General features: G+C 43.6%; 2 protein-coding genes across 3 annotated transcripts; both read right to left on the bottom strand.

Moving 5' to 3' along the window:
* Nucleotides 1-3,113: 3,113 nt before the first annotated feature.
* On the bottom strand, nucleotides 3,114-27,481 carry mkxa (mohawk homeobox a). Of its 2 annotated transcripts, none has more exons than XM_028969582.1 (7): nucleotides 27,408-27,481; nucleotides 26,769-27,006; nucleotides 24,413-24,572; nucleotides 21,293-21,446; nucleotides 17,353-17,688; nucleotides 6,729-6,762; nucleotides 3,114-6,008 (listed from the first exon to the last, which is right to left on the bottom strand). In XM_028969582.1, the coding sequence occupies exons 2-7, from the start codon at nucleotides 26,942-26,944 to the stop codon at nucleotides 5,819-5,821; spliced, it is 1,050 nt and encodes a 349-aa protein (XP_028825415.1). In that variant the 5' UTR covers nucleotides 26,945-27,006; nucleotides 27,408-27,481; the 3' UTR covers nucleotides 3,114-5,818. The 2 variants fall into 2 exon arrangements, with proteins under 2 accessions (XP_028825415.1, XP_028825416.1); XM_028969583.1 differs by having other exon boundaries at nucleotides 27,379-27,464.
* An 8,272-nt stretch (nucleotides 27,482-35,753) lies between these two features.
* On the bottom strand, nucleotides 35,754-85,911 carry odad2 (outer dynein arm docking complex subunit 2). Its single transcript, XM_028969292.1, has 20 exons — nucleotides 85,845-85,911; nucleotides 84,950-85,164; nucleotides 84,553-84,710; nucleotides 84,326-84,467; nucleotides 83,624-83,724; nucleotides 82,734-82,870; nucleotides 82,020-82,139; nucleotides 77,779-77,999; nucleotides 77,284-77,388; nucleotides 75,421-75,559; nucleotides 68,983-69,129; nucleotides 68,067-68,276; nucleotides 66,121-66,354; nucleotides 65,676-65,786; nucleotides 65,314-65,468; nucleotides 58,548-58,790; nucleotides 51,739-51,853; nucleotides 46,530-46,718; nucleotides 45,508-45,729; nucleotides 35,754-35,985 (listed from the first exon to the last, which is right to left on the bottom strand). The coding sequence occupies exons 2-20, from the start codon at nucleotides 85,159-85,161 to the stop codon at nucleotides 35,872-35,874; spliced, it is 3,075 nt and encodes a 1,024-aa protein (XP_028825125.1). The 5' UTR covers nucleotides 85,162-85,164; nucleotides 85,845-85,911; the 3' UTR covers nucleotides 35,754-35,871.
* Between the last annotated feature and the right edge of the window lie 35,985 nt (nucleotides 85,912-121,896).

The following is a 121,896-nucleotide window of genomic DNA, read 5'->3' as shown; positions in this document are numbered from 1 at the left end:
GTATGTTCTTTAAAAAAAGCTGTGAAAACAGTAGAACTGAGGTTTGTAAATCTGATTTTTAGATACATTGATACATTTAACTGATACAAAACTGTGTCATCACTGAATGTGTGTTTAAGTGACGTATAGTGTCCATTTTACACTACCAACTATTTAGGTTGTCATTACACTAAAAATGTGGACTCACCTACTCTGTGGCGGTTATGGAGACTAAGATGGAGCCATTTTGAAGAACATAATGTAAGAAGTATATTTAGTATTTCTTGTGTCAGGAGAAGGTGAAGTACGTTTGATGAATCAGTTTTTTCAGAGTTGCCTCTTTTTACCTTCATGGCTGCTTATGTTCACTATTGTCATCATCAAAAGCCGCTTGATGAGATGCTCATCAACATGAGTGAATGACAAGAAAGTGTTCAGAATAAACAACCAGGACTGTTGGTTTATTGCATAAACTCATGTGTTATTTCATACTCTTGTATCTTCAGTTTTGTTCTATAATGTAAAAAAAAGACCCTTAAATGAGATTAGTTTGACTACTTTTGACTAATAGTGTATATAAGCCTCAGCAGTTCTAATATGAACATAATTGTTTTAAATTAATCTCATTATCACTAATAAATTGTTGTTTATATTATTTTGTCATAAGGTTTCATGAGATGTGGAATTTTCTGGTAAACTGTGGCCAACAGGTTCATAATTCTTTGCGATGGACTTTTGCAACACTGAACGCACCAGAAAGCCTCTAAATCAATGTCATTGTCAGGTGAGACCAAGTAAAATGGCTGAAATCAACATGAAACTGAGGTCAAATTTCATCATCATGATTATTTTTCCGACTGTTATCCTGTGATTATTTCCTTCCTGGTATTCTGGTCCACCGAGACACTGATAAATAAAAACAGTCAGCCAAGCATCTCCAACAGTTTGTCTCTTGCGTTTATAAGTAAGGAGATCCACAAACACTTCTTCAAATCTTTCAGCAAATGGACAGTTTAGGTCCCCAAACAGAGACCTTCATACAATAAAAAACAATGGAACATCGCTTAGTTCTTGATGGAAAATCTTGTTCTGTGAGGAATGTTCTACCAGCCAGTGTGCTCGGACGTTCATTACACCTGAGAGCGTCTTGCAGGGACGTGTTGGAGATAGTAGACACACCTCCACTGGTCTTCCAGTAGGAGTGCAGTGTGTGTCCAGCTCTACTGTTGGCTGCTCTCTCTCCCTCTCTCTCTTTGGTATGTGTGTGTGTGTCCTGTCTTCAGGGAACACTTCAGCATTTGTAATACAGAACATTTGTGTGCACAGCCTATGTTAGAATAAATAATGGAGATAAATGTTTGTTCAAAGCCACGCTCTGAAACGATCATTTTTCTTTCGACCTTTTGTCAGTTCATTTGTTCTGATGCAATGTCTGGATCGGACTAAACACTGACAAGATGACTGCTTTTCCACTTTTTTTTCTCGTCCTCTTGTCTGTCTTTCTCTTTCCTACCTCCCTCTATTATCTCTGGCTCTTCAACATCCTGTCAAGTCTCCCTCGGATGGTATCCTTCCCTTGAAATAAACCCGTCCCATCTTCCACACACAAACACAGCCGTCATATGAAGTTCTCCATCCATCCGGCTCTCTCTCATTCCTTCTCCTTCTCTACTCTCCACAGGAGGAACAGTTGGCATGTGCAGGTCCAGTGGTCGGGTTTAGACTGGTAGAACCATCACCAGAGAGATTGAGGGGTGGAGAGGGAGACGATTGGGGAGGGAGTTATGGAGGGTGGACCGGGCCAAAACCCAGGAGCCCCAAAACTGAAAATGACAGCGAATGTGTCATTAAGTAAAAATCTATCAGGTGCAGATATTGCTTCAGAAACACTTAAAAAAAATCCCTGCACCCTCCGTATCTTACTCCACCCTGGGAGGCATGCGGGTCTGGAACTCTCTTACTCGGTCTCCCTCCGATTGCTCCCGTTCACCTTCAAAACGTTTCTGTTTATTGAACTGTGATTCTAAAGCAACCTTTTTTTTTGTGGGTTGTGAAAGGCGCTAGATAAATTAACTTTTTTTTTTTCATTAATTAGACTATTTTTAAATAGTTGCATCTTCGAGCACCAACCAAAAATCAAGACTGATTACAACTAATATGATGGAATATCAACTAATTGGATGGGTCAGAAGTATCACAAAATATCCATTTCATTTAACGTGCACCTCCAATCAGCTGAGCTGCAGGGCAGGGGAGGGGCTGAGCTGTGGTCGCTGATGCTTCAGCCAATCAGAAAAGGTTAACGAGTTCACCTCATTAGTCTTTGCTGCATACATCACCCAGCCCATTGACGTTAAAAATCTCCAACGTCATGCTGAGATCCCCCCACTACCCCTGTGGTAATTAATGGAGGCAAGTTTAAATAGAGACAGACTCTGGAAGGAGATGCCTGGACACGGCAGCAAGTCCCGTATCTGAACTCGAGTTGAACCGCGGGGATGAATGCAGGCAACATAATGTAAAAATGACCCCTCAAACCTAGAAAATAAAAGAGACTTTGAGCAGGTCACTAAACTGGACTGTGCTCTGTGTGTGTTGGACACCCTTTGGGACATTAACCAAAATGTGCTGTCAAATGAATTATGACAAACATTTCTCTTCCTCCATATTAATAACTTCACTTCTTCCGAGGGACTGAATGAGTGTATGTTTCTGCTATTCCTAAAATGAATTCTTCATTTACGACTTAATTAACTTCTGATGTTCCACCGCAGGAATTGTGCTTGAAGGCAACGTCACTTTTCCAAACGTTTATTCAATGTTCTGTAGTAACCATAGCTCTTGGCAAAAAAACTGAGACAATAATACTGAGATATTATGCATTTGGTCATTGGATAAATATCCAGTCTCTTTAGAGAAAAACATCTTATAACTTAACAATTAAAAAATGCAATTGTCAGCTTCATTAATAATTTAAAGATTTTTCTATATATATGAACAAATTAAACAATTTCTGCTAATAAGCATCATTCAAAAGCATGGTTTCTTCACCCCCCCAAAAAAAAAAAAAAAAAAAAAAAAAAAAGAAACAGAAGGTGACAATGTGCCTGAAAATGAAAATCCCTGCAAGTACAAAGCTAAAGAAAAGGTTCCCCTTTATCTCTGTACCTGTCTCTGTAATGTATGAGGCTTATTCTGACACACACACACACACACACACACATTCATAAGAGCTTATTACACACCTCTGAAAAGAGGACCTGGGATCCGCAGATCTATATTAGAACAGAGAGGAAGCGCGACACTCTTTTCTTTCGTACAATCTTAAGGGACGCTTTTCCACGGCACCAACACAGCAGCTGGAACCAGAGATACTTCTGGCAACAGTTGCATTGCAGCTGGGAGGGGAAACGAGGGGAGTTCTTTATATAAAAAAATGCCACCTTATGATTTGTATATATGCATATGATGCATATGTGTAACCCACCAGCAACATATATTATATGTTTTCCCGTTGTATTTTCCGGACAGAACTAAATAAGCATTAAAACCTGGACCTTCCATTTTGCAATGTATCAATATTCTGTTATATACGGAAGTCCCACTAGATGGAGCTGTTAACACACTGAACAAGGCATTTAGGTTTTACATCGAATGCTTGTATATGTATACTGAGGCCTGGAAAACATCAATAATCGATGACATCTTGACTGAACACGAACCGTAACGGGAACCTTTGGTAGAAGAAAGAAAGAAAAAAAAAAAAAAAAAGTTCAGTACTTTTGTACACGCAGGCCAGACTTTTGAAAATATGTGCAGTGGAAAAGCTCCCCAAACTGGACCCAGAGCATAAACAAAACCGAAAAGTGACGGCACTTACATACCCGCCCCCACATCTGGCCTAAACTGCCTCGCATAGTGTTTAAGTGCAGCTCCCATTCACAACTGTGGCTTTTTGTTCCTGAGCCTTGGTCACACCGGCCCAGAGCAGCGATGTAAACGGTACGTAACAGTACATGAAAAGTACCTGCAAATGGACCAACAACAGTCACTTCAGATCTCATTAGCCTCTGTTCTGTTCTATTGTTGGTCGCAATAACCTTTACCGGCACAAACATTCCTTCTCTTCTGATAATACTATCAAATATAGAACTGCTTATGAAAAACAGTCCTGGAATAAACAGCAAATGAAGATAACCAAAAACATACACAGAAATAATACTGGTGTAGGAAAATTTAGTAAGAAAACAAAAAATAAAGAGAATCATCCCACATACGTCTTCTACAATCTGAATGTAATTAAGGTTAAACAGCTTAAACTGAATCAGACACGGAACTCGTCTCCTCTGATTCTCCTGATGATGAAGTGCTTCAACTCTGAGCGAAAACACGTGGAAATGCGGCACGGTTAGCAGAACATGCATCTGATAGCGCAGACTGAGACGTCCCTGTAGCTCTCGGGACGGAACAGATGCAAAACATCAGAACCTTGAAACGTGTGTATGTGTGTTGGTGTGATTCTGGGCCAGGTACGAGAACTCTACCGAACGTGAGTGTCGGCTCCACCCGTTTTATCGGCCCACGGTCGCTGTTGGTCGGTCGAAGTTCAGCTCTCCTCCGTCAGACAAAACAGTGTTTTCAGCCGCACCGGACATGCAGACAAAACAGAGGCTTGGGGGGAGAAAAAAAAAAAAAAAAAACACTGGCTCGGAAAAAGTCTGCAACGTGTGTGTCTGCAGTAGGTGTTGATGTGTGATTAAAAAAAATGAATAAACGAGTGCTGAAAGTCATTCGCGGGGCTTCTAGCGTGGTTTTGATCCACCTGCTCCCTTAAAGTGACAGGCCACTGTAGATCAGGCATTTCTATGCCGATGGAAGCGATGTTCCTATAAAGCAGATGTAAATCAAGCGATATGACCTTCAGTGCACAAATAACAGCGGTAGCGCATGGGGAGAGTTCGCTAATGTCGCATCAAGGATCTCTTCCAGGTTCACAGGAGAGAACAGACAGAAGGAAGACCATGGAGAGGAGGTGTGGCATTTCTTCTAGAACTTTAGTTATGTCATGGGGGGGCCTACTTGCTCATTCTGGACATCTTCTGTGCTCCCAATATGATCGTCCAATTGGCAGTCAGCAGATCTGTGACCACGCCCCCTACAACCAAGGCTTACACGCCGATCAATTTCTAGCATTTTAATTCAATAACTTTGACTGGTTCACAAGTGAATGTGACATTTGCGAACGTCCCCAATGCACTACAAGCTTATGTAGCACCTCCGAAACATCTAAACCCAACTCAACACCTATAGGATGGATACGTATTCGAGTTTTTAGTGTGTGTTCTGAGGACAGAGGCACTGCAGATTGTGAACTCATTTAGTCCAAAGGCACAGGCCAGGGGAAAGACTCCAAATAAAATCCATAGTCTCCCCATGTCAATGTCTTTCAGATCTCCATTTCCAACCAGAGGCACTTCAGACGGTGTGAATCAGTCTCTCTTTCGTCGGAAAGGCACTTTGGCAGGATACAAAGTACAAAATCTGGCGTACAAAATACAAATTTTTCAAAATAAGTTAACACAAAAAAAAGTGTTTTGTTTCAGAATACTGTAGGAATCAACACATGTTGAGGCATCGCGAGTAGACACAAACATTACAAAAATGATGTTTAACACTGATTCTTTTTTTTTTTTTACCCAGCAGTAAATAATTGTAAATTCTGTCCAAAAACCAGAGAGTTCTTCGTTCAGCTTTTTTGTAATTAATCAGCATTTTTTTTTAAAAGAAAGAAAACGACGAATAAAGAAAAGCATAGTGTGTGTGTGTTTGTTTGGGGGTGTTAGTACTTGTGCAGCATGGGCACTTTGACAGTCTTTATCTCCGCTATATGAGAGGAGCGCTGTATGATGCAGCTGGTCGTCCCTGACGATCCGTCCTTCGCCTGCGCCAGGTTCGTCAAGGCCATCGCCGCGTTGAGCTCCCTCCAGTACGTCTCCTCTTTGCCCCGGACTTTCTCCTTCTGCGGGACTCTGTGTGCACGCACACACACACACACTGTCCATTAGAGAATGCCATAACACACACTGCGGTATTAATTAATGCTGCACCATACAGCACGGAAATGCTTATTGCACAATCACTGCACAATGCACTTTATTGTAATCTCCACACTGTAACTCACTATTTCATAAAGTTTTTTCTTAACATTCATATTCTGCTACATACTGTGGTGACGGGGCTGTATCCACAGCCACCATCCACCCAATGCAAGCAGAAATATTTGCTTGCATTTTCGCCTGCTCACTTCTTTGATGTCGTTATTCCCCTTTTATTCTAATAATTTTTTTGTATTTTATATCTCTATGTATAACTATGCACAGCCTAAAAAAAAAAAAAAAGTTCAGGATGAATTTCACTGCGTGTTGTACAGCTATAACTTTGCATGTGACGAATAAAAATGTTGCGTTTTAAATCACGCCGCTGGCTACCGCATGCTGAAAGCCTGTTATTATTATGGCCATTACTCACGTTCGTCTGCACATTTATTGTGTGACAGTCATGATAAGCTGCCATTAAATATTGTTATGCGAGCTATGTAGCTTCTGTATTATGTAACCTCGGCTGGTCATGCAAATGCAACAAAGAATCTACCAACCCGCTGGAATTTGTAAGGGTGCGAGGGCGCCAGCATGAGACCTCAACTTTTACACACCTTAAAAAAAAATAATAATAAGGTATAAACTTCTCACCTGTCACATTTACTCGAGCCGTGATCCACAGCTTCTGAAAGCAACAAGGGAAAAAGAATGTCATGTTAATTTCTCAGCACTGGACCAGAGATGACAAATGAATGCAAAATATGGAGGATTTTGCTCAAAGCGAGTGTGTGTTTGCACAGTAGAACGGTTCTCATTCATCTAACCCAGGAAGAGAAACTGTCTGGAAAGTAACAAACTCTCCTTCCCACCCCGGCAGCTTCTGTGGAAAGGAGTTTAAGGAGAAAAGCGACACTGGGGACGACACTGGGCTGACGTTTAGGGAAGGAGAGGCAGCGTGAGGAGAGTTTCGACAGATGTGAGGGTGTCTCTGTGCTCCATTATCTGGCGAGTGTTTCTGATAATCCTCAAACTTCACAAATCCAAAATGCAAAACAAAATGACAGATGATGGGGGGAAAAAAGACGAAAATGGAAATACTTATTTTTAATAGGTACAGCAGTCAAAAATCCAGAGCATGAATATGACGTGTTGTTCCTGGATTAGAAAAACTCAGAATAACCTAATTTCAATATGTCGTTTATGATCAAGATATTATCACAATAAAGACGACTTTCTTAATACATTGCAGGACAGTTCTCAGTGAAATGATGGAACTGAAGATGAAACTCTCTCAAAGCACAAGACACCAGTTTATGAGCACCACAGGAACCCAACGGCAGGAGCAGCTCAGGTCCAGAATAACCTAGAACTTCATATACTGGACAAAAAGAACAAAAAGATCAGACCAGGAGACAATAATACACACACACACACACACACACACACACAGGCCAGAACCCAGGTATGTTGCTGTAATCAGCTGTAATTGTGTGTTGTGGTCTTATTGGGCTGATTGAGGTGGACCATCCTCTCTCCTCCTCTATTTCTGCTCTTTTCTCTCTCATATGGAAGCCAGCTGCTTTTGTTTAGGGTTCTTTCCACCCCAAACACACACACACACACACAATACCAATTTCAGTAATGGAAACAGCAGGAGAAGAGTATTCTACTCCAAAAACAGACAACTCTCCCGCTTTCAGCCACCACCAGATCCTGCCACCAGATCCACTCAGGTTCAGACTCCAGAAGAACATGGACTGCAGCCCCATTCAGACATTTCCCGTTCCACACCTCCCCAATGACGCCTGAAATCCACCGAGTTCCGTACGAGAGAGAGTGTGGAGGGAGACGGGGCGCGTGTCCCAGACACCGACGCCTCTCTTCACACCAACACAGTGCTGTTTCCGCACGCTTCCTCTTTCTATCATTGCTCTCCTTCTCCGTTTTCATCTGTTTTATCGCTTTTTTTCCTGACATGTGGTTCTGATTCCATTTTTTTAGTCTTTGTGTCCGTGTGCAGCGTGGACAGAAAAATATGAACTTTTTTAACCCAAACTCAGACACTTTCTTATGTGGTCTGATATCTGCTTTCATTTCCCATTCATCACTACAGCTGTGAAGATTCATCGATAGTAATAAAATATATTCCGAAAGAATAATGTATTTACAGAAGGTAAATTCACATTCATCAGGAAGTGTGTCATAATATTATTTTTCCTAATCTGATATACTTGTTTTTTTTTTAAACCATCAATCAGTACTCAGTATAAATGTAAATATTTTCCATTAATTGGGCATTTGTACATTGTACATGGGCATTGAATATAAGGTAATACTCTAATAATGTAATAATAACAATTATATTATTAATAACAACATTTTTATATCTATTGAACATAAAGTAATATTCTAAAAAGGTGAAAAAAAATTAGTTCTGCAAAAGCACTAATAATAAAAATATTTTTCTATCACCCTTCATCCTTTTCTGCTCTATATGTTGTTCGCAGTTGGGGTGAGTATTTTTTCTGCACTGATGGATGCAATGAAGCAGGACTGCAGATCTGAGATCTTCAGAATCTGTGGTTCTCCTCTGGCCCATTCGTGCGAGGCGAGAAAACCAGAGTGTTATGTTATCAGCAATGCCACGCCCTTCCGCGCCTTCATTCACGCGCTTTTACGCCGACCACTCGCCTCGGCCAAACCAAACGCAATTAAGTTTCTCCCTCTGCTTGTGCGCAGACAGAAAATCGAAATTGCCTCTGTTACACGTCAAAAACTCAGAGGATTTGTTCCACGGCTTCACAGACCATTTAAATCCTCAAATTCCTTGCAGAGTTTTCTTTTTCCTCCTCTGGACTCCAAATGTGGATTTTGCTCAGGCCGCCTGAGCGGGACTGGACCAACGGCTGATGCAGGACCACTGAGGTTCGTCTAATTAAAACCAGACTGAAAATCAGATGAAAACGAGACCGCAGTCATAACTGCAACTACTTCTAATTTTCTTTCTTTTCCTCTCTTGGCTTCAACACACCTGCAAATTCATATGAGGTCAGTGTTTAGAGTTGTGCCACATTATGGAAAGGTTGCTAATGACGACCACAACCATATACATCTCACACAAACAAAGGGCTTTCCTATCAAGATAGCTGAGACTGAGGTCAACAAACATATAAGGTTACGAGGGCACGAGGTTAAAGTTCACCTTTGGATCAGGAAAATTTGGGTCTTCCAAGGTGAAGAATCTAAGACTCATAAAAAATCTGATTCAACAACCATAATTTGCTTTCGTTTATTAAAAGGTCTCCATAGAATAGGAGTGAACAATTATATAATTATAATAATACAACAAAACCTATACAACATTCTATAACCTGTATGTAGATTTTCCACTTTCTATAAATCATGAAAGATAGGAACCCACCAGGAACCTACTAAGATCATCCTTAATTAGGAAAAACGTTCAAAATATTCCCTCTTTATACTGTAACGTACTGTGTAATGGGTTCTAGAAGAAAGATTAGTGAAATGAAAGTCCTGTGTGTGTAAGGAGAACCAGATTTCCATCAGTGCCCAGACTCCACTTCCTTTACAGGGGGGAACTAGGAACCATAAAAACCAGAGAACTGTGACTTTCCCCACTGTGTGCGGAAGGGGAGGGGCTTCACAGCTGTGACAGGTGAAGGCCCCGCCCACCGCTCAGGGGAAAGCAGGCCTGAAAGCTGGCTCGTGTGCAGCTGCGATTTTCCAAGCGTTGCTGCCTAAAACATCTCAGACAGAGATTCTCAAAAACAACGTCCGCGCCAAAGAAACTACAAAATGTTCAATAAATCACGACGGAGCGTGTTTCTGTGTTGTTCCTGGCCTTCTTCCTGTTGTGTTGTTCCCGGCTACCGAATGGCAGGCAGACTCCGAGACTCAGCTCTTATGTTCTTCTCCGGGAGGCTTCTTTTTTTTTTTTTTGACGACGTGATGAAATGTAAAGGAGGCGACGAACAGACGGATATTTAAAAAAAAAAAAAAATTAGAAGGTTCAACACCAGGACGCCAAGGAAGACTCGGATGCACCTGCGGCACATTCTAAGCTGTTGGACACACACACACACACACACACACACACACACACACACACACACACACACACACACACACACACACACACACACACACACACACACACCAAGTTAAAGATAAAAAAACACAAACATCTCTCCATCCTTTCTTCTAGATATTCCTCTCATCATTCAGAAGGAGATTATGGAAGGAAAGAAACCGCTGTTGATGACTTTAGAAAGGTAGGTCTGGGTTGAGAGGTGGTTGTAACATCATCAAAAGCATCATAGTGAAGAACATTGAAGGCACCAGGACAGATCAGTACCGTTCTGCTGAAATCCAGCATGAGTGATGAGCTTAGACAGACACTGGGCGGTGGAAGGGTCCTTAACAGTCTGCATCTCAAGGATTCTACATTATTACACTTGCCAAAGAAACGATCCGATGTCTGAGATCCTCTGGCTTCCACCAAGGACATTTATCAGAGGCTTCTTCAGTGTTGAAATGTGTATCCTGGGTTCCTCTCATTCAAGAGCTTCTGTTCTAAACTGTTCCTTTTTGTGTCACCAAAATACTAGGGTAGTCTTGGGCTACCAAGAAGAACCTGACCTGGAAGGACCCATCCTACCAAGGAAACTCTTTGACTTTTTTGACTCACCAACCATCTGTTATTCAGTCCACTGCCCCACTATGGGGACACAAATTCTCTTAACATGCATGGTTTTGGACTGTTGGAAGAAAATTGTAGCATCAGGACAAAACCTGTAGAACATGCAGACTCCATGAAAGTGAAGTGATTGTCAGTGTGATACACTGCAGCACAGCGATACAACAAAACGTGTCCTCTGCTTTTAACCATCACACTTGGTGAGCAGTGGGCAGCCATGACAGGCGCCCGGGGAGCAGTGTGTGGGGCGCTTCGCTCACTGGCACCTTGGCGGTTTGGGATTTGAACCACCAACCTACACACTACGAGTCTGCTTCCTTACAAACTGGACCACCCATGCAAAAGCAAAAAGAACCCAGGTCAGTGCTAACGTCTGCATCAGGTCAAACTGGTATCTGCTTCATTCAACAAATAATGAAGAAATCATCTCAGATCGTCTGTCACCACTTCCCACCAAGTTGCTGCTAACAGGGATTTCATCCCTTGAAACGACGGATGGTTCCAAATCTGAAACCAGGCAGACTCCCTTCTTTCTCTTTCATGTCCCCATTCGTTACCCAATATGCTCTGGGATGGTGTTTTTGTTAACAACCTGTGCTGGTTTATAATGCCACAGAGAGTCTGTGAATGAGTTTAAGGGGCTTTTGGCAGGATTGTGTGGCCAAATGGCTGCCAACCAACCGCGCCCAGAATCTCCCCCAGTCTCGCCAAGTATCTGTCCATTCGTCTCACATTCACAGTTTCTCTTCCTTTACTCTTCTTCATTTTGTCTTGTACCATATCTTTTTGTCATGATCCGGACCGGCAGAGGTTACTCCGGATCCGGAGTCCGGACCGGAGTTTCATGTTAGACCTGTGTAATGTTCCCTGATCGTGTTCACCTGCTGTCTATTTATATAATTGTATAAAACTATCCTGTTCTTGTCTGTTCGCCATCTGGTCATTGTGCATGTTAATGTTCCCTTGTCTCGTGAAGTTTGTATTAAACCCCTGTCCTGTGATCGTGCGAATGCGTCCTCCTTCACGCCATGTCCAGCCCACCCGTGACACTTTTATATTTGGGTGAAACTTGTTGTGAAGGTCCTAAAGCACCATGAGGTTCCTAGCAGGGCAGGTTGTTTGGGTAGCTGGCTTATTACAACTCCTGTAAATAAGATGTCACCCTGGTCAGGTGACCATGCCCTGCCACCATCAGAACAAGCATAACTCTGCTTCAGACATGTGGGAAACACGCCACTACCAAACCAATCAAGCTTTCGATGTGTAATCAAGTGCATGAGACATTTCTACTACGTGAAAGTGAAGTGATTGTCATTGTGAAACAATGCAATACGACAAAATGTGTCTTCTGCTTTTAACCCATCACCCTTGGTGAGCAGTGGCAGTCATGACAGGCGCCCGGGGAGCAGTGTGTGGGGATGTCAGTGGCACCTTGGGCCTTTGTGTGCCTTAAATTACTAGGTGACCATAACTTGTTTCCTTTAACAGACCTTGATGGAGCGGTGGGACAGTGGTGGCCTAGCGAATAAGGAAGCAGACCAGTAATCTGAAGCAAAGCACCATCCCCACACACTGCTCACCATGCGCCTGTCATGGCTGCCCACTGCTCACCAAGGCTGATGGTTAAAAGCAAAGGAGACATTTCTTTGTGTCACTGTGTGTTGCGCTGCAGTGTTTTGCAATCACTTCACCTTCATTTAGAGGTAGCAAACGACAATATTTTGGTGGAGAGTTTAGGGCTGTGCTATGTTGTATGGTTTGCAATCAGTTAAAAAAAGAAGTAGAGGCTGAACTGAACAGCAAAGCATCAAACAAGAGCTGAAACACACACACAAAACGTGTGTAATGCTGAAACATGCATACTAGACTGTACACAAATACACAGATTAAACAGTCAGACTCATGTAATGCAACCTCTAATGTGCGACTGTGCATCTGTGGCAAGTATGCTTGTAAAAATATACTCATATCTCAACCAAACAAGATAAAAAATCACAAGTGCACACAGCTTAACACAAAGTTCAAGAGGCAACCATGAAGCTTTGCACATTTACAGCTAAATTCTAGACCCACATAAATTCTAGACCCACATATTTAGAGACGATACTTATCTATAAAAATGACCTTCGTTGTCCAGACGTCCGTCCATCCAACTTGACATCTATAGGAGATTTTGGGGCAAAAGGGCACCTCTTTTTGTAGGTTTGACACTGCACCCAACTTTCACTCTTCCGCTATTTGGCTCAGTGAGGATTGACTTTATCACTGAATCTCTCTGTTTGCTTTCCAGCTCTTTGAGGATGGAGGAAACTGGCAGTCCCACATCACAGGGCATCAGTAAAGACACACATTTAAAAAAAGAGAGGTAGTAACCTCAAAGTCTTATAGGGAATCATCCCACTTCACGCTGGAAGATGTCGAAGTAATCACAGTGTTTGTCGACCATCTGCAGCTCGTCACGGGCGTGTTTAGGTTAGGGCAGGGGCAGGGTCTGGGTCCAAAAACAGCTTTTAAAGCAGTTGTGAAGGGGTGAGCATCGAGTGTCGACATAAATAAAATACAATACACTCACACACACACCCATGTACAGATAAACTGTGAATATGAATCTGAAGCAGCAGTGGACACTTGCTAAGTAGGACATGATTCTGCAGGAATGGGCGGGGTAACGACAATTTCAGAATGAAAGGCGAGGAAAGTCTGTCAAAAATCATTAATATTAATAGATATTCATAAATAATTCAATTCACAATAATCACAGTATTCAGTCTAATGTTGTTCAATAGTTGTCTAAATTATACAGCAAAGGGCGGGGCTACTAGGAAATGGGCGGAGTCAGACTGGGAGATCAGTGCCAAACAGCAGCTGTGGTTAAGCCAGGCTTTTCTTTTGCTTTTGTATGACAATTACCCACCCCGCCTCATGTCCTGTGTGTGGAATGCTCCGAGATCGAATGACGTGTGCTCACTGAAAATTAATCACAAAGAAAAGAAAAAAAGGAACAGATAAAAACCAAAAATCTCCATCACATCATGACACCATCTATTTCCACAAAGGCTTAAAGGTCTCCAGACGAATCACAGACGCAGACAGTTTTTCTGTTTATCCTGTTAAGTTGTGCCTCTTCAGCCTGCCATGGGATCACATGGCCCATCAGAGAGCGGGCTCGGTGATGCCTAATCATGTCTGAAACGTCTGCCTCATTTTCCGCTGGCTTTTAGGAGCCCTTATAAGACTCCACCGCCTTGCCAGGCAGCTACTGTGTTCCTTCAGCATATTTCTGACCTGCTTAATACCTAATGTTGCTCGGGTTTGGGGTGAGAAAAGGGGAAAAATAATAATGTTGCTTGTGTGCCCTGTAACTCCATATGTTTTTCTACGACTAAATGTCACACGTTCCAGAATGCCTCCTTTGGGAGTGTGTAAAAAAAAAAACAAATGGCAGCGCGCAACTCCACAGTAATTTAAAACTCCATTAACCGACTAAAGCACAAATCTCACACACTTTTCACTCTGGGCAAAATAGGAACGGGTCTTGACAAACTGCAGCCGTGACAGTGGAAACGGCCTGAACTGAAGTGACTACTTCCCTCCTCACCAAAGAGCCTCAATAATGCCAAATACGGGGCTAAAGATAGTAATCCTTCGCATACTTTCGACATTCCATCTCTAAGGACAGACACAAATAGAGCTCATCTGGCCATGTTATTAGAAACAGTCACCAGCAGACGTGTTTGGTCTGTGCAAAGACACCAGTTGTTGCAGGGCTGCATGTCCAGTACAAATACGACCAGTCCCGGTCAGAAGTGCTCCTTTGGTCTGTCCCTCACAGGCAGCAAAATTTTGCATTTCGTGCAAAATGACTATTTGGTGCATTAAAAATCCAAACAAATTATTACAGAAAGCATAGCTGATCTTACAGATTAGAACTGAAATGGTCACCCATACAGAACATTAACATTTCACAGGCTGGCCTGGAAAGGTAAATAAATTATATAATTCCGACTTATCCACATCATCAATTTAAGACATTTTCTACTTCTGTCTGTCACTCGGTCGATACCACGTCACAAGCCAAATTATGCATATTGTGTAGAATACTTCCGGCAACATGCTAAATTTGTGGATTAGAGTACGGCAACTATTCTTAATAGTTAGTTAAGGGAAATATTGCAATGTCTGCAGAAAGTACAGAAAGATTACAATCCCTTATGTGAGTGATGAGTAAAACGATTGTTTTAAAATGATGTATTAGAGTAAGGCCATTATTCATAACTGCATATTAAGGGAAGCATTAAGGAAACAGAATGGAACTCAGTAGTGACAAGGGGCCGCGATGAACATATCGGAAGTCTCAGTCGCCGGCACCTCGCTCTCCAGTCATGTCTCTCAGCACGCGTGAGGCGAACGAGGCGAACGAGCTCCCCGCAGAAACAGCCTGGGAAAACGGACCCGATCGCCCCCCGTTCGCTCCCGCTCCTCTGATATGTACACTGGAACAGGATCTGGTGGTGAGGAGGAAAAAAAAAAAAAAAAAAAAAAAAAAAAAAAAAGAAAAAATACGGAGGCTGAAATTCCTGCCATTTAATTTCCCATTAAAGACTCATTTGGCACGGGGGGGTCGCTGGCACGCGGCTCGGAACTCTCTCTGCTTCTTGTTTTCAGTGACGTTCCCATCAGGGTGTTTCATTTTCGTTTTATTTTATTTTCTCATCTCAAAAAAAAATAAAGTTTACTTTTCCACTGCATGCCTGGAGAAAGGTCCCGAAACACAGCATCGCTAGGAAACACACCAGGGACTGTCAGTGACAGGACCGTCCAGTTAAACCCTACTCTCCCAGGTGCCAGTTCCAGCCGACCGGAGTTGGAAGAGACTGGGTCTCAGGGAACCGCTAAAGCAGCGCAGAGCCCAGATCTGAAATTCCAGACCTGCAGCAATAATGAAGAAGAAGGGAGAAAAAAGAAACTACACATACGATCTTTTTCTCCACTAAAACATCTTGGAAAGCTGTGACCAGCCAGAGATGGAGGGACTGAGGGAGAAAGCAGAACGCAAGAGGAGGAAATGATGCAACCTGGCCTCTAGCAAGACCATGATGCGTTCAGAAGAATTTCAAATTCAGTCTAATCTCTTCATTATTATTCAATTTTCTTCACGATGGAGTTTTTATGATAGTCTGAGACGCAGACAGGTGTTTGTGCAAGAATCCCAGGAGCCCTGGCTTTGGAAAGCGTTCCGGGCGTCAGTTGTTGGGAGGACGGAGGATGAAACCGGAGCTGCCCGGCTGCAGGCGACTCCTTGAAGGACTCAGGCCAAGACTATACGTTTACCATGGAGATAAAATGGTTAGTCCTGATTGAAGCGGTCTCTGAAAATCTGGGAGAGAAGCGAGACCCTCTCGGCAGGTGAGACCCTCTGAGTTGTCTCACGAGCGCGTCCGGTCTATGAGAGTCAATGTGTGGAGCTCGCCAACGCGGTTGGGTTAGGTTAATGTGCCAGGTTAAGGTGCCAGGTTAAGGTGCCAGTGGCAGTTCATGATGTTGTTGTTAACCATTAATTTCTGCTCAGCCGTAATCAGCCTTCTTCTGTTTCTTAATAATAGTTCAGAGTGGAAAAAAAAACTATTAAGAAATATCAATCAACATACAATGAGTCTGTATAGTCTTTCATTGCATAAATTAGCTGTTATAACACGATTCTTGCACCAGTTCTGGTGAGTCTTCATAATTACATTTCTGTCTCATTTCAATAGAGAAATTTGGTAAGCTGTAGTACAAACAAGTATGAAAACGTAAAAAAAAAGAAAAAGAAATTTGGTTCCTGTATCTTAGTCACAAAGTGTGTCCAAACCTTTATGTGCATCAATTAAACAATATTTTTTTTATAAAACCTGATTTCTGAACAACATCTGTTTAGACAGACCGAATCCTGGACTTGCACGTCTGTGTAATTGTATGAATGTCTGTGGAAATTCTTCCGGGATCTGCCTCATTTAAGCAAACTCAACACACACACACAGTTTTCCCCAACTGAGAGTGCTACTGTTTAAAACTGTGGCATAAACACATGTTCATGTCCAAAAAAACTGCAGACATAAACTTACATGCACTCTCTCACACACACACACACACACACACACACACAGTAGGCACTGTGTTTTGTGTCTGTGAGCCCCATGTCGAGATCAAAGGCCTCCTATATACAGGCCTCATTTCTCCTGAGCTCCTTTCGGAACACGCGGGGGCCGCCGCATTGTGGTGCTTTCTAATCAAGTTGGTGAAAACCACTAAAGAAAAAGACTTTAAGACAAGTCCATTTCATGACAGGGGTTTGAGGGACAGTCTGGACGATCTACATTTGGATTTTTCTGGGTTATGAACTGTTCTTGTGAATGCACACACCTACACAAAGGAGAAGCAGAACGTGCAGTAGAACACAAAATGACCATCAAATACAGTCTTAACTGGAATATAGGATAAACCCCCTATTTCATTTTTTTAAACCGCAAAAGGAAGATGCTGTTAAATTATTGAAAAAAAAAAAAAAAGACAACTCACCAGCCCTGTACACGAAGTTGGCCTCCGCCTCGGAGGACGACGGTGACAGGAGGTCGTCATCATACTCGTTGGAGCTGAACGACCCGGAGTGGTTGCGCTTGCGAGCGTCCATCACCGCGTTGGCGACCATCACGTGACGCAGCGAGTCGTTCAGGTAGCGGTGCAGCAGGCTGCTCTTGTACTTGGGCGGAGACACGTAGTCCTCGGCCAATGACGGGTCGGCGGCGGCGTGCAGGCCCACGGCCATGGCTCCGCTTTCTTTCTTGATGACGCTCTGGTAGATGGGCTTGGTGTGGTCAGGGGTGCCCGTCTGTGCGTGTGGAGGGTTTTCGACATCTAACACACACACACACGCGCAAACACAGAGAGTAATGGCTTAACTATGTTAAAGAGCCACTCTATTGGCTGAATGGTCAGTCTGAAGTCATCGAGGCGACTGTTTCTCATCTGTAACGGATGATTCTTCCTCATTACACACACACACACACGCATGAACACACTCACAAAAAAAAAGTAAAAGAATTTCCACTGAGCTCAGCCAGCCATCCCTCCTGATGAAAAGGAGAACTTCAGGTAGCAGATCAGCAAAGACTTCTGGTGCTAATTCAGCGGAGCCCGAGTGCCGAGAGCCAAATGATGATTACAGTTCCCGCATGTCGCAGCGCGTCGTCACTTCCGCACCGGCCGAGCCGCGCCAGCTTGGGGCAGATATCTGAGGAGGGCTCCACCGGCTCGCCTCAATCACCTCCACCGGGCCGACCCGGGACACTCATGCCCACGGCGCTCTTGCGAAACGCAATTATTTCATCAGAGGATCGTTTGTTTCGGTCTACGCGTCTGATTCCTTTGTTATTGCATGATTGCATTTGGGATCCCTGTTGCTACAAGCTGATGCCAACAAAGCATTTTTCCCAAATTCGTATGAGACTTTTTTTCCCTTGGTGTTCATCCCAACCATGAACACTAATCTCATAAGGTCGGTACGGGTGAAATCAATACGGAGGCAATTCTGCGTACACCTGCTCACTGCTCACACTCAATAACCCCACGCCAGTGGACATTTGTCAATTTTACTGACCTGTTGCTAGACAACAGCTACATTATCATTGGATTCACAGTTAAATTGGTTTGTTTGGAAGATAACATTTGCTTGATATTAAAGATTTAATCACAATCATTACCATCTCATGAACCCATTTCACAGGTTCCTGCAATAAGATGGGAAGAAGTCTGGTTTCAGGAGAAATAACTGACTGTAAGGCACCCTGGTGTCACTCTAGACATCCCCGTAGTTTGATATTATGGGCCAATACCCATTCTGCTTTACTATAAACGCAGTAAATCATCAGTGTTGCCAGACGCACTATAATTGACGTATTTGTACCATAATTTTCCCCTTTGTGTGATCAATAGTTCCAAAATTCCCATAATGTATGATAATTTTACCCCTTCATTTTGTGGATATGGTTTCATTAGCATGACCAAGTTGGGCTGGGCAGACATACTTGGCTTATTAATGTGGAGTCACATTCTGTCTCACGTGTCTTTACAGCCAAACAATGCACGATGTAACACACAGGTTCAGTGCAGGGACATCCTGCCCAGAGGTGGAACGTTTTTACAAACGTTCTGTAGGTAAAACTTGCACTATACACTACAATAAGTCTATGATAATATGTGTTATTGAAACAGATTTTCCGAGCAACGTCAGAATGGAATGTGTGTGTGTGTACGATAATATTTCTAAAAAAACGAAAATTTGGTAAAAGTTGGTAAAAACATTTAGGATCTGGCAACACTGTACGTTATAATCAGTAGGGTTTAGAATACTGAGCAGGAAGCTACTCTGACTATTCGGTTAGGGTTGCAAACTTTCTCAGCCCCAAATGAGGGACATTCCTTGCAGGTGTCAATGTTCAAGCTCCTCCCATTTTAAAAACAGCATTAATTGGCTAGTTGGTTTCTCTTCTCTGAGATTCAGAAAAACAGCCAAGTAGTTTGTTCTTCTTTTACCCATTTATGTAAATCCTGAGAATTACTATACTGGTACACTGTAAGCTAAATTGCCATTGAGCTAAATACGTAAGGTTTAGCGAAGGTTTATTTTAAGCCTCTCTAGATGAAAGTTTTACTTTTTCACTTAAACAATGTTGGATACACACACATACACACAAGCACACACACATCTATTCAAACACAAAGAATTGGGTCGTACCCATGTAAGCACAGATCAGAGTTAAGGGTGAGCAACGAAGTGTTTCCATGGCAACCTATCTCAAAAAGCCAATATGTGTGTCTGTGTGATCGAGTGTGTGTGTGGTGCCTTGTCTGAAAGTTGAGTCATGGCAACTGGACTTTCTTTCTTTAACGTAGAGACGTTTCATTCTACATCCACAGAACTTTGTCAATCTGAGGGAAGTTGGCTTGTGAAACCAACCTGGAGGATAAATTTGTGGTGACAAACCAACTTCCCTCAGATTGACTGTGTTCTGTGGATGCAGAATGAAACGTCTCTACGTTAAAGAAAGAAAGTCCAGTTGCCATGACTCAACTTTCAGACAAATTCACCGGGATGACTGAGAATCTTCACAGACATGGGTGTGTGCCTTGTTACGTACCCAGTGGCATAAAACAATGTGTGTGTGTGTGTGTGGCGTATACGCAACAGATGTAACATGCACCATGCATACTTTTCACGTACTGAGGAATGATCAACATGCCTGCAAGATTTATTTACTGGCTTGCAGCATGCGGTTTTCTATTTCCTCATTGCTTTAGTTAGCACACTTTATGCCTTTCTGTGTTCTGTGACGGGCAGCGTGGACGTGAAATTGTGCGAGTGTATGTGTGACCGTGTGTAAGAGGTGGCGGGCGACACCCTTTCATTTGCAGCGCGGTGGTGCGGCGGCGGCAGCAGAAGAGCGAAGGGTCAGAGTCCTGGCGCCCCGCCCGCGTGTTTTAATCACAGCGTGCGTCGGCCCGACTGTGTGTCCGGGTGTGTGCCGGTCTGTTAATCACAGAGAGCGCGTTCGTCTGGAAGCCCACGCGTCTGTCCTCCACATTTACGCACGGAACGCTACGTCTCATTTAACAGCACCCAACCGCGATTTTGCCGCGACGTCCCGAAGCAGCGGTGAGCGCCGAGGAATGTGCGTTTCGCCTTCACGTTCCCTAATCGGTGTGTTTATGGAGAAAAGGTGTCCCGTGACTCACGGCCGAGGAACGAGTGCCACTGTCTCCATGCCGGACTGCAGTTTACAGAGTCGGGTTCGCATGATTTATTTTGGACATTACCTGCTCGATGTCGATTCATCACTTTTTTTCCCCAAAAATGCCTTGAGCGCTTTTGCTCCACGCCAGTCGCCAACCAACAGCGCCGTCCCCTGACCCCTCAATTCCGGTTCACTAGGACCCTCAACTACGAATACAAACGGTCTCCAGCCGTGACGGTATAATCACTTTCAATTCGTTCATTTGTTCTATTGCTGTTAATCATTCACAAAAAATGTCTTGTTTGTGAAAGTTGGTGACTTGGTTAGCCTGTGGCAAGTGAACCACGTCCCCACTCGAGTCCTAGTCAACTCGACCACAATGATTTAAAGTGCAGTGGAGGAACGTGTCAATTTTCATAAAAAAAAAAAAAAAAAAATCAGCGATGAAACACCTGGATTAAAAATCTAATATTGCATATTTTAACTCGATTTTCTGTTTGTTTTTTTTTGTACATTTGGAACGTGTTAGTGATTTAACATTTAATTTCATATTCATTCGTGTTCATGCACCGCAGACATTTGTAGGTCCAAACGCAGCTTCACGAGCCACACACGTGCGCGTGCACCAGTGATCATGCATCAGGCGGCATGTTAGCCCTTGCGAATCTGCATTCGTGCGCGTGGAGAGGGCCGTGTCGGTACGTGTTGTACGGGTGAGTGCTGTGTACCTTCTGAGCAGGAATCGTCGCTGCTGATGCTGAGCCTCTCCGCGTTGCCCTGTACGTATTTGTTGTAGAGTTTAATCCGCAGGGCCCAGCTCAGGTCTGGCTGTCGGACCGTGTTCTTCAGCCTCCTCCGGGCATTCGCAAACCAGTTGGAGACCTGAGAGAGAGAGAGAGAGAGAGAGAGAGAGAGAGGAGGATAGAAAGTGGGATGAATGAAAATGAATATTGTGATTGTTTTGTTTCAAAACGGCCCCCGAGTCCAAAAGAAAACAGCGAAGAGCATTATTCTTCTGGCCTGCCCCACCCTTCTTCGCTCTCCTCTCCCCTCCCTCCTGCTGGGGATATTAGAGGGTGTATGGTTACAGTCTGTGGTTACTGTGTCTGACGTGAGACATCCCAGAGACCCAAGACAACACTTACACACACGCACACACAGGGCTCCATTCATCTAGACCTGAAAAGCCATTCAGGAGCGTTTAAGACGCGCATACGCTCCTTCAACGCAACATTTCATTATCGTGTTTCCGTCCTAACGGACGTTCCTCGGCGCTTATTCTGGCCCCTTTCACCCCCAATCCGACTGGACGACCCCTCATCCCCCAAGTTCTGCCTGTCTTTAGGCCGTGAAATGACACTTGACCCAGCCATCTCCGGTTTCACCAGGAACAGAGACCATTAGATGTTATATTAGAATAACTTTTCATGCTCAATAGACTTCAAGCAGCTTATGAAAGCTCGGGGCCGGCCGTATGCTAGAGTACTTATGCTGGAGCTGTGATTGGGGATCTGCGGATGCCGTTTCTTCCCCTGCAAAAAAAACCACCAGTCCTTCCACGTCTGTCTTTACAAAGCCAAGGAGACGACGCGCACGCCCCTGAGCGCCGAAAATGGCCAAATGTCTCTTTCAGGCACAGAAGCCTGCCGTTCACCAGGTCGTCCGCGTGTGCAGTTTGGGGTCGTAGACCTCATCATCCTGGATCTGTCCAGCCTCAGCTGGTAAAGTATAGAGAAGATTTCGTTGGATTCGTTTGCGAAGGCCCTTACTCCTTCCCTATGTGCCTTAGTGCCCTTCTGTTCCTATGGCAACCGTTCCACGTCCGTTAATCAACGCGATGAGCCGCTGATTAAGTGATCAGATCAACCACATCTCACCAAACAAGGAAAGGTTTCAGAAGAGGGTCTGAACTTGTTTGGCATTTAATGACAACTTTGAATTCAAATGTGTTCAGCAGTTCACTGAAGAATATAGAGTAGATGTTATGTTTTAATACAGAAGTAAATTATAAATAAAATGAATTCTTTCCTGAGCTGTCTGTGCCCAATCCAGGACTAGTTAATACACCTTCAGCCTCGCCATATTCAAAAGGTCTTCTGGGTTTTCGGGATGTGAACATAGGCAAGAACCGACTGGCTAGGAAGATGCATACGTTTCCAAGCCACAATACCTGGGCGAGTGTGTATGTGTGTGTGTGTGTGTGTGTGTGTGTGTGTCATCATCGCCTCATTGCTATGGAGTGTATCCTCACTGGCAGAATATGAAGACCAGGCTGTGCAACACAGGGTCACTCGCCGAACTCCAGCCCTTCTGCACTGCTCAACATCACTAAGAACCGAGAAACCACAACTACCGATGCATTCCCCTCCCGAAATAAAACAGCCATTTTCAGACATTTTTCACATGACTGTTGGGCCCGCCCTCCTATAATCTTTGAAGAAGAACAATAAAGCATTAGGGATGCTTCAGACAAATGTAACTCATTTTGCTTTTTGGAGACTAAATTAACCCACAGGCACACAAACAATGTAAGTACAATGTAATCATTAAGAATTTTGAGTTTCATTAAAATCACAGTGGATTCACTGATTCCAGCAGTTTTTCTTAATAACCAGCCCCTTTTCAAGCAACAATATTCAAATGTCAACGTACCTTAATATGTATCTGATATGCCTTGTTTGACAAGAAATTGTTTAAGCCTATAGACTATAAAATTAGAAAAAAAATGCAGAAATTCTATTTCTAACACCAACCCAAATTAAGTCAGTATTCAAAAAATGCCTTTTATTCTTAGTGGAAACCAGCAAAATGTCAGACTTTTCACTATAAATATCCATATAATGTGAAATCATAGGCATGTTTGCAGACCACACCCAGGGAGCAGTTTGACTGTTTGACTGAGAGTTGCCACCTCTCCGACTGTCCCAGTACATGAAAACGATGCATTTCATCAATAGTAATATATCAATCCAGAGGAATGATGGATTTTTAAATGTTCTACCTCTCACATTCTCAGGGCCGATTCCTGAGCCTGAAGGGCAAACGTCACATGTGCTGCACTGCTTGTACAGTTGTTTTTGGCGGCCTCTCTCCATCATAGTTTTGTCTTTGCATCAAGCTGTCACTTTCATACTAATTTAAGTCTAGTCATATTCAGTCAACTCAAAATCTTAGCATTTTCGTTTTATTTTAGACTGATTTATCCATGACTATTTTAGTCTAGTTTTAGTCAATTGTATTTTCTACCTAGTAGAATAGACAAAAAATGTTCTTTTAGTCAAACCCACTTCACAATTAAAAACAGGTTATCTTATTAATATACTGTTGCGCATCAACAACATTGAAGAGACATTTAATTATTTATGTATTTCGTAAACCATATTTAGTCTTGTTTTTATTCATCAACAATATTACATGATATATATATTTTTATAGTTATTGTCACATGACCAGCATTAATGTTGCGTCTTGTCTCCGCCATGCCAAAAAGGTTCATCGGCGAAGATATTTAGTCATAAATGTCGCTAACGAAAACAACACCAGAGGCTTGTACTGCTGCTTTATGACTAGGGTCTAATTCATGCTGTGAAGGCACTTTTTTTTTTACGACTCGTTCCATAGGGCAGCTTCTTCACACAAAAAGTGCGAAAGTCTCCTGGTGTGTTCTTCCCGCTTCATATACCATGCCTGTCTATGACTTATGATTTGCGTTGCCAGCATGAAAAAACACTTTCGCACGTAGAGCGGCCGCTGGACTTTTTCCCCTGTTTCTGATTGGCTTATTGGCTAGTGTGGTCCAGAGTGAAAAGCTGAGACCCTGAATGCTGTCATCCACGCACTCTGTTTACCTGGACCAGGGTCATCTGGGAACCCAGGGCTAGGAGGATTTTCTCCGTTTTGGTGGGGTACGGATTGTCCCTGTGTTTGTAGAGCCACTGCTTCAGAGGCCTGGCCATGTCCTGGAGCGCCTGCCGCTTGTGTCGCACCTTCCCTCCGTTCTGCCGGGACCTGTGGGCAGGGAATCGAACTTTACTACAGATTTGTGCTTCACATATAACCGTTATTCATTAATATACAAAAAGAAAAATCCCAGTGCTGCCCGAAGATGGATAATTATTTTATTTTACTCCCTTCAAGACACAGGCCTTCAAGACTCAGACAGAATATTAAAATTCCATAGAGACAAATCTTCATGAATTACTAGTCTTCATGAATTATTCCACACATTGACCAGCATCTCGTACCGTCCAAACCGCTTCAGCTCAGGGAACTGAAGAAAGGGCATCCGGCCCTGTTTTAGAAGCGTAAAACTGGCAAGTGGCGAAAGGGAGACCTGAAGTAATGAAGCTCCTTCACAGAGGCGTTTTACAGATCGCCTGTTTTCTTTGCTGAACATTTTTTTCCCTTCTTCTTCTATGGTGCAATTAGACCAACAGTATCCTTCTGATCACACCCACACTGTGAGGACTTTTCTCTCTCTCTCTCTCTTTCTTTCAAACGCAGAGGCGTGGCACCACGTGGATCTTGGGTGTAAATGTGGGCCATTTGCAATCGGCCTCCACTGACCTCGTTTGACACCGGGGAGCCGGCTAGATTCGGGCCTGTAGATGTCAGTATGGAGCTGCAACGTTGCAACGAAGTTGCCAAGGTGGCTTATTATGAGCCATTATTTGAAAAATAAAGTCAGTCCTGAAAATGTGCAGTCTTTTTCGGTACCCATTTTTTACCCATCAGCTAATAATAAAAATAATAATTATTATTATTTAATTTTATTAACCATTATTATTATTTAATTACCCTTCTGTAATAATTATATAAGTATTACCGCTGGGAAATAAATGATTAATTCTAATAAAAATACACACTGCACATTAAATTGTACACTAATTTATATGATATCAGAGTTCAATTATTTCCAGATGTTTAAACAGACCTAATCGGCTCATATTTTTGGGTTTGTTTTCACAGAGCTGTCACAAGATCTGGCAACACCACATCACCCACTTTATCTTCCCTGGAAAACCTTCCTGCACATGTAACACCCCGGCCCACCCACCCCACCAGACCTCAAGTCCATCCGAAGCTCACGTTCGCCCAAATATTTTCCTTGCAACGCAGACACGTACGGGTGGGCCTGCAGGACATCCCTGCCCCTGTTCCGAGTCGGGGGGCGACGCGCACCTCCGTGTTTGCGTTAATTTTCCTTGTTAGCCCCGATCCCGCCGCAGCCGGGTCCGCTCTGTTATCCCTCTGTCTCGCCTTACCACTCACTGTCTTACCCCGCCGCTCCTACCCCAGCCAAATCGTGCACAGGCGCACCCGGTGCGCGGGATGTTTGCACAAGTTGGCTTTCACAGGGGCATCACTTTTGAAGCCTTTCCAAGATTTCATCACCTATTTTTTCTCCGTGTTTCACCTTAAAAATGTCTTTAAAAAAAATAAATAAAAAATTCTGCCAGTTTTTTGTTGTATAAAGAGAAAATGGTCTCTTTTTTAAGAGACCTACGGCTGCACGATCTTCATTACCTGAACATGCGTGCTGTTGCCACCGAATTAATTCACTGTCAAAATTCACAGAGGTCGCGTAACAATTGCATTACTGCTTCGCGATACAACATCCCAAGATCTTGCAGCGACTGAATTCGGGGGTGCATTGGAAAGACGCGCCTGGTACCTACATATCATCCCTGTGAAATGAATGCATGGACGGCAGCATAATGACCCTGATATTGATTATGACCAGGTTCGCGTGGACAGACTAACACCTCGCTGTCACTGGTCTGGAGCAGGGATACCACCCCACTCTCACTCTACAGCTAGAGGAATTTCTTTTTTTAAGGGGAAACAGATCCGGAGAGCGTTTTCAGGCGGTCGATCAATTAACCCCCACGAACGATTTGACACCGGAGCGGAGTGACGACCAGCAGCAGCGCGTTTTCGTTTTATCTCTGAAAAACAATTCGTCAACTGATCCCACATGTGAGACCCTCACTTCTGGCCATATCTACACAAACCATTCGGGCTACCGAATAAGCAAAAACACAAACCTCAACGCAAAGGTTGCATGTGCACACGAAGTCCACGTCACACGTTCGTATCCCCAATAATAATAATGATCAATAAAACGTCAAATAAAAACGACATTGGTGACATTAGATTGGACACCTTTCGGCCGGTGTAGAGGCTGTTTAATAAAGGTCGTACCCGGAGCGCCGGTGCCTGTTGGCCGAGTTGTCCTTGATGCTCGGGCTGCTGGACAGCAGGTCCCCGCCTTGTCCGTCGATGACCTCCAAGTAGTTCCTGCTGCCCCTCTCCACCTCGTTGGCTTTGTCCTCGAACAGGACCTGGCTGCTGAGCTTGTTGAACACGATGGCGTTCATCTTTGGCCGGAGTCTGGGGTCTGGACTGGAGTCCCGACAGAGAAGGTCCTGCTGTGTCCCGCCTGGGGGACCAGAGCGTGGCGAGATGTTTAGATCTGCCGGTCTCTTAAAAACCCCGAGCATCGCCGTGTCTAAAAGCAGATATTGAGGCTCCACGTTTTTTAATTGATGCTAAATCATTTTACTGGTGGCGCTCGGCAGAAAGAAGAAGAGAGAAAAAAAAAAAAAAAGAAAAAGTCGAATTTGGGACCGACCGGGTTATTAAACCGCGTAAAAGAAGAAGAAAGAAAGACGCGCGTAACGCGTAACGTGGCGCGTCTCCATAATCCACGAGGTCTGTCCGCGTCACGACCGTTTTAATGTTTTCGGTGCATTATTATTATTATTATTATTATCATCGTTATTATTATTATTAGACCGACGGTTCGTGATACCAGCGCGGTAAAGGCGAGGCTCTCCCCACCTGCTCAGCGTCTCCGCCGCGCGTCTCCGTTCGCCAGAGCCCCGCCGCCGACGCGCATCTTCCCCCCACAGCCGAGCGCGAAGCGCGGCCGCCGCGTCCGCCCGCCGCTTTTATCCGGCGGCCGCCCCGCAACCTGAATAGCGCGACGCGCTCATGTTTCCCGGGCGGCGAACACGGCGCTGACGCGCTATGCGGCTTCCTCCCGGGCGGCGGCGGCAGGTGTCCCCCCCCCCTCCGCAGAGGCCCGGATGAACATATTATACTTTAATAAAGTTTCACAATTTAAAACACGGCTGTGCACCTGAAACCGCACGCATCGCATGACGCAACTTCCGGGTCCAACCACGCCTTTTGAAAAACAAATGGCGGGAAAACTAACGATTTTTTTTTTTAAGTGAAGTGAAAGTGAACTGATTGTCATTGTGAAACGCAAGGAAATGTGTCCTCTGCTTTTAACCATCACCATTAGTGAGCAGTGGGCAGCCATGACAGGCGCCCAGAGAGCAGCGTGTGGGGACGGTGCTTTGCTCAGTGGCACCTTGGCGGATCAGGATTCGAACGCATGTTGGTTTTGTTCCTGTCAAGAGACACTGCAAGTCAGCTTGAGTTCCTTTTATGGTTCCTTTCGACCATCATACCTGGTTTTGTGTCTATAATAACCCTTCATCCAAGATGTCCTTCTCCTGCGTTTGAGTCCCCTTCGCACCCTCAGTCGTGAAAAAGCGAAAGGATGGTGCTTTGCTCAGTGGCACCTCGGCCAGTCAGGATTCGAACCTTCTGATTATGGGGCCGCTTCCTTACTGAAATGACAACAAGACATGACGAAGAAAGAAGCATTCGCACGACGTCACAAAACAGGGGTTTAAACCGTGATGGACAGGACAGGGGAGACATCCAGTAACATGTAACAATGACCCAACAGTGAACAGACACAAACAGGGTAGCTTTATACGATCAGATACAGGCGAACACGATTAGGAAACATTACACAGGGCGAACGTGAAACTCCGGACCGGATCCCAGACCCGGAGTAACCACATCCGGACCGGTTCATGACACTTACCCTAGGCCACCACTGCCACCATAGCAATCCGAAGAGAATGCAGTAGACAAAGCGTGAAAAAAAAAAACACCATGTGAAGCCCCGGCGTTTGTCAGGAGTTTTTTTTTTTAAGAATCTTGAGAACAGAAGTGGTTCTTGTGGTTGTGATGTCACGACTTAATAAAATAGAATATTCTTTCTTTTTATCCAGGAAGCGGTTATGAGCCCTGCAGGGCATTTTCTTCACTTGGCCTTTGTAAACCTGTCAGCACGCCACCCCAGAGGCCGGTGGATAGAGGCATGAAATTAAGTTCTATTCCAGACTGCACGCACCTATAAAGCGGTCTTGATCCTAATTAATGATGCGATGATGCCGGGATGTGGCGTGCTGGGAGGCGTCGCATCGCCGGTTGCATTGATTAGGAGCCGCTCCCGTACCCTCTCATTTCCCCAAATTACACGACTCGCCGTGCGCTGACTCACGCGCCCCGAGGCCTCGAGCCGCCCGTTATCACCACCGGCGAAGGGACCGATTTCCAGCCATGCGGCCAAGCGTGATGGGCCTGTCACGCCCTGTGTAATTAAGGTTCTCTTTGTTTTTATTTGGGTGTATTTTTGCCTTTTTAACGAAGGAACGATCCTCGGCAGTGAAACGAGTCGGCCGTGTTCTCCAGCACTGGATTGATGTCCCCTACTAAACAACTACACAGACCCTAACCAGGGCCTGCTGAAGGGTATGGAAGGGTGGTCATTAGCCTAGTGGGATGTAGTAGCCTAGTGGGTAACACACTCGCCTATGAAGCAGAAGACCCAGGTTCAAATCCCACAAAGAAATCTATTCTTCACACAATGTGTAATACTGGAACACAAAACAGCGTATACTGCATTGTCACCTTACGCTTTACTATATGCAACTTACTTACTTACTTTATTGCTGCTGCACCACTTTGTCTTCTATGTCTTCTGTGTATCATGTCTCATGTTCTGTCTGCGTGGGAGTGGTTTTCAAGTAAGAATTTCATTGTGCTCTGTATGCTGTACTTTGAACATATGACAATAAACTTCAACTTCATTAAATTGTCAGAAGGTCCCCCTGACAGACCCTCAGCACGTCTGCAGTCTTGATGTGCGAGTCAGAGTACTTGTGATTGATGTCTGTTGTGACCCTGCGTCTGCAGGGTGTCCCGCTTCCCGTCCACTGCGAATGGGGTGATGATAGTTGCGGGTGCATTGTTCAGTGTTGCTCATGCTGCTTCGGCAGCCAATCAAATCCATCACTGTATCTGTATCCTTTTATTTTTCGCATCTCCAGCCTGTCATTTAGTCTCAGTCATTCTTTAACAACAATCAATGTTTTACTAAACTAAAGCCACCAAATGTTTGAACTAGACGCTGAGCAATCAGCCTCTGGATAGTTTCTACAGGGAACGGTGAGCGGGAGTCGCGCCACACCAGCAGACACATGAAAAAGGGAAAAAGACATCCTGCAGAGATAATGACGTGCCCAGTCTAGTAGTATTACACCATAACACACACCATGAGCCTTTTATGTGTTATGATATGCGACTTTATTGGTGTCTGTCATGGGCATTTTTTGCACCCCGAGGACATTCCATTCACATTCCTTCTGTGTTCGTCCAACAGCAGTCCTCCCAGTAGGTGTCGTTGGCTAATAAAATCCTTCTTAAAGCACAAAAATTAAAAGAACAGCCGGGCTTCATGACATAACTGACCAGCATTTAAATAAACTCTAAATAGAACCCACCAACTATAAGCGCCACTGACAGAAATATAACATGCCCACTGTTCCATATTGCAGAGTGTAGATAAAAAAATGCACCAAGATATTAAAATTTTTTGGAACTTTTCTTTCCTTTCAGTGGCCAACGTATATCGTCTGGGTGCGAATTACCCCAAATTTACGTTGCACCACAACGACTTCCGAAGTTGCATGCGTGGGCATACGTAATAAGTGTAATAATAAGGTTACTGTGAAGAACCTTGTATTATTATTACTGCAGACTGCAGTAACAATTTATAAAGCACAATAACAACAACTTCAAGAGTCATGTATGGAAAATGGAATGTAATGAGCAAATAAACACACAACAGTGACATTTATGCCTTTTTTTCCAGGAACATTAATGTACAGAAAATTATATATAACCTGTAACTCGAAAAGTGGACCGTTTTTTAAAGCTCCCACTAAATATCCCTGGGGAAGCTTTCAAAGGAGCTTGTGTTGTTACCTCTCCTGTAATGCGAGACATGTATATCAGTATAATGCATATTCTGTTTAATGCATGGTGTCGTTCACACACACACACACACACACACACACACACACAGAGTGTAGGTCAGAAGCTGGAATGACTGTTATGTCTCCACCTCCGCTCATTAAACCCTCAGCTCCACTTAAACAGCCGTTTCCACGGCCCTAATCTGTCTCTCATTTACGGAGACATTTTCACACCAGTCGGGGCCCTCGCTCGGGTCCGAGTCAGCTGACTCCAGGTCGCACAGCGAGGCGGCCGCGGTACAAAGCCGCAGGCTGATTTGTTTAAACCACTGGCCTTTCGGTGGAAAATATGAACCGCTCCAAATGGCAGACAAACAATTACACCTCTTACAGATCGCTCTGTGATTAAATAACGGTTCTGAGAACATTTTAAACATGTGGGACGTTAATCAGACAGAGCGGGGGGAAAAAAAAGATCCATGCACAGTCATTACGATGCACGCTGAACGCCGGGCCGGTGTCATTAGTGGCCTCGGGTTCTGGCAGGGAGGCCGGATCAGCAAATAATTGCGTGTTTCTGGCAGATTTTTTTTTTCTTTTCGGCAGCTTCCTAAAAATACCCCTGTGCCGAGCATCGCGGAGCCCGACCTGCGCTGAGCAATCGGCCCCGAGGCCCCGGGCCCCGTGTTCTCGTCGCCTTTTATCCTCTATCTCACAGAGGTGCTGAGTGTCAGACAGTTAAAGCGGCGGTTACAGCACGCTGCACTCGGAGCTGGCGAGAAGTGTCAACGGGAGGCGAATTTATGGACGTCTTTTATTATTTTGCAACATGAAAGGCCTTGAGTGAGTGTGTGTGTTTGTGTGTGTGTGTGTGTGTGTGTCCTCGGTTTACTGTTCTTCTTGCGGAATGATTGTGAAAACTATTACAGCCTGTGAGGACAAAGCGAAGCCACTTCTGATGTTTGGACGCCGCTTTTACTGTTCATTAGCTGCTGTGTATGGAGAGTGTCCAGCAGACATTGTGTGTGTGTGTGTGTGTGTGAACACAGCAGAGGTTTTGAAAGGGTATTAACAGCTTAAAGGGTAAATACAGTGAAGTATAAACATGCATTGTGATGAAAATGGACTGGCTGTTCAGGACATGTGTGTGTTTGTGTGTGTGTGTGTGTCTTACATCTTATAATGATCTAATTGCTTTGTAATGTTTCAATACAGTATTATATGTTTGCGTCATACATGATCACATTAGCGTATTCTTTTCAAATGAATTGAAGCTCTGGTAAGAAGATGACAGATGGTTCTGAATGATGGATTATAGAACTAGGTGGTCATGGAAGGTGAGCGAGTGAGATTGACTAAATTGTGAGCAATGAAGCACATGATTGACAAAATGTGCTCCCACTGTGCTGATCTGCTGATCAGCACCATAGACAGTTCCTCTAAATTACTCCATAAATTCATTTTATTAATCTTCTGGTCACATCAGATGAGCACTGGGACATTTACATTTACAGCATTTATCAGACGCCCTTATCCAGAGCGACTTACAATCAGTAGTTACAGGGTGTCTTGCTCAGGGACACAATGGTAGTAAGTAGGATTCGAACCCGGGTCTTCTGGTTCATAGGCGAGTGCGTTAACCACTAGGCTACTACCACCCCACTGACAGGTCCTGGGATTGTTAAAGGGTGGACGCTGGAAGAAACACTGAGATTCAACGTCTAGAAAGCGGAGCTGTGGAACGTTTAAGAGCTGAGATAAAACACCAAAAATATTTTGTTGGAAAGGAGCACCTTCATTTTAGTCTATATCGCTCCTTAACTCCATCTGTATCGAGTCCTTGCGTTTCTCTACCTTTTTTTCCCAGCGTTGCTTCGGAGTCTCTCTTGTTTTTGTGGTGAGGCGCGTGTTGAAAACTCCACCGGGAATTCTTGGGTGGATGCCTCGCTGCTCTTGAAGGCCGGTTTCACTGGCTCACAGGTCAGATCTTAGAATGCTTCATGCTGTGCGCTATCTACTGTATACCCAATGCATTATATATCTATTAAATGTTACAATCCTTTTTCCTCATCTGTAATGTTGTACACGTACTTACTGACGACCTGTTGCCGTGTGCAGAAGACAGTCGGAGACCCACCAACACGTCCAGCGGAGAAAAAGCGCATAATGCTTCAGCTAGCACAGAAGCCAATTAGAAGACAAGGGCTTCGGTGTAGCATCCGTAAAAAAAATATTTCATGTGTGATACCGAGTGGGCAGGGGAATGTCAGCACTGGCATTTTTATTGGAAAGACCTACAGGTGTTCGTTCGAAAATATTGACCAATATTTGCCTCTTTGTTCAGGAGAAAGAAAGAAAGAAAGAAAGAACGCAGATTGCGAAGTTCCGTCGCAGGTGATTGTCCCCAGAGCTCCCGAACTCCACCCTCAAGGCCGCGGCCACTACAGCCGGCACAGCTGCCAGCCGCCCAGACGCTGCGGTATTCAACCAACTCATTCTGCTGTTTATTTATTGCCAGGGCAGCTAGTTATTTACACTTTATGGCTGGGAATGTCAGGATTCATTAGAGGCTATGAAACTGATTTGAAAAAAGGGTGAGTAAGAGCGGGAGAGAGGGATGGAGGTAGAGGGGAAAAACGGGGAGAGAGTAAAGACATTACAAGATGTATTAGACTTTTTAAATATGTGACCTTTGAATGAATATTACATTTGGTGGTCTGGTCGTCTGACACAGAGAAGAAAGAAAGCAAAGTGAATGGTGAGTGTGAAACAAAGTAAAGAAGAAAGAAAGACGTGTGCGACATTAAACAGCCTCTGCGAGTCCAACAAAGCACTAAAAGACATGAGAACATTCTGACATTAAACACAATTAAAAATGAATATTCCATGAAGAGCCATACACTACAGGTCGCTAGTGTTGACACTCATTTTGAAGTGGCGCTCTGAACGTGGGGCTTGTTTGCTGGTTTTCTCGGTCGGATTTACATAAATGGACAGATGAAAAAGGAACAAACCACTTGGCAGGTATCTCCTTCTGGAAGAAGTGAAACTAGAAGTGTGTAATGGGAGCAGCTCATTCTGGGCGAATGAAACCGGCACCACACGCACAAACGGCATTAAAGATCATGGTTTTTAATTGTTTTATACATATTTTTATATAAATCCTAAGGATTTAGACCTCGCACATACAAACAAGCCCCACGTTCACATTCTTGGTGGCCAGACCAAATATTCACAAAGACACATTTTGGCCCCCTAGTTATAATAAATCTATCACAGAGTTAATATCAATATGACCCCTCGCTGGTGCTCCGCCTACCTGACAGCTGTGTGCTCTCAGTGCCCCGCCCACCCTACCGCCAATTACACTGATCCAGCGAAGCTATAATCATTCGGTAATGCTATAAGTAGCGCACTTCACGGCAAACAGCATCCTGTCGGCCGGCGCGTGGGCTTTTAGTGCTTTAGGGATGAAAACAAATGTGGCATTTGCATGTGTGTGCCATGGTATGTGTGCGTTGAACGTAATGGCTACCCCAGCTGAGACGCAGCAGCGGAGCCTGTAATTTTCGCTGGATACGGCTGCATCGCCGTAGCGTAGCCTGCAGGAAAAGCGTGTGATTAATGTAACATAAGCTGACGGCCCGAGGCATTAAAATATATTCCTTCATACATTTTTTTTCTTCCCCTCCCTTTCCTCTCATTTTCTGGTTTGGAGTAGCCAGAGTTGCTGCCTGCTACTGCTTATTTGTGCTTGTCGCAGTAAAGTCATCGTGAGAAGACTTTAGCTGTGATCCATCTGCGATCCAGCTGCTCCTAAGCAATGTTATACAAGCAGCCGCTGGTCATGTGACATTGTGACAGCTGAGAAGAGGAGCTTGTTCATTTTTTTTTTTTTGCACATTTACTGTAACTAAAGAAATCTGTCCAGTGTGTTTTGTTAAGTTCTTAAGCGCACAAAGGAATGTCCTCCTCCTGATGTAAGATTTAGGCTTGAACGGGGACAATAGTCTGGATGAGCCATCAGCAGGACCCCCTCTGTCCCCCCGTCACTGCTCAGCTGCTACTGGTTAAAGGTTTTAATCACCACGATCTGCTTTTTTTCTATTATAAAATAAAAGCCCGTACGCTCTCGGTAAAAACGACCTGTTGCTATCTTCTCCCTCACTTGATTGGTTCTTCTCCGGTCACCTTAATGATTGTGTCACCAGCAGTGATAGTGATCAGCACAGACTGCCCCAATGCAGTTCGACCCCAGCGCGGGGTTCAAAGGTCACGTCCGTTGGACTTTTCTTTTGCGTAAATTGTCCAGGTCCAGTCACACACGGAGTTATTTGTTTGCGCAGCGCGGCGTAATGAGCCTGGCGCAGAGCGAGGTTTGGACGCGGCAGCCGCCGCTCTACCTGTGTTAAACGAGATGTTGTGTTTTATTGCTGGGGGGGGTGATGGCCTGTGGTCTCCCGATCCTCACGTGCTCGTTTCTGCGCCTTTAACGAGCGATATTAATGAGGAGCCTCCAAATAAATATTGTTCATTTTCAGCAGTTATGCACAACAACGGCTCATATTTTGGACGGCTCGGGAAACGTTTGTCTACTTTATATCGGTGAGTTTGTTTGCCCTGTTTGCCTGTCGTGAATTCTTGCCCATTTACGTCACCGCAGAGCGAATTTCTGAATTCATTTCATATTTAAGAGAATGTGGACCTAATGCACAACAGGAAAAACACAGACGGTTGTGTGTGTGTGATGTGTGTGTGTGTGTGTGTGCGCGCGTGTTTTCTTTGTGAAAAAAATAATTGTACCCTTACTCCTGGACTGTGTTGTGTACAGAAGATGTGTGTCGGTTTTGTGTCTGATGTTGAGCCACACAGCCAGATGTGCTCAGTTCCCCAACACACACACACACACAAACACACAAAGTGAAAAGAACAGTCATTGGCAACAACACCATCATAAGAAGAAAGCTTTTATTGTTGATATTAAAAAGCAAATCACTGGAGGTCCTGAGCGGAGATGAGCATTGCTGCTGCTGCTGCTGCTGCTGCTGTGTGTGTGTCTGTGTGAATGAACGCATATGTATAGAGCCTAAATAACACGAGAAACATGAGAATACGTGTGCAGCTGCGTATGGAGCATGCAGAACATGCCGAAAGTCGCATGTAGCGGCCGCTGTCAGGTGCATTCACCCGTATCGGGCTTTCTCATTGGCCAGTGCAAGAAGGCGGATGTTGCGCACACAGCGGGCCGCTGCTTCCTGCAGGACTTCGTCCGTGGAGCCCATCATGTCAACCAGTGGCTGTGGCACAGAGACACATTAACATTACAACGCTGACCAACCAGTGTATTTGTGTGTATGTTTCAGTATGAGTAAAAGAGGGTGTGTGACCCTCACACACACACACACACACACACACACACACACACAGAAACCTTTCTACTTGTGCCATGTATGCATCCGCCCTGTATGATCTTCAACAAACTGCCGCCTCCTTCGCTCGCCCTCCCAAAAAGCCACTTTCCAGAGATTTCTGGCATTAAAAGTCCCTTTTTTATGCCATGTTTTATAGAGTTGCTTATTATGCTGTCACTGAGGCCGAATGTAAAGCCAGGCGCTGCCAAACACACCGTCATGATGTCTCGCTCTCGCTGTCCTACATCGGTCCTCCATCAAAGCGGGGGAACAACCGCGCTCTGCGTACAGGACACAGCGGTGATCTGCGCTCCTGAATTTAAATAAACACGCTGGAGAGCGGCGCTCGCGCACAAATGCATTCAATATGGCTTTGCTCATCGGCCACTTTCTCCCTCACACACACACACACACACACACACAGTCTGACTCAGTAACACGCTGGCCTGTATTGCCCCTGACTGCCGAGCCGGTTCGGGTTTAAACTGCACGCTGCCGTGTCCCTGCATGGCACCGAGGGCAGTCGGTGGTCATACAGTCATACAGATGGGTGGGGTTCCTTCAAACTGGGTCAGACAAGGCAACATCTGCTGCGCACACTGTACGCCACACACTGTCCCTGCGTCTTTTAACGTGCCGCCTGGAACTAGGTGCATCTTGCAGTGTCCCTCCCGCGTTGCTGTGCGTGCGTTCGGTTTTTAGAATCTGTTCGATGTGAGTGAGATCATGGTGGGGCAGGTGAGGACGTGTCACGGCAGCGTGGTGGACAGACACATTCGCACGGCTTGTCACAAACAGGGGTTTCAATACATGGAACTTGACACACACCAACGTAGGACCTGGTACAAAAAGCAAACATTTATACATTTCAAACAGCTGCACACAAACAGGATAGATGGGAACACAGACGATATAAAAATGCACTGCGGTGCCCCCTCTGGAGTCAGTTACTGACAGGACGCTTTGAGGGCTTCATTGGTTATGTGGTTGTGGTAGAGCAGCCACGGCGATGATAAAGAAGCTATGGTTGTGTTTCATTGTACGATAGCAGTGTGGTTGAAGGAGAAAATGTGGGCTTTTTGGTCATGTTGTTCTTGCATGGGAATTATTGCTGAAATAAAACACTGGTAGCGATAGAACAGGACTGGTTCTACATAGTGACTTCCTCTACAAGGACAGTCCATCTGGAGATGGTTAAGTGTCTTGCTCAGGGACACAATAGGCCCTTGTTTCACAGTTCATCTAACCATTGGTGGGTGTGTCCCCCGTGTAACCACAGTCATCCTTAGAGTAAGTACCACGGAAGGAACAACCAATTATATAAGTGCATGGTGATTAGCATTAGAACATCATTTGAAATCAGCGCGAAAAGACAGTTGTGTACTTAAGAGAAGTGAAAGTAAAGTGATTGCCATTGTGAAACACTGCAGCACAGCACATGGTGGCACGGTGAAATGTGTCCTCTGCTTTTAACCATCACCCTTGGTGAGCAGTGGGCAGCCATGACAGGTGCCCAGGGAGCAGAGTGTGGGGACGGTGCTTTGCTCAGTGGCACCTTGGCAGATCGGGATTCGAACCAGCAACCTTCTGATTACGGGGCCGCTTCCTTAACTGCTAGGCCACCACTGCCCCAAACTACTACTTACAGACATACTTGTGTATATGTTGGAGATCATTGTTAAATGCCACATACGTTCCTTGAAGAACTCCTCGTGTGATTCTCAGTTCTTAGAAACCCCTATTGGTGGGAGTTCAACCTGAGAGATTTTATTGATATACAAGTTACCCAGTAGTCACTGAGCACCCTCAACAATGCTGGTGGTGGTGGAACAGTAGGTATGGATCAGAGTTGCTGTCTCTGGCTGTAATGCAGATGTATTGTTCATGTAGTTGCATAGTTTATAAAAAAGTTGTTGCCGTTCTGTGTTTGTAATGAAGGAAGTTCTGTTTTCATTGATTGGACAGTTGTGGTGTTCTTGGTTGTCTGCTAATATAGCTGTAATTGTTGTGCAGTTGTGATGGAGCACTCTGGTGTTGTGTTGTGTGGACTGCAGTCATGCTGGATGACTCTGCTGCGTGACTGGACTCCTCAGGAAGCTCCCGTCTAACACCAGATGTCCAGCCTGCCAGGATGTCATGATCTCGTCTCCTATTTCTTTCTCAAACATACAATTCTTACCAGCATGCGTGCACTTCTAACCTAAACTCAACATAGAGCACAACACGAAGACACAGGAAAACCAACAGATTCTGGAAACAGCACAGATATGTACACACTCATGTACATTTGAGAGGCTACGTGTGTCTGTGTGAGTTCAGTGTGCGCCAAGGCTCAAAACAGACACATTTCCTGGATTTCTGCTCTAAGATAAACAGTTGGGAAACCTGACAAAGAATTGTCCATGTCTGTGCGAGGAGGACAGGTTTCTTGATTGAAGATAATAATGCTGCATTTTGTATGGGTTGGATGGCTCTGGGGTCTTTATACTCTCCCCCATCCCATTCCCGCCTCTCACCCTCTCTCATTTGGCATGCGGAATAACGGAATGTTTCCCTCCTCTTCCGGAATGTCTGGTGCGTCTCGCGTTGTGGTGTTCAGGTACGCGAAGGACCTGAGTCCCCACCCCCTGGAAAACACAGCTTCGCACATGCCAGCAGTGGACAAGTTGCTTTTGTGAGCGTGTGGGGACGGCCGAGAGAGGTGCCAGGGGAGGGTGCTGCTGCCAGGGTCTTTTATTCACACCGCGCCAACTAAGGCCCACGAGGCTCCGACTTCAGATAAACCCGCCTCTCTTCTACTCACAGGCACACAAACAAACGTGTGTACACACGAAGACACTTTCAGCCGTCCATACATGTGCGTCCCAAGCGGGTGTCCAAAAGCATATGTAGATATTTACTCGGTAAAACATGTGTACCCACATTGTGGCATGTATGCAAAGACAAAACACAGATCTAAAAATTTTACATGTTTCACATAAAAACACACACACACACACACACACATGCATACGCCCTCCCAGCTGGGCTCCTGCAGACTATAATGCGCTGCTTGTTAGATATTCCCCAAACCCTCAGTAACGTGATAAGTTCCTTCTTTTTCGCTCTCTTCCCAAAGCCCTCGCCGAACGTCAGAATGTGGAAAGGGAGAAGAAGTTCGACCTCCAGGAAGGAGCAGAGGAACACGTCTTTTTCACACACATTCTCACACGCACACACACGTGTACGGCCTGTCACGCATGGAGGTGTTGTGGTGTTAAGGGTAGCACTGGTGAGCTGCAATTTCCTGTGTGAAGGCTTTCTATCCCCATATCGCGCACACACACACACACACACACACAGAACAAGGCCTAGAACAACCATTCAACCACATGTACTTTATCGGTTTCTGAGTAGTTCTGCCAGAGACCTCTGCTCAAAATCAAGGAACTTGCTGTCAGAAGAACACCCTACAGCATGTATCTTTAGGAGACACCCTACAGACTTACAACAACAGCAACTTTTCTTTCTTATTTGTCTCAGTGGACTTTGACTGGTCCTCCTGTTGACAACCTACACATTCGACCATATAGCCTACCTTATTAAATAACTACACTGACAATGAGACCTGCAACACCATGCAAACCAGTGCAGCCGTAATACCCTACATGCGTATTCTACAACTTATTTTTACTGTAAACCCTCAAACAGGTTCTCCTTTTGGAAGCAGAAGAAGGTTTCAGAATGTGTGAAATACAGGAGGTTATGCAGTGAGCCAAAAATGAATAGTGTGCTGAAGCTTTTTCACAACTGAGGGTGCGAAGGGGACTGAAGCGCAGGGGCAGGACATCTTGGATGAAGGGTTTTTATTGACACTACAACAAAACCAGTCACGATGGCCGAAAGGAACCATGAAAGGAACTCGAACTGACCCGCAGGCGTGTGTCTCTTGACAGGAACAAAACAAACATGCATTTGGGACAGTGGTGGCTTAGCGGTTAAGGAAGCTGCCCCGTAATCAGAAGGTTGGCGGTCGAATCCGGATCCGCCAAGGTTCCACTGAGCAAATCACCGTCCCCCCACACTACACCTGGGGCGCCTGTCATGGCTGCCCGCTGCTCACCAAGGGTGATGGTTAAAAGCAGAGGACACATTTTGTTGTGTCACCGTGTGCTGTGTTGCACTGTCTCACAATGACAATCACTTTACTTTCACCTTCACTAATGCAGCTGCACTGGGCCTCGACTGCCTCTTCTTATGGAGTCTTATGATTGATCAGGACTCTACAATCTGGTGCCTTGCCAGCAGCTGTTGTATTAATGATTGCCTCATTAAGCTACTTTTGATGACGAGCAATCTCATTCATGGAACAAATAAACAAGTGAATCATGTGTCCAGTATTGGAACTTTTGACTTTTGACTTCATATGAAACATGGTAACCCGCACCACAAAAAAAAATCACTTTACACATGAAATAATCACACAACTGTACCTTACCCACCACCCTCCTCACACTATCTTGACTTCTACAGACGATAGTCTACCTTCTCCCTGTGTGGGCCTGTGTGTGTGTGTATGAACGACAGGTAAACAACATTCCTTTCATGGTACACAAACATACACACACACACACACACACACACACACCCCTGGGGAGCAGCACTGGTGGAAATTGGTCTGTACGATGCTTTCGGAATCACGTTATTTCTAACATGCCCTTGGTCAACAAGTGGTCCAAACACACACTCACACAAACACACACTCTTACAGAAACATGAAAAGTCCCGTATTACTGGGCCAAGAGATGCAGATTCATCAGCAGACACTGAATGTTAAACTACGTACAGTAGCACAAAACAGACACATCTGGTCCCCACATCTTTACACAGACACACACACACACAGCATGACTAAGAGGAAACGTCAGGAATATTTCAGACATGGCCGACTGCCTGTCCTTTCGTCTTTCTCTCGTTCCTCTCTGGCTTTTCTCATTCATTTCAGGCGCACAGACACGTAATCTCTTCCACAGCTACGAGTCCCTGCTTTCTGAATGCAATATTTCCTAAACGGCACACAAAACCACACACAGACATCACTAACAGACTGGGATATACAACCCCGTCCTGAGCATGCAAGTACACAGTGGCAACAAGGGAGTGGAGCAGACAGGCCAAATGTTTTTCCCATATTCCTGCATTAAAAAAACCCCCAAACACACTAAAGCTGGAGCACCTTCACATAAAAAAACACACGTAATTACAATTTTTTCTAATTTACCTCAATCCAGCAGTTCTCATGAGAGACTCTTCATAAACAGACAGACATGCCAGCATGGACTTACGATGTCTGCAAAGAGTCCACAGACACAGGACATGAGGTCATAGTTTGGAGAGGCGAACAGGAATTTCCTTACGAAACATTTACATTTAGAGCATTATCCAGAGCAACGTTACAATTAGTAGAGACACTCAGGGACACAATGGTAGAAAGTGGGGTTTGAACCTGTGACTTTTTGGTCTTCTGGTTCATAGGCGAGTGTCTTACCCACTAGGCTACTACCAAACTGGAATTTCGGTCAAATTACCAACCAGTGATACTGAGACAATCAGAGAACAGTAGTTGCACCAGCATTGATACCAGCAGCACCATCAGCATAAAAAAAAAAAAACTTCTCACATCCCTTCACTAGCAGTCAAACATGTTGACACGAGCTGAGGTTCCAAACATGGCAGATGAACGAAAAAAGACTCGTCAGTAAAGCTCCTGTTGTATTAATTATGTTAACAAGGTCAGTTGCTTAACTTAGCCATTATCCGATAACCACATTAACCCTTTGCTATCATTAAGGTAGTGGTGCAGTTCAAGCTGGGCAGCGAATATTAAACATTTGTGTTTGAAAGGGGCCATGTTCTAAATGTCCACGTTCCAAACAGAACGCAGTAACAGAACCGTCAAGATCGTAGACCACAAAGATGCAGACAGCTGGTACAGATCACAGCTCCGAACAGAAATGAACTGCACCAATATTCCCATTTTAATTTTTAATAAAACAGTCTGTATTATTATTATGTGCAATTTTTTTATCTTGTAATGAAGTTCAAACAGATGGCATAAAATATGTTTAGAAAAATAAGAGCGCTGGGATCATTTAAAGGCGGGGGACACAGACAGGGTCACTAATGGTTTTTCCAGCGCTCGATACTTTTCAATGCTTAATTTCCTTTGCATGGCTTTGGGGACGCAGTTCTACACCATTAAGAAAGCCGGGGAGGAAGGCCGCTCTCCCAACACACGTCTGCGAAGGACTGGGAGCCGGGGGCTTTCTCTGAAACCATTACAGTGTCAGCGGAAAGGCTGTGCCGGGCTTTACACCCCGACATAAATTACACTGCAGTGTTTGGGTCCCGCACCTCTGTAAACATGGTTTAAATGTGGGAAATGTTGACTTTACACATTCTGTGTGGCACTGCGACATATATCACATGCTAAGGGGGACTGAACCCCAACTCTGAGCCGCAAGATCCACTTGATCCACTGCACATGGAATGCAGCACCGGGTTTTGGGTTTTCTCACCAGCTGTCCTCCAACCTACAGGGTATCGTGAAGGTCTAGATGTGATCGGGACAATAAGAATGTTAATATGTTCATATTTAAGAATGTTAAATAATAAGAATTTTAAGTGCAGACCACGCCCCCTTGATTCCCTGCACCGGATATCCTCATTATTTAAGTGTGCCTGCAGCAGTGCTCCGGGTAACAGCATTGAACCATGAACCGCTCTGAGTGAAGGATGACACGTTAGTGCTAGGCTGCTTTTGCAAGTTTTGGTTTAGTTTGAAATAGAGTCTTGGTCATGGTCGGCGTGGTGTGCCTCCGGGGTCTTATGTGTGTGTGGAAATGGTATTAATGTGTTTTTGTATTTACATTTACAGCATCTGTGTTCACCCTGGAGCATCTTAGGGTTAGTGAGCACACAATTTATTATTTGCACTGATCGGTCAGTGATGTACTTCTCAGTCAAATCTCTCAGCTGCAGCTATTTAAAAATGTATTTTTAGGGTCACAGTGTCAACAAATGAGACCTTCCTGACTTCTCAGTTCAAGGGAGCATTATTGTCATTATAACCTATATGCATGTTAGACAGTTAATCGTGAGACAAAACAATTAAGAATAATGAAGGTGTCAAGTAAAAATCTAGTATTTGATCTAGTATATGATCTCAATCGTTAATTAACTGAAACATATTTGCTCATTAAAAAAAAAGGCAAGAAGTTAAAGAAGACATTTTTGTTTCAGCATTTTATGCAAGATTTAGGTGTTTATTTTGTTCTGTACAACTGCAGAGTGCCGGCATGCAACATTCCCCTTAATTATCATTTGTTCACAGTTCAGGTAAATGTCATGTCATGGTAAATTCTAGGCCCTGGTATTTCCCCAGGATGTCCGTATTATTGCAGAAAATATTAAGAATACAACACTAAACATATTTGAATGTTATTGTTATTTTGCATTAAGGCAGCATCCAACTATCTGTATCAACTAAGTTTTCATGGTCTAATACTGCATCTCTCTCAAGCAGAAAAAGACATACATGTGCATCAACACAGCAGGCCAATTATGACCAGCATCACCACAGCAGGCCGAAGTGCACCATTAAACCAACATGGGAAAAAAATATTTGGCACCGATGACACGACCGCATCATAATTTATGTCACAGTCCCTTCTGGAGAGAGACAAAAAGAAAAAAAAACAAAAAAAAAAACATACACTTTAACTCCAAGTGGTAAAAATGTTTGGATGCTTATTGATGTGAAAATCCAGTCGTAGAAATACAGACGTCGTGGTTGAGTTACAGCGGCGGTGGATTTGCCCAAATTGCTGGATTATGCTCCACTGACATGTCTCCGTTATCTTCATCTAAAAGGCTCGGCTCGCCCTCAAACTTAAACATAATCAGGAAAAGACTTCATTGGCTTAGTAAAATGCAGATCTGTTATCAGACACTGGTTCCTTTGTTCTGCGTGTTTTAATTTAATTTTCGTATGACTCAGCATAATCATATTTAGCCGAAACACACTCACGGTCAACCCTAAAATAGCTGGTTTTCCTGGGGCTCAGCAAAGAGTTGGAGAGATTTTATACATCGCTTCCTTTTCATTTTAAGTCTAATAGACCTTCACTGGCTACCAGTTGCCACCTGAATCAAATTCAAGCTGCTCATGCTTGGTACTTCTGCTATTTTTACCAGAACCTAACTGTAAAAACCTATACACCATCCAGAATACTGTATTCCTCCTTATTGAAACTCATGCCACTAAAAATTAAGTAGCACTATCATGCATTTTAGATCTTGCCTAAGAGTCATTACTTTGAATGTGAGCATCTACTAACAGTCCAACCCTGTTCCTGGAGGGCGCTAGGCCTGCACAACTTAGTTCTTTCCATGTTCCTGGGTAGTAACAAGAACAGAGGTTAAATGAGGGTAAACCCAAAACTGTGCAGGGCTGGCGGCCTCCCACGATGCACAGTGATCAACGGCTGTTCAGGTCCTGGACAACAAGGCTTTAAGAAGGTGTAACCAATATCCCCTACCGAATGTGAGATAAAGTATGCAGGCTGATGACTGTTTCAATGAATCCAAGCGTCCGGTGACTCAGTAGCCTCTACTTCTTTCTCCCTCCCACCCTCCCTCTCGGCCTCTGCACTACATGTTGGTGTAACATACTGCCCCCAAGTTCCAGTGCCTCTCTTAGCAACCGTAACTGAAGAGACAAGCATTTCTGTTGGTTGTAGCGATGGCATGCGTGGTTGGACTGGACGTCCCGCTCTGCACACACAGCTCTGTTTGCTTGACTGGATTCCCAAGACGCTTAGAAATTTTTTTATGCTTTTTTACACTTCCGACCCAAAGAATGGCTGCCTTGTTTCAGGAGCCGAGCCGCGGGCTGGAAATAGTTCTCTGGGCTTTCCTGAAGGCACTATTGATCCTCTATCTGTTCTTCACGACAAGATCACAACCGTGGGAGAACAGCTGACTGGAACATCCTCGGCAGCTCGCACACAGTGGCCTGATCAGATGGCTGGTAGAAAAGATTTCAGCTCTATGTGGTATGAAATCTAAATCTGTATGCAAACATGATTTAACCTCATAACCCTGAGCAGGGCCGATGTAACACGACTCCTAATTACCTTCCACAGGAATCTCCTATAATAAAAAAAAAAATCTGTAGACAACAGTCATAATAACTTTACATCCAGGGTACTGGTCACAATACCATTCAAGTTATCCTATTTAAAATGTAATAGTAGTGTAACTATTTCAATTACAGTATGTTTAATTTTTGGTAGATTTAATCTATGGTACATGAAGATGACAGTGATGTTGTGATGATAGGTGTGAAAGTCAGAGCGCGGGGCCCACCTTGACCACGCCGTTCTCGTACATGTTGATGCAGTTGTTTGGATCTTTGGAGAGCTGGTACAGGGCCAGCGCAGTGGCCTGGTGGACAGCGGGATCCGTGCTCTTCAGGTATCGCACCAGCGGGGCCACGGCACCCTCCTCTCCGAACATGGCGCAGTTGGTGCCCCACGTGCAGCAGTGCTCCACCGCCCCGGCCAGGTACCGACGCAGTGTGTCATCATTCTGACCAATGAAACTTTAACACATTACTCTACAAAGCCTGTTTTATTGTTAAATTAAAATTAAGGTCATTTTTTTTTTTTATAGGAATTGTTAAAAGAATATTCACTCAGTCCGGTCACAATTAACCTTAAGCAGCTTTTGATTACGACCGGGAACATTCTCTACGTGCTTTAAAATGTTCTGACACCTCATAAACACCGATTTGAACTGCTGAAACCTCAAGAACAAGTACATATATGGAAGGTGTTTACGGTGGTGAGGATCTACACTGATGTCTACCCAACCCGGCAGCCGGAGGATCTATTAGTCTTGTAATGAGTCTCGTACCCCCACTTTGGGGTTAGGGCAATAAAATTTACTTTCCCAAAACAGAGGATATGTTCAGTCTCCCCCGTTAATAGCAAAGATTCTATTGAAGGTCTCAATGGTTATAATTAAACCAAACAAACAACGAATTAAACAGAACTCCAGTTAATATGACATACTGTAGTATATGGGAATTAACAATTAAATCTGTTTATACAGCAAAAAAATAAAGTGCATAAAATAAAGACAGTTATATATATATATATATATAAGAGATTGAAAAAGATGTCCATGCTGTATTTCGTACATAATATACTATACAGCATATAAGCGGATAGATGTTGTTTGCGTTTCGTTGCATTTACGTTCTGGTTCCCTTATTGTTTGGTTGTTAATTGGTTATTGAATTATGCTTTCACACCCCTTCATGGGTGCAATATAGAACCCTGACTGGGACAGTCAGTACTACTGTTTGTGAAGAGGTATACACTTACGGTGTGGGTGAGTTTGGCCAGCATGGGCACAACTCTGTGGTCGGTGATGATGGCCAGGTTCTCTTTGTCCTTGGCAATGTTGCCGATGGCCGCACACACGCTAGTCAGCACCTCCAAGTGTGACGATTTCAGAAGATTTACAATAAGCTCTAGACCGCCGACAAAGGAGCGCACCATCTCCCCCGCGTCCTGCAAGCAAGAGACACACGTTTCTTTACTCAACAAAGCTCGCGCCTGCGAATGTTTGTGTTGATGGCGATGGAAGTAACTTGTATGAAACCTTGGCTCCATGAAGCATACCAATCAGGACAAGTGTGTCTTCAGCTGGGGGAACGTGATCCCCTCACTGTCATTATGGTTCCATCATCAATCAGTGAGGAAAGCAATCATGCTAATTTAGTCCACACACAGAGATCACAGAGGAAGGAGCGCGTGATTGTAGCAGAGTGAGTTGCCACGGTGGAACGCTGTGATAAAGCGGCCGCTTTTAACATTTTTCAGCTATTACCAGATTTAAATAATTCTTCATTTGGTTCAAGAGAATTTTGCCGTACCAGCATCTTCACTACACAAAATACACAATATAGAATATCATGAGATTCCAGTCAGCAGCCAAATGAAGTGACACATATAGGACAACACAGGAGAGAGAGAGGAGAGGAAAGAGGGGGGATAAGAGTTGGCAGCCGATGGGTGGGCTGTTATCCCCACACTCAGGAAACACTAGCTCTGGAATACTGATGAGGAGAAAGACTGACAGAGAGAATGAGAGAAAGAGAGAGAGCTGACTGCCACAGAGGGAGTTTTCAAAAGCAACCAGCTGCAGCAAGGTCACTGGAACATCCTTTTGATTGCCCACACAACCACACACACACACACACACACTTACATCAAGAGAATAAAGACATAATAAAATAAAAAATCTACTTGGTTGATGAGCCATAACACGCCAACCAACACTAGATGCATTTACATTCACAGCATTTGTAAAGCAACTTATAATCAGTAGTTACAGGGACTGTCACCCATAAGACACTCTGTGTGCTCAGGAACACAATGATTCTAAGTGGAATTTGAAGACTTTGTGGTTTTCTGGTTCAATGTCTTACCCACTAGGTTACAACCACCCTAATTATGAACTTCATTATTCTGGCAGCATCCTCTGATGCTGTGAGTGTGTGCGTGAGAAAGAGAGAGAGAGCAGACAACTTTGTAATTGTATCCGTATTTGTTAAATGAGAATTTTAGCATTAAAAGTAAGCATGTATACACAGAATACTAATAAGTTTGTATAGTTATATGTTTAAGTAAGCTTGACTGTATTATACCTAGCAAAACACAAAAATAACCCTGAACTTTATCCTAATCCAGAGACAAAAGATCTGGATTAGGATTCTGTGTTGCCAGATAGATGGCGGAATGAATTTCTGCTTGTTTGGAATTTATCAAGTCTGCTACTGTCAGGTACTCTGGACAGTTTTGTATGCATTTTGCCATTTTCCGGATGATTTGGTGTTGAAACAATTATGTATGTGGCAACACTGTGCCAAGAACTGTGCCATTTTTAAGTATTTCCTACATCTGACCCTGTCATGTGACTACTGAATGTGTGAAATTAAATATTTGCGTATATGTGTCAAAGAAACTGTCTTTTTTCCCTGTTTAATGCTTCTGATGACTGAGCAAAAAGACGTGCAGTCTTGGGCCACATTAAGGGTAAGGCAACCATTAGTTACTTCAGCTCAAAATATTTGTATGAATATTCATATGAATAGCATTTGTAAGAATGCGCTAATTTAGATTTTGAATTGAGAAGTGCTGTGTTTAGATTCATCTCCACCCCTTGTATGAGGGTGTCTAAAAGAGAGTGAGGAGGAGATCAGAGGTATGAAGTGTCCACATGCTGTTGTTCTAGCATGATTCACTTATAAACCCAGCCCTACAGCCACTAACTGGAGCCACATGGGCCTTTACCTAAATAACCACAGCGGAGGGCAGGATCGGGTTCCCCCCTTCAGCTCCTGTCGCTGGCCCGTCCCAGAAATCACTGCAGCGGCACGGACATGCGGCCAGGCGCTCTGAACTCCAGACAAACACTGTCAAACTATGTTAGCTCACCGTAAACCTCTAAGAACGCCTGGCCATTACATATGGCCCGCGTACGTCACTGCAGCCACACTTCTGGCCAAGAAAGAGGGGGACACCTGGCCTGGCATCCGGAAGAGCCTGTGTATTTACATAACGTTCAAACCGATTACAAAGCCATGGCTACCTGTTTATGTTAATCACGACAGCGATAAGCTAATGGAAGCCGTGATCTCTTTGCGCTTTTAGGCCTTCATGCTAGCTAATCAAAACCAGTGGATCTGGCATCTGCCAGGGTGAGTTTGAGGGGTTTGGGTAACACAGATACACTTGACCTGGGTCCAAAGACCACACTCTGTACAAAATCAGGCTTTTGCCAGTTATCATTAAAATAAGCATTGCTATTTGTGGTAACTACATTAATGATAACTATGATAATGATAACATTAATGGTAACTACATTTGCAGTGCCTCTTTTTCTACATTTGTCTTCTTGTAAGAGTTTGATCCTATTCTCAGCTCTTATATAAGGTACTGGTACTGAATCTCTTGCTGAATAAACTGTTAGTTGTATGTTTTAGTGTAAGTCTTTGGTGGATGCTATGCCAACATGGAAAAAGTCTAACAGGGATCATATGTGCTTCTCCGTAGAAATCAATACCGTGGCTACTTTTATATATGACACAGGCAATAAAACTTCATATTGTGGGATATTCTATACATGCATGATTTGTACATGACGGTTCTAAAGCCACACATTTTTCATTGTGGGAGTGTACAAATAAGAACAGATTTTACAGAAGGGTGTTTTTGTTCCTTGGTTAGAACATGTCTAAATGCATGTCGAACAAAAAACGATATACTGTGTATACTGTTGTATTTACAATAAACCAATCTTGAATCTTGTTTTGCTTCCTTTTTGTCAGCTGATAGTATTACACTATGCTGATTTGATGGGTGGTGTTTGTCTTCATTCTGTTAAAAGTGTGTTCTTTTAAATGTACAAAAAGCCGTCAGACACTAAGAATGAGTACAGGTCCTCACAACCCGGAAAAAAAATTGCATTCTAAAACAAGGGACAATTCCATATTTTAAGTTATGTGTGGCAACACTAGATGAGAGAACTGATGCACAGCATGCAGGCATGTGCACACATGTGCCAGGCTGAGTATATTTGCAGATGCAAATGAGTATAGGTATTTTTGTCTTTATTTTTAATCCGGTCCCAGTGGTCTTAATCTGTCTCTTTCCTCTGTGAATGTTTGTATGTTTCTGTCTTATTTTGGTTTATTTTGTGTGTTTGGCAGCATCACGTCCTCCCCAATCTCCTTCCTCGATCAGAAGCCCTCGTTAAACAGGGAAAAGCCATTCTAACCCTGTAATGTTCCTGAGGCTGGTAGAGACACATCCGCCTGTGGGCCTGACTCGCATGCATGTTGGCAGGATGCAGGGATGTCAAAGGTCACAGTATAAATTAAGACACAATAAGAAACAGCCTCTATGTTTTTTACACACAAATGCCCATTTGTCCTGCATGTGACTATTACAGCTTTGCACTTTGGTGGATTTCCTGACGCCATGTCGACGTTCGCCCTGGAACAACATTAATAATGTCAGAGGTGTCAGCGGTAGTCTGTGATGTGCTGGTGGTAGACATGCTGAACTCATTCTATGATCGCTTCAAGGCTGCAGCTAAAGACGCTAGCAATGCTAAGGCTAGCGGCTCCAACGGCTGCAGACAGGAAGACACTGCCAGCACCGAAAACGCGTTCATCATCACCGAGCATGACGTGAGGAGAGCCTTCAAGAGAGTGAACACTTGGAGAATCCTCAGAGCCTGCGCAGACCAGCTAGCACCTGTGTTCACAGAGATATTCAACCTCTCTATCTCAGTTGGTGATCCCCACATGCTTCAAGGAATCCATCATTGAATCCATCCATCATTGGAGGATAAAGGTAATTATGTTAAAATGCTTTTCATTGACTATAGTTCAGCATTTAACACAATAATCCCTTTTACACTCACCACCAAGCTGGAGCACCTGGGACACAGCTCCCTGTCAGTGGATCTCCAACTTCCTAACTGGGAGACAGGATGGGCGGACATGTTTCAGCCACCATCACTCTCAGCACTGGAGCCCCCCAGGGCTGTGGTTTGAGCCCCCTGCTGTACTCTCTGTACACCCATGACTGTGCAGCCACCACAAACTCCACCACCATCATCAAGTTTGCTGACGACACTGTCGTGGTGGGCCTGATCTCTGACAACGACGAGACGGCCTACCTGGAGGAGGTTGGAAATCTCCACATGAACGTCAGCAAGACAAAGGAGTTAATAGTGGATATCTTGCGATACCTCAGTGTTCACATCACACAGGACCTGTCATGGTCCTGTCACATCAAAACCGTGGTGAAAAAGGCCCGGCAGCGTCTCTACCACCTCAGACGCCTGAGAGACTTCAGACTGCCCTCCAAGGTGCTCAGGAACTTCTACTCCTGCATCTCAACCTGGTTCGGTAACAACACCATGCAGGACAGGCGAGCCCTACAGAGGGTGGTTCGATCAGCTGAACACATCATCTGTACCAAGCTCCCTGACCTTCAATCCATCTACAGCAAGCAATGCTGGACCAGAGTCAGGAAGATAGTGAAAGACCTCAGCCACCTCAACAATGTTCTCTCTGCTTCCGCTCCCTGAAGTCCAACACAGAGAGAATGAGCTTCTTCCCGCAGGCTATACGAGCTCTCAGCAACTACAACACTTCATAGAACTCTAAATCACTCCAGCACTTTCACTTTCAATCACTTCTGGACTCAATCCCACCAGAATCCTTGCGCAAACTTTTTACTTTTTTAACTTCACCCTACCTATTACGCATATTTTATGTTTTATGTTAAAGACGTAAAAGTGTAATATTTGGTTATATTTGCAATATTTGCATATTGTTTCATTGTGGACTTGCAATATTTGCAATACTGTGGTCTGGAGCAGTTGCTAAAAGCATTTCACTGCATATCATACCGTGTATGACTATGTATGTAACAAAAATGTGAAATTTTAATTTGGAAATGAATTGGCCTTTTTTTACAGTGCATGATCTATGTTGAATGTTCCCATGAGTACCTTAGCATTCTCTATACATGGGCAGATGGCCCATGCTGCACTGGCCTGAACATCCGGGTTTGGGTTCTTCAGCAGAGACCAGAGCAGACGCACTCCGTCAAGACTGTCTATGGTCCTGAAACAAGAAATAAAGATGTAAACATCCTTCATCAAAAATCCCTCCAAAGGTTCACAATGATCTTGTTTCTGGCATAGACATTTATTAAACACAGTAATCAGGTAATAATGCTTACTTATACGTTTATTCATAATTAACAGCTGTATTGCCATATGCTTTGTTTTAATATGTGTAAATAAGCTATATTACATTCTTGCAAAGATCTAAATGAGCCATACCAAAAACGATACATGTTAAATTAACATGGCAGCAAAACAGTTTTGAACAGTTTGAGAGAGAGAAAAACGCACTGAGAAGACATGGAAAAAAACTTGAGTGGCAACTTCCAAATCAAACACTTGCAAAGACCAGCCAGCACTAAATCTCAGTGCGTTTAAGCGAGGTTTGTGCATGGCTTCACATTGGCCATATTTCACGCTGTGCAAGAGTGCAGTCTGGACTGTAGCTGGAGTTGGGAAGACTAAGCAGTGAGAGTCATGCAACATTGCATACATATATGTGTGTGTGTGTGTGTGTGTGTGTGAGAGAATGTATAACGTGTTCCCCATGTGCACGTTCATCAACAAGGTCCACATTCAGTCCTGTCATAATTGCTTAAACACTCGTCTGATCAGAGCACATCTCAGCCACCAACCAGCCACGGGCTCTCATCAGGGATCATCGCCAGGGCGACTGACAGTCCCGCTGCACCCCTTCACCACGAGCCAAGGGCTCATAAATCAGTCAGAAGGACTGGAGCTCCCCCAGGTCCCATCCTGCACAAAAGGACATCCTTACGTTGCATCATGAACTAGAAATGAGCACAGACCAGACGCTGAACAATTCCACTGAGGTCCCAGTGTGTAAACAGTGGATTCATATGGATAAATGGCAATTTCAGCCCTGTAACATCTCAACGAATGTATTTAACCATTTATTTCTGAATAATATAGTCAGTCTGTCTATTTATGGAGGGGTATGGAAGGGTATGAATGCCAAAATTAAAACAATTAACACATCAATAATTAAAATAAATAGGGTGGTAGTAGCCTGGTGGGTAACACACTCGCCTATGAACCAGAAGTTTAAATCAACTACTGATTGTAAGTCTCTCTGGATAAGGGCGGAAAAAAAAAGAATTAATTTAATGGGTCATATTGAAATATTTGTGCAGGACTTTTCAAGATGGCACTATCATTCAAGACCAATTATACTGGGTTACAAAAAATTTTTTTTGTGAGTTGTCTAATATACTTCTGCTGATTTAACATATTTCTGGCCCAACATATTCGTGACAAGTTCCGCGTAGTTAGGGGCCTTAATGTTGCCCAGAAAGTTTTTCACAACCATAACAAAAGCCTTCCACGCTTCCAGCTCCACTTCGCTCATTGACTTTTCGAACTGAGGATCTTTGATGAGCTGACGGATTTGAGGACCGTCAAAGATGCCAGCCTTTAACTTCTCAATGGTCAATCCTGGAAAAGCCTGGCACAAGTAATTGAAGCAGACACCAGCTTTGTCCAATGCTTTGGTGAACTGCTTAATCAAACCAAGTTTGATGTGCAGTGGTGGGAAGAGTATCTTATCTCTGTCCACCAGAGGGTTGTTGATGATGTTCTCTGCTCTGCAAGGCACCAATTCCTTCCGTTCAGGCCAGTCCTTCTGTATGAGTTCTGTCCCTACTGTCCCACATAAAAAGGAAGCAGGGGTACTTGGTAAACCCCGACTGCTGTCCCAACAAAAAGTTCACCATCTTTAAGTCAACACAAATATACCAGTGATGCTGATCATAGCTAATTTTCTCCAAAACGTACTTCACTGCTTCATACTTCTCCTTCAGTGTAGTCAAGTGTGCGAGGGGTACAGAGGCATAGAGGTTGCCATTGTGCAGCAAAACACATTTCAGTGATCGCTTGCTGCTGTCAATGAACAGTCTCCAATCTGTGGGTTCGTATTGTGGCACTCCAAGCTTGTGTAGAAGTTGTGCAATATCTGAACAGTACACCAAATCCTTCTCCTGAGAGAAATAACAAAGGTAGTCTTGCTGTCTGTTGTGGTAGAATGTGATGTCTGAGAGTAAGTTTTTGTCCTTTAATCTGGATGCTAATAGTTCGGCAGATGATTTTGACAAGCTGAGATCACGAACTAGATCATTAAGCTCCATTTGAGAAAAAAGCTTTGGTGCATCGTTTTCATCAACCACATATTCTCCTTCATTTTCTTCAACACTGGGAGAGTCTTGGTCGCTAATTACAGGTAGTTCTCCAAAGACAGGTATTGGGATTTTATTGCAATGAGCTACAGGACGAAGTGCTGATTCAAGATCAGGATATGTCAGATTGTTCAGTTTTTTTCTGTTTATCCCAGTCACATCAATAGCGCAAAAGTAGCAGTCAGTGTCATGGTTTCTTGGCTCCCTCCAGACCATGGGTATTCCAAACTTCAGACAACTCTTATGACCCTTGGTCCACTGACGCAGATACTCAGTGCAGTTTTTGCATACCATGTGTGGTGCCCAAGCTTTGTCTTGGCCACCTAGTGCCATACTGAAATAAGCAAGGTATGCACGCTTTACGAAACTTGTGATTGGTTTCCTGTTATGAACAGGAGTGAATTCGCCGCAAATGTAACAGAAGACATCAGGCTTATTTCTGCAAGATCTTTTTAATGATGCCATCTCATTAACTTTGAAACTCTAAATAACAATATTTGTAATATGCAGCAACAAAATTTTAAGTATAGGCCTATAAATGAGAAACACACACGCACACACGCAATGCAGTTTACAAAATGCTTTGCATGGCATCAGTTTATCTAATTTCGACAATGGATCAAAAAGTTGACCTGGTAGCGCAAAACCAATGTGATTTTTGGATTTAGCGCATTCAAATTTATCAGCTATTAAAAGTTAGACCTTTTTTTCCACTGTTGACCAGTGTAATCTATACAAGATCAGGGTAGATCAGTGTTAATCCCGTCCACCTACTTGGATAGGTCCGACTGATAGAAGAAATTCATGATGCACTGAAGGAATAATTTATTAATGATTAATTCATACCTATATGATATTCATATCTATGACGCTTATTAATGAGTAGTTAAATGGGGTTAAGCTATTGTCAGGATCCGGTCCGAAATGGGGGTTACTCCGGTTCAGGATCCGGACCGGAGTTTCATTGTTGTCCTGTGTAATGTTCCCTAATCGTTTTCACCTGTGTCAAATGTATAAAGCTGCCCTGTTCGTTTCTGTCCGCTGTCAGGTCTTTAACGTTATGTTCCATGTTCACCAGTGTCTACGTCTCTGATGTCTCCCCTGTCTTGTGATTCACAATTAAACCCCGGTTTCGTGATGTCAGGTGAAAGCGTCCTTCATTCCACGTCTTCTCGTCACTCCTCGTCCTCCTCTCCGTTCACCCGCCGCGTCATGCCCGCATGGACGTGACAGAAAGACCTGACCCACATTTGGACGCCACCTGACGCAGCCCAGCTGATCGGAGGAGCCGCGACTCGCCGGGAGGACGCCGCCAGCTTCCTTGTCCCTGGCCTTCCATGGCTTCATGTTCAGCAGGGTCCCGACCCCTGCCTCTCAGTCCCGTGTCTGGCGGCGTTGAAGGTGAGGAGCGGCCATTCAGCGGGGCGAGCCGGAGACTGACAGGGAGCGGCGGTCTCATGTTGACGGCGGGCGAGGTGCCGGTACCAAACTGGCCCGAAGCCGTCTGCGCTGGACAGCCGCCGCTCGTCCATCGGGAATACCGGACCATTCATTCATTCAGTAATTTATCATTCCTCCCTGTTCATCTCATCCTTTCTATCCTTGTTCATGCGAATCGATTCCACTCGATTCATCTTGTCCACTCAAACCATTCAGACTCTGTCTTTGGACTTTCCTCCCTCCTTCATGGACCGTTTCGTCTGGCCCACCAGGTGTCATGCCATAAAAGGGGGGATTCTGTCAGGATCCGGTCCGAAATGGGGGTTACTTATTTCATTGTTGTCCTGTGTAATGTTCCCTAATCGTTTTCACCTGTGTCAAATGTATAAAGCTGCCCTGTTTGTTTCTGTCCGCTGTCAGGTCTTTAACGTTATGTTCCATGTTCACCAGTGTCTACGTCTCTGATGTCTCCCCTGTCCTGTGATTACCCATTAAACCCCTGTTCCGTGATGTCAGGTGAAAGCGTTCTTCATTCCACGTCTTCTCGTCACTCCTCGTCCTCCTCTCCGTTCACCCGCCGCGTCATGCCCGCATGGACGTGACAGCTATAAGTGCATACGCTGTAGCTTTTAGAGAACATTCAATAGTAATAACTATTATTTTTCATCTTTTATAGAAGAAAAACGTCTCCTGAAAAATTATCTTTGGTCAGTTAAGTTTAAATTTGTTCTTGCTAATTTACTAAATTTATGAAATTACATTCCTAAACTAGACCAAGGTTGCTTTTAAGTGCCTACAGTAGAGGAAACTCAAATGAACTGAAAATGAAAACATACTGGAGTTTCATATGAGACTTGCCAGTCATCATTCACAGGGTGTTGCTTATTTCACAGAAATGGGTGTAATTGGTGCCAATTATTAATGCTGTGGATAAAAGTGGCTTTAGAAAGCTTTCCCATTTCGTTAGTGATCCCTTTCCAAGTGCTGATGTTTTGTGTCAGTAAAAATAGCATGCTGCCTTATTTGCTACTGAAAGAAAAGTATAGAACTACATAACTGCATGACAGTCATTAGCCACTGTGACTTACTACAGGGGTGGTTGGTAGACTTAAAACAAATCATAGTGTAGTTCTGGATCTTAATAGCCTTTAAGCATATCTGTTTTGCATGAGATTTCTTGAATTACTGGACGTGTACCAAACACTGGTTGAATTTTAAGCAATCAGTCAGCGCTGACCTTTTTGTGGGAAGCAACTGTGCACTCATAAGGGTTCACATGGCTGAGGAACGGTCCGAGTTACAACGAATACGAATACGTTTAGAACGAATACCTAAGCAACTGCATTATTGAGAGCAAGCATCACTACAGAGAGTGGTGGAGGAGGCATAATCTTTTTTTCGTGTGCATAGGACAAATGTACGACCTTATTCCAAATCTGGGCACATCTGAAATCTGAATTTAATTGAACAACATGGTGTACAGAGTGCTAGGCCTGACCTGACTCTGACAGCCCACATCATCTCAGAAACACTGCTGACCAGAATGGTTTGAGGCAAAGAAACAATCGAATGTCAGCTATGATAATTGGCCTGTAAACTACTGTGCTTTATATACTGTATATAAGCACCACCAGAAGACACAATGCCGAAAGGAAATAAAGATTGAAATACTAAGCATTAGTGTGAAAATTATGACAAACTCTAAATACACACATAGAGATTCACATGAAGAAGATCTGAATATTTTATGTCAAAACCCTACATAGCCACTGAGGGAAGACTCACTGGATGGCTGTTTTGTCCAACCTCTCCAAAAATACAAGAAGTTCCTTCTATTACATAGCACCCATAGGGTTTGTCACATCCATAAATGTATTATTCTTTCAGACAATGGCATTAATGGCTGACTTGCAGAAAACCCTTGAACACGCAGGCCTTTTATTTGAGTCCAGTATTAATTAAGAGGGGTCTGGTAGTCTATAACAAGCTCATAAAAGCATTGTGGTTCAGCTGGGAGAAGCAAGCTGCACCGTGTACTGTAGGATGGCATCTGTGGAGCCGTACACGAAAAGCCTGTGGAGAACACAACTTTATGGGTTCTGTGGTCACCACTGATGTTAGAAAACGTCTAACGACGCTCTAACGGTGATTTGATGGTGGCCAACCATCGCCTGCTCAACATGTGAGAGCTTGCTAATGGACACTGTAGCCAGACTTTTCATGCGACTTTTTTATTGGTAAGAAGGTGATAGTAAAGATATATTTTGCAAAGGCATTCGTCAGCTACCGTCAGCAACTACAAATTTTAAAAAAATTTTCAAACTGGAAAAATTAGACAATGTCTGGGCCTTTTCACTTCAGTGTTACATGAGGTGAATGCATGTTGGGTGAGTGACATATTTCCTTTATTCTCCTCAGAGATATAGCTAATTAATATTTTCTTGATGTACTGATTTCCAAACAATGAGCTGAAGGACGTAGCACATGTGAACTTTAAAGCAGAGAATGCTTGACAGCTTTGATTTGCAATGCAAGCAGCACCAGAGAAATGAGAAAGAGAATTTATAAGAATTTATATGTGGTGGTCCTGAAAGATGCAAAGAAAATACATTTCTTCAGATATTTAGTAACATTGTAAAGTTTAAATCAACATAATGACCTTGGCAACAGGTTCCATGTTATTGTCAATTTTTACAATCTGCTGTTTTTGGAAGGAATAAAAATAATAGGTCTGTTCGTCCTGCAAATTTTCCAACGAGTGACACCAAATTTTGCCAAAAAATTCAGTGGCTATTCTGCAGAACTTTATTACATATCATGTCCACGTTGGGTATGAAAGATTTGCCACTCTAACCACAGTTATTCTTAACATGCAGGTATAGAAAACAGAGGTTTGTCATTATAAGGCATTTCGTCCAATGGATTGTCAAAGCAGCCATGGCGTTCCACTCAGCACAATAGGGTTTGACTAACCATGCCATCTTGAACAGCCATCGAATCCCACAATGCATCTAAAATCGACATTATTGACTTTTAGGTTTAGAACAATGCAGGACTTACCCCATGCACTTTGACTCGGAGGCGCAGGCTCCCAGGGCACACGTGACATTCACCAGCAAGGCCTGGTTGGTGCCCGTCAGCAGGTTGACAAGAGGCGGAATGCCACCGCAGTTGTTTATGGTGACACGATTGGCTGGTTTTCGGGCAAACTCCCCCAAAGCACCAGCCACATTCACCAGCACCTCCTCAGGCTGGTTAGTCAGGAGTTTGACCAGTATCTCCAGAGTGTTGTACTCCTCAAACCTGAGAGAAACATGACAAAAATGAGGAATGAAGGAAATCATTAGCTCACATAAACACTGGCAAAATCCAACATTTCTCAATGATTTAGTAAATGCAGATTTTGATCTCCTCTTTCTTTTCACCTCAAAATAGCTTAGTGAGTTGGACACTATAATGAGACATTACATAGTCATAGACATATTTATCAATCAATCTGCAGCAAAAGGAAAAAAAGATCTTGTCCTGATGTTCAAGTTTTGGCACCATCTTGCATAATGACATCATTACACATTAAAGCACATTATAGGCCTCTTTATTGACACATGCAGACATGACCCATTTACTTCACACGCACCATATGTGTCCACGTCCATTAAATGTCAGACTACAGACTCTGTGATGGACATCCACCAGACACTTCACTGCATTTAGGCTGAATTCCAGCCAGACATTTTACATATACTAGCCATCAAAATCTGTCACAAAGGCAAAGACTCCATACTGGACGGAAGAGGACGAGTCCACGCTCGACAGACTCAAGTATGTGGGTGACCTCATGAAACAGTCAAACCAACCACAGTCACAGTAACAAAGACTAAAGAACAAGAGCCTGGGTGACGAACCATATTTCCGCAGCACTTTGGCATTCTCCACAGAGGAGTTTTTAGGTATAAAATACAATTTAGTATTTGTTATTACTAACTGACTCCCTCTCAGAAAATAAAAACTTCTTGATTGAAGAATCTCGCCAAATATTAATGAGTTGTCTTAATGGCTTACTTGGCAACTTGTGCAATGCAGGAATACTTCTATAAAACATATAAAACTAAAACATTTCTATAAAGCAACTATAAAAGGGGGAATGATAATGAATTACATCATTCATCTTAGCCAATCAAAATCGTTTAACGTTTGCAATGTTAATTATTAGTAAATATGAATAAGCATTTCTTGGAAAATGATGATGTCATCAGCATCAAGACTGAAAACTGAAAATATAATGAGATATGAGGAGGCACTACTTCCCGGCAGCTCTATGTGTGGTGGGGTTTGACGAATGCTCCTGTGGCCCACTTTGAAAAGCATAAATCAGATACGACCGTCTGAGGCGCAGTTTCCCACAAGCGCTGCTGTCAAAGTGCGGTCCTCTGCATACGTGTTCGCTGTGAGAACAGGATCTACGGAGGCCTGGGAAGAGCTTGATTCAGGTTGGCCTGCCAACATTGTTCGGCGGTCCCCCTACTGTAAACATTTAAAAAAGGGATATAAAGCGGTCGCGCGCCGCCCCGAACAAACCTCTGATGTACGTTTAAATTTTACCACGGTTTTTATTCACAGTTACGGTTGCTGGCAGCTCCATCAGGCTATTGTAGACAGTGTCCAAGGTCATTTGGTTTTGGTCACAATCCATTGAAAAGTTCACTTGCGAGTAAAAGAGTAATGAAGAGGAGGCCTGCCAAGCTTCAGCCTGTTCAACCAAGCAAAGAAAAACGCTGCACAGAACAATGTAATTTTCGTGCCTTCGCTGCTGTGTTATCTGCACCGTGCTGCAATCACGGCGTAATTATGAATATTGTGCTTGATAAATGGAGTGTGAGAGGTTCTATTAGGCCAGCTTTCATGATTGCAGTAACTAAGAGAAGGGGGGCACCCCGTGACCCCTGAAACTCAGCTGCTGCTGTCGCGAAAAAGCCGAGTGGAAGTGTTGATGGGGCGGAGTCCCTCGCTGACAGGGCAGGCGCAGCACAGAGAGGCTTTTGTCCCGGCGAGTTATGATGGATTGCGCCGCTCTATCCTCCAGCACACATCTGCCAGAGCCGCACGGCCGGCCCGCTAGCACCCCGGAGGCCGGCTTCCTCAGGAAACTCTCCGCCTCGCACAAAGCAAGGACCCTCCTGAAAGATCAACATGCGTGTGCCCCGAGGAGGCTGTTTAGACACCCGTCTAAGAACAGAAGGCCGATATGTTCGCGTGGTGCGCCAGGCATTTCTTCTCGCTTGCGAAGGGAGGCCGGGGAGAGAAGAAAAACGGTGTTATGATCATATGCAATTATGGTTCGCGCATCACAAACTGACTATTGAGGTGGAAGCATGGAGAGTTTGTAATTACATGCGCTAACCTGAATGTTGACCTCGAACGTGGGTGTTTTATGGGGGAAAATGCACTTTTGCCCCCTCTCTTTTCCAATTTAAAGCAGCGTGTCCAAATTCAGTTTTAAGGCAAGATAACAATGAAAGCATGAAGACACTATTTTCTTTTCCCCATGGCAGAAATCAGAGAGAGACAGTATGGAAAAACGAATCTTGCGTTGAATACCAGTGCTAGTACCAATCAGGCCCACGTTGGTTATGAATGTAATTGTATTTTTATTTATTTTTCCGTTTATCAATGATTCGCTCTTTATCAATCAGGTAAATGGTTCCCACATGCAGACCATGTGGCATGCGGAGGTCTCCCATCGCCACATCGCTGCGCTAGGACCTCGAAAGAATCACTTAAGCAGCATAGTTCGCTCATGTATTTTAATGAAAAATACTGCCGTTGTAGACAGATAATCCGAAATGATTTTCGTCTCAAAGGTGGCGCTTGGTCAGACTGGTTGTAAAAAGAGTGTACTCTTCCCCAAAAACCTAAAAAACAGGGAGGACTGCAGAGGAACCTCCCCTTTTTTTTTCGACCAACATCCACACTTTTTGACAGCAATGGCCCGGTCCCTTTGCTCCGCCGCTGCGTCCGACCTTGACGTTTTTATGTGCTGTTGGAGTAACCCTCCGAGGCTTTCCAATCCAGATCCGTGGGCGAGTTTTAGTGCGTATTAAAAACATGCGCCCGGCATCATGCTGACTTCCTCCGGCAGCAGCGGCCAAAACTCAGCCGAGTTCACACCCCAGCTGCCTGTACACTCCAGGGGAAGAGAGCACGGCTCTCGCGAAGTGAAGGGAACTTGGGCGTAGGGCGAAGGGCGTGGGGGGGGGGGGGGGGGAAGAACAAATTTCAGCACTTCTGAAAGTGAACCGTGACCAATTGCGGTTTTGCACGCTATCGGCATCATCGCCACGATAACAACTATTGTTTCTGCTGCTATTGTCGCCGCTACCTGTCAGCAGAGCAGCGGCGGGGTTAGACTTGAGTGTGTGCTAGGACGGCCATGCCAGTAAACTGGTTTTATCACCTGTGCCAGCCAGGGGCGGCGCGTGGCCCTCAGTCTGAGGGCCGTTGTTTCGCCGTGTTCTGTTTTCATGAGCGAGACACTTTGTTTGAGAGCCAGCGCGGCAGGAGTCCTACAGAGAGGCGTGTCCGCTGCAGAAAAGCTGAAGTGGAGGTTATGTTGAGCGCGTGTGTGTGTGTGTGTGTGTGTGTGTGTGTGTGTGGAAAGGACGTATGCGCCTGTCGTTATGTGAATAAAAATGTGTACATTGTCAGGCCACACAATGAACAGTTATTATTTTTGACTTACGTCAGCGTTCAACTCTCACCCACATAAATGTCTGACCAATTCTCAACTGTGTACGGGTATTCATGTATTGCAATTAATTTAATTTTCAGTCCATTGAAAACAGTTTGTTAGTGCCTCAATAAAGCTCTCATACTGGACGCCACACTGACTTACAGCACTGCAGTACTGCATTCACAAGCAAACCAACTGGGGGCTGCAGCCCAGGCCACTGCACCATCTTTTGTGATTTATAGGGAATTTAGTCTGTACAATAATCTAGTGTGCAAGAAGATTCATCACAAACGTGTCTTTTATAAAAACTGCAGTCTTTCAGATTAACTTATTACAAACATCAACAGTGTGACATTTTTAAGTGTGACATGATTAATACTCAATTAATTGTATGCAGCGCCGGTTTAACGCATGTGCTCTTCAATCATACTTCACCATGCTGCATAAATGACCAGACACAGCTGCCAAGTCTGCATTTCATTTATTTCCTCAGCCTTTTTTTTTTTTCTTTGCTTCCAAAGAATGTTCGATGGTTATATTTTTTCGTGGCGCTCCTACACATCAGCTTAATGGGTATTTATCAAATCAAAAATGGCAACAAGCTGCTGCTCGCAGTTTGGAAGGCCGGGAAGTGAACGTTGAAGCAGGATAAGCGTGCATCAGCGCTGATGTATGAGGTGAGGAGCGAGCCGACGTTGGGCTGCTGGGCTTTTAGAGCAGACCTCTCTGCCGGCGGCTTCTGCGGCTCGCGAAGGAAGCGAGGTTCCGAGGCAGAGCAGAGGAGATTTGGATTTTCACCGTTCTAATTTATCACAGGGCCGCAGGGCTCCCGGGGCTTTCTCATAAACAACACAGCTTTATCGCTTTCTTGGCTTCAGACTGCGAAAGTAAAAAAAAAAAAAAGGTTTGCAATAATCCCATGTAATTTACGTGCGGGCCAAAGTGGGATAAAATAATACAAATATGGACGGCCCTGGGTCTAACGCTGGAATAGAGGATAAATATCTCCAAATAATTTTGGCAGTGTTGCCAGGTCACGTCCTGGCCAGTAATTATTTGCGGGGGAGGACCCTGCTGAAAGCATAGAAGCTAAAAAAAAAAAGCATCCATCACGAAACATGGCCAAGAAAATGCGCTGATGTGTCAAACACTCAGAGAGCAAAGTGCAGCTTAGTGTAGAAGCTATTACAGATATTACAGATACACACACACACACACACACACACACACTACACCCTCACAAACCCTTTACATTTACCTGCACAATCTCACACACATTCTTCCACACAAACAAACACAGTACCCTCTCTCACAGACAAAATCCCATAATTCTCATATTCCTTACTAATACAAATGTTGGGTTCCACACATCACTCCTGCTCATTATCCTAAGCGGGGCGTTTGATTGTCATTAATTCTGATATCAAGAAAAGAATGATAGCACACATTATCTCATCCATTTCTATCTATTAGCTGCCATAACAACACAGTCTCTGCTTTAGTCATTTTGAGACCACAACCACAACCAAGCCAAAACTGTATATTAACAATGAGGACATATGTGAATGAATCTGACTACGTGAATGAATGGAACCATTGTAATTTTCTTGATAAAAAATGTTTGTCGCACATAAGTGAATCCTTTGAAGCACTCAGTATATGGTGGATCCTTTCAAAATGACTCCACTCACAATCACCAAGTGATGGCAGCGGACCAGCCCGATTCGGTAATAACTTTCCCTGCCGTCCAAAAGGCCTGCAGCTAGAACCACATGAAGCGGACTGGGCTGTCAAGGGCGTTATTGTATCAGACGTGACTGGACGATGCAGCAATCAGCTTACAGGATTGTTCCATTACACGCACTTTTTGAAACAGATCTGGTCATGCGATATTCATATGCAGGTTCATAATCAGGAGAAGTGTCCAGATAGAGAAGAGTTGGTCCCAGTCCACATGATTGGGTACATATTTGAATATAACATTACTTACCTATTAAATAGTAATTGCTATAGTTTCTCTAAGCTCTCTGATCTTAAAAAAAAAAGTTTGAAGTTTTACGTTGGAAGTCTTCCAGTGTGTGGAAAGTTTTCAGGATTAAGGTGATGATGATGATCTAGATATCTAATCTAATATCTAATTTGGAAAATTACAAAATAATTATGTTGTTTTTATTAAATTGAACTACCTGAGACCCTCGAAAGTGAAAGTGAATGATTGTCATTGGGAAACACTGCAACACAGCAAAAACACATGGTGCACACAACTAAATGTGTCCTCTGCATTTAACCATCACCCTTGGTGAACAGTGGGCAGCCATGACAGGTGCCCAGGGAGCAGTGTGGGGGAACGGTGCTTTACTCTGTGGCATCTTGGCGAATTGGGATTCAAACCGGCAACCTTCTGAATACGGGGGCCGCTTCCTTAACTGCTAGGCCACCACTGCCCCCACATTACATTTTGTCTTCCCTTTATCATAATATTTTATTCTGTTCAATTTAAACCTGTTGTCCTCATTCAGGGACCTCTGCTTTGCCCTCTGGTGGTCAGATGAGCACTATAGATGAAACATGACGGTAAAAAAATCAACAGCATTGTTCAATGGTGCTTCCGGAATCAAAAGTGGACAAGGTGCTAATACTCATCCAATTCTGAGGTTGAAAATTTTAAATGGTATAACAATTTGACCGATCCATTGCATTATTGTGCTTTCATAGTTTTTAAATTGTAAACGAAGTCCCAAAGTCCTTATATAACAACATAATTTTTTAGAAAACTGTCAGCGGCAGAGTACGGGGGCGCACTAGCCGGCATAGCGACCACTGTAGAGGGTACAGGAGCAAGTGCGGATGTACCTGGGAGGCACTAGGAGCAAGAGCTGTATAGCTATACCTGCATAGCTGTTAAACCCCTAAATTTATAGAACGTAATGCCCGTGTGGCAATAACCTTTTTAGGCCAGCTATCCAACCCCATGTTCCTCGACTTGTCTCCATCGATTATCTGATTTGTCTCCACAAAGTTTGTAAATGTGTTTCAGTTTGCTGAGGCATGTGTGTGGCAGCACGTGCCAGTATGGACATGGCGAGTGAGGCCTACTTTGCCACGTTCTCCATGCTGAGGGAGCACTTCCAGATGGCGCCGGTACTAGCGGCCAGGAGCTGCTTGTTCTCAGAGTGGCTGAGGAGGCTAACCAGTGGCTCGAGTCCGCCATACTGCTGCACCAAGTCACGAGTGCGCTTATCCTGTGCACACTGAGACACACACACACAATGTCACACACAAATGCGTGAATCCACAAATCCATAAAGCCAAATTTATCAGATTTCATTACATAAAACTTAATAATGTGTTATTTCAAGACTATATGAAATAGCGGACTAGAATGTTTAAAGAATCTCGTAAGTCATTAGATATCAAAATAAGGAAATATTGTTGGTCAATAAATGCGCAGATCTCACTTTGAAGATGGCGCTGGCACAGTGCATCTGCAGTTCCTGGTTTTCCCTGCTGAGGTTTTTCACCAGGTCTTCAATCATGCCTTCAGTCTGGATGGCAACCCTGTAACTCGGCTGCACGCGGCCATTACACACACAAACACACACCGCCGCCACAGCCGCCATTAAGCACACGCATATGCACAGGGCGATAAATGTTCCTGCTATTTCAATGACCACATGATAGGGAGGGTAGTCAAAATGTACAAAAGAATAATAATGTTATAAATAAAGATCAATAAAGATCAATAAATCAAGTTTTCAAATGCAAAATGTCTTCATGTTTCTAAATAAAATGTCCTATTTATAGAGCCTTCAGCCTGCGTTAGACCCTGTTTAGTAACTGTAAGTCAGCAGGGATCTTTAGTATGTATGCAGTGTAAAGATCCTCGGAGGAGTCTTGCCTGACCTCAGAAGCGCATTCCTGGAGGGTGGCCACCACCGGGATCAGCATGTTCTCGTGAGGGGATTTGAGGAGGCGGGCGAGCAGTGGGATGGCCCCAGCCCTCCTCACGGCCTCCTTGTTCTTAGTGCTTTTACTGCAACTCCAGAGAGCCAGAGCTCCACAGCGCGCCACCTCAACGTCCCGCTGCTTCTGCAGAGTCGAGGGAGAGGGGTCCGGAACGCAGTCCAGTAGCTCCACCTGGAACACACACACACACAAACACACATCGTAAGTAACACAGACACGACAGATACACGCCTGCAGCTGTGGCTGGAGGATGTGACCAGGCTGAACGTTCGGGCCTTTCTTCACCGGGCGGCCGTAATCGGAAACTAATCGGTCACGGCACAGCCCCCCCATCAGCGCTTGAGAAAATATACAGTACAGCTCGGTGGCTTTAATCACACAGATGCGTCACTCTGCCAAAAAACACACACTCCCCCTGGAGCACCACACCGACACACTATCTGTTTTCACAATGATGAGCCGGCTCTGAAACAACCACCTGAGAGTGAGTTGTGGGGGCAGAGAGAGAGCGCGAGAGAGAGGGCACAGGATGAGAGCCAGTGCTATAATCAGATTTTTGGGACATTTCAGTAGGTTCATTGCTACAGCATGCTGCAACTGTTCATAACATTCATAAATCTACATCTGAACTGCAACATTTCAACATTTCAAATGGATTCAATTTAAAGAAAATTAACTTTTTTTTTTCAGTTCCTGAGTTTAATTCAACCCTGTGAAGGAAACCACCACCACCTCCAATAATAAAATTATGGTTTGATCCTGTGACATCATATATGAGGAGGGGAATCGGTAAAGTCTTTTTGAGATCCTGGTGTGACAAGTGGCAAACTTATTTCTCTATTCTCTATTCGCTGTTGGGGGAAAACTCATAATTTAGAACTTTTTATCAAAAAGTTATTTTTATAGCCATAAATACTGTAAAACAACATAAAATAAATATTGGTGTCTTTCAGCTAGCTGCTAGCATTAAGAACCCCCATCATATTCTACCTCATTTCTGGACTGGTCTGCTCAGCTCTACTCACCATTAATTTTCCAAGTAAGATCGTTCCTTTTCCTGCTCTTCCTGTCCTGCCTCCCTGCCTTCTTGTCTTTTTTTAATTTTTGGATGTTGAGCTTCGTCTGAGTTTACACTCTCAGATTAACGTCGTGGTAATTCACTGGCCTCCTTGTGCTTTCTCCGTACCGGGGTTTTCATTATCACGTCCAGGTGTCTCACAATAACAAGAATATCTTTGAATTATTTCATGTAGATTTGTATGCGTATTGCATTAGAAACTAAAGCAATTCAGGTTTTTTTTTTAAATAGAATTTGTATAAGTGATTGCTCTTTCATTGTCATATGACAAATTTTAATCTTATATTTAATATTAATATTATGAATTACTTATCAAATGGACACGGATTTCCTGATATTTCAGATTTACTGATAAAAACAGCAGCAGAAATGCAAAGAGAGTACAGGGCAAGAAGAGGTGATGATCCAGAACAAAGGGCAAGATACCTCATGAATGAACGGCAGAGATGGAAAAGAGAAGTTGAGTGAGGGAAGAAGGAAATTATCCAAGATCTAAATGAGAGATCCTGTGGTATCCATCCGAGGATGTCTTGGAACAAGTGACCCCCCTAATCCGGTCACTTCTTGACATAAAGAAGGATGTGTGGACTAGGCAGTTACTGTTAGCTTTCAGTTGAAGCAGACTGAAGTTTACAACACATGTAGTTTTAGTTCACACATTTTAGTCTAAATTTAACTTTATGAGCATTCTAGATTTTTTTTTTTACATTTTCTAACTACGGATGGCATGGCAAAATGTACTATTCAAGAGAACAACAAATGTATGGATGAAAGATGTACATAACGTGGACAGTATAAACCTCACCAGTCTGCTGATTCCTCCATGCTTTCTCACAGACCGCCGGTCTTTCCTGAACTTGGCCACGTTGGCAATGGTCTCGGCCGCTAAGCACTTCAGGTCCTTGTTGGGAGAGTCAAGGATGTCCACCATAGTCTGGAGGCCGCCGAGATCTGCGATTGCCTTAGAATTCTGCGAGTTCCTACTGATCTCCTTCAGAATCATCAGAGAGCCGATCTGAACAGGAAAAAAAGAGGGTCTTTGTTCCATTTCTATTTCTCCAACACAGACACTGGGGCAGTGGTTGGCAAAGCGGGTAAGGAAGCAGACCCGCAATCGGAAGGTTGCTGGTTAGAATCTGGAAAGGCTGAGGTGACACTGAGCAAAGTACCGTCTCCACACACTGCTGTGGTGTGTCACATGTGACAACTAATCAATTTCACTTCACACTGTGTCTACAGATGTGCAACAAATTCCGATTCCAGTTACAGAGAAAAACATTTTCTTCCCTCATCCATCTCCTGAACATCTATTTGATTCCGCAGCCAGTATAAATAAAAGGCTCGTTATTATTCTGCTTTCCTCATTTTCCCATTCTTAGAAGTGCTCTTAGCTCTTGCAAGAATTGCCAAACATGACTTTAAAAAAAAGCATTACAGAAACTTAACATGGTGAATAAGATAATGGTGTTGGGGAGGTGCCCGCACAAGGCTATGCAGAAATAGCACCATTACTCTTAAATTAGAAACAGTTTGCCTCAATTTACAATAAACCCCAGGAAAATAAGTGCACTTTCGCTTTCTCTCCCTCACACACAGATGTCTTTGGTGTGTTCGGGTTATAATTGCTGCCTCGTGTCTGGAGCTGAGCTGCGATGGGCTTGCCTGGAGGGACAGCACCCACCCTATGTGTAGCTCCCTCTCCCACTCCCACTCCCACTCACCATGCATTTGACCTCCTCTGTGCCCAGGAGGTTCAGAAGCACTTCCAGGCCACCCGCGTCCCTGATGGCCAGCTGACACGTCTCCTGTGCCAGGTTAAAGTCTCTCAGGGCGCAGAGCACGATCACGGTGGCAGTCTGGTTCCCCCACTGAAAACGCACAGAGCGAGGGTTTGTGATAACAGTGCAAACACATGTTGGCAGAAGTCACCTACCCTGACAGTGTCAATTAAGAGCAAATGAGCACTGAAGAGCATCATCCCTTTTAAATCCTCTGTTTGGACGCTACGTATATAACAGCCCATAACACTTAATATTTATTCTACTGCTCAGATTAGCCACTACAAAGTAAACAAGATATCTGTTTCATGTTTAGCAGAGCGGTGTGCTATACTGCCAACATAAAGCAGATTTTGTCTGTTCTTTACGTCGGGCAGTATATGCATGAAAAACGAGATGGAGGCCTGGAACATGTGGTCCACGTTTAAAGCAGAAGTGTGCATGGTAACATTATGGTCTGCGTGTATCCAACCGCACACTGGCTGTAGATGGATGTGTGCCGGCGCTATCGGGCCGCGAGGTTGCGGTCTCGCTGGAAATGCACCCTGCCTGAAACACACAGCGTGCCTGTCTCTATCTCAGACCGCTTTCCAACATCTGTATTTTCTAGGCCACAATCGTTCTTTCTTTCTTTAGACTGCAGAACAACACGGGGGAAAAGGCACACGTCCCTCAAACAGGAACCAAGGTCAACGCAGCAGGTAGGAAGTACAGCAGTTGCCCTAAATGTGTTGCAGGGACGGTGAAAAACGATCTCCTGGCGACTGAACAATCAGATTTTAATGCGTGAAAGGTGATTAATGCAGAAAATAATGTATATGTGGATAAATGGCATTTCAGCCCACCCTCAGTAAAAAAAAAGTGTAACAAAACATACCTGCTATTTCTACATTATAATACAAATTATAATTATAAACATGTCCAAATAACTGGTGAGTGTACGTGAATGGATGTGAAATCTTATCCAGGAGTTTCAGCAGAATCACCACCCTTTTCCTTCGTCACAGCCGATTCATAGATTCACTGCAACCTTTTCAGCATTTTTGGGCCCTCAGGGAACCTTTCCAAGTTTGCAAAGTTCATGTCTGTACTTGCAGCTTAAAAGGTGTTGGCACAAACTATAAAATATCAAAAGCTGGTCACTTATCTAAATATATCTAATGTTTTCTTGTAACTAAACCTTTATTTATGGTCTGTGTTTTCTGTGGTATAAATGTACATTATAATGCACCGCCTTCCAAACTTTCCAAACATCGTGTTTGGCTGCATGACATTGTAAAATATTACAATTCTGTAAGCATTATTCCATCGCGTTTACCTTGTTATAACCTGATCACAAATAGCAACTAACTGCTGAATGCGTGGCGCTCCATGTGTACAATATATATATATACAGTTGAAGTTTAGATCTAAAGCTGGAATTTATTTTATCATAGCAGTAATAGACTCAAGGTCAAGATATGCTAGCTTCTGTCATGCTGAGAAGAAAAAGGGAAGAGACAGAAGGGGATTTTAGAAAGTGAAGAGACAGTAAAGAGCCAAAGACAGGAAGACGCATATGCTGTCCATATTAAGACAGTGGCCTAAATCTGAACCATTTGTTTGCTACCAGCACCGAATTCTTAGCTCCCTAACGTGGCTCTGTTCTCTCTCTTCAAAGGGTTTCCCCCAGTTCACGCCAAATACTGTAAAGGACCGGGCAGAACTGATACCATAGGGGTGAACGAGGAGAGTCTTAACGGCTGCATCCGTTGAAGGGTGAGGAGGAGCCAGATCTGAGAAAAGAACCCAATAAACATGAGCATGCTGAGGGATTGCAGTCACTTCTGAGTGACACGCACTCGCCTCGCACAGCTGAGAAGGTTCCACGGCGGTTCTATAAAGAGGCATGGTGAGGGCACTTCACTACCCAGCAGGAGGATCCGGCCACTTCGCAGCAGTGACGTCCCTCCAAAAACCAGAGAGGACCCTCAGACACTACGTATTACGAACAGACAAAGGTATGACTGTGGCCTCGTAAATTCAGGCTCGGGTGGTCTGGTGATCGGCGGTGAGGGGGTGGGACATACACCTCCATGAAAGGAGCGTTCCGAGCGCAGCTGTAGATCACGGCACTTGAAACAGCACCTCGGTAAGCCCAGCTGCGCACGGATCACATTAAGGCTAATTTATGACCGCAGGTCGCCGTGGAATGCGCGGCGGATGCGAAGAGACGGTCGCTCGTCATCAGTCCTCAATTAAACAGTAATTCTTCTCTGACACTGAGTGATATACGCACGCAGCGGAGGCACGGTTACAGAGGCCGAGCAGATTCATGGTTGCAGAATATTCAAGCAACAGGATTACTGAATAAAGGCTAAAGCGGTAAATAATGTAGTGTAACTCGACTGGCAATATATGGATATATACACACACAAACACACACACACACACACACACACACATATATATATATGTGTGTGATAATGCCTGGTTTATTTTCTGTTGTTCATATTATCATTTTTGCTTTACAATGTATAAATGATTAGGTCTGTTGTGCATGTGCAGTCTAATAATGTCACACCAACTAATTCATTATGGAAACAAACCATTGTTAATTGGACCCATTTCTATGAAAAATTACGCTCGTTATAATTATTTCAATCTGAGCTTCATTGACATTTGACATTTTTGACAAAAGGCTGGCCAGCATTGAAGCAAATTTTTAAAATTATTATTTAATTTGAGATTCCTTGATAAGTACTAGACATAAGGCCACCAATATAGAAGCAGTTTCCAGAATGAATAAGTTGGTATGACATTATTGGACAGCAAAAAGGCGGAATCAATTATGAGTCTATCTTTCTGACTGCTTTTACATTATAAAAAATAAGACTCACAACTATGTGACGTTATGCACTAAATGAAATGAATGTAAACAAAGCCAAATGTTTCATATTTAAAGGGTTTCTTCAAAGCTGTGAACTGATGACAGCATGTTTTTTTCATTAGTCCTGAAAGAGTTCATATGTTGATCGCAAAGCTGAACTATAAGTGTTTGTCCTGCAACCTGGCAGGTCAACAGGGGGCCTTGCAGATAATGCCCCCATCTGTCCGTCACCTTGTCTTCTGAAAGAAAAAGTGATGTGATTGTCATAGACAGCAAGACACGGTGCACACAATGAAATGTGTTGTCTGTATTAACCCACTCATCACCTTAGTGATCAGTGGGCAGCCATGACAGCCAGGGAGCAGTCAGTGTGTGGGGCAGTTTCTCAGTGACACCTTGGTGGTTCGGGATTCGAACTGGTAACCTTCAAATTACGGGTCTGCTTCCTAACCTGCCAGGCCACCACTTCTTGTCTGTTGTTTTAGGTCCAGCTTGTGCTTGGGTGTCGTGAGCCCAGAACAACAGAACCAAGACGATGTCCTATAGAAGACAGGAAGGAGTGCTTTTGTAGACTATGCATTCCAAGAGCAAGAAACTTGATAGGTGGATAAAACATCTGAAAGTAACAGCCCCCTCCACCTTGTGCGCAAAGATAACAGAAATCTTTGCTTTGCGTAATTAGACTCAAACCTGGCAGGCTGCAGGTAGCGAACACAGGAACGTTGTAATTTCCTGCCCAGACACACATGCAGACGGCCAGAGCAATTGGGTCAGTAATAAAACTGGTTAATCGCATTGGCCTGAAATATCACTTTATTTCATTTTTATGGCGGATCATTAACTCCTTAATAATTAACATGAACAGAAGCACTATGACCCAAAAGTGATGATTGTTAGCAGCTCGGAACTGTGAAGGGTTTAATTTTTTCTCTTCTCCTGCAAAACACTGTTTAGCTGCCATCCAACTGTAATTCGGGCCAATTAAGCAGTTTGGTTTTGAGCTAGTCAAACAAATACCCTGTAGTTGCCTTATACTATGTGCTAATGGTAATGATGCAGGGCGTGTGGCAAGTACAATGCTAGAACCAAGCTCAGTGTGGATCTTCTGACTTATTCTGGTGCTTCTTCAAAAATAGAATTTCAAGAAAATTGTCTAAATTTAGAAACAAAATAAGTTCTAATCCCTAAAATATTGAGTGTTGAAGACAGCAATGTCAATCACAAGTTTAAGATAAGGTCCCACAAGTGGGAAATTTACAGTTAAAGGCAAGCCAATACATTTCCAATGATTTGCAGCCCACCTTCTACTCTGAGGGCACAATTGGTGCCTGGCCAAGCCAAATAAGTCATGCAAAGTGCCCACACGAGGTTTTTCCCTGGATTTGTCACCCGTCTGGAAATCACACTACAGTGGTGTTTACTCTAACAGGGTATACACACTTCCCCACAACACGTGGAACAGAAGTGTGTACTCTTAGAGCTGTCAAACAGATAAATAGAAAGTCAGGGAATGGCTCGTGCACGTCTGTGTTAAATAATGACATTTTCCTGCAGAGTACAACAGTCCGTTTATAAGCTGGCAAAGAGAATTTCGAAAAATCTGCTCTTGCTCCTAAAATAAAGCAGATATTTAACTTGGCTCTACCCGGGTTCAGGCCTCTGATGGTAATGATATTATAAAACGGCTACTGGATAAAGCCCATAAATAACTGCACTGTGCGGTTCACAGACAGATACAGCTGTGGGAAGGGCCTGCAATGGACACATCCTGTTCAGGCATAAACACACACAGCCCCGAACGGCAAACTGCACCCAATTTCCTACCCGTCCCATAGCCCATGAGCAGCAGTAATTAGGACGCAAAAAAAAAAAAGAAACTGTAATTCTGATTCGAGTCATTTTTTTATCTTAAAGTCTTTTCATGTGTCATTTTGGAAAGTGGTGACTGCCAGCCAAAGGGGAATTTCACCATCATTAGGGTGTTTTTGGTGCAGCTAAAAAAATCTACCTGCCTCTGTATGCTAGCCGGATGGAGGTTCAGTACTGCCCTGAGAATGATGGTAATAAGGGCCTAATTCAAACCCAAACACACACACAATTTCACAGGATGTCTGAAGTTTTTGGGAAGTTTAATATGCACATTAATTTAGTTAGGGATCTTTTTTTTGTGTTCATGTGGGACTACAGTATAAATGCTCATCAGCATTCTTTTGAATTCCAGAAAAACAAAGAAAGAGTAAAAAGAAGCAGTTAAATACCCTCACCTCCTGGTTTATTAGAAACAGGTACCTTGTAGGTTCATCTTCTGTTATGTAGTGGTAAACAGAATATGAATGTTAATATCACTTTCAATTTTAAAATGGGAGGAGGCAATGTTGGTGTAAAAATTCCACGTAAGCCACAGTATGCCACACAAGCAACAATCGCCTCCCTTCCTCCACTGTTTTCCTATATTTTAATCACCTGCTTTCTCTCTGAAGATTATCAACATTTGTAATAAAAGTATGAACACCACCTTCTAAGTAGGCATATTTAAATTTGGATGCACCTGTGAATGGAGTCCTGATCAATCCAAGCTGAGACCGATTCATGTGGAGACTTAAGCTGGTGTTTTTTTCAGTTCCTGTCAATAGACACATGCCTTCAGCTTCTTTTTTTTTTTTGGCCTCGTGCCAGGTTTAGGTTTCCTTTGTCGTATACAATAACTGGTATAAATATACAAATACCATGACCTGCTTCTGCATCTCCTTGCCCATACGACCCCGAGTCGTGACAAATTTAAAGAAATTGAATACATGCTAGGTCTGTAGCAGTGACTGTAATATTATCATTTCATGTCATTTCTGGTCCTCAATGTGAACACTGCCTAGCGGCGGGCTTGCATAGTGATGGTGAAATGCGCCGTCATTCGCTCATCGGTAAACCAGCCTCTAATGAGTGCAGCCTTGAGATGTTGGCTAATCTGAGCAGAGAGACTGGCCAAGGCAGGCTGGTCACTGCTGGGCTCTCGCTCTCTGTTCTTCCGACACATTAATATTCACCATATGCTCTTCCTTAATCGCTTTGCGGCAGCCAAACGCTTCTCAGGCCCGTGGTGCACACAAGCACAATTTAAAGTCGGAAAATAATTTTTGTAGCATTGCCAGGTACCTCTCAAAGAATGACTGCATTGCGAGTGTTCTTGGATATGCATAGTGGGACAGTTGCTAAAAATTGGTCTAAAAATACGGTGTGATTTCAGAATGCTGAGAAGCTCGCAGTCAATAGGAAAAGTTATGAATAGGGTTGAAGGAATTTGTTATTCAGTGGGATTTCGATATTTAGAGTTTATGTTTATTTATTGATTTATTTTTTAGAAAAGAAAGAAAGATACACCTTTGAAAAACTACAACAGTAGACAAGACCATCCAATAATATTAACCCCTACATCCGTCCAACTGTCAGACCACTGCTGCTGGGCTTTAGTGATGATTTTGACAGTCTTCTGTAGATTTCTCTCTGTGTGTCTGTACCTTCATGTATTTCACAAGCTTCTGGATCTGCCAGTACTCAGATGGCAGGTCAGAGTTGGTCTCAGTTCGTCTTTCTGTCAGCTCTTCGTCCTCCTCACTCTCGGACGAGCTCTCGCTGAAGTCATCTGATGTTGTCTTACTGGACACACACAAACCAGAATAGAGAACAAAAGAGAAATAAGGAAAAAGTGTAATGTGATCTTTAAAAGGAGAGGAGAAGAGAAAGTGAAGGGTGAGGAGAGGAGAGGAGAGGAGGCAAGGCTGGAGTGGCAATCAATGGCCCTGAGACCTCAGTTCTATAAGCCGCGCGTAGAAACGCAGATGGCCGCTGCAGCCTGTTGGGCCGCAGCAATAACTGTGTCATGAATACTGTCCACCGAGGAGCAGTGAAACCCAGCACACACACAAATGAGGCCAAGGGGAGTCCTCCCACCATCTCCTACACACACATACACATACAGATAACATTTCCAGGGAGAGCGCAATTGTAGGGGAGCCACGCCAACATGGCCGCTCAGTCTGAGCGACGCGAGCCACAGTAAACACTAAAGAGAGCTGCTAATGACTCACTTACACACTAGACACGACCTGAGGAGTCATGGAAGCCTGGATGTGTGGGTGTGAATGTGTCCGATTACTACTGTGGCTATCTACGAGACAATAAATCCATTAGGCTATGCAGCCAACCTATAGCTCGACAGCAACAGGGGCAAAGGAGGTGAAGTTCAGTCAAGTTCAAGTTCAGCTACATTATCCATGACTGAGAGGAAAACAGCCGTGCTACTAATACTAATGACTTTTTCGTGTATAGGTCAGGCTTCGGGTTTGAAAAATAGCAATGTCTGTTGTCAGCAGGGTAACAAATAATTTACAAGGCGAAATCATATTTACCTTGACCTGATTGTGACGCTGGTCAATCTGACCCATTTTCCATCTGAAACTGTTTGAACTCTGCTCATTTATTTACCCCAAGCTACATATAAAATGTGCTGGGTGGAAAGTACACAAAGATGAAGTTGACCCACATTCAGTTGCTCAGACAAAATAAAAACATGTCTATTGATATCTGGTGGTGTTGTGACTGGAAGAGGATCTCTCAGTCCGGTTAAAAAACAAATGACAGCTTCTGCAGGGAAAATATCTGCAGAACATTGTGTTTCTTCAACGCACACAATTACCTTGTGCTCATTACAAACAGAACTTAAATCTTGCATAGGCCAATTTTAGGCATTTCAACAATACCTGAAAATGGTTGTCAGAATCCTGTAGCGTAACACCACATTTATGCAAATAGGGTGTTTGTTTTTCCTTGATTACTGTGGCTGTAATTGTTAGATATGCAACACAATGGATGTTGCTGTTTATTTTTATATACATTTTTTTATTCAACGTAATAGGAGTCTTAAAGAGATTACATCATCAGATTGTGGTTAATGGAAGATAAAAGGCAAATACACAGATTATCAGGTACATGACTGACCTCTACATTTTACTTTTATGATGGCAGATTTTGTGGCCTCAAATGAGACTCTTGCAGCTTTGAGTATATTGACGTAGACACTTCTGAGAAATACTGAAAATTGAACACTGTGAGATTTCTAAAACTAGAAATGCCGTGTTCATTCAACCAGATGAACAAGCCACTTTTTCACAATCAACGTGCCCAGAAGGCCTCCAACATTTGTGAAGGACTATTCCCACCATTTCCTGGGACTTCTTGCCACTATAAAGTAGGACAGAAAGTAGATAACAGTATTCAAGGAGCTCTGTAACAGCTTCTTTTGTGTGGCTGTCAGATATCTCAACAGCTTTCTACCCTGAGGGCTTAAAATATTGATGATGACCACTGTGTCAGGTACCTACATCCTCTGAGTTGACTGCCCATGAAGAGAGGATCCAGAAAAGTTTGTCTTCCTCCTGACATCTGGCTGTGGAGTTTTTCTCATCTTCTTTTTCTTTTCTGCCTCCCTTTATAATAAAGAAATGCATTTATTTATTTATTTAAAATCAAAATTAAGGATGTTAAGAAGTTTTTTTTAATCACAAGCCAGGTTCCCTTCAAGCTGTAAGCACTTATCACGGAGTGCAGCTGTCAGGACTGAAGCCTCTGCTAAACCTATTGATCAATCGGAGGAACACATGCAGTATATCACAGGCTGCATTAATCTGCCAACCTGTCACATGGCCGAGACTCTGCCAAGCCAGGGTCTGGTGCACGTATAAAGCCCCTACTTTATAAAGTGTGATGGCTGGCATGCGTATGGAGGACATGGATGCCGTCTGACCCAGCGATTGGACGACGGCCAGACAGGAGGCTGTTTTACTCGACGCGCTGAGGAGTTCAGAGCTGTCACGTACCACTTGGGGGAAGAGAGGCCGAGCTTGCTCCACTTCGAAGATGGTTCCAATTTCTTTGTGCAGCCTGGCTTGTTCGGCCCAAGCCATTGTCTCGCCTTCTCATGCACATTCTTCTCCCGGTGCTCGTCCGGCCGCTGGGCCTGGCCGCAATTCCCCGTATCAACTGATTCCACATGTGGGTTGTTTTGTGTTGATGAAGAGTCTTCTAGAACGGTGAAGTCCTGCAGAAGGAGAAAATAATTATTAAATATAAAAGTCAGGAATAAAACTTTTTTCAATTTGCACCAAAATGTCAGCAGTAAGACAATAGATTCTGGCTGTAAAATGATATGGACTTTGGTTGTAAGAACAGTTCTTTCTCTCAATGATTGTTCCTCTATCAAAGTATTGATGCTTTGGTGACCGTCCCGAGTTCTGCAAAAGACTTTTCATCCATACATTCCCCTTTAACTTGCCTATTAGACACGCCACTCTTTGTCAAGTAGTGCATCTGCCTTATGAGGAGTATTAAAATACTTCAGGATTGTATCACTCTTCTACGAGAAAATCCCTTACACAATAGAGCCCCCCCTTACTCATCTGAAATGCTTTTTGAAACGTTTATAGTTTCTGTAATTTCCTTTGGGCTAAAAACCTTGAAATAACTTGCTGAAATAAGCAATCTTGCAAATTTTATGGATGCAGATGAAGGCACTTTTAAGGAGGATATACTGTACAAAGCTCTTCGGTGAGAAGGTAAAGCCTTCCACCACCATCCACAAATACATTCTGGTATTATGAAGGAACATTTTCATTCTCAGATACCTCATCTGCTTTCTACCTAGAGAGTTTAGGGTAGTAAGTGTCTTTTCTGTTCATTGTAAAGAATAGTGCAGGAATCTAATAACGACATTCGACATTAAAGAGGAAGAGCGGGTCCGTTAGTACATACTGAGGCGTTAAAAAAGCTAATGCTGTATTTACATCAAGCTGGAAATAATTGGAAAGAGGACATGGAGCACTGAACCAACACACAGATGTTGAAGTGATGCAAGAGACGCCTGCTGACATAGGAAGGGATACTGGAGGTGACAGTATAGTTGTTTTTTGTGGCCTGTCTAAATTTTGGTTTAAGTCTACTCTTTGCTTCAAGCTGTCATTTTAGTCTTTATCACATCCAGACTCAGTTAGTCTAGTCAAGCTTTATTCGACTATGAGTATTCTAGTCATATTTTAGTCAGAGAAATATATCACTATTTTAGTCTAGTTTTAGTCAATGGTGACAAACGGATGCATTTTTAGTAATGCACCTGTATTTAACCCAGTCAATGTAGTACATGTACCTAGTTGAACAGACAAAAACAACATATGTCGACCTTATAGACTCAAGAATACTCTACATCCATTCCAGAAACAGAAAACGTTCTGATTTGTTCCTTGTTTTTTGACCACACTTTTTGTTTTCTTTTCCACTTTAAAATCGTCACATGACCAGCATTTACATTGCATATTGTCTCGTTTTTGAAACGTGAAATGATGGTGAATGATTTCTTGCCTGCACATTTTCATGTGCGACAGAAAAGAAGAGATGGTATGGTATTGAACAATTAAACTGTGATCGCATGAGCTTAAGAGAAAGCGCACTCAGCGAGGAGAGCAGAGGAGAAGCTTCATCAGAGTGCTGTTCTGGCCTCAGCGCTTTTGATTGAGAGCGTCTGCCCTAATAAACCTGTGTAGGCTGAACCTTCCACGGCGCTGGGAGAATCAGATTATGTTGAGGGATCCACGTGTGTGTTGTCGTTGGCCTACGCTCTGGGGCCTGTGCAGGAGCCCAGTAACGGTGTTCTCCCCACTGGCTGCAATCAGAGACCCCACAGGAGCCAAGACCTTTCACCGCAGGGGGGACGCGCCCCTGTATTCACCCTGGGGTCCAGGGAACGGTGTGTGCTTCATGGATAATAAGATTACTTCTACATTTTTGTAAAACACATTCACTGGCGGTACCATGGAATGTTCCTGTAACACATCGATTCTGACATCAACACCCAGAGCTGTCAGCAAGCGACGCCCTTTATTAAAGTAATGCAATTTTGACAAGCCTCGATATGCCAGGGTAGATTAAACAAGCAGAACATGACCAATAATGCAAATAAGATACAGTACAAATGTTGGCCATTAAGCATAATCTTACTTACTATAAATAACTGGACTGTGTTTGAGAGAAAGTCGAGGAGAAAGAAATGTAAAAAAAAAAATATCAAATGTATGTAACTGGTTCTATATATATGTTTTGAAATGACCATTTGACCCAATTGGGCAACAAACTGAGAACCCCGTGTACCATTCTTACTACCAGCAGTGATATTTTACTGGCCAACCAAGTCATTAAATCCTCAGAAGCTGCACCCTGTTCCTTATTCCATTTTTTATTTATTGGCAACATCCGCATTCTCCATTCTCAAATCAGCCTACCTGAGGCTGAGCAGACGGCATAAATATGCTGAGATGACGGCATAAAAGTCTCAGGCGAATCTAACACAGAAAATCTGAAATATAACAATTTCTAGTAAAATGTCGGAAACTGTGGCTGAGGTCTGGCAGAAAGTCCCCTAATGCGACTCTGAACTCTCATTTTTTAACAGACAGTACCAACCAAAGTCATGACAAAACAAGGTCCCATTACTGGAAGAAAGCTCAGCCTTTCAGAACACTGATGTCCCTCCAACAACTATGGAAAAACAGCGCAAGACTTTCTGTCCCCTCGTAGATTTTAAGCACTTCTATAATCACCACAGTGGCATTTTTGAAGTGATACGCATGTCCACTGTCCCCTTTACATCTGCTAACCATATCAGCGTGAGATAACCTCGCAAACCTTCACAAAGAACATAAAGGGAAATCAAGCTTCGTAATCGAATTTCCGTTGTCCTCACTCAAGGACAGAATTATGTAGGCAGTAAAAGTGCCTAAGCAGACAACATAAACCATCCGCATTGATCTTCAGACCCATTAAAAGCGATGAGAAATCCATACTGGAAGGCTGCTTAGGCATTGTTTGCATCAACAAAAAAAGATTTCACCCGCCGCCACTGAGAACCTGGTCCCAATCAGTGCAGACAAGGTGTTTTCGATTACGTCCTTCAGCCATTTTCACGTCATTTTTTAATATGAAATCTCACGTACAGAGGGTCTTTGTAAATATCTGGCTCGGTGATGTAAATGTCGATGCTGCCAGTCTCTAACGTAAAAAAAAACAAGTCATAATGCATTGTTGAGTCACTACTGGTGAAAAAGTAGAATAAGTTTTCTCTGGTTTTAATGATAAACACATTTTGCCCCACAGCTTGAAGTCATCATCGGGACGGATTTGTTAATTTATCAGCTCACTTAAAGCGGGGAAACAGCACTACCGTATGAATCACTTGACATTTCAAACGCACTCTTGACTTGAGTTGTGTGTGAGGGGCTGGACCGGCCGCCGCATTCCTGCCGAAACGTTGTGATTCGAAAAGCAGGGGCAGCGGAGGGGAGAACAAGCGAATGTTTTTCCCCATGACAAGCAGACGCTAGCTCAACAGTGAGACAGCGTGATGAGCTCCCCTCAATGCGTAATGTCTCGCCCTGAAACCAGTTTTCACACACGCTACGGCAAATATAGCATATAAACACAATATCAAAGAATTAAAAGGATGTCACTAACACTCGTGTTACGGTTACGCTGCGTATAGAGCATTTAAAGGAAAGCGCATCACTGTCAATTCTGTAGTGTACATTTACATTTAGAGCATTTATCAGACAGGGACAGTGCCCCTGGAGACACTCGGGGTTAAGTGTCTTGCTCAGGGGCACAATGGTAGTAAGTGGGGTTTGAACCTGGGTCTTCTGGTTCATGGGCGAGTGTGTGTTACTAGGATACTACCCGTTCGTTTTTCCAGGTCATCAGGTAATTCTTTGTAATTAGCAGTTTCCATGTGAAATTGATGTGTCAGTTCATGTGTATGGGATTTGCATGGGAATCGTTTGAGTATGTGTGTGTGTGTGTGTGTGTGTGTCAGGCCCCCAGAAGCTCTTGCTGCGAAACACTCCAGCTCCCTCCAGCAGATGATTTAGGTCAGCGCTGCATTCCACGGCTTTTGTCGTATCACAAACAACATAACAAGCTGCCAGGAGCAGCTCTCGTCCCCGTTGGCCCGACAGGAAATGATGCTTCGTGATCGGTTTTCTAATGAGTCACATGATGCCTGGGCCCGAGACAAGCTCACCTGTCTGCTGACGTTCTTGGCGAAGTGAGGAGACGTCGCCGCGAGCAGCGAGACCAGGCCTTCGTACAGGTCGCCCCTCCTGTCATACATGCTCTCCTCCGCTCCCTCCTGCGTAACTCCCTGCGAAATGAAAGCAACGTGGAAGAAAGTAATAAAACCCAGAAACTGGCTACGCGTCAGAACCGGAGCCGCTATCCCCATACGCGTATCCTGGCCTCACTGGCTACCTGCACTGGCACCTACACGGACTTCCAGTCCAGCCAGCAGCAGAGGGACTGCCGAGTAGCCCCTGACGTACATCTGTCTTATGTCTCCATCAATACGTCCATCCAGAAGTTCACCGAACCATATAAAAGTGTGTGTGTGTGTGTGTGTGTGTGTGTGTGTTTAAGAGAGCAGCTTTTTCCTTGGGTTGCACAAACAAGCAGACACACTATAAACGCCAGACATGATTAGAGGGGGTGACTGTGATGAACATGTCCGGCTGACGCTTACCTCACACCCTGGAAGCCGTGTAAGCACACCGTTTCACGCTAAAGCAGCCGTGTCCAAACATTCACTTTCTTGACAAGCTGCCACATGTGACACCCCTGCCCCGGAACCCAAGCTCATAAATATCTCTCGACCAAAACTCTTTCTCAATGACAGAGAGGGAGTTAAAAAAAAATAAAAATACCCCCAGCATGAGCTGACCGGTGCTTGTAGAGCGCTCACCATGTTGAGAAAGACTCCGCTGATGCTGCACGTGATGTGGAGGACCTCTATGTCGTATGGCTGCACCAGGAGGTGGCAGATGTCACCGTGTACCTGCCTCCAGGGTGGTGAGCGGCAGCCGTTGGGGAACACATAATCTGCGTGGCATGATCACAAATGCTTACTCTCCCACCTCCTTATTCAACGCTCAACACATTTTGTTCCAGGTTAGGCATGAACTGATGGCTGAACGTGACCATACATGAACATCTAGGAGCTTCAGACCTCTGACATAGGCACCATACACACAGAGAAATGGAAGTACCACTGTGAAGCTATATGGGTACAAATGCTTGTGGCTGGGGCAGTACCCATCTGAAGAACAATAATGTACTTATCCTTTTTTGTCGGTACGTTGGGTTAAATGGGATCATTTCCATGTGGTGCAGGTTCATGGGTACAACTATGTACTTTCCCAAATCATGTACCTTTAAAAGTACAACATGGTATCATAAAGGACCTGTCCTGTACCTTTTGAGGTAAACAGAAAGGAACAGTTTTATGCCTGGAGGTTTAATATTGTACCCTGTGTGTACCTTTATTTCTCTGTGTGTAGACCAAAAGACAGGTTACACAATAAGCTGCATTAACGGATAGCAAAGGGTTAAACATTGTGACACTGCTCAGAAAACTGGTGGGTTTCTCAAGAAAAAGTCCAGTCTGGTGTGTGTAATCACTTCCATGCCGCAGAGGGGCTGTAAAATGTTTTATATTTTTGGGGAGAACCAGAGCTAACAGGCTGAGAGAAGGAGGGGGCACGGCTGCTAACAGGTTGTAGAAGAGACAGGGAAGGAAACCGTAGGGAAACAGACAAAAAACAAAATGCATCAGTGCGAAGAGATAGATCACACCTGATGTGTATTTAACAGACTTCAGCAGGTTCTCGTCTCCGCAGAACGTCCAGAGAAGCTCCACCTCGCTCTTTAATGCTTCTGAACTCTTCTTCGCATTGCTACACACCCACACACATACAGAGGATTATATATCAACGTTAATAAACATAAACTTTCTATTGAATTTATTACATTCTGTAATAACATTTAGCAGAAACCCTTATTAATAGTGCACTGTAAAAAATGTAAGGCAACCTTTAAAGTTCCCTCAACTTCACGCTCATGTAGGCATGAAGTTTAGAGAACTTAAAAATGCCTTGCAGCCTGTTGCCATAAATTTCTCCCAACTTTATTATATTTTTTTACAGTAGTTACAGGGACAGTCCCCCTGGGGACACTCGAGGAGACATAATTTAAATAAGTGGGGTTTGAACCTGGGACTTTGTGGTCCTCTGGTTCATAGTAGGCTACCACCCTTTTCTTCTTATCTTCTTTAGTACAGAAAACTGAGAAAAGGTGAATAGTGGCTAAATTAGTGGCTACAGGTCTTTTGGTCTTATCCCGATCAACCATGCAATACAGATTATTGCAATAATACAAACCATGTTTTTTAGATTATGTATTCTCAAGTTGCAATAAATTACCGTATCTCATTTCTGAGAGGCGGCACTGTACACACATGCAAACAGTAAAAGGGAGAAGCAATAAGATGGAACCCACGGGCTGACATGTTCGATGGAGAGGCGTAGAAGGTCAGAGTCCAGCTGCTGCAGCAGTGCCAGGAGTCTGGACTTCAGCTCAGACGGCATGTCCTTCTGCTCAATTTCTGGCCCCAGGATCTGCACCAGGGGATCCCTGTTGGCTACAAAAAAAAAAAAAAGCACACACACGTCACCTCATAATTTTATTTGTTCTTCTTCATAAGCGCTTGGCATTCCCTGCGTTACCTTCTAGGCAGGCGCGCACCTCCTCCAGCTTCTTGTTCTCAGCCACCTGCAGCAGTTCGGACAACTGGCTGAAGGTTAATACCGAGACATCTGGAGGGGAGAGGTGCAGCAGTGGGCGCCCGGCTTCATCTCTCTCCCGGGACTGCACTGTAGGGCCACTAAAGGGAGGGACATTACCCAGACAGCGTAAGAGAGACCCCATCTTTACTCCCACGAGTGTACATAGAGACTGTGGGGGCAAGAGGAACGCAATTCTTTTTCTGTGGTGTGTTTTGTGTCTCGCTGTAGTCGAGTTGCAGAACAAATTCATTTCAGGGCCTTAATACCAGGAGCGGGGCGGCACGACATCCCGCCGTAACCCTATCCGCCTCCCGAACGGGGCCTGGATCCTAATTACCTGATGTCATACTCTGTTTGGAAATCAGAAGCCCCTAAAGCCGTCCTCCACCGCAGCGGCTCCTGAAACACACACTCGGCCTCCCGAGGGTGCCTGGAGCCGAGCTGCTCCACGAATGCAGCCACGGCGCGGACCAGGGCCTCGTTGGCCGGCGTGTCCTTCAGCCTGGCCGGCCCGGTCCACTGGGCCGCTCGGGTCAGCGCCACGCCCATGGTCTGCCAATGTCAAAAATGCACTTATTTAAGTTCACTCATCTTCAGTCACACGTGATGCAGCTGTGTGGACAAAGTGGGGGAAAATTATGCACAACTGCCATGCGCTTTTTGAATGATATTATTTTTATTATTTTTTTTTGTATTTGGCATGCACAGAAAGGCACCCTCTTATATCAACACGCCCTCTCAGATCTGCAAAGGAAATGAGAGTAAAAATTCCCTCTTCACGGGGTCTCCGATCCCATTCGACTCTATTCTCCTTTGTTGTCCCTGGCTGGTGGAACAACTTGCCCTGCTCCATTCGGCTAGCCGACTACCACCACCATTAAGAAACATCTGAAAACCAACTTGTTTAAAAAGTATTTCAAAGGAGTCTAACACTAACACACGCACACACACCCCCAAAAGAGAAAAAAAATATTAAGTCTAGCACTTAACAATTCCATAGCAGGGCTCTTAGTTTTGTAACTTAAAATCTATGGAAACTGAATGAGAATTGCTGATGTCTTCCTCTTTGTAAGTCGCTTTGGATAAAAGCGCCTGGCAAGTACAGTTAAGTAAAGTAAAGTAAATGTACAGTAATAGACTACAGACAACGTTTGGCATGTGTGTGGAAGTAGACGTTTTTAGACACAACTGTAAATACAAAACAATCATTTATTTTTCCTGTGCTTACTTACAAGAAACGGCGCTTAATGGGGTAGTTTCAAAACTCTCGCAACACTTGGCGGTGCGTCTCCCTGCTCCCGTTGCCGTGGAGACAGATCCCACGCGACTCGGTCACCGGGACAACGGCCTAACATGGCGGCCGGAGGCGGACAAACAGGACGCAAAGAAAAACGCGCTGAAGGGGGCAAGCCGAAGCTGGAAATGAACGTTCGATTTGCTCACTGTAAATAACAATAAATCTTATAGCACTCTTATATCGCAGCAAGAAAAAAAAATGAAGATTTATGTTGTTTAATTCTTCATAATGCAAATAGCAATGTGTAGTTCTTACTAAATTGCGTTAACCTTTTTGAATTTATATTTAAAAAATAAAAATGTTCAAATGGAAATAATACATAATTCGCTTATTATATATATATATATGTGTGTGTGTGTGTGTGTGTATATATATATATTTTTATATTTATACGTATGTATGTATGTATAAAATTCAAATGTCATTCCAAAATGTAATATACACCATATTCATTTCCTCAGTTAAACTATTAGTTTAAGGTATAGTTTACGTTGACACTTACATCTCTGGCATTTACCAGACGGCCTTATCCAGAGCGCCTTACAATCAAGTAGTGACAGGGAGAGTCCCCCTGGAGACACTTGGGGTTAAGCGTCTTGCTCAGGGACACAATGGTAGTAAGTGGGACTAACCCACTAGGCTACTACCAAAAGTCAGGGTTATATCCCCCAGGCTTAAAAACAATACAAAAAAAAACATCACAAAATGTACAAAAAGTTTTTTTTTAATTACATATGGGTTCATAATGAAATCAGAAGCCAGAAGCAGTTTTAGGCATAAAAGCAGCGTGTGGGTGTAAATAAAGTTTTCTACGTTAAGCTAAATATATGTTTTCACCCGCTGAGGATGTGTGTCCAGCGAACCACACATTTGAGAGGCTCTTTCTAAACTTCCTCTGGCCATGCTGTAGGGTTTGGCAGGACGTCACGGACAAACAGGCAGTGGACAGAAGCGACTCTATAACTGCAGATCCTGCCGATTTCTTTGGCCAGAATAAATGAGTGCATTCATTTCAGCATTATTCACGCTGTGCTCCTGATTGCTCTTACAAACATCACATTTAGAAGGGAAGGAACAGGGGGGTTCGTATTCTCTCGTCCGGCGTGAAGACAGTCGAATCATACACAACGTTCCTCAACAGGTTTTGGCCTGGAGCCCCAGGGTTCACCTTAGACAAGAAAAAGGAAATTGTCTTTCATCTAAAACCACCTCAGAAGACGTCACAGTACAAAAGAAACGTAAGAATTACCCCCCCATTGAGCATCCCAGACAGAGCATCTTTGCGGGTTAGTGTTAGCAGAGGGCTTGACGAATTACAAATTCTTAAAAAAAAATGTAATTACTTTCATTAACCATAAAAAAAGAAACTTTTCAATAGTGCCAAGGTGATGATAAAACTCAAATAAAGAGAGACGTTTGTCGATTTCGAACCCATGACCAAGGTTTAGCTTGATTTCTACCAGGTAAACCTCACGCTTGCGTGTGCGGAGGCTGCAGGCCTGGGGTTCGGGGTCTGAATCACAGCTTCCATGACACCCTACTCCCCCCTCGGCCGAGGTGAGTTCATTTGCACTAATGACCACACGAGCCCAGCCACGATTTACAAAGTTAATGATGCAGCTTATTTCAGAAAGAGAAATGTGGAAGTTTAGTGCCCATGTAATCAAGCCCTTCCATGCAGATGAAATATAGGTATTCCCATCCTTCCAAACGCGTCACAGGTAAACAAAAGCGGAGCCCTTTATAATCAGGCCGCGCCGCACTGCGTATTTTTCTTGTTCAGATAGACGCTAAAAGAAAATAACCAGGCCATCCAGGCCACCTTTGATTTGCAGCCTGGAACCGAATCCCCTCTGGCATCCTGCTGCGCTGCCTCCTCCCTGCCGCGAAGCCACATCGCCGGGCGAACAGGCGCACGGCACTAATGATGCAAGGCCTCGCTTCCACGCCGCGCCGCTTCCTGCACGCGCACACGCGCCCATGAGCGTCTGGCCTGGTGATTTATAGGCACAGACCAGACATGTTTTCATTCGATTTGAATAAATCCGCTCGGTTTCATCTTGGCTGAATTTGGCGGGGATGGGGAGGGAGAAGCGCAAATCATTGCTGCCGATCGCATTGTGTGGCAGGTGCCTGGCACGCGGCGGAGGCTCGTCGGCCGACAAGACCCGATGCCAGTAGCCGATCTCTCAGAATCACAGTTGGTGGAGGGCTGCTTCTGATTCGGCCCAAAAGGTCAAATGAACCCGCTGTCAGTTTTAAAAGGTGGATCATCCCAGAGAGAAGAAAATATATGAATGGAGAGGAGAAAAATAAAGCAAGCCAGAACTTTAACATTTATTTGAAAGTTATTTCAGTTTCCAAAAAAAAAGATTTTGTGTTTGCATGAGGGATTTCATTTCATTCCATTTATTTTAATTTTGGTTTTACCTCTAAAGAAACATGATGTGATATATCTGGACAGAGGACTCATTAGCTGCATTTAAATTAAAGAGCTATAATTTGCACAGTGAATGCATTTGCAAGTTTTTGGACATCTATACTTTACATGTAATTTACAACTTTTTGCTTTTACTGCTTTAAACTCCCTTTACTTTTGACTTTTTACTCTGTTTTCAGATAAATATAATGATGTCATCTGGTGTTTATCCAATTTTTTTTAGGGTGCTATGCATCCTTGCTAACATAATCAGATAGAAAACCCTAATGACACATGACACTGACAGACATAAAATGTGAGGAAGAAGGCAACGGCTTTAATGTACTGTTGGAAGCGTCCCAGTGTATAATGGTGGAAATGACAAACAGAGCTCATTTTATTCATCAACACCACGGCCATCAAATTCATGTCACATCCAACCAGCAAGCAATTTTAGGAAATATAACAATTTAATTTGAGTAGCATTGTATTATAAGTACGTATAAGTACAATTATATGTATTGCATTGGACCTCCTGTTCTGGATCTGCATCTGTATGCAGTTTGTAGCTCTTGAGAAAGCTGAGCGTAGTTCATGGGCCTGAACCCACCTGCAAAATCTGTCACAAGCTGTTAAGAAGAAAAAAAAAAATCTTTTTCCAAAACAGGACCGAGTGTAAAACCAGCACTAACAAGAGGAGAACATTACCACAGTGTAGATTTTAAAACCATGCAGGCCCTATATAACTTGCTGCATGCTTGTTTTTTCTTCTTTCCAAGCACCGCGGTCTGACTGTAGACGGAGGGATGCCATCAGACTAACAGCGAACAGGAGACTGAGCGAGCCGCAGTTTTTCCTGGGGAGCCGACTTGCTGATAGGCTTCACCACACATCACACGGCAACCGGCTTATCTGATTTCCGTACATACGGCGGCCTTCATTTCGCTCAAACTCCCACCAGCTCGGTGTGCGATTTTGGCATTCGGAGTGAACTTGAATCGGGGCCCGCAGACGGAGCGTTCACAAGCGTGAGAGGCCGAGGACGAGGGGGGAGCCAAGGAAAATGACACTTCATAAACTCGAAAAGAGGCTGAAGAGCGTCTCCTGGTTTATGGGCCGCGTTGAGATGGGATTCGCGTCTGGGTCTTCCCTTATTAACGCAAATCGGATTTTTCCTTCCTCTACAAATAGACCTACTGTGGATATAAAAAGTTTTTGGGATGTAAGCAAAAGACCACCATTGATCATTTCAAAACTTTTCCCAACTTTAATATGACCTCCATAACCTGTACTATTCAGTTGTAAAAATAAACAAAAAGCAAACAAATTGCACGGAAAAGCCCAGCCAGATTCCAGACCCAAAGGACTGACCTGAACAAATCCAAATCCCAGCCTTGTTTTCAGTTCCTCTCAGATGGATACACACTTTACTTACGGGTAGAGGATGCCTGGAACACCAGAAACACCCACATCTTGAGCCTGGAACCTGGTTCACTTGATCTGGGAATGCAGTAAAGAAAAAAGCTTCTTTTGTCCCTTTTAAAGTGTGTATCCATCTGAGGTAGGGTGGTAGTAGCCTAGTGGGTAACACACTCGCCTATGAACCAGAAGGCTCAGGTTCAAATCCCACTTACTACCATTGTGTCCCAGAGCAAGACACCTAACCCTAAGTTGCTCCAGGGGGGACTGTCCCTGTAACTACTGACTGTAAGTCGCTCTGGATAAGGGCGTCTGATAAATGCTGTAAATGTAATAATAAAAAATATTTGCTTAATTCTTGATGATTTGGCTTTCAACAGTAGTCATGTAGGGTCACTTTATGCTGTTTAAAAAGATCCCCTTAAAGGATTTGGGGTTCACATCCTCCTCCAAGCAGCTGACAAAAGTTTGCCAACGCAGCCTGAGGACCCTCGGGCTGAACCTCTCCCAAATATAAAGACTGCATTTTAACTATAGCAAGAAAAACACTTGTGTTTTAACTATGCATGAGTTCTGCATAGCAGGCTGCTCCAGGAACCCAAATGGGAACGTAAACACATTGCAAATCACAGCGAAGCGCCTTGATTACAGCGCCCTGGGAGCAATATGCAATAAAATCCGTGTCTGCTGTGATGACCAGCATCAGATACGGCAGGAGATGTTTTCTCTGCGACAGTGAGTATCACTGCAACGGGCCGATTTAAACCTACAATTGTGGCTTTCGTGTTATGTGTGCGCATTTTGGCCTTTTGCGTGCCAATGCTTTCTTTGGAGCAAACAGGGCGCCTGTCAAACGCTGCAGCAGAAAGGTGATTTATGAATATATGGATTCAGGAGGAAAACCAGAAGCAAGCTCGGTGCTACTGCCGATGTTAAACTTTCACTAGAGGGTTTTTGAATGCGGAACATTGCCAATATATGGAAACGTATATTTGAGAAATCATCATAAAAGCAAATGTTTCCAACCATTTTGAATGATCGATGTCCAACATGTAATTTCATGGGCAACATTTATAATTCTTCCTCTGTCATTTTAAGTAAAAAAAAAAGAACATTATGTAGTTGTAAGCATCATATCATTTTCTAAAATATTGGTCAGAGTTGTTGACTCAAGAGTATTAAATGTCAGGGTTCTGTGCTGCCCCTACATTAAAAGGAGTACTTACGATAAAAGTTATGGAAAGAAGGTGTTTTTGGTCTAAAATTTTGACCTTTTTTGACCTGAGGTCATCCTGGCACACGTTCATCCCAGTTTCCTTTTCTTTACTTCCTCTCTCTCCCCAACATTTGTTCGTGCACAGGTAACTAGGCAGAGTTGAGGGGGTGGCAACATAATGGTGGAGAGACTGACGCTATTATGGGTGGAAGCCCTGAATGCTATAATGGGTAACGCGCACTTAACCTACAAGGACAGGAGAATAAACTGTGCTCACAAATATCAGAATTATTCCTGTGCTAAAGGAATACTGCCACTACCTGGATATGACTAATCACGTGTCCCCTAGGGGCTAAACTGCCTGAATGAGTTTATATGTGTGTGTGTGTGTGTGCTGGTGTATTTACAGCATTTATCAGATGCCCTTATCCAGAGCGACTTACAGTCAGTAGTTACAGGGACATTCTTCCTGGAGCGACTTATGGTTAAGTGTCTTGCTCAGGGACACAATGGCAGTAAGTGGGATTTGAACCTGGGTCTTCTGGTTCACAAGCGAGTGTCTTACCCACTAGGCTACTACCACCCGTGGTGGTAGTAGCCGTATCAAAGGTCACCTATATTCTTCCTGTTTGCTGTTGCCTTATGATTGACATAGTAACCAAAATTAATACGTTTGCATCTTGGACAGCATCAGTCCTTTTTTCTTTTTTATTTAGTTGCCATTGTACTGTACTGTGTTATCTCAGATTTTCCTTTGTCCTGAAGGTATGCAGCTGGTATCTTGATGTCTTTGATGTCATTCAAATAACCAATGTAAATTAATTTCACCATTATGCTACAACAATGTTTTTACATTAAAAAAACTGAAAAATACAATTAGTTTTGGATTGTCACAATCATGCTGCAACACAATGCATGAACCTCACCGACAACCTCAGCACCTCTAGACTGGATGTATTTGCACCTAGTTTTCAATGTTTTAATGTAATATTTATTTATACAATTTATTTTCTCTGTATTTATTACTGCTCCACAGCGAACGTCTCCACCCACGTCCTAATCTACTCTCTTGCTGGGGTTTCCAGATTGAGTTACTGTTGTTGCCTGTCATCGCCACGCCCTGCCCAACTCTGAGATTTCATTGCAGGTGGGGTTGCAGTTCTTGTTCCTGCTCAATGTTGCTTGGCTCCGCCCACTTGCATGAGCAAGTTAGTGTTCTTGGTCTTGGTTCCAGCTGGAGCATCCACCATTTCACCCTGCCTCTCACTAGGGGGCATTTGGCTCCCCAATCTCCTCTTCTGATGCCTCCAGGGGGCTGAGCAGCCGGCTGACCATGGCGCCACTGATGTGAGCCACGTCTGGCGAGAGCGGCTGTTGTGTGTTCAGAAACAGGATCAATACAGGGTGTGGGTTTTGTCAGAGGTGTGTGTGTGTTTGTGTGTGTGCCATGGGAATATGTGTTGGTTACATATCACTGCAGTCGGAGATTGTCAGCATTTCCTCCGGCCTGCGGATGTGTCAGAAGCCTGAAGATACACAGCCACAGTGAGCAAACACTCTAATTAGACTGGACTGGATTTCAGCCTTGACTCAACCTATGTGTGTATGTTTGCCTAATTAAAGCAGAAAGGCTCAGCCTTGAATCACTTCATGTGTTTTTGTGCCCCCCCCACCAAACTTTCAAAATTATCCACAAATATTTTTCTTTTGTTAATTCTGAAAAAGTAGAATTCTTTTTGTCATTATTTGGTGTGATGACAGCATTTCAACCTCCTGGCTTATCTCATACATCTTGGAATAGACATGAAAATTGTTTTCCACCAGTCCTGAATGAGTTCTGAACTCACTCTTCTCTTTTCTATATCCTTCACCATGCTCTCCTTTGTGGATGGTATACCCTGCCTGGGGAGTTTATTGGTTATGAGTGATCACGTGACATGGCCAACTTCCATGGACTGTCCTGCTCGGCCCTCTGTTGATCCCATCTGATAGTCACCTACTGGGACTAGAACACACGACCTGGATCTTACTTCATTATGCACCAGTGGACTGCAATAACCTTCATACTTTTTTTGGATGTATTTCATTGTAATTGTGTTGACCACAGGAGAATGGGTTTCCCTTGCTGATTTTAGGTACCTCTCAAGGTTTTCTTCCTGTTAGAGGGAGTTTTTCCTTGCCACTGATGCCTCTGGCTTGCTCAACTGGGGCTTTGAGTACTGCTCTATTTGTTAGGCGCTGTATGACAATGTACATTGTAAAAATGATGGTGATATTGTGCTGACCAGCCATAAAAGTGAAGAGAGATGACTCTGAACAATTGATCTTTGCTTTCTTCTGTTAAAAATAAACTAGACTGTATTTCCTTTATTAGATTCATGTTCTGTCCATTACCTCATAGAATAGGTGTGTCTAGACTTTTAATCGGTAGTATACATGTGTCTTATTTTTCCAAATTCCTACAACTTTGAATATCCCAGATATTCAACATGCTCTCAGAATCTTGGACCCCACGGAACATATAAGAATGTGTGCATGTTTGACAGCCAGCTTGATCCCACCACATCAGCCAGCCTCTGCTAATTGCATGTCAGTGCGGATTCAGAAACTGCAGCCCAGACGTCTGCAGCACAACTGGACAGCTGAGCTCGGTCCAGCAGGCATGAGCATTTCAACCTTGAGATGGTGGAAATCTTTCCACATTCTTCACTCTTCATAGTGTGTACTTCTAGAATATGGCAAGAAAAGACAAAACTTAAAAAAAACCCCACATAAACAGGATTTTAAAGACACTGAAAAATTAAACCCAGTAGCTGTTGCCTCTACAGTTGCTCTTCAGACCTGAGGAAGTCTCAGGAACATTGAAATGGGCCTCTGGTGTGCACCAAGCTTCAGATTAATTCCCAGAGGAGTCTGGGTTTGTGTTGACATGTAATGGCCAGTGTGGCAGACCTGAGAAAGTATCTGGCTTTGTCCCCAGACACATCTTACATATGGCCGTGAAGCAGGCTGTAGAGGGACACAGCTTATAGTCCTAAATAAAGCAAGTTCAAGGGTTAAAGGCCTGAATGATTTCTGATCCAGAGAGAATTGGTTCTTCAATCTACCAACCCAGTGGTGATTTGGATTTAAAATCAACAAAATTACAATCAGGAATGAATTAGAGTATGGTGAGTGTTTCATTCATCAAGGGTGGTAGTAGCCTAGTGGGTAACACACTTGCCTATGAACCAGAAGACCCGGGTTCATATCCCACTTACTACCGTTGTGTCCCTGAGCAAGACACTTAACCCTAAGTTGCTCCAGGGAGACTGTCCCTGTAAATACTGATTGTAAGTCGCTCTGGATAAGGGCGTCTGATAAATGCTGTAAATGTAAATCATTCACCTGAAGAAGGGAATTTTCAGAATTCCTCGGACACAGTCGCTGTCCACCTACACACATTTCTGCACATGAACAGCGCCAGCACATTCCCTCCCACCTTGTCAACTTGTTTCTCAGACATCAGTCTCTTCCAAAAAAAACGGATGCGCTTGCTGATCCTGATTCAAACTGAAGTGAGAGGATCAAGATCTGAGGCAGGATGGTGCTCAGATCTATGAAAGACAGTTGAAGAAAAAAACAATTATTGGGCAATAATGGTACATGTTGAAAATTATGACTGTATAAATTTAAATGTTTGAATTCTGAGAAAAACTGAAATGGACTAAGAAGAGCCAAAGACCTCACAAGGATGTTAGCCGGTCAAAGGTCAACAGGGTACCTCCATGCAGCACAATTAAGGGAATTTTCAGGGAATTCGGTTGGTTTTCCAGCTCTCTGGACCACATTAAGGCGTAGCCAGGAGGTGTTTTTACTCCCCACACAAGAGACTCAGCCTCTTTCTCTCCATCCCTTCCCTGTTTCCCTTTCTTCCCCTCTCCTTCCTTGTTAACACCAGGCATGCAGGTCCTGCTTGGGTATTTAGCCGAGGGGTTACAGAGGGCAGAGGTGCTCTCAAGAGGGAAAGGAGAAAAGTTTAAGAAAACAGAAGGCGAACAAAGCTGCCCTCCCCCTCGCTGAGGATTAGCGTTCCTAACATCTGTAACAGTCACTCTTCCACTGACGGACCTCTAATGCAGTTAAGTAAATCACATGTTCAACCCATCAGGTCCGGGGTCTGGACTGTACCGTCTCTCTCTGTGCAGGCCTGTTGTTGGCTTCCAGTACACAGTATTTCTAATTCTAATAAAAAAGAAACATTAATTCAGAGTATGGCAGTGTTTCCATTTACCAATGCATTCTAGGTGTCCATAAAAGCATTTCAGCAATAATCGCAAAGCAACTGAAACAAGTAAAATGTCATAATTTTACCAAAGTTGCTCTGGAATCATTCGAATAGATTTTTGGGAAAAAATTGCAGCATGATAAATCAGATAATTTTTTTTTCTTTGGGGCGGTGAATTTGTCAATTACTATTTGCAAATTACTGTGGTGGGCTGATGAATTTAGTGATGGACTTGGGTCGTATAAATTACATTACATTTACATTTAAGGCATTTGGCAGATGCCCTTATCCAGAGCGACTTACAGTGTGCTTTCATGTTACTATCGATGAAGTGATCAATTCTGGTTCACTAGGACCCCCAGCTATGAATACACTCTTTTTATTCGCTCTGTTGTAGATTCTGTACACAAGTTCGACAATAAGAAAGTTACAAGTGAATCTAAATATTCTCTAAAGAGGAAGGTCTTGAGCTGTCGTTTGAAGGTGCTCAGTGACTGAGCTGTTCTGACCTCAAGGGGAAGTTCATTCCACCACCGAGGGGCCAAGATGGAGAAGAGTCTAGATGAGGTTCTTCCTTTTACCTTCAGAGATGGAGGGACCAGACGAGCAGTACTGGAGGCTTGGAGTAGACGAGGTGCAGTGCGAGGTGTAATAAGGGCTTATATTTATAAAATTAGTTTGTGCATTTTAACCCCCCAAAATATTGTGGCCCATTCTTCAGACATGGCCACTGTCCACCTACACACATTTCTGGAAATGGACAGTGCCAGCACAGTCCCCCCAATCCCTACACTGTCAATGCATTTCTCAGACGTTCACCTCATCCAGATTGCTGCCACTGGCCTTTCTTTACCTCCTGTTCTTAACTCCGGAGTGACGACCCACGCGGAGAAACCCTCAATCTGCACTTCTGACCTCACAGCTTTCCACCTTCACACTGCATGGAGAAAACGTGTGTGTGTGTGTGTGTGTGTATATGCCAGAGAGAGGGTGTGCGCGCCTCATGATCTCATTGGCTGCACATTTTCAGTCACTGATCCTGTTCCGTGATTGGGCCATGCTTCAGAATAAAGAGAAAGCTCAAAAAAGCAAGCAGGTGATGGATAGGCATGGAGGAAAAGGTATGAAGAACATTCACCCCATCGCCGCCTTTCTGCCAGGCTGAGGTCTAAATGGTGAAAAGAGGTGAAAGTCAGAAGGCCCTGAAGACGCGTGGCTCTCAGACATGAGGTAATGCAGCGCTAATGAGCTGGAGACAGGGTGGGTGGAGGAGAGGCTCTCATTTTCTCACACATGGGGAAAGCATATATCCCCTGTGAACTTGATCTTCCAATCAGTGTAGAGAAAACTTGAAAGTGCAGGAAGGGGAAGTCGTCACACAGCATACAAGCAGGAAAGAGGATGCTGAAGAAGGGGAGAAGAAGAGGAGAGTGGCCCACGAATCCAAAATGTACCGAATACTCTAAGTGGTAACACAGAAAGGCCCCCCTCCGTCTCTCCTTCCTTCCCACCTACGCTTCATCCCTCGATCCTGACATGGGACGAGCACTGCAGGCTGCAGAAGCCATCAGGATTCAGTGACCCGGAGAACAATCGCACTCATACAGGCCCATTTGGCTGCCTTAAATCAAACCGATTGGGGTGTACATCAGCAGGGCATGGCGGCTGTGATCAGGCTAATGGTTTCAGGAGAGGGTGGGGAGACGTTACGGCGGGGCTCTGGTTTGGGGTCTGGTCGTTCCAATTTCCTAGGAGCAGGTAGGCGGAGGGTTATTATAACGATTTATAGGGAGGTAAATTAATACATCACATGAGTGGGAGCGATTGTTTGAGCGAAATGTATACTATGCCCTCGTCTAAAGATACAGCTATGAACACAAATTGTAGGTCTAAATAACATCTGAGCATACACCATTATCTCCATCTGTGGCATCTGATGCATAATAAAAGTAGTAAGTTATGATAGAAACAACAAGCAGCAACTTTATACACTAAGGATCACTATTAAAAATCAAGTATACAAGTGGCAAAATACTTTTACATCCTTTGACATTCCAGGTCTGGTTGTCGTGGTATTAGAATAGAAGTTGATGATTTCAGGAACAAAGATCTAGATGTATTAATTCAATCATTCTGATGAACTAGTGAATATGACCCCTTACAAGCATATGTGTATGCAAAAATTGATTTCCTGGTTCTGATATTGTGTTATTTGCCACAGTTCACATGCAGTTTAATCAGCAATTATGATTTTTTTTTTATTGATTGGGTTTGAGGAAACAGATGCAAGCAATCCAAGAAACACTGGCTTTCATGGATGTCATGTAGACCTACAGGGGGTCCAGAGGAGAATGAAGGTTTGTTTTGTTAAATCAGTCAGGCACTCGCACACACACTGCACATCTCAAGGTTTCCTGTCAAAATGTTTAAAACACTCATATGGTGTGATGGTTTGAGCTCCGAGCATGGAGCTGAAAAGACACAAATGGAACGGACAGGTTGAAAGTGAAAGGATTGTCATTGTAACACTGCAGCACAGCAAACGGTGCTTTTAACCATCACCCTTGGTGAGCAGTGGGCAGCTATGTGTGTGGGGACGGTGCTTTTGCTCAGTGGCACCTCAGTGACACCTTGGTGCATAGGGATTCTAACCGGCAACCTTCTGATTACGGGGGCCGCTTCCTTGACCGCTAGGCCACCACTTCCAAGAGAAGGGTGTGGGCCGACTTCGCATCAGTCAAACACACTCAACAGCATGAGTGAGCGAACTGGGAGGAAAAAAATAAACAGTGCAGGAAGTGAAGAAATCACTGGGCATGTTCTCAAGTCAGTCAGCAGAACGTCTGAACCAATTAACGCCAAACTATTGAACACTTGAAAGACGGCCGTTCATCCGTTTTCTATTTCTGCTCTGCCAGGTAAGGGTCACGGGGTGCTATAATCACCCCTTCACACATGTAGACCCTACGGGCGCCTTTACTGGCTAACCGCTGCTCACCAAGGTGATGGATTACGTGCAGAGCACACATTTCGTTGTGTGGACCGTGCGCTGTGCCTCAGAATATCACAAAGAAATATTTTTTTTCTTTTAGTGAACATGCAAACTCCATCCACAAAGGACTATCCAGAAGCTGATCCTTCAGTGCCACCTGACCTATGACAACAAACTGTAATGACGCAACATTTCATCAGATCCACAAGATTTGTCAAGGTTCAGAAAAGGGTCGTAACAGGATCACTAATTCAAATTGTGAGCAGCATTGCGGAAAACAGTCTTCACGCCCCCTGGAGAGCTAGTGGTGAGATGGTGGCCGTGACAGTGAAGGTAAGGAACAGCTTGTGGAAAGGGCACCAGTTCATCACAGTGGAAGAGACATATATGGACTCCAGGGGCAGTTTAGCATCAGCAGTTCACCGGATCCTAATGGCGCATGTCTACAGACTGGGAAGAAAGAAAGGTGAACACAGCAAACTCCATACAGGTCTTTACATTTCTCTATGAATCGCGGTACTCACAGCAGAATCGTAAATCATTTTATTTCGGGCTCAGGTCGGGTCGGGTTTATTTGCTTATCTCAGGCTCTGTTGTCAGGTGACGCGGTTTAATTATCGCGATAGAGATGCTGGGGAGGTGAAATGGAGGCTAGCCCACTCACTTCCCCACACATTTCCTTTCCCTTTTAAATTAGTGCTCGCAAAGAAAGCCAAGCTTTTAAAAAGCTGTACTTGTCGGGTTGGGTCGGGCTCGACCGCACACTGCTGCCTTCCTGACCTTCCTCTGCCTCTGACCTCGGACAAGCTTTAAGTGAAAATGAAGACTGGATCTGGGCTCAACAGCCAGATTCGAGGAAGTTGACTTAAACTCGAGGTTCCCGAGACCCCAGGGAGGTGGAGGTACCCCAATCACATGACACATGAGTGAGAGTGTGTTTATGTACACGTGAATGGGGACTGAAGTGTGGGGGACTCAGGATCACTCCGAAGGTCACTTACTACCTGACAGCCCATTCGCCTGCTCCCCAGGATCCCCTTTCTCACGACCCCGTCTGAAGCCTACACACACACACACACAACAGTGTATAATGTAGGGACTTCCAGAGACAGACTGCACATCTTTCTGACCGAGTTATTACTAAATGATTGCACCATTGACTTAACACAACAAAGTTTAAAGAATAGTGTTGTAGTAATACAATTTTGTCATATAATATATCAGTAACTAGTCCAAATAATACTGCATTATCAGAATGTGACAGGTTTTTATTCTTTATTATGACCTGCTGCACAGCAGATAAGGGCCGTGACCTAAAACCCTCTGGGGGAACCCTCTAGGCCCCATCAGCAAAACACAAAATACATCAAAGTATTGACTGAGCAAGGTACCGTCCCCACACACTGCTCCCCAGGCACCTGTCATGACTGCCCACTGCTCACCAAGGGTGATGGTTAAAAGCAGAGGCCACGTTTCATTTTGTGCTTGTAAATTTGCTTTGTATCACAATGACAAAAACAATCACTATCATTAATCTACAGATTTTTTGTACATGCTGCAGTGTTGTGCACTTTGATTGCTTACTCCTTCTCTGCAATGTTACTTGTTCCAACAAAAGTGAATCCATTACTAATTTAGTACTATAGGAACTAAGCAACTAAACTATTTCCATTTAATCAGTACTAAGCAAGTTTATTACGAATATTAGCAACTGGACAATCACTGATCACAATCACCAAGTTCACACATGCAGTAATTGACTATCGTTGGTCAGCAGCTGATTTGCCTCGGATTTTAAGACCGTGAAGTATGAACTATGCTCAACTGGAGAACCTGTCTTACCTCCTCACCTTCTTCTGGTCTTAATCTCACAGTGCATCTCACACAGCCGTGCTGCTGGAGGCCAGTCGCCACCCCATCACCTCCGATAAAGAAGTCTTCGCCACCGCAGCCCCCTGAACCAGACACGGTTTGTCACGCTCTGTCACAAACGTCCTTTCCATTTTCCCCCAGTGTTCCCTCTCTCCTTACACACTTTCTTCCTTTTCCATGTCTTTCCCTGACACACACACTCCGGGCTGCTAGATAAAAGGGTGTTTTTAGCCTGCCAAAAGTCAAGTTTCCCTCCACTGAAAGTCGTGGTGAAAGACGTGTTTCATGTGTGTTCAAAGCATTGAGCCACCAACCCTATCGCCTTTACACAGCGCTGTCAAACACACACACTTGTTTCCCATGCATGCGACCACATGCTTTGCCAAAACCAAAAGTGGCTTCTTCAAAGGAAATACCTGGGACACATGAGAAATTTGCATCCCCCAAAAATGTCAAGAGCATTGATTCCACCCAGCAAGCCCGGATATCTGGGGCACCAAACCTGCAACTTGACCACACCAAAGGCCAAGAGAGTCAAAGTTCCCCCAAACATACCCTAAATGAACTTCTTACGAGCCTGGTTGGCTCCACACACCTGGACATCACCCACACTTCTATTGCCGTCCCACTTCTGACACCATGTATGGAGGAAGATGTGAACAGTGGACCTACTCAACATTGAATTTATGTCTCTGAAATGTTCACACCTGCCTACCTAACCCACCCAGCCACCGACTACCTACAAACCTAAGTTCTAAAGCAAACCCAGATTTGGGCCAGTTTCTCCATTCGAAGTTGCCTTGCTTACTTTGCCCACCTTTCATAATGATCTTGGTTCCACACCAGCAAGGTCTTGGTGCTTTTTTTTCCCCAGGACTGGTTCAGTGGAAAAAAGAGGTACGGATTCCAAATTGTGAACCACTATTGGAGCGCTAGCAGAACCAGTGCAGTGGAAAAGTCGTACCTTTCTCTCTGTGTGTGGACATTAAAGAACATATCCAGCCCTTCATAGGAAATGAAGAGAGACATTAACATAATTTTCAATTAATAGAAATGGCATTGATGAAAACTGAGAACAGGAGTAAAGGTGATGGAGAAGAAGAGAAGAACTGTTTCTAGATCAGAAAAGACTTGTCTGGTTTTCTTGTTATAGGCCTTTTTTATATTAAGGAGTGTGAAAATGCTCACTCCACCCTGACTGCTGGAGCTGTAGAACATTCTTCTAGCCCAAGCATCTCCTCACTTCAATGCTAAACTGTTTCTGGGGTCTTTATGGGGGTGGAAGGCATTTTAAATAAATCCTGAGTGAAGTATGAAATGACTTTACAAAACGCCTCTCTGTTCGCCGAGACCTTGGAGGGTAATGCAACCTTGAACGATTCCCGACTGAGGAGCATAAAACACCTATAATAAAATAAAATAAAAAAAATAAATGAAGCAGAAGAGAAGCAAAACATTCTAAAATATATTACACTCATATTCAATTACACCTTCCCTCCATGAAAAACACTCTGGCACGAACATGTGGTGGGGAGTATGTAGGACGCAAACGCAAATGCATTTTAATAAATAAATAGGTAAAGCAAAATATAAAAAAAAAATCTAAGAAATTAGGGAACTACCAAAACAGCTCTGGTCAGGAAGTCACAGAACCCGAGCACAGAACAGTGGATGGGAACTTTCGTACACATTCGTACACAAAAAACTAATTCTTGTCCAAATAAAATTCTTCCTGTCTATAGTTTATGTTTCTTTTAGTGAGACCCAATTATTGAGTGTGGATGCTACATTATCTCTGTAATGTGAAACCACCACTGCTCTAGTGCCCTTGCTGATTGTTACTGTATTTTTTCTATGATTTTTTAGTTATTTTTTGTCATTTTTGTAAAACAAATATTTAAACTCTTCTTTCTATATGCAGTTCATAATTCATAAAAGTCGCAGTGGTGGCCCAGTGGGCAAGGAAGTGGACCCGAAGAGTTTGCAATCACAACATCTCGTCTCCAGTACCTCTCTATCCTTCTTACTGTCTGACTTTCTCTCCTCTCTGTCTCTCACTCTGTGGATATTAAAAAGGCAGATCCAGCCCTTGATGGAAAAGCAGCTTTTATTGGTACATATAAAATGCACCTGTCCTGCGTGTTAAAACGGCAGTGAGACGTCGGGAGAGATCGGGTTCGTGAAGAGGTCCGGATTTTACATCTACTGGCTGATAGAGACGCTCTGCCACAGAGCTCCGTGACAGCGTCGGAAAAATCCTTGGGCCCTGGCGTCGTCAGGTGCTCTTAAAAAATGTTTTAGTGCCTCTACAGACATGCGACGATGCTTTTCTGCATTTCTTCAACCAAAAAAGGAGAGAAAAGAGAAAAACGTTCCGCAAGTGACACTGCAGGGAAGAACAGTAGAAGGAGCAGCCCGGTCTGTTTAAACAATAAGAATCCGACCCTGACGTGCCTGACCCGTATTTGCGGTTAAAACACGTCAGGCCTCCCAGCATTCACTGCGAGGGGAACACTGGGGTGCGGAGCACGGAATACGTCCGTGACATTGCACCAAACAAGGTTTTCCTTTCATGCCGCCGGTAGGCCGCTGTGAGAGCAGCTAATCCTCCCTCAGATACAGCGCCTCAGAGCGCCTGAACCTGGAGCAACACACCGGCGCTTTGAAGTGGGAGCAGCGCCGCCGCAGAGCGGAATTAGGGCTCCTTAAGGGTGAGCCGAGGGCACCGCAGTGCGTGTGACGGCTCAGGCCGAGGGCTGTAGCGGGTCACGATTAGCACATGAAAGTGGAGTAAAATAGATTACTGGAGGTCGCGACCTCAGACCACATAGACTTTGCTTAAAAAGGTGTACTTCATTTCAAATGGTTTTAAAGTGCTTATCACATGTGTCAGTGATGCACAAAACACGCACACAAACAAAAGACAGTATATGCAGTATATGCTGTTTTTTCCGTTTTGGAATGTGCCGTTCAGCTGCCGTAGGGGAAATCGGAATCGGATTTCAGGACGGCAGGTAGTGACGGCGGCATGAGGTTTCTGGTTCTTCATGAAATGTGACATGCGAACAGTAAACACCAAACATTAAACTGGCCCGTGACAGCTTTTTAAAATGAGACTCTTATAAAGTCAAGATGTGAAGTGTGTGTGTTTGTGTGTGACCTTCATTGCATTGCATATTGCCACAGGTTAGGGTCACAGTGGGGTCACAGTATCCCGTGTGAAACACACACAGTATGAGAAAGTCCTTGTGGCATCACTCAAGATACACACAAAATGGTTTGCAGTCAAATGAAAACCATCATTCCATACAATCAAACACACACACACATACACACACGTACAGGAGCAGCGTTGGTGTAAAGCTTCTAATTGTTTCACATGTCTGCACCCAGGTGTGTGTGTGGGATGTGCTCACAGGGATCATGTTACTGTGCTACACACTCCTACTCACACAAAGCACACAAACGCACAAAAAAAATCATTAACGTTTTTACCTGAAGCACGAAGAGATGTGCGGTTTGTAGTTGATCGGAGCTGTTCTGACAGTGTCTAGAAGCTACTGTGAACACACCCGCTGGCTTGAACTCAGTCTGGTTTAAGGTGATTGTGTGACAAGTTTCACTGTGCAGCATAAAATTTGCAAACTGTCTTGTGACTGTGCGGAAGGGGAGACATCAGCGATTGCGTTGACCTTGTAAATCTGACTTCATTGAGTATTAGCAATGTATTTGAACTGATGTTACCTGGGCATGCAGAGGCATGACACAGCAGAAATGAACAGTTTCTGATTCATTAACACAGATAGATTACTGTTGCAGTTACCTGGAAATACTGTACCAATGTTACAAATTAGTGAAAAGGAGAACGAGATAGAGGAAAGAAAGAAAGTGAAGTGATTGTCACACGTGATACACAGCAGCACCGCACACGGTGCACACAGTGAAATTTTTCCTCTGTATTTAACCCATCACCCTGAGTGAGCAGTGGGCAGCCATGACAGGTGCCCGGGGAGCAGTGTGTGGGGACGCTGCTTTGCTCAGTGGCACCTCAGTGGTACCTTGGCAGATCGGGATTCGAACCGGCAACCATCTGATTATGGGGCCGCTTCCTTAACCGCTAGGCCACCACTACCCCCACAGTGGAGGACAGATAGTAATAGCAAGGAGCCAAACCCCAGAGAGGGGCAAGCAAGGGGAAGACGGGGAAGACCGAAGACAAGAACCTCCAGCAGCTGAGGGGGACAGAGCCCCTGGAAAGAGGTCTGAACACCTCCTTTATACTGGACATTGTTCTTCCAAAAAGTTTGCCACAGACCAATCAGATTGAATTCAGTGGTCATCCACAATTTGGAGATAGTGTGGGGGATCTAAATAAACACATGATAAGCACAGGATTACACCCCCCCCCAATTCCACGTGTGCATTTATGGGAGCATATCCTCTATTTCAGTGGTTCCCAACCTCCGGTGTGCGACCCCCTCTAGGTATTCTGCACAAAAAAAAAAAATATCCTCTGAGGTTACCAAAAAATTTTTTTTGTAAACAATAAATTTATAAAATCCACAAAAACACACCCAATCTGATCATCAATACTCTGGAGGATTCTGTAGACTGGATACAGTCCTGGCCAAAAGTTTTGAGAATGACACAAGTAAGATTTTAGATCTTTTTGACAGTTGTTTCTGTGGTGTATTGAAGTATAATTACAAGCATTTTAGAAGTTTCAAAAGCTTTTATTGACCATTACATCAAGTTTATGCAGTCAATATTTGAAGATTTGACCCATTCCTTCATAATCAGTGTCTGTCAGTATTTGTTGGTTTTTGTTTGTCCGCCCGTGTCTTGAGGATTGACCACAACTTCTCAATTGGATTAAGGTTTCCTGGCCTTGGACCCAAAATGTCAATGTTTTGTTCCCCGATCCACTTATTTCTCACTTTGGCCTCATGGCGCGGTGCTCCATCATGCTGGAAAAGACATTGTTCTTCAACCAAACTGTTCTTGGATGGTTGGGAGACGTTGCTGTCGGAGGATGTTTGTTTTGGTACCATTTTGATTGTAGTGCTCACCTTTTCTTTTCCGAACAATAAATCAGTCTGTCCCTGATGTTTTTCTTGGAGAGAAACTTATTCTTTTATATTTTTATCAGAATAAAAGGCAGCCAGATCCCCACCAAAAAAGACCACTTGAACTGTTATATAGGAAGAATATATAACACACTAAAGATCCACAAATGGTAGGGACACAATGGTGCTTTTTTTTTTTTTTGTCTTGTTCATCAAGAGTGTAGTGTCCGCAGTGAAGTTCTCTACATGTCAAGGTTTTCTTTTTTTTTGGAGCAGAGTCTCAAAATATTCCCACCTGATTCACATCTACTCATTGCACATTTATAATCATATATCTGTCATATGAGCGGAAATAGTGACACACCATAAAAACATTTAAAACTGCACACACACATGCATGCACACACTGTGCGACATGCAAAAAAAAATCATTTTCTTTGTGACCGCACTGGGAGAAAAGGAAACTGATCTAAATGGATCCAGACAGAGGTACTCATTCATCTCAGTCTCACACACCAACACACACACACACTGACAAACACACACACAGACATTAATCTCCATCACACACATCAACAAAACTATACATTAATCTCCATTGCTCACACACACAGCACAGCAGGACCTTCAAAAACCTCTGGCAGGGAGGATCCCGGTGGAAACATCATGACAGGCCACATGTCATCATTATACACACACAGAAACACACATATACACACACACACGAGTTTGAATGGACTTACACACATTTCTGTGTGTGTGACCTGGTAGTATTTGTGTCCAGCAGATCCTGAGGTTGGTGTTGGTGACACACACTCAAACACTCACCCTGCCAACACTTACATCACAGAGCGGCAGGGAATCTCCAAAACACCCAGATGACAGGGATCTCCTCTCTACAGGAAGACAGTAACCACGGCGACCCGAGCCGAGCGTATACAGTGAGGGTGAGGATCCGATTAAAGACGAGATGAGCAGAAAAAAAGGAAGGGTGGAGAGAAAAAGAAATAAACAGGAGGAGAGTTTGATGGACAGGGTGGCTGAGGAAAGCAAGATTACAGAGGAGGAGAGAGGCCCACAGCAGTAGAGGAGAGTGCTGAGTTCTAACAAGCGTGTGTGTGTGTGTGTGTGTGTGTTGTTCATTGTGGCTGAACCTCCAGAGAGCACAGTCTGGACAGAAATTAACCATTTTCTCAAAGGTTATTTAAATATAACATGGATATATGAATATAGATATAGATGTAGGTATACTCCCCGTAAAGTTGCACCGACTGGATGGCAGGAGTTTACATATCCATTAGTTAGTGGGTCATGTGGCATCTATGTCTCCACCTACTGGTGCTTCCCCATACGACACTGAATACAGATTTAGCTTCATAGTTGAAAGTAATGCTAAATCAAGATCAGGCTTAAAATCTGGCCAGGCTGTCATGAATATGACTGATGATAATAGATTTGGGTCAGTGACCTCAAAATCAGACTTAAAATCATGTAAACCCATTTGTTCTAAGGTATTTATTAAGCAAATAGTAAAAAAAAGAATAAACATAAAAGCTACTAGTGACATCTCAAGTGAACATGCACAGTAACTGCGACCACGTGGCAGCCAGAATGCAGGATGCCTCGTGGAATCCTGAGGTAAGACCTCCGTATCCGGTTCTGAGGTAAGAAGGGGAAAATATTACATTTTTAGCTTGAAACCGGGCTTCACTGCCTCTGGGAATGGAAATGGGAATGTCATTCGTGTTTCATCATGAGAAATAATCACTTGTAACATCCCGTCCTTAACTCTCCTCCACTAGGCAGTGGTGGCCTAGCGGTTACTAGTATAATCAGAAGGTTGCCGGTTTGAATCCCGATCCGCCAAGGTGCCACTGAGCTGCTCACTAGGGGTGATTGGTTAAAAGCAGAGGACACATTTTGCTGTGTGCACCATGTGCTGTGCTGCTGTGAATGACAATCACTTCACTTTTTTTCTAGTACACATACACACCCACAAAGAAAGTCCATCTGATGTACAATTCTTTTGTCGTTGATGACAAGATCCTCCATTTCATCACTAGTCAGATTTATTATTTTTACATTTACTGAAGGTGGAACTTATACCTGGGACTCAAATTTAATGAAACCATTATTTGCACCGGTATTATAAGCTATATTTACATTTTTAGCAAAGGATGGTATATTTTGCACCATACTACCTCATCTTTCGTAAGAAGCTGGATGGTATCATGTAGGGTGCTAGTAGCCTAGTGGGTAACACACTCGCCCATGACACAGAAGACCCAGGTTCAAATCCCACTTACTACCATTGTGTCCCTGAGCCAGACACTTAACCCTAAGTTGCTCCAGGGGGGGACTGTCCCTGTAACTACTGATTGTAAGTCGCTCTGGATAAGGGCGTCTGGTAAATGCTGTAAATGTAAATGTAAGTACAGTCTGACTGAATATCACTACTGCTTCCTATGCTCTTTAATCCTGGCAGCCCTCCAGGATGCTGAGGTATCCAGACCCAGCTTCAGACAGCAATTAATGAATTCAGTATTATTGAGTGAACTGAAACTGTGTCCTGTTTCCTCTATGATCAATACACATTGTTGGGAAGGTTACTTTTAAAATGTATTCCACTACAGATTACAGAATACATGCCCCAAAATGTAGTTTGTAACATATTCCGTTAAGTTACTCAATGTGAGTAACGTTGTCAGGATTGCCTGCAGCTGGGCTCCACACCGGAACTCAATCCTGACGCCCCATAAATGCCGGAAGTTTCCGCCCGTTCGGGGTCGCTGGCATTTTCGTGAACTCTCTGCACGAACTTGACCTGATTTAGTTTCATGAGTTTTGAGTTCTGGCAATCGCCACACGCCTACGGGTTTGTTTATGTTCTTTATTTAAGTTTAAATCGTTTTCGGCCACCGCGCCAGTCTTTATTTGTATTTCTTTGTTTGTTAATAAAAACCCCTTCCCAGTATGTCAGACCTCTGCGCTTCCTTCCCCCGTAAGTCCGTAGTCGTGACAAACGTATTCTGAATACTTTGGATTACATAATATATTGTCATGCTTTTTACAACTACACGAATGTAGCAATCACAGATAATAAAAAAATTTCCTTAACCATTTCTTTATTTATAAAGCTGAAAAGTGGAAGAGTATTAGACAAACATAAAATATGCCATTGAAAAGTATTTACTGTTATGGTCACCAACATATTCCATCACTTAGTTAAAATAAAAAATAGCCTCGCACAAGGAAAAAAAATCTGCATTTTCAATGACCCTCTTCCTGATTAGGACAAAAAAGGTAATATATAAAACAATTCTCAGAAATTAAAAATATACTTTTTTGGCATTTACTGTCAATATTATTCTTCCTCAAATTATTTCAAAATACTAAAGATCCTACAATACAAATCTGATATTTTAAACTTAATGTGACAACGACAAAAAGCACTTTAAATCTTGCCACCAGATATAATTTTAAACAATTTAAGACAATTAATGCAACCCAGCAACATTACTTCATGGCCATTTAACAAAGGCATGCAACAAGAACAATCTAAGGTGTCAGTGCTGAACTGTTCGGTTGAAAAACTTAAATCCCCCCCAAAATCCAATAATTGGCTAACAATTGCCATAAACATGTGAGGTGCTGCTTTTCTAATGCTTGCAAAAAATACACAATACGTTCAAAAAATAATGAGGTTACAAGTTTTTTCAGTGAACAATACCAAGATATTTATTATAAAAATTATTATAAAAATGCATGAATTAATTATTCCTCGCACTCATACTGTACTTGGAGAAAATGGAACATTTTGCGGAAACATTTGGCAGTATTACGCGCACTATTACGCACACTTGTGCTTGCTCTGGAAAGGGCAGATGGCTTTTGCGCAGCGCTCCACGCGGTGCTGCCTGTCCGGGTCGTCCCGGGGTGGCGCTGGCAAGGATCAGACCGGCGTGTAATCCATTTATTTCAACAAAGTAACTGTATTCTGATTATCACTCATTTACACGGTAACTGTAACAAAATACCTATATTTTGTATTCTAAATACGTAGCGCTTAAATTGCTAATCTCTACTGTAGTAGCAAATATTCTGACTCTAACAATTAGAATAATTTGCCTACATCGTCTTTGACTCCTTTTGCAAAAGTACCCCGCAACACATTTGTCATGCACATGCAGGTTTTACAGGAAAGACTTGCTCTCATTAACATATCGCCTTCGCTGGAACCCCTGCTAGTAAAAGAAGCTTTTAAACCAGGCCACGCGTCCCGGGCCAAACACTGGCACGTGCTGCTCAGCTGGGGTTTCATGTGGGGCGGGGGTTCAAAGATCACCATGTTTAACAAGAGCCTTGAGGGTCAAAGGTCGCAGACCTTACGCCTTTTCCAGACAGACTGTCCTTTTGCCACTCGCTGAGCTAAAAATAACAAGTAAAAGTTCTATTTTCTGTTTGCATTGGTCTCGTTGCCAGCTTGTTCGTGTCCACTTCTGTTAATGGTATTTTTATGCTAAAGTCGGGTTGCAGTTTGTTTCGCTTGACATTAGCTTCTGCGCCACACAGGGATAAGTGATCAGGCCCCGTAATCAGAAGGTTGCCCGTTCGAATCCCGATCCGCCAAGGTGCCACAAGGTGCATACAATGCACTTTCACTTTCACCTCCAGTCACTCTGGACACAAAATCACTTTGCACAAAATCACTTTGCACACTGCGCTTTTTACTTTACTGCTCTTTTTTTTCATGGCTCTTTTCCTTAAACATTGTCTTTCACTCATTTGCACACCTTCACCCTTCCAGTTACACATATTTTATGTTAAAGACGTAAAAGTGTAATATTTGGTTATGTTTGCAATATTTGCATATTGGTTCATTGTATACTTGCAACATTTGCAATACTGTGGTCTGTAGTAGTCGCAAAAAGCATTTCACTGCATATCACACCGTGTATGACTATGTATGTGACAAATAAAATTTGAATTTGAATTTGAGGTGCCACTGAGCAAAGCACTGTCCCCACACACTGCTCATGGCTGCCCACTGCTCACTCGGGGTGATGGGTTAAATGCAGAGGACAAATTTCACTGTCTGCACCGTGTGCTGTGCTGCTGTGTATAACATGTGACAATCACAATCTGCCGCTCCTTGCACCCACACACACCAGGACCAGAAGCAAATACCACACAACGCAGAGAGAAGCTTCGCCCAATTACACAACCTGCAAATGTACGCAAAATATATAATGCTGGCCAGCAGTGCGGGAAACATTTACAGAGCAACAGTGGAATCCAAGTCTATTCTCCGGTTGTGGAAAACTGCGGTAAGGCCTGGCGCATGTCTAAATGTTTAGGTCTCGTGGGTTAATTGCGTATTGTGCCGACACCGTGGGTCCACGGTCTGTTTACCCTTGAGACGTGATCTCTTTTTGCCAGCCCCTTTAAACCATTTCAACGGAGTCCCGTAGTGTTAAGTTCACAAACCGGCGGCAATCAAGCGAGTCTCTGAGGAAAGAAGGAGGATGAAAAAAAAAAAAAACAGAAGATATTTTCCGAGAATCCGTCTCCCAACATAAATCCCCCGCTCAGACCTGAGAGCAAGCCGCGCTCTATAACTCTGACCACCGCCGGGTCACATTTGCGAGTAATTAAAAGGCGGTGGAGGAGAGGGCCAGCGATGGGCTTTTAATACCAGTGACATTTCAAAGTGTCAGAGCTGCGTTCAAGCACATCCATTACGGCGCGATACAAACATCACGATTTATCTCAACAGGACAATCTTTCTCTCTCACTCCACTCTGCCTGTTACTTTCCCACCTCGAAATGCGTAATTACGTCCAGTCGGCCCGCATGTCTGTCTGAGGACATAAATCAGGGGCTCATTCGTCTGTCTTGTGCGCAGATTGGCTGCTTCGAATGGAAGGAAAAATCCTTACCAGAGAATTGCAGAAAAGGAGAGCGTGGGTTTCACACTAATGTAACATAACGCGGAATGAAACATTGTCACTGTCAACAGGTTCAGAAGACAAAAAAGTTGGACATTTTAGAGCACAGCTCACCAGCCTTGGTCCTGGAGAGCACTAGACGTTCACATCTTAGATCTTTACTCATTGTACCAGGTGTGCTGGAACATGGAAAGAAGTCGAATATATATATTAGAGGTGGTCATAGATTAATTTTCTTAATCTAGATTAATCTCACTGTAATCCTGGAATTCATCTAGATTAATCTCACTGTAATCCTGGAATTCATCTAGATTAATCTAGATTCTCAAGCAGTTTGTGATGCATTTGGAGATGAGCCCCTGGTCTAATGCTCCACCTGGCTTGAGAAACCCGTTCTCAAAGACTTACTTTTAGTCATTATTTGGGTAGCACACATATTCTGAATTCCTTTGGCAGAATTCAAATGAGCCATTTTAATCTAGATATAGATTAATAGATTAAAATGCATCACAAACCGCTTGAGAAAGCTGTTCTACTATGATAATTGGTGATGAAAATAAATGATGTTCAATAAGATGTACTTGTGTTTACCAACTGTTTATTCAGTTAAATAGCTGCATCCTTGTTACCACGTCACGTTTGATGTGGTAATTTCACAGTTCGAAGACTCGTTCTCGCCCCCTACAGTGCAATTCAGCTAGGTATACATCCGCGCTAAAATATCAAGGTGAAAGTCATCATAGTGTAGCAGTTCTTCTTCTGCGTTGTGTAACTTTTTGATTTCGTTTCTTGAACCACAAATGATGAGCTGACACCCAAGAGATTTTCTGTGCAAAGTGTATTCTGTGCAAAAAGCAAGGTCGCATCAGAACATCGCGTCTTTCTGCACCTCTCTCTCTCTCAACTAACGCCATGTGTCCAAGAGAACTGAACATTAACATAAAGCATTCACAATTTACAATACTGCATACCTGTAGAAAAAGCAAGGTCGCGTCAGAACATCGCGTCACACATCGCGTTTTTCTGAACCTCTCTCTACAACATACAGTATTAAAAGAACATAACAAAAATTCACAAAATATTCCTAATATGTACATAAATTAAAATGAAAGAAATAACTTTTTGCACACAAACCCCACGCACCTCTCACAGCTCACGCCATGTGTCCAAGAGACCTGAACCGGGTCTCAAAAACAAAATAAAAGTCTTTGGAAAATAAGAAAATAAAAGACACAAGAAAGAAGAAATATACTTATAAATCTAGTGTAACCATTTAACTCCGGCACAATAGCTTGCGTAGTATAGACCCAGCTCCCTACCCAACTTTGTGAATAGATTAAGGGCGATATTTTTTTTATCGCCCGATAAGAGTCTCACGTATGTGTGTGTGTGTGTCATGGGTGGGCTGGACATGGCGATGAAGGAGGACGCATTCGCACGATTTCACGCGACAGGGGTTTAATACAAACTACACGAGACAAGGGAACATGAACACGCACAATGACCCGACGGCGAACAGACACGAACAGGATAGTTTTACACAATTATATAAATATACTCCAGGTTAACACGATCAGGGAACATTACACAGGACGAACATGAAACTCCGGTCCGGACTCCGATCCGGAGTCAACCCCTGCCGGTGTGTGTGTGTGTGTGTGTGTGTGTGTGTGTGTGTGTATATATATATATATATATATATATACACCGGTAGGGGTTGACTCCGTATCCGGAGTCCCATATATACATATACATATATATATGGGACTGTGGTTGCAGTATTAGATTTATTAAATTAGATTTATGAAATTCTAGTAATGTTTCTGTAAACCTTTGTTGCATTCCTGCTCCATGAACATAAGACACTGATGCTGTGATCTGTGCAACTTCTGGGGGGGGGAGGTTACCTGTATGGTGACATGCTGTCTGTGATGTCAGGCTAAATGACAAATACATGGTTTTGTTGTTGTTTTTGCTAATGATCCTCATGATACCATAATTAATCTAAGGGATTTTCAACTCTGCATGGACCTCCGATCCAAATCCAGCCTTCAGTTCTCCCAGGTAGTTAGTTACCTGACAAAGCATGGATGGAAAGCCAGACTCTAATGACCCTGTTTTGTAGCACAGATAGTGTAATATAATGTCAGTTCTTAAATAAAAATGTTACCTCGTTCTTCAGGATGGACACAGACACACATAGAAATGGTGGTGGTGCTGAGGGGAGAGACTGAAGGACAAAGTAAGGTGGGTATGCCAGGGTCTGGGTCTAATTCCTCAACACTGACACCTCAGCTCTGGAATTTTGTTAGAATGGGACATGGAATACCAAATGTCTGTCTCACTTAGGGACAGGTTGTCACTCACACTGTTCTGTGTATGTGTATATATATACACTCACACACACACATCTGTTCTACATCTATACATATTCATTAAATTCTTTTTATACAAATATGCCGTGATGAACTTAGACCTGGGAGTACATGCAACACAACGCACGTATGTGTTAACCAAACAGTTGTGGGTCTTTAACTCATTTAACCCCACATCACTGGGAGAGGGGCCTGCAGAGGGAGGAGAGATGGAATCAGCTGAGATATTACTGCATGAAATGCCTTCATTTGAATGTATGTCTTTATACACTATATATATATATATATATATACTGAACAATGAAACTGAAGATTTCAAGAAGTCAACTGTGTGTGTGTGTGTGTGTGTGTGTGTGTGTGTGTGTGCGTGTATGGAAAGGGTGAAACTGGGTGACAGAAAGAGGCCAAGAAGCCTTTGCAACCAACCGCAGCACTTTCCTTCCTGAAAGCCAGAGTGTGCAAATGTGTCCAAACAGACGTTTAGTAATGAATACAGCACACAAACACACACACACACAAATCCTAATACAAATATTTATTCAAAATGCCATATCAGCCAAATAAGCAGATGAACAAACACTTGAACAAACAGTGGAGCTTCCGTCCTCAGGCCATTAGACTTCTAAAGCACCTGTATTTTAAATTTTGCTCTTTATAATGACCCTTTTGATATACCTGTATACAGTCTTGTAGACATTTCAGAGCGCATTTTACTACATATTGTTCTTGGGTAACTGTGCATGTGTCAGATATACAGTGAAGTGATTGTGAAACACTGCAGTACAGCACGTGGTGCACACAATGAAATGTGTCCTCTGCTTTTAAGAGCAGTGGGCAGCCATGAGTGTGTGGCAATGGTACTTTGCTCAGTGTCCCCTCGCACTCGCCTTCTGGGTCATAAATCTGTCCGCAGGATAAAATAATAAGACATTAATTGTGCTGGTGTGATTCTTTGCACACATGCAGATTCAACACAAATTTTGTGCTTTCAGTAGACAAGCAAGTACCAACCGAGCTTAGGATTATACATATACATTAAAATGTGTATGTATTTATGAAGAAATAGTTTACAATGATGTGGTGCAAGATCTCTTTGTGCATTATAGCCTTATTATTTCACCTAAAAAAAGAAAGAAGATAAAACGCTTCCGACATAATGGTGGCAAGTAAATGGGACAATAAAAACGACATATTTTCATAATTGTTTCTTGATTGCGCCACGTTTCTGACCCCCTCCCTCCCCCTCATCACTCGCGCTCACTCTCCCCGACCACCGTAAAAGTGTCAGAGCTCATTACGACCCTCATTATGGGAAGGCTCTTTAAGTCTCGGCTGCTTAATAGCTTCCAGGCAGGCTGGAGGCTGAGGTGTGTGTGTGTGTGTGTGCAAGTAGGAGGCCTTCCTTATGACTGACACCTACCTACCACATCTCATACACTGACATGCAGAGCTGGACAGGCAGATTTGTTTAAATGTCTTTATGAAAATCTATGATAATAAATATGCAGCATATGTTGTGAGAATGTGTAACTACCTCTATTTTCTGATCCCAAAGCTGATTCAAACCTGTGGCCTTAAAAGCACCAGATCATCGCAGTGCATAAATTCACAGGAAATAAATGCACAGAAAGTGGTTTCACCGATGGTTTCATGTGTGCATATGTTTTTTTTTTTTTTAAAGATGAATCTGGTAATGAATCCTTTGTGGTTTACTGAGGAAGGTCACAAAAAGGTCAGTGGTGGTGGCCTCAAGTTAAGATGTAATGACGACATAAGAATAAATCGCAATGTGCGAATCTCAAGGCGCTCGACAAGAAATTCCTGAAATGCAGAGAACAGTAAAGAAAAATAATCATGCTAAAATAACAGTACAACATAAAGCAGATCTCGCCTTGACCTTTCACACACAGCACAACATCACCGTCCAGCAAAATGACCAAGTTAATTGAAAATATTTACATTAGTCTGAGCCAAGAGTGAGCTTTAATTGTGCAGCGTTGGAGAAAACATGTCGCCAAATCAGAAAGGTGAGAGTGAGAACGTCATCTGATGAAGTCCACACATTGAGCCTGGAGTATCGCAAAATGTGGCACCCTCTTCACCATGTCTCCACAAATCAACTCCACTAACCGCCTCAGCATGAGGAGGAGCCGAAAGAGCGCTATGCCTCCAACCAGTCATAAAAAATGTAGAAAAATCTCAATTTGAGTATAAATTTAACACAATAATAAAAGCAAGTCTATAGAAATATTGCATTCTGAACATAACTTGCTACCATTGTGTCCCTGAGCAAAACACTTAACCCTTGTCTCCAGGGGGACTGTTCCTGTCACTACTGATTGTAGTCACTACAGATTGACTGGATAATGGTGTCAGCTAAATGCTGTTAATGGAATACTGAGTGTGCAGTTTTCAGTCAGTCAGAGACATTCACCTTATTAGAGACATATCCACCTTATCGGTTCTTATTCTCCTTGATCTCTCTGCATCATTTGACACCATTAACCACAAGACTCTCTTGTCAAACTTGAAGAGGCTTGGAATTCAGGGCTCAGCATGGCAGTGGTTTGCTTCCTACCTTGATGAGCGATCTTACCAAGTGACTTGGAAAGGATCCACCTCTGCCTCATGTAGACTCTCCACTGGTGTTCCTCAAGGCTCAGTGCTAGGTCCTCTCCTTTTCTCCCTCTACAAGAGATCACTTGGTGAGGTAATTTCCTCACATGGATTATCCTACCACTGCTATGCCGATGACACTCAACTCACCTTCTCTTTTCCTCCCTCTGATCTACATGCTGCTTCCAAAATCTCTGCATGTCTAACCGACATCTCGTCTTGGATGGCAGCCCATCACCTCAAAGTCAACCCCACCAAAACTGAACTAATATTCATTCCAGCAGATTCTTCACCACATCAGGATCTTGCTATTTACCTAGACAACTCACAGCTCTCTCCTTCTACAACAGCCCGCAACCTTGGCGTAACAATAGACAACCAACTCTCCTTCTCGACTCACATCAGCAACCTTTCCCGCTCATGTAGATTCCTTCTCTACAATATCAGACGTATCCACCCTTATCTGTCAACACAGGCCACCCAGATACTGGTTCAGTCCTTAGTGATCTCACGACTGGATTACTGCAACTCCCTTGTAGCTGGTCTACCTCTAAGTACCATCCGACCTCTACAACTCATACAAAATGCAGCAGCACGACTAATCTTCAACCTTCCCAAATTCTCCCACACCACCCCTCTGCTACGTTCCCTCCACTGGCTCCCAGTAGCTGCACGCATCAGATTCAAAATACTGATGGTGGCCTACAAAGCCAAACATGGAGTAGCACCATCCCACCTCACAGCCCTTATTACACCTCGCACTGCATCTCGTTTACTCCGAGCCTCCAGTACTGCTCGTCTGGTCCCTCCATCTCTGAAGGTAAAAGGAAGACATTCACAAGACATTCTAGACTCTTCTCCATCTTGGCCCCTTGGTGGTGGAATGAACTTCCCCTCGAGGTCAGAACAGCTCAGTCACTCAGTATTTTCAAACGACAGCTCAAGACCTTCCTCTTTAGAGAATATTTAGATTCACTTGTAACTTTCTTATTGTCGAACTTGTGTACAGAATCTACAACAGAGTGTATAAAAAGATTGTATTCATAGTTGAGGGTCCTAGTGAACCGGAACTGATCTCTTCATCGATGGTAACTTGAAAGCACGTTGTAAGTTGCTCTGGATAAGGGCGTCTGCCAAATGCCTTAAATGTTAATGTAAATGTTATTAACATATAATATTGTCACAAACTATGTGGGGTGCTCCAGATCCGTTTTCTGGCCCGGAGTTTTGAGAGTGTTTAGTGTCACCCCGATTACCTGATTGTTTTAATCAGTGTTTACGTGTTAACGGATCCTGTTGGGTCATGTCCGTGTCCGGTCATTGATGTTTTATAATGCCCTGTCTCTGTTTCATGGATTTTGTATGTATCATTTGCATTCATGTGTTTGTGTCCATTCCCTACTAACCAACAACCAGCCCCTGATCCATGGTCAGCAACAACATTCACAAAACAGAACTTGAATTTGCAGGAAAATTGACAAAGATGAAGAGGAAACACCAGATTCTCAGAGCAACAGCTGCATGGCGATTCAGGGCTCATATAGCTAATACTTCCAGTATTTATAATGTTTTCCTTCGAATGGTATTCTGTGTTTGTACAACCTGTGCTCTCCTCAAATGCCTGCACTAATGCAACCATTCCTCTTGGAGATTTAGCTCTTCAGCTGTGCCTCTACCACCTGGGCTTTTTTATAACACTCCAAACTTTTGGCCTCTTACATTTTTATATATAATTTCTTTTCAGGTTTTTTTAACACTTTGTCAAGGTGCCTGCTCACATGTGCAGTGCCCTTGACAATAAGTGTTAACAGTCATTTGGAGCGAGTTTGTGGTTGACTGATGGAGGACTGGAGCAGGGTGAAGTCGTAATGAAAAGGAATTAATGTAATTTTAAGGCTCTAGTGCTGCTAACTTTAACAGCATGGAGGAGACAAATGAGGCCCAGAACTGAAAAACCATCCTTTGAGGTAAACCTGTAGAGAGTGGAACCAAGAACAGACCATATTAGATTTACAAGACTTAACATATATATGTTATGCAATGTATTCATCATAAATATGTAATTACCTACATGTGAATTGCCCTTAGTGATCAAAAGCCAATAACTTTCTTAGAAACCAGTTTTATAAAGACAAACACACACATTTGTGTTTTGTTGCTAGATTGGTCATGAACAATTTCATACAGATTTTTATGTTCCAATATGGCAGGGTGCTTCAACTCTGGGCCTCAAATCCAAATCCCAAATAGTTGCAATTTCAGAGGCTTCACACCCGAATCCGGGAACCATCCGGCATCACACTGAGTCGTGCTGCACAGGACTTCCACACAACCTTCCTGTGGGCCTCCAGACACCCTGCACTTGCATTTATTTGCATGTATCTGCTGTCACATCCTGGACAATGTAGTCCACGTCAAATGGGTTTACTTGAGTTCTTCTGGGCTGCCTTAAGCCGCAGGACCTCCTTTCCCCACGGCGGCCGCATTGGGAGGTAACACAGGGATACGGGATCTGCATTTTCTTTTCCATGCAATTCAAAGCTTCGCGCATCTACTGCCAGTTACTTCATGCCTGTCCACTTGACAAAAGTTCTGCGCTGTGATTTTCCCCTCATTTTGTTCTTTTCTGCATATTTTTTTCCTGTTTTGGGTAGATGGAGGAAATGTTCTCTTGTGGCAAGAACAAACGCAGAATAGTTCACAGTCTGATGAGTTCATCATGCTCGGCTCATGTTGAAGAGCCACATGATGGCCTGAGTCGGTCTTTAATGGCACATGACAAAAGATGGCAAAATTGCAGGTCATTTTAAGCCGTTGCAAGCCTTATATTTGGACCCAATGTCGATTAAAAACCCCAAGATATAATGTCCCAAAAGGCAGTTGGTCTTTTGCTGTATTTTTGGTTTTCGAAAGCACAATGGTTAACACACCCAAGAATAAGATGCAAGATGCCCAGGCAGCATGAAAACTGAACGGAGAGTGGACAAAAAAAACCTGGATTCAGTCCTCTTAATAATTTTCCACAGTGAGCAGAAACCGCGAATGCTCTGCAGATATGCAGCACGAGACGAGTGTCTGCACTCACCCGCTTTTCTCCCGCTTCAAAACCAGCCTTTATTGCGCACTGCTGCTACAAATGAACCACTTTGCAAGGGGAACGTTCTGAAAGTGAGAACACGAGCACACGTGTGCGGTACAGCACTGAGGATTATGTTACTCCAAACATTAAGAGCAGAATCTGCCTCCACAAAAAAAAAAAAAAAACACTAGTACACTAGTAATATTTATTATTATTATTAATTCCCCTTTGTGGATAATGTTCCAAAGTGTTCTTGCCTCAAGGTTTGAAAATACAATCATCTTCATTTAAGGTTTAATGCAGGAAAAGTTTTATAAGGAAACCAAACTTAATATTAAACTGTTATATTAAACTGTCACACCACTAAAAGAAGGAATGGTGAAGGATATCAATTATTTAATAACAACATTACTGTTTCCCAAAGAATGGGAATTATTGCCATTTTCTTTTTATTTCATTTGTCCGGTTATTAATGTGATTAAATGGCTATGTTTAACATAAGTACAGTATATATATGTATGTTTACATACATACAAATAAGTAACATATGTTTAAATACAACAAACTTATATTACTTTTATAAATGTAAGATTTACGGATGGCTTTTGAAAGAAGTGCAACCATAGGCGCGACCATAATAACCAGAAACCAGATTATTAATCCTATATTAATGTTATTATTATGTCCCAGAGATGATCAAATTTCTTTCTATTACCTTCTTCTATTTATAATTAAATTATTATCAGCTATTATCATTAAATATTTTTTGATTAGCCTACATATTAACTTATTTTTGTCCATATTCTATTTATATTAAATTTGATCCAGTTAATTAAACTGGAACTACGATACCTAATACCTGAACTATTAGTAATCATGTACATCAAGGAAAAACAAGGAAAAGTTAATCATAACTTAATCAGGTGAAGCACTAACGTTTTCCAACCGCGAAGTGCCAGCAGTTGATTGGCTGCGTCAGGCCAAGTTTCGGCAGGGCAGGTGCTCAGGTTTTTATTACAGGCATCAGCCGCAGCCAGTCGATGCAAATTGCCGCTTGTGAAGCTGAGGGGCCCAGAAAATCCAGGCCTTTCAGAATCACTTACGCCCCGTCTGACAGCTACATCCAAAAGGCTGGGGTGCCCACCTCCCACCCAAGTAAATAAATCAACGCTTGGATGCAAACTCCGCCGCCTGAACCTGCCACCGCCACCCCCACCTCGCTCCGTTAGCGGGATGAAAAGCAAAAGACCGGGAACTGAACTCATTCCAGGATGAAAAAAATGAGAGGGAGAAAGCTGGACCAGTCTTTTGTCATCAAGTCGTGCTATTTGAAGCTTTTTATTCCTTTCTCCCTCCCTCTTGCAGCTGTCTAAAGCAGGAATCCAGGGTATGGCCAAATGCATGTCGTCTGGGAGCTGGAGAAATTTAGATACGCTTATCTCTTATATTCGTTTCAAAAGCTAGATAGAGCTAGAAATAGACTTGAACTTTCTTTATATATATTTCAGACTCGGCCACCTGAGCGGAAGCTGGGAGAGCCAACCTGTGTCCATTCAACGTCAGACCTCATCAGCACATGCACCGTAGCATGACGACTTCATTTGCGGCAAACCAACTTGCTGACCAACCAATCATACGCTCCCCTCGAACTTGAGGTTTTCGGAAGAAAGAGAGGGACGTGGTTCAAAAAGCAGCGTAAAAGCGGACAGACGCGTTCCACTGTTCATCCCGGGAATCGCCAGGCCTCGCGAGTGCCCAAATTCAGTGTGTTGAGTGAGGCGCAAACGGCCTCCCATCCTGAATCTTGCTCCATTTAAGCTGCATTGTTGGTGATAAAAGTTTGTTTTGGGCAGGTTCTGCAAAAATGAAACAAACACCCAGAGCCCCCTCATCCATATTTCATGGATGTTTTGCCATTTTTTGGAATAAAATCATGGCATAAGCCTGGCGATGCACCTCACAGAAAAAAAAGAATAAAGACATTATAACATTTTAGGCTCCATTGAAGTTCTTTGTTATGTGAGCTTGTAGGATTTTAGAGGGAGGTGCTTCATGACACAAAAGGTACAGCTAGAGACGCTGGTTAGGTGTCTAATTTAAAATTCTGTCTACTCTGCTTCTGGTCTTGTTGCTAAAATCATCAACTGTGATGAAATCAATAATTGTAAAAAGTGTAATGACCTGATCACCCTGATCACTGAATGACCCATTATATGTGAGCTGTTCGTGAACTGATGTGGATGCATTGGTCGAGAACGGGTCCTGACATTAAATCACTTGTTGTGTCAAGTGTTGTGTTTATTCCTATGTGTTTTGGCCATTGTCCCATTTTCATTTCTGTTAAAATAAATAATGTTTTCCATTCGACTGTTGAGTATTTGCACCTTTTCAATCCCTCAACCTCGTTGCATGACAAAATGAAGAAACCTTCCCAGAGGTGCAACCGATGGCAACGATAGAGAAGGCAGAGAATGGGGTTGAGAAAGTTCGTGTTGAGAAGTCTTCAGCAGTCCCATGCTGTGGGTCTTCCCGTGGGAGAAATATGTCAGTGATGTGGAGGCTGATTTGTGGACAAACGGCACGGACACAATGTTCCCCACCATGTCCCCGCTGTCCATTGAAGAGCTCTGTGAAATCCTCCTTGCCCCCTGAATGCCACCGGATGACATTTGACCAGAGTGTCAGAGGCAGATGGCGATGTAGAGGGACCTCGTTGGA

This window comes from Denticeps clupeoides, chromosome 2 (genome assembly GCF_900700375.1).
Source record: "Denticeps clupeoides chromosome 2, fDenClu1.1, whole genome shotgun sequence".
In the NCBI taxonomy this organism is placed as follows: domain Eukaryota; kingdom Metazoa; phylum Chordata; class Actinopteri; order Clupeiformes; family Denticipitidae; genus Denticeps; species Denticeps clupeoides.
Note: the sequence above shows the minus strand (reverse complement) of the source record. Positions and strands in the feature narration are given on the sequence as shown.

What these genes read in the sequence shown, in the direction of transcription:
- mkxa (XM_028969582.1), bottom strand. Translation starts at nt 26,944, where the DNA reads ATGAACGCCATCGTGTTCAACAAGCTCAGCAGCCAGGTCCTGTTCGAG. An exon ending in CGACGATTCCTGCTCAGAAG is followed by an intron (nt 17,689 to 21,292) that starts GTACACAGCACT and finishes TGTGTGTGTTAG; the next exon opens with ATGTCGAAAACCCTCCACAC. An exon ending in GGCTCGAGTAAATGTGACAG is followed by an intron (nt 6,009 to 6,728) that starts GTGAGAAGTTTA and finishes GCGTGCACACAG; the next exon opens with AGTCCCGCAGAAGGAGAAAG.
- odad2 (XM_028969292.1), bottom strand. Translation starts at nt 85,161, where the DNA reads ATGGGCGTGGCGCTGACCCGAGCGGCCCAGTGGACCGGGCCGGCCAGG. An exon ending in TCCGAGTCAAAGTGCATGGG is followed by an intron (nt 51,854 to 58,547) that starts GTAAGTCCTGCA and finishes TTCTTGTTTCAG; the next exon opens with GACCATAGACAGTCTTGACG. An exon ending in CATGTATAGAGAATGCTAAG is followed by an intron (nt 46,719 to 51,738) that starts GTACTCATGGGA and finishes TCTTGCTTGCAG; the next exon opens with GACGCGGGGGAGATGGTGCG.